The following is a 144,179-nucleotide window of genomic DNA, read 5'->3' as shown; positions in this document are numbered from 1 at the left end:
AACTATGGACCTCTCATTATGTACATTCCTTTTCCTAGGGAACAAGCACAATTGGATGCATATCCTTGCAACTATGGACTTGCCTTTCTCGAATGACAAGGATGACTATGACAAAGCAATGGAGATATGAGAAAATAAGGAAAGCTTGCGATGGAAAATTAAGCCTTGGACATAGTACTACCATCAATACCTCTTTGCATGGTGGTAGGAAATGTGCTTAAGGGAAAGGCTTCTAGCATGAATTTTTAAGTACCCAAAGCTAATCGAGAGTGCTTGAATTTCTTAGTGGAGCCTTGGAGAATAACCAAGTAGCAAATTTGAGGCCCTTAGAAGAACTTTTGGAAGCTCACAAATGGAAGTGAAAAAGGGACTACATAACCTAAACAATGAGTCATACAAAGAAGGAGACTCAGCAGATGAAAATGAGGATGAAGCATTCCTTTGAGAATAAAATGATAGACTACAATGCCAATGGGCATATGATAGAACAAATTATGATAAATTCTAAGCCAAGGTGGACCTAGTACACTACTCATAGTTAGAGTGGTTAAGTATGGAATGTGATCATAATTGGCTTGAGTACCCAGAGGTAGTTGATCAGATAAGGAAGTCAATCAAGTCGACTCAACAAACTGATAGAAAGTAGAAATTAAATCCAAACAAAGATCCCCAAGTGAAACACCCTCATCTAGTGAAGGCTCTAAGTTCAACTTTGAATCCAAGATCAGTTCAGATAGCAATTCAAAAATTCCCCAATCTTCTAAAGCCCAACCCACCAAAGGAAACCTTCTAGTCTAGTTAGGACAAAGAAAGCTGAAACAAAATTTTTAAAGAAGAAAGGGAAGGATTAAGTTATATAAAGACGGAGAAAACCTTAATATTCATGAAGTTCAAGAAAAGACATTGTGTTATGGTATTGTTAGGAGCAGAATGCAAAGGATAGGCAAGTGAACCAATTAAAGGACACACCAAGGTTAAGGATGTAAATTTGGTTAGTACAAGACAAAAGCCCCAACCTATGTTCATAGGTAATGACCTGATTGAGGAGAAGGAGACTAAACTCATTAGTATTTTGAGATAATTCTCCAATGTATTTGTCTTGTTAATTGAGGAAACTAGTGCTCTGCGCTAGTACCCCCGCAACCACAAGTGTCAATCATCTTAGCGCTTTGCACTTCTACACATGGAAGCTAGGTTCCTTAAGGAGCTTGTAACATGATGTTGTTTTAACTCCCCTCTTTGCTCCTCTATCTCTCTCTTTCTATCTATCTCATGTTTCCTCGCAATAGAACATTGCATGTTTGAGAGAGCACATATAGGGATTACAAAAGACAAGTGATCAAAGCACCATGTAGTCTTGAAATCAATTTCTTTGGCGAGCAAGACAAAAACACTAGGAAAGAAGCCCTCGATAGGCTCCTTTTGTATGTTCCGCATGCACACACAAAAGGGGTATAGAGCCATAAGTCATGCATATTCACCTCATTTCTCCAGTTGGCTGATGCTGAGGTTGGCGGATGTAGCTCAAATGAGCCCAGTGCTGCCATCACATGCCCTTCTATAAGCCCTCCTCCTGTAAGTACATCATGGACTTGCCTATAGCAGCAAGCAATAGCTGCAACCTCGCGGTTCAGTGTGTGGTGCATCCAGCAGAGATGGTTCAGGGTGTGGTGCATCCGGCAGAGATGGGGGAGATGGTGGCTTGGGATTAATCCAACCCTTCAACATTAGGGAAGTCTGATGAAGTGCCCGTGGTGCTGCTAGATGCACTTCACCATCACACGCCACCAGCCAAGTTCCATTGACAAACTTCACCTGTAAGATGCTTCCCTTCATCACCTCTGGAGACGTGGATTGGAGGAGAGAGAGCCAGAGGCACCATGTGTAGATTTCTAGCCAGTCGTGCCCGATGCATACGTACAAAGAGAGAGCCCGCAAGGCTCCTGAGAGCACCAATTAGATTAGATGGCGCCCTTCACACCATGCTCCCCCATCTTCTGATAGCATTAGCCGAGGGGTGCCCTGTTTCTCTCTGGTTGAATCTACATTCAAAGCCAGCTTGAAGCAGATAATTGCAAAGAAGATGCAATCTAGGTGGATAGTTTGCCCTCTACTCGTCTTCCAACGTCATCTGACAGGATTCCCACGGCTTCGTGGAAAGCTCCATGGAAGGGCAACACAGCCTCCTGCAACATTCGAAGGATCCACCTATGATCGGAAACCTGCCTTTCTAGCAGGATGACGATATTCTCGCCCAGTGGAAGCATTTTAGCCCTGATCATGAAGGCAGTGGATTGCTAGCCGAGGGGTCTAAGGCGGGAAGCTGGATTCAGACGGAGGCGGCAGCACTGCAAACCATGACCAACCAAGGCGTTGCTGGCCAAGGGGTCTAAGATTGGGTTAAGATGGAGGGGGCAGCACTCCAAACCATGACCAACCTTCCCCCTCCTTTGTGTGAACAGTAAAGCCCAAGGCACAATGTGCTACAAGTAGGTAAAGAGAGGTTTTTTCTTAGTGCCAAGGCTCTTCCGAGGGGAAGGGGTCAGTAGAAATAGGGTAGGTCCGGAAGAAAGAGAAGAGAAGTCTCAACCATTTGGGAGATGCCACATTAAAAGAACACCCCTTTGATATATCTCTATCGCCGCTCATCTTGAACCTAGCCTAACACACTCATAAGCATTTAAGAGTGACCCTCTTTTGATTGAGTTCTTTATGGCCTATTTCTAACACATGCGAGAGAGAGAGAGAAGCACCTTTAACCTTGTCAAGGGTGATTTAATACGCTCCATGTAAAGCACACAAATCGTGGGAGCTTGCAAGTTGCACACCACAAAAATTAGATAGAGAGAAGCTCCTTTTTCTTAAAATAAAATTGCCTATTGAATTTTCTTCTCTAAGTTCTTGGGATGCATGCCTCATAGGATTGTGTCAAGTTTGTTAATAAGAACATTCAAAAAGTAGAGATAGTGTAGATTAAGAGAATTGACTATAGCATCATCAGCATAAGATTCCAATGGTCCTTGATGTCACATTGGTATTATAAGGACCTTTTGCAATGAACCCCAAGCATGCGCATGACGTCAAAGAAGAGATTCACAAGCTTCTAAATATAAGATTCATTTATGATAATGAGCACACAAACTTGGTATCATCAATTGCCATTGTATTTAAGAAAAAGGGCAAAATTTGAGTATATGTCAATTATAAGAAAGTCAATAACGCTACAAAGACAAATAACTATCCTCTCCCCTATACAAAGCAGATCTTGGAGAGAGTGGCAGAGAAGAAGGCTTACAGCTTCCTTGATGACTTTTCTAGATATAATCAAGTGCAAGTCTATTTGAATGAGATGCACAACAAGGCATTCGCCCCACAAAGTGAGGAATCTTCACTTCAAAGTCATGGCCTTTGTTTACTCTATATTTGAAAAATGAATTATTGAATGTCTTATTGGGATAATTATAGGACAATTATATCAATCAAGTCAAGATGGTATTATCAAAATCTACAAATGTAAACATGAGATGCATAATGTGCTCCTCGTAGCACACAAGAGAATTGTAAGAGGGCAATTTGACAAAGACATGATAGTTTTTTATCCTGATAAAGCAAACACGACATGCATAGTGTGCTAATCATAGCACACAAGAGAATTGTAAGAGGACAGGTTGACAAAAACATGACTTTTTTTTTTCCATTTAGTCTCTGTCATGGTTGCCTACTTTATTCTATGATGTAGGTTGCTTTGTAATGCATTGTGATGGATGTTAGTGAAAAAAAACACCAAAAAAAATAGATAAAATGGAGATAACTCCAATTATAGCTTGTCAACCCTTTAAGAAGTGGGAAATCAATCTTGTTGGACATATCAATCTAAGAGTCTAGTACTCAAGCAAGGTGCATAATTGTCTATATGGAATATCTAACAAAGTGGGCTAAGGCAAGGGCACTTGAAAGAAAGACACCAGGAAAATGGTTAAGTTCTTATGGAAGCAAGCCCTTTTATCGATTTTGTGGCCCATCAAGGTAGTGAGTGACCAAGGTGCTCCCTAGATCAACAAGGTGATTGTGCATATGTTATCCACTTTCATAGTCATCATAGGAAGTCATCACTTTGCTACCTTCAAGAAAGTGGTCAAGTTGAAGAAGCACCTAATAAAATTTTGATCAAGATCCTAACTAAGACTGTCAATCTCTAGGAGTCATCACCTTGCTACCCTCAATAAAATGGTCAAGTTAAAGCAACTAATAAAATTTTGATCAATTTCCTAACCGAGACAATTGGTCTCTAGGAGTGTCTAAAATGACAAGCTACTTAAACAAAAACCATTAAATAGGGTACCTGATCCCAAATAGGTAAATCCCCTCAGACAAAACCACCAATAATGAGTGAAAAAGGTAAAACCACCATACTGAGGCTATTTCTCTTGCAAAATAACAAGCATATCTACTTCCTACAATCCAAAACAAATGTGTCGCTAATATTAAAGAAGAATCGACTCTAAATTGTGATGGATTCTTAAGGACGTATTGTGTACCCATGGTTGCTACAAACTTAAAATAGATTTGGCCACCCAATCTTCGATGACCATCTACTCCTTCCTAACCTCCCAAGGAATCTTTGATATTGGCCCAAACAGTTATGCACCATCAACCACCACCCCAGCAAGACATACAATCTCAAGTGAGAATCCCTAAACTAATAATAAAGAAACAAATTAATCCTATTATTGTTTACAAGAAAAAGGAATTTGCAATGCCAACAATGAATGCCTTGATGTAGCACCCTACTTCCTTAAGTCCTAAACAAAGTCAAATACTCAAACCATAAGCATCAACTAAATTGGTACTCTAATGACCTCTAGTTGTTGTCAAAGCCTCTAGAGGAAAAGGCATGATTCCATCCACTATTGGTTGTCGCCATGATACCAACTATCAACTCTAAAAACAATGTGAACACCTAAGATGAACCAACAAGCATAACTACCAATGGCTATTGTAGTCTTGACAATTAGTTGGCAATGACCACTAACCAAAATTGAAGAAGATGACAACCACCAATAAAAAGAAAGATTCAATCAAGAATCCACTATCAACGCCTCCATAGATACCAATCATCTATAAGGGAATTGATATGCAAAGCTATCATTTTTAGAAATTCAGTATGCCTTGTTGCATAGAACTTTTCTCATATGTGACCTTATTACCATCGGGTTAGAAAGAGTAAATATAATATTTAGTAAATCAATAATTATAAAATAAAAATTTGATTATCGTATAAGAGTCATGCCATTCTAGGTCTAAAGGTTAAATGAACTAGCATAACTAACCATATTCAAAATTTTATTATTGCATAATGTGTGTGTGTGTGTGTGTGTGTGAGCGCGCGCTAGACAAATAATCATATTCGTCAATTTATAGGTCTATATCCAATGCATGCAATTGATGCTTATGTAATCAATGTGTGTGTATGATTGAGTGTACATGTGTAATTGAGAATTTGGATGTAGGCATAAGTATATGCAATTATGAGAGCATGGTGTAGTAATTAAAACATATAGAGGTGAATTAGTAGGCTGCATGCCTTTTATGTATGTGAGAGTAGGTTAGAGAAGAGGAGAGAACATATTCAAAGAATCTATGTAGAAGGCTACATGGTTTGTGTGTCAATAAGTCTATGTTTTGTGTGTGTGTTAAAATGAAGCACAAGCAATAAGAAGTTTTCAAATGAAATGGAATATATAATTAATCAAAAATATTTTACATGATTTCCTCATCCCATAGTAAAATGTAGAGGTACAATGAGTATATTGGATAGCCCAAGAAGTTGAACCCTTAAGATGCTAAGATCATAAACAATATCCTTCAGCAGAATGCAAAACTGTGGAGTATGTATGGTAGGCATACACTTTGTGTGTCTCATCCCTATAGCACTAGTTTCTTCCATAGAACACATTTGTGAGTAGCATTTCATATACCTTGTAAATTGTATAGCTAAGATTCATGTATGTAAGTGGCATTAAGTCATAGGGTTGCAATATACCTTGAGTGGCAACATAGTAGCAACATAGTAACTAGTATAGTGTAGTAGACACTTGCATCATCCCTATCAATAAGCATTAAATGCCAACTTGTGTAAGCTAATGAGTGATAGATTGGAAATGGGTCAAATGTAGTATAAAGTAGATTGCCTTATCTATCTGCTATAGAACTAAAGGTACCTCATCATTCATGTGAGGACATGAATGTATCTTTTTGGACTAAAGGAAGCATCATTTTTCGATGCCATAAGTAGATACATTGGAACATCAAATGCAAAGGGGCATGCAATTGCAAATACCTTGGCCATGAATTTTGTGAATATTCATGCCCATAGCCATCCTTGTGCCCCTCATAGGACCATAAAATTGATTCCATCTCACTAGTCTTTGGTTGCATAATCTGAGTTGGAGCTAAGTATGCTAGCCCTATTAAAACACACCATAGTGTGCAAGTATATCGACATATGCTAGACATTATGAATCTTTGTAGCCAGAAGGTGGGTGCAATATGAACTTGAGGAAATTATAGAGGATATGAGAGAGAGACATTGATTATAAGAATGTATGCAAGAAAAGAAGAAGAATGATTTATGGCTGAGCAAGTGCATGATTTTATAGCTTTTTCAACGTGAAACACTCACTTCTCTTTGCTTATGGGATGCATTCCATCCATTTGTGTGTGACCTTTTTGCCTACCACCTCATCTATCCTTATCCATCCACTATCATAGACATAATTCATGTGTCTACACATCAAATATGCTAACAAAACCCCCTTTGATACATGGTTGGTCATTATTGATTGGCATTATTACCAAGGATGTGATTACAAAACAAGATTGCCCCCCCTAAGTCTCCTATCATACTCATAAGTATGTGTTGGGACTAAAACAAGATGTAAGAAAATGACATTGGATTGAATAGGAGTTTTGTCCCCTTGGTTACATCATTGGTGCCAATTGTGGACTTTACAATTGCATGATAATCTAGAATATGTATCCATTGGATGGTGATATATCATGAGATTCATTGGATTTGGATACATCATGATTTTGTAGTAGCTTGTTTTCATAGTTTGCTTGATTGGAATAGCACTCTTTTTCAAAACTACCAAAGCACTTATAAATTGTGCATTGATGTTTGCCTTTGTATCTACACTTCTTTTCTTCATGATTAGTTAACCCGTAATGGTTGCATTTGAGCCTTGAATTTCTTGTATTGATGAAGACATTGTCACAGGTAGTGGTTGAAGTGCTCCCAAGGATTCTCTCTCTCTCTCTCTCTCTCTCTCTCTCTCTCTCTCTCTCTCTCTCTCTCTCTCTCTCTCTCTCTCTCTCTCTCTCTCTCTCTCTCTCTCTCTCTCTCTCTCTCTCTCTCTCTCTCTCTCTCTCTCTCTCTCTCTCTCTCTCTCTCTCTCTCTCTCTCTCTCTCTCGTAAGGATGCCTTAATGTCATGTCTCATAACCTTCTACATCACAACTTGCTAAGAGAATAGCTTTGACCTTATTTTCATAAAGTATATATTTTAGAATAGCCAATTTTTGTCTAATGCCCTTATATTTGTGCAAGTGACTTGTGAGATCTTCTTTTGGCTTGAACTTCAAATTATAGAGTTGCATTAGTAGTTCACCTTGGAGAGCTTGGATTCGATGCCAAAAACTTTGTTGAGCTCTTCCCATGTTGTCTTTGCACTTAGAATACCATCAATGTGATGTATGCATTCATCACCTTAGCCTATTGCTATGTATCCTAATGCTTTCTCATTGTTTTCTTCATATTCTTCTCCCAAATTGGTTGTTGTGTCTGTCCCAATGATAATTCCCCATAAGCTCTTCTACATAAGTAGATACTTCAACTTAGATTGCCAAGTGTGAAAACCAAATCCCATGATTTTATCAATGATATCTTGAGTTGACATTACGCTTGATGGGGATTTCTTAATGGGATTATAGATGAATGCCCAATAGTGTCTAACTTCATCGTACAAGGTATCCTTAGGATTGTACAATGAGGATTGACCAAATCTTAATAAGCTAAACTTCTCATGTAAACAACACTTTTAGAAGAAAAACCGATTTATGCAAGCATTATAAATAGGACTTTAAAAATAACCAGTTTCGAAAACTCAATGTGAACATAAGTTATGCAGAATTGTTTGAAAAGGGAATAGTGTGAATGGGGTTTTTTTAGCCTTAGAAAGAAAGAAGAGTAGAGTATAAGAAGGAAAAACAATCGTTTGAAGCAACGGTCTGTCAAAAAATGGCATCAATCATGTGAAACCTTGAGGATACTGTCTCACTCTAGAACATCCCGAATTAGTGTGCCAATTGACATTTGAAGCTCTAAGGCACACTCATATTGACACTTTAATCTTGAATGGCAGCCCCAAAGCTGATGGCCTTCGAGTCTTGAACTTGGACCTCTTGCACAACTATGGATGCCTCCCATCCTCAAAAGTGTTGAAAGATATGATAAATGATATATGCTCCAGGAAGAGATGGCATGAATCCCATATGCACAATGAGCCAGAATGCTACTATCCAACTACTATAGAGCAATCTACTTGACTATCGCTTTCAAGAGTTGAATGCATTATATCATGGTGCTTTTTTCTTTCAGTTAGTGTCATTGTCATTGTCAGTCTTTTACACAAGATTGTGTTTATGAGTCCAAGCTTCCATCTTGGAACCTAATTCACTTGTGGAATAGTCAGTCCATTGTCTATGTCATCATGAGTCTTATATTCATCTTGCAACCTCTATAGCTCCTGCCATGCTCTAGATTTGTCTTCCCAACATTGTATCAGAGCTAAGCTGAGAATGGCTTAGCTCTTCTCTCTACTCCTTCGGTCTCTCTCCATCTTTGGTCAGTTTGGTCCTAGCTCATGATCTTATTTCTACATTTGAATCTTACACTCACTACTTGGTAGCCATAGCCAACAAGACCAGCAGCACTTGGAGCCTTCATAACTCCCTCTACACACCATATCTCAACTCGATTTCTTCTGCAAAGTTGCTCTACAATCCAAGGCACTTCATCCCATCACAAAAATTCAGTCGATCAGTGCACAAAACAACTAGCATTGCGGGATTTTGTCATCACTATAATTATGCACCTGATTCCAGTCATACAACTCATTCTCCTTCTACAGGCCACCATTACTCTTGTGAATAGATGGCATTTGAAGCTTGTCTTATAAACTTCTTGCATATCAAATATTTTGACACATTATTGTGTCTACGAGCTATAGTGAGATTGAAAACCAATCGACGTGTTCCCACAACCCTAATCCACCATAGCTTCTTTATCTCAAGCTCTTTTCCCATTTCATTCTCTCACTAATTCCATCACACTAGACCTAATGCCACTCTAATTCACTGATTGACTGAAGTTTCCAGCAAGTCTAACCTCAAGAAGAAGATTTGGAGCAACCTACTTGAATTCAGGTAGTCCACCTGAAGATCAAGAAGACCATCTAAAATCAAGCAACATCAAGCCTAAAATCAAGCTAGTATCTTTTGATACTATTTTGATTGTGTCACTTGACATATTGAAGTATAACTCTTTTTGTTGAATATTCTCAGTTATTTGAAGCTTATTTTCATCATAGGAATGACCAAAATCAAGTCTTTTATGAGGATGCTTCTCATGAAGAGTGACATAATCATTGTTGCTCGCTTCAACTACATGGAAGACTTGTTTGACCTACTTGGAGGAAGAAATGTAGCTACCCATAATAAAGTGCAATCAATGATCTTATTTGAAGACATCACACAAAGCTCAAAGATGATGATATCTTTGGTTGAGGGGGACACAAAGACTAATGCAAGCGAAATCAATGAAGAAAAAGACTAGAAAGACCATAGAGAAGACTGGTCACATAGCCAATGAATGTTTCCATTGTAAAAGAGCACAACATGTGTAGAATGGTAATCATCAAAATCAATTCCTGAATGAAGAAGATGCTTCCGCTATCGACAACAACTATGATAGATTGTTTTGCAGAAATTATATTTCCCATAGTAGATCTTATGTTTTCCCATAGTGTTTTTTTTTTTAAGCCCTTGCCAAAGATATAACGTTTCAAGCTTTAACTTGACTAGGTTGCTTATGAGCTAGTCTCTTGGGCCATGTCATCATGTAGGGCGGAAAAGCTAGCAAGTATAGAACTCATCATTCGAGGGGGGTGTTCAAATATATGACAAATGATGTATGCTCCAAGAAGAGATGCCCTGAATCCCGTATGCATAGTGAGGAAGAATGCTACTATCCAACTAATATGAAGAATTGTACTTGACTATCACTTTCAAGAGTTGAATTCTTTTACACAAGATTGTGTTTATGAGCCCAAGCTTCCATCTTGAAACCTAATTCACTTGTGTAACAGTCAATCCATTGTCTATGTCATCATGAGTCTTGTATCTATCTTCCAACCCCCATAGCTCCTACCATGCTCTAGATCCGTCTTTTTTACAAAAAGGCTCAAGGATATGGTTGTAATACCACATGAGGAAATTATGGAGGATAAGAGAGCCATTCATTATAAGAATCTATGAAAGAAAAGAAGAAGAATGATTTATGGTTGAACATGTACATGGTTTTATAGCTTTTTTAGTTTGAAACACTCGCTTCTCTTTACTTATGGGATGCATTCCATCAATTTGGGTGTGAACTCTTTGGTTGCCACCTCATCCATCCTTATCCATTCAGTCTCATAAACATAATTAATATGCCTATGCATCAAATATGCGAACAAAACTATAGTGCCATAAGAGGGGAGTGTGTGTTGGAATCATGCCAAGGTTAAGAGCCTTCCAGTTTTGTGTACTATAGTGCATCTGATAAGTAGTGTGGAAAGTCTTCATTCATGTTAGAGGGGGCTATTAGTTGTCCTCATCAGCCCAATGTTAGTGTAGATGAGCCTTTATTAGTTATGCTCACTTTAGTACTAAGGTTGCCATGATATGTCTTTGAGACACCCTCATCTCAACCAGAGATCTCCACGATAAATATTGGAATAGCATTCTTGGGTTCTATGATGAAAATGTATATTAATAAGTGTGGCCCAACTAAAAGATACAAATGCATTTAGCCAAGAGAATTATGTTTATGTAGTATTAAGAATGGATGTAAATATGAACTTTTTAATGGTTGCATTCTAGGATATCCTTCAAGGGTACTCGTAATCAAGCGATAGCATTATAGTTGATGTTCATGCAGAATACAAGAGAGGGTGCATGACTCACCTCTTATTATAATGCAAGACAAGTCGTGTGTGTGTGTGTGTGTGTGTGTGTGTGTGTGTGTGTGTGTGTGTGTGTGTGTGTGTGTGTGTGTGTGTGTGTGTGTGTGTGTGTGTGTGTGTGTGTGTGTGTGTGTGTGTGTGTGTGTGTGTGTGTGTGTGTGTGTGTGTGTGTGTGTGTGTGTGTGTGTGTGTGTGTGTGTGTGTGTGTGTGTGTGTGTGTGTGTGTGTGTGTGTGTGTGTGTGTGTGTGTGTGTGTGTGTGTGTGTGTTATAAGTAGGATCATTGAAAAAGGTATGTACATGTGTACGAGTGTATATGCATATATGCATGTAGATATATATCAAAGTTAAATAGTAGTTGCATATGTATGTGCCAATATGTGTTTGTATATATGCATGTGTCTATTTGTGAGTATGCCTTGTTGTAGAAGGAGACCAAATGTGTGGTTTACTATGATAAATGGTTAGTGCAAAGAGACTTGTGCTATCTTCATGGTCAATGGTAGCATTTGCGTCGTGTGCTTTTATTGGTATAGGATAGTTACTTCCAATTGCTATAGTCCAACTTTTTTGTAGTCTAAGATATCTAAATATTTTTCCTATTGGTATCAAATTCAATCAATCCATTGTGAACTAGCAATCTACTCGCATTCTTTAAAGTAGATCTGGCTAAAATCTACTCTATGCTTTATCCATTGATGTCATAGTTGACTGCTTCTAGTTTTTTTTAGGATTTTTCCTCAAGACTTTTATCAAACAACTCTTCTTCCAACATGTCTTCCAAAAAATCATATCATTTAATAGCCCTTCTAGTCTATTTAGATCTTAAGCTACACAATTATATATGAAATCCAATTCATACACTTTAGTTTAGCTCCAAGTTTGTGCTTTTGTGAGCTCTACTAACTAGCTTAAGTTTTGCTAGGGGTTGGCTATCTTTCATCATTGGCTTGCTCTTGTTGAGAACCAATATTGGTATAGACCGAAATGCCAAATGTCAAATACTAGGGGTGAATATATCTCTAAAGAATTTGAGCAGTTTTTCAATGAGTGGGTATTAAGCATTAGTTGACCATCTCACAGCAACCTAAGGGCTTTGAGAAAAAGGGCATGGAACACCTAATGCAAGTTGAGAAAGAGTCTTTATGGCCTTAAGCAAGCACCTAGGGAATGGTACCACAATTTTGATACTTTGTGTGGGAGCTTTCGCTCAACCCCCAAGACCCACGGACCGCTTATTTTTTCAAGCATTCCAAGCTGAGCACTAATGGCTACCTCTCACATAGCCGACGCGCCATCCATATCTATGGGTGTAGTGAGCTTACCTCCATGCCGACCGAGTTATCTCCTCTCCCGCACACTCCGGTAGCTCCACGATCCAAGTGCAAGCTTCAAGCAAGCTCCACGCTCCAAGCTCCATTGCCGCAAGCAAGACAAGAGAAGAGAAGAGAAGAGAAGAAGAGAGGAGAAGATGGAGAGCTTCTCCTCTCCGGGTCATTCACCCTCACACACTCACACACTCACTCCCTCACACCCTCACACTCCCTCTCTCTCAAGCATGAGCTCAAGCAAACAAGAGCAAGAAGAAGAAGAATAAGAAGAGAGCTACTTTTGGCCACACACAAGAATGATCTTTCCATTCACTTTTCAACTTTATATACAAAACCCTAAATCCCTTTTGGGCGGTCATCCCCCTTTTCCCCTTTTTTACATGGCCGTCCGTAGCCTAGGCCCTTTTTCCTATTGTTCGTCTATCTTCCTAGCTTCCTTTCCACCGCCCGTCTACATTTACAAATTGCACGGGTGAGAGCCTGGTGCTCCTTGAATTAAACCATGATGCACCTGCGCTCTTTTACAAAATTTTTGACTTGTGCTTTTCCTTGTGCGCCTTTGTCTTCCATTTCTCTTGCCTTGGCCTTTGTCTTTGTCTTCTATTTTAGCTTTCCGGATTTTCCACCGCCTAGCACTCTTTTACAAGATTTTAGGGTGCGCCTTTGTACTTTAAAATGCACCTTTCCCCTTTTGCATTTACCTTGGGCTTTTTAAGGTTGCCCCTGCTCTTTTGGCCTTTTCTCCTCTTCTTTCTTCTGTCGGGCTACCTTTTTTCCGCCTTTGCCCTACGTCTTTTTTATTTCCTTTTGCTTTCTTCGTGTTGGAGTTAATATTATCCCCCTCCTAGACAAGTGCCAATCCCATGGCACTCTTCTTCAAAGGTAGCATGCGGAGCTTGCACCGAAGACGTGGGTGGAAGGGACTGTTGTGGTTTGCCTTGGAGGAGTTCTGATGTTGGTGTAGATGAAGGTCGTGGGTGGCACTTTGATGTTCTGATTGGCTGATGATATGATGGTTGTAGGTGGCAATAGGGCTATTGTTTGTTGGGAACGGTCACTCATAGCTAGCACAGGTGTTGGTGTTTTTGGGACGCTCATGGTGGATTTTGCTCGTGATGATTCTCTGGTGGTCTTGCATGATGAAGTAAAGGACAAAAGGTCAGAGTTGAGTGTTGATGTAGAGCTGATGGTGCTTTTGTTAGAGTTTTTAATACGTGCAATTGGAAAACCTCTCAGGTGGTCTCTCCCTAAGGGGTAGTGCTAGTCTTCTTAGCGTGCACAAGACATATTTTGATTAGTTTGGGAGACATGTCGAACTCTAAGCAAGCCTGGAGTATTGTCCTGCACTTGAGGACCCAAATTGTGTATAGACTTCGGTGCAGATATTATGTGAGTGCACGTGCATACTTAGATATTACGTAGGTAGAAGACTGCGGGCTAGTTTCGCATGACGTCATGTGGATGAAGCAAAGTGGTCCATGATGGAAAGAAGTACACGTGAAGATGGGTGCAACATCCTGTGCATTGTGATTGCACGACGTAGCAGGAGAGAACACAGGAATAGTGTACTATCCTTAAGTGGTAGGCATTAGGCTTGTGCAATGAGGACGGTGTGCTATTCATGGCCATTCGTGCGGTGCGTGCCCCAATTGGTTCCCATGGTTTTAAGGCAGAGTGTAAGAGGGAATTGTGTGAAGGGGTCAGGGTGACAGGTCTAACCATAGGTGCGACAAACTCCGTAGGTCTGTCCTGCCCTTGATGTGCCATGAACTATTGTGGGGGGTGCTAGGGGGCTAGGGGACTAGGGGACTAGGGGTGGAGCCAGCCGACCAAGGGCACTAGATACACCTAATTTGCGAGCCCCTAGGTGCGGTGCTATGATCATGGGTGCTTTTTATTTTGTCGTTCTTTTGTTTCTTCTCTTCTCTTTTCTTTCCGTCTCTTTCTTTCTTCTTCTTCTTTTGCCACAGTACAACCATTGCAATATGCGGAGGCTATGAGTCTTTCAAAGGGTCGGGACATGTCAAGCCTCGGAGGCTCAAGAAATGGATATGATCATGATAATGTTTCCCTAGCCTTGTTGTTAGGGGAGCCATTGTTGTGATATTGGTGCGATTGCAGTGACACCCGTCATGAGCTCACTGTAGAGCTTGACCCAAGAAGAGAGTGTAGTCCATGACTATGCTTTGGTTCATGCGATGTGGGCACTCGTAAGGGTGATTTTTCGCGTTCAGCAACGTGGCTTTATTGCAGTTCTTTGTGCGGTTGGTGGTCCTACGGTGGCCTGGCCGTTGAACACGTTTGCACGAAGACATGTGTTATCCTGCATCCACTTGTCACTTCATGAGAGTATCTGCTTGCTCGCGTTAAGTACATCAAACAAATGCAATCATGTTGAGACATAATTTTCCAGAATGCTATGATGTCTATTGCGATGCCTATTCCATTGCCTGTTAAGGTCGCATACATTAACGATAGGTAAAGGAAGTGTGTACAAGTGGGGATCTTGCCCCTTTACTCATCAAAAGACAAAAAGTTATGGCATGATGACTTGTCAAGCTACTTGTACATCATAGGGGCTTAGTCGATTTGTACTAGGCGGGGTGAGTCCGGTTGGTTAGGCAACTGGGGCAGTGCTGGTGCGAGACTCCTGTGAGGTTGGGCAGGGAACATGTCGGCCGGGACATGAATGGTGTAGTCCCGGGCCGCCATTGTTTCCAAGATGCCTTTAAACAATTCATTAAATTCTTCCCTGTCCCGAGCCGCCCTTTCTTTTCGTGAGTACCTAGTGCCCGAGCGTACGTTGGGGGTCTGTGCAATTGGTGTTGCCACATGCTGCGCGTTTCTTTGAGTCTCGACTTTCTTGGCCCGGGATTCTTCGGCCTTCGTCCGGGATGGTGTCGCTTAGGACCTCATTTCTTTGCATACCTTTTGAGGGTGGGTACGTAGCACACCGGCGGAGGGGCATGTGTCGCATGTTCCCGTCGTCCCAGAGAGCGTCTCTGCAAGCCAGCTGCCCTAGTTTTCCATGTTTTTCTTGTAGGGGGACTTGCAATATGCAAACCAAGGGTTAGGCCTTGATACGCAATAAGATTGTTCGCATGGGAGGGATTATAGTGTGGGTTATCAAACGCATATGACTAGAAGAGGTGGAGTGGGACATGCTGTGACCGTTGTAGCGGGATGGCCCCCGTGATGATGTTGACTTAGCCCCTCGCCATTAGCAAATCTTGGCTCACGCCGAGTTACATCGGCTGCTGGTGGTCATGGATTTGGATAGGGCTCATCCTCGGAAGAATGGACCGGAAAGGGAAAGGTGTATAGAAAGGGACTGCACCCTGCTTACATCATCAGAGATGTTGGTTAGGGCTTTCCACAGTGGCAATGCGGGGTGCATGCCCTTCGCCCGGATGTGGAAATGGTCATGTGAGAGGGGGACCAGACGAGCCTAGCCTGTTGACCCCAACTCTTCTATCTGCACTTGATTATTATTGCTTGTGTGTGTTGATAGTGTCTATACATGGTGACAGAAGTTATTGTTTATTTATATACATATCCATGGATCCATGTCGCTTTATGAGGATAAAAACTAGCTATAGAACCCCGGATTGTACTGGAACGTGGCACACGCATCTAATATACTCGTGGCAGCTTACTCAATACCGATAGATATTTTGCAACATCGAGTAGCATGGAACCTTGTCCGAGTCTACTGGCAACATGTAGCTCCTCCTCAGTGAGAACCTTATCGAACAGCGAGTCCTCTTGGCTTGGTTCAGCTAAGTCTATACCCCGAATGGCAGTCAGCACTCGGAGGGAGGTTGGTGCCACATAGGTGGGGTCTCTTTGAGACCGCCGCCATTTGGCCAGCCCTTTGGCCAGTCGCTCCTCCGAGACTATCATGATCCGGGCTCCTAGTTTGGCCATTGCAACGCGGTTTTCACACCAACGCTGTTCAAATTGACTTTGGCCCTCTGATAGTTAGTTTAGTTGCTCTATCTCCAAGAGATTTGGTTGGCAAAGCGCATCATTGAACGTGACAATTAAGCGCAGTTCGTCGGCTTCCTTGCCAAATATGAGTCGCATGCGTTCATACAGGAGCCTCTTATAGTGCTCGTCAAGATGTTCTTGCTCTTCCCAAGATAAGGGAAATGGCAAGTATTCTCCGAGTTGCTCTTTAGGGAATGCGCATATGTCCGCGAGGACGTAGACACGTGCGAACACCTTGAGCTTAGCATCCAACTGAGTTAAGCATTCTGTGACACTTCTATGATCAAAGAGAGCTTGCTCAGTTGCTATCTCATGCAAGTTTCTAGGAGTTTGCCTAGGCTTTAGCATAGCTGGGGGCTCAGGCCTAGATGAGCAAGATTGGTCAATGCTAGGATTTCTTATGCTCTTGGGGTTTCCGCGTTTCTCCTGAGGCTTCGTTCTTGCCTCATGGTTCTCCCTGGATGTGACTGGTATAGGTTTGTCACCCTATTGTGACAGCGTTATATCCACTCTTGATTGGTCAATGCAAGTTCTATTGTCGGTGGATTGAGTGTTGCAAGCAAGCATTGATGGTAACGACTGCTTTGATTTTTCAAAGCACACGGATGTGTCTGAGGTTTCACCGCTATTAGGAGAGACATCAATGGGTTCATTGGTGGATGGACTTGATGCTTTATTCCCCAGTTCTCGAGCGCTTTTGGTCTCAATGCTCTTGGGGTCCATAGCCACCTGTAGCTACTGTTGTTTTCGTTGTTTTCTCCTCTTTTTCGTGGTCAGTGAAGGTGCATCTCTCAATGACTCAGGACCCTGGACTAGGTCAACCAGTGATGTGCTTGGTTGGGCCTCAACATTTCCTTTTTCTAGAGTGTCCTCATGGGACATAGACGTGGCCCGCTGAATAGCCTTGCCCAGTTGGGAGGGTACAACTGTCTCCCTTTTTGGAGAGTCTAGCTCTTCCCTTCTGTTTAAGTCCTCCAGTCTAGGCTTTAGGCGCTTTGGAAGTGCTGGAGTTGTTAATGAAGTTGGTTGCGACACCTCCTCCACAGGTACACTAATAAGGACACGTTCCGCCAGGGGTGTTGTCACGGCCAAGGGCTGTGACTCCTGAGATCCCTAATTTGAAGTACTAGTAGCTACTTCATTGGACTTGCTACTATCGGTGGAGTGCGATGTCAAGTCCTTAGGGCAATTGGAAGTGGTCATGTCTTTTGTTGCCCTTAGAGCCTTCACTTGCGTAGATCGAGCATCAGTTGAGCTAGCCACGGTGGATTGAACATGCATATCCTTAGGTTGAGAGCTAATGGTGGTGTCGTGTCCTGCCTCTTGGACATCTGGAAGCTTGGATGGAGATAGAGATTGGGAGTGAGCAGCTGCCACTGACGACCGCTGTTGTGCTTCTTGTGCCAAAGAGGATGTAGGAAATCTAGGATTCTTGGGTGGGCTTGGCACTGGCTGAATGATTTACTCGAGGCTATTAGACGATGGTGCCATTTGCTTTGTTGAATGATCAACCTTGCCATGATCAATGTCGTGCCTATGATGCGTGTTATCCTCCTGAGAATCAAAGGCTCTTTGGGCACTAATGGCCTTTGTGCGTGCTCAATGGTCACACATGACATCTGCTTAGTAAGCATGTTGGGCTAAGGCTCTTTCTTTCGAACACTCCTGTCCAGTCTCTTGCCTCGGGACCTAGAGTTTCTCTTACATTTCCTCCTATGCTTCATCACTTTTGATGGAATCTTGCTTTGAGCTAATAGAGGTGGTTTAGCAAGGGATTTTGGTACCCAAATCCATCGGTTACCTATGTAATACCCTTGAGCACGTAGCAACGCTTTGGATATCCATCGTAGCATTGTGCTAACCCTCCATCGATGCATTCGTCTATAAGGCTTGGGCTTCTTTTGGGGTCTTCTACGATATTTGTAGGTCCAGAGCCCATCCTTGGCATTGTCTCTTGACCTTCTTGTGTCAAGCATGGCCTTACTCATTGGTTCTCATTGTTCAACCTGTGCTTGTATCAGCTCTTCCAACAAGTCCTTGCTCTCGATAGTAGGCTCGACTGTTACGTCAGCACCTTCCTTGCCTTTCCCTCGAGGTTCGATGGGGTCACCCTTGCTAAAGGTTGTGACTATCCTCCCACCCGGTAATGTCAAGTGTATCCTCTGTGCTACATAGTCAACCTCACATTTGGTTGCCCTTTTGAAGGGTCTTCCCAAGAGGGTTTCCTTACCATATTTAGCACTATTTGGAGGAACATGAAATAGGACAGACAAGCTTTCAATTTCAATTGTTGCAAGGATATTGCACTTCCCTATGAGTGCTTGTGGAGGTCCCCCATAAGGGCTAAGAGTTGCATTAGTCGGTGTCAGCTCTGGTTGGCCTAGTAGGGTCCATGCCTCATAGGTCAAGACATTAAAATTTGCTCCTTCATCAATCAGAGCATCGATAGTATGCTCTCTTTTTGTGGTCAGTTTGACCCTAAGATAGGCAGGTGGTACTATGTCTTCATCTTCCGGGTCTTGGTTTGTAAATTTAAGCCTTTTGACAAACGCCCTTGAGTCCCCAACTGCATGACCAAATGTGGATTCTCCACTGATGTTTTGGCTCGTTAGTGTAGTGTTGGGGGTAAAGGCGCCTCCGCCGTGCCGCCCCGTGTATTACTACACTGACAGTACCCGCCACTGCACACTGCAGGTGGCGGGCGCCCGTCACGTCACTTTATTCTTTATTCTTTTAGTGACAGTTTGAATAAAGGAAGGCCCGGTCACACATTGTGACTGTTGGAGTTCCCATTTCTTGTCTCTCTCTTTCTTGCTCTTGCTCTCCCGCCATAGCTCGCGTGCAAGCTTCGATCCTTCTCACCTTTCAACTGGTATCAAAGCTTGGCATTCTCTTGCTCGAGCTCGACTCGGTGCTTCCCGACCTTCGCATCGACTCGCTTCACGCATTGGGTCTCCATCCCGGCAGCCATATCCGATCTTCCCGAGCTCCCGTCACTCCCCGGCTTCCCGAGCACCTTCCTAGCCTATTGAGACACCTTCAAGGCATTGATACTGAGGTATTTGATCATTCTTTCAAGGTTTTATTTCAGTCTACAGGTTGCAAACAGCAAGGGCAGCCATGGCTTCAAACCCGTGAAGCTTATTCTCCTCATATTGTGCCTTACACCTATCAAGGCTCAAAGAGGCTTGTCATAGGCCTTTGATAGGCCCTTTTTGAGCCCCCCATTACCCCCTTTTCAGCCCATGTGGAGCAGCAGCAAGTTCAGCACCAACAGGGCAGATTGCATCATTTTTTCCAGGCTGTGAGCACTCATCTACTTCAGCTCCACACTTGGCCATTGCTTCTTGCTCTCTACCTTGATCAAGAGGGCTATAGACTTCATGTTTGATGTCATTCAAGCTTTGGGCATTGGTCTTGATCTTTCGGGGCTGATTTCTTCAGATTTGGGACTGTTATAAACTATCATAACAGGCTGAAAACAGGGCAGCACCATTGGCATTAGCATTTGTTGCTTATACTCCATTCCGGTTGTGCTATTTCATGCCCGTATGCGGTCTACATGATGCCTAGTGCCTTGGGAATGTATGCACATGATTATGCCATGATTTTGGCTTGAAATATTCGCTGATTTGGGACTGTTATTTACTGTTATACAGTGCTGGAAACAGGGCAGCCACACTTGGCATTGGCATTTGATGCTTATACTCTACTCCGGTTACCTTGTTTGATGCCCGTATGCGGTCTACTTCCTACCCGGATGTATTGGGGATGTATGCATTTGGTTTGACCATGATTTTGGCTTGAATTTGGGGCTGAAATCTACTGTTTAGAACAGTAAATACATGCTGGAATAACAGTGGGCTGAAGGTACTTTACATGCTTTGGCACTTACCTACCGATACCGGATGTATGCTTTGAGCTTTGGCATGATATCTCTGACATTTGGGGACGACTTGGAGCATATGTATGAGATTATGGGATGCTTTTGAGCTTCGCATTAGCTCCGTCTTCACTGGCATTTGGACCGACTCGGCATGCTCGTGGACCGCCTATGCCTCATGTCTCTGCTTGACAGTTAGGCTTTTGCATTACATGCTTTGGTTCGTGACATATGCTATTTGGTTCGTGTATGCCATACCGACATTTGGACCTTGGATTTGGATGTATTTGAGCATTCCCGGCTTACTTGATCACTGATCTTGGTTGCTATTTGGATGTCATTGAGTTGACCGAGAGCTTATTTGGGCTTATGTATTGCTTCATGGTTAATACGACCGGTACTTCATGTATGTCATGCTCTCTCGGATGCGCTTGATGCATTGACAGGGTCACTTATCACTGGTGCTTTCTCTTGGGTTGTTTGAGCTTCTGAGCTCGCTTTGTACGCCTTTTGTGCCAGTGGGAGCATTTTACATGCTTTCTTGACCTTTAACAGTTGCATGCTATTGGAGCACTTACATGTATTTGGAGCAGTTTATGTCTTGAGCAGCTACATACACATTGAGACTTTGGGATCATACTCCGATCTTTATGGATATGCATTGATGTACTCTTGGTTTACAGGATGCTTATGAGCCGAGTCTCATATTTGGATCTTTCTCTTTGAGCAGATACCTATTTGTGTCAGGTTTTGGCAGTTACAGGAACACTTTGCCTAGAGTGTCTGGGGGTGTGCCTTTCACTGGCAGATGTTATTTTGACATGCTTGGTGTTGAGCTCATGTTCTTTTCACTGTCATTGGCCTTGCTTATGTCCATTTCATGCCGGCTTTGGACCTAGCATTGTTTACTTGACATTGGATCCTATTTTGGGACAGTTTGCTCTCTAGACTGCATACCTGCAATTTATTACAGCAAGCAGTTATTGGTGGACTGAGGTGTACTTTTCATGCTGAAATATCCTGATTTGGTGTACCGCACCTAGTACTAAGTGGGCAGCCACTTTTGGCACACTTTGCTCGCCCTTTGGACCCCGTTTTGGTCATTTTTCGGCAGTTTCTGCAGTAAAACAGCAAGCAGTTTTGGACTGTTTGGGCATTTCCAGCCTGCATAATGGCGTCATCTTCGCATGATAGTGCCATCTTTAACATTACAAAGTTGGATGGTACCAACTACTCTTACTGGAAGAGTCAAATATGGCAGGTTTTGGTGCAGAAATCTCAGATTAAGCCACTTCGGTTGAGTGGGGAGCAGCCTGAAACTATGGACAATGACGACTGGCTTGAACTTGATGAGCTATGCAAGTCCACGATTGTATTGTCTCTCACTGAACAGGTACATTATAATGTATTTGAGGAAGCACAGAGTGCATGGGATCTATGGAATAAGATCAAGAATCTTTATGATAAGAAAAGTCCGGCGAGTCAGATGTACTGGTTGAAGCAGCTTATGGATCTGCGCATGAAGGATAATGCGACTATGTCTGCTCACTTGAGCCAGTTCCATGCTATACTGAAGAACCTGACTTCGCAGGATATCACCTTTGGAGAGGAAGTAACTCCTCTTTTCTTGCTTGGAACTCTGAATGAGTCATGGGATGTATTCCGTACTACTCTTTGTGCCTCTAGTGCTACTCTAAAATTGGCAGATGTTGAGAGTGCTCTTCTTCAGGAAGAGGTGAATCGCAAAAACTTGGATGCCTCTCGTGGTAGTCATGCTTTGACAGTTAGAGGCAGGAATGACAGGTATGACCGTGGTAATGGCCGAGGCCGTGACTCGCAGAAGGGTCGGTCTAAATCTCGTGGTGGCAAGTCGCGTAGTAAGTCGCGTGGACGCAATGCAAATGTCACTTGTCATCATTGTGGGAAAAAGGGCCATATTAGACCACAGTGTCATGAGTTGCGCAATGAGAAGCGCAAGGATAAGGGGAAAGATAAAGTGCAGGAGAAGTCCTCTGATCGCAGCATAGTACCTACGAAGTCCAACGTCAAGATTGAGGAAATTAATGTCACGCAGACTGAAGAGTCCGATGGTGGTGATGAGTTTATACTTGTAGCTAGTTCTTCTGATGCTTCACACTTGACTGAGACACCTAGTATGTATGCACAGTGCTGGTTATTGGATTCAGGTGCGTCCTTCCATGTGACGCCTTACCGTGAGTGGTTTCACTCTTACCGTACTGTATCTGGATCAGTCAGACTTGGAGATGACAGGTCTCTTGATATTGTGGGCTGTGGAGATATTCAGTTGCAGTTTTCCACTGGCAGTTCCTTTTTGCTCAAGGATGTACGTCATGTACCTGCGCTTACGCGTAGTCTTATGTCTGCAGGACAGTTGGATGATGCAGGATTTCATGTCTGTTTTGGGGATTCTGCCTGGAAGATTACCAAAGGCAGACTTGTGCTTGCTAGAGGCGCCAAGGCTGGCAGCCTCTATCCTCTTGTTGTATCTGGGTCTTCTGTAGACCATGTTTTGGCAGTGGGCTCTATCCCACATGTATCACTTTGGCATGCCCGTTTGGGGCATATGTCTTTGAAAGGAATGAAAATGTTATCTGGTTTGCAGTATCTTCCGCCTTTGGATTATGCATGTTTTGACTCGTGTGATCATTGTCTTTATGGTAAGCAGAATAGGTCTACGCATAAGAAATCGGGTAGGCCACGCATGAGTGAGCCCTTGGCATTGGTGCATTCCGATGTTTGTGGGCCTATGCCTTGCATGTCTATGGGTGGCGCGAAGTACTTTGTTACCTTCATTGATGATTTTTCTAGGAAAGTGTGGGCTTATCCCATAAAGCAAAAGTCCGATGTCTTGGCAGTCTTTCAGCGTTGGCTTGCTCTTGTTGAGAACCAGACTGGGTATAGGCTGAAATGCCTTAGGACAGATAATGGGGGAGAATATGTCTCGCATCCTTTTGAGCAGTTTTGTGATGACAGGGGTATGAAGCGTCAGTTGACCGCCCCTTACACCCCACCCCAGAATGGTTTGGCTGAGCGCATGAACAGGACTATTCAGGAGCGTGTGCGCTCTATGCTTAGCCATGCAGGCCTACCCCCGAGTTTTTGGGCTGAGGCAGTTAGTACGTCAGTGCATGTCATAAACCGATCGCCTTCCAGTGGATTGGATTTCCAGGTTGCAGAGGAAGTTTGGGCTGGTAAGCCACCCTCTTATGCGCATCTCTGTGTCTTTGGATGTGAGGCATTCTGCCATGTGCCCAAGGACAAGAGGAGTAAATTGGATCCAAAGAGCATTAAATGCATATTCCTTGGCTATGGTGAGTCAGGAGAGATGGGCTATCGCCTATGGGATCCGCAGGCGCGGAAAATAGTACGCAGCCATGATGTCGTCTTCCATGAAGACAAGATGCACAGGCAGCCTGAGAAGGTGGTTGAGATCCGCAGAGTGATCTTTCAGGAGGAGCCTAAAGCTCCAGCACAGCCTGCAGCAGTTCCTCCACAGGGCCAGGATGTTGGACAGGTAGTTAGACAGGCAGCAGAGCCTGCGGTGAGACGGTCTGCTAGAGATAGACGTCCACCTGACAGATTTCAGCCCTCTATGCATTATGTTTTGGTTACAGATGCAGGAGAGCCTTTCACTTATGATGAGGCTATGCGCAGGGGTGACAGTCACTCCTGGGAGAGGGCTATGCAGTCTGAGATAGACTCCCTGCATAAGAATGAGACTTGGGATTTGGTTGCCTTGCCTAAGGGCAAGAAGGCTTTGCCATGCAAGTGGGTGTACAAGCTGAAAAGTACCCCTGGACACCCCAAGCCGGCATACAAGGCTAGATTGGTAGCAAAGGGTTTTAAGCAGGAACATGGTGTGGACTTTGATGAGGTCTTCTCTCCTGTGGTTAAGATGACCACCCTGCGCTTAGTCTTGGCTTTGGTTGCACAGCTTGACTTAGATCTATATCAGATGGATGTCAAGACGGCTTTTCTACATGGGGACTTGCATGATGAGATCTATATGGATCAGCCTAAGGGCTTTGCAGAACCTGGCAGGGAGCACCTAGTGTGCAAGTTGAAGAAGAGCTTGTATGGCTTGAAGCAGGCACCTAGGGAATGGTATCATAAGTTTGATGCCTTTATGCAGTCACAGGGCTACAGTAGGAGTGCTATGGATCCGTGTCTTTACACGAAGAAAGCCCGTGATGGCAGTTTGCTTATCTTGGTACTCTATGTTGATGATATGCTGATAGTAGGGAAAGCTCATGATGAGCTAGATGCTCTTAAATCTCAGCTGAAGAAGAGCTTTGAGATGAAGGATTTGGGACAGGCCTCACATATACTTGGGATGCGCATTAAGCGCGATAGGCATCAGGGACTTTTGTATCTCTCACAGCGGGAGTACATTCATAAAGTCCTTGAGCGCTTCCGCATGCAGGACATAAAGCCTATAGGCTGTCCATTACCTTCTTATGTGAAGGTATCACAGGCCGATTGTCCGCAGACAGATGAGCAGAGGGCCGAGATGGCCAAGATCCCTTATGCATCAGCCGTGGGCAGTTTGATGTATGCCATGATAGCCACTCGTCCAGATATTGCACATGCAGTTGGTGTTGTGGTACGCTATATGGCTACACCTGGCAGCAGACATTGGGATGCCGTGAAGGGTATCATGAGGTACCTGAAGGGCACAGCAGATATGTGTATTTGCTATGGCAGCCAGGATACAGGGGTCGTGGGGTACACTGACTCCGATTATGCAGGACATGCAGATAGTAGGAAGTCCACTTCTGGCTATGTATTCACCTATGCTGGAGGGGTTGTCTCTTGGATGTCCAGGGTTCAGAAGTGTACGGCTTTGTCTACCACTGAGGCCGAGTATGTTGCAGCCACTGAGGCTTGCAAGGAGGCCATATGGTTAGGCCGTCTAGTTGCTGACCTTGGGATTGATGCTACACCTACACTGCATTCGGATTCTATGAGTGCCATTCAGTTGGCTAAGAATCCGGTCTTCCATGCGAAGACAAAACACATTGAGGTGAGGTATCACTTCATACGTGGTGTCGTGGAGGACAAGTCTGTTGACCTTGTCAAGATCTCCACTGACGAGAATCCTGCAGATCTGCTCACGAAGAGCCTCACTACTGAGTGCTTTGCCTTCCTCAGGAGGTTGATGGGCGTTGGATGAGATGTCACCTTTCCTCATCCCTTGTACCTATGTACATTCATACTGTCTTTTCTTTTTCTTTTCTCTCTCACTAGGGCAGATTCGCCTTTAAGTGGGAGGTTGTTGGGGGTAAAGGCGCCTCCGCCGTGCCGCCCCGTGTATTACTACACTGACAGTACCCGCCACTGCACACTGCAGGTGGCGGGCGCCCGTCACGTCACTTTATTCTTTATTCTTTTAGTGACAGTTTGAATAAAGGAAGGCCCGGTCACACATTGTGACTGTTGGAGTTCCCATTTCTTGTCTCTCTCTTTCTTGCTCTTGCTCTCCCGCCATAGCTCGCGTGCAAGCTTCGATCCTTCTCACCTTTCATGTAGTGCTATTCAAGGAGCATCCATTGTTAGGACTGTCATATCTAGTCATTCTCGCTATTGTAGCTTGATGTTGTTGCCTTCTGCTTTGACTAGATGCAATCCGAACGCAACATGTATGTGTTTTTGCAATGTGGCCTTTTTGCCCTTGTTGGCTAGATGGGCCCATTGAGGTTCTAGGGTCTCTGTTTGTCTCAGTTCGGGTATGGGCTTTTGGTTGCTCTTTTGTCAATGAGAATCCATGTTCGTGTAGAGCCATTACTACACTAGGATCTAATTTGGAGGACCTATCACGGTGCGCGTTTTCTCTCCAACCTACTTAGGGAAGGTGCGGAGCGGGTGGAGCCCCCTCTGTGGGAATCCTCTCCTACTGGTGGAGTCCTTGAGTGGTTTGTCTGAGTGAGTTCCTTCAGTTATTGAATGCAACCCTCACTTTATGGTCACTTAGTGTGCGTGTCGCTCCTCCTGCACTAGGCTCAGTCAGGCTTTCAATTTCTTTAGGTGCATTCAAGTGCGGAAATTCGAGGTGAGTGCAGCAAACTACTCGAAGCGTCTTAGGCATTCCCGCTTTGTTTGGGCCTGATAGGCTTGTTGGTCACTTTTCTGGCCGCCTTGATAGGGTTCAACGCCTTTCTAATATGTTGCCGCATTCGTTTTTGGCCAATCAGGTTTAAACTGCTCAGCGCTTTGCGTCTAGGTCTCTGGGTCTTGCTGCTGCCTAATTCAAGCTGCTAAGCTGCTGCTTCCTACGATTTCGTCTATTCCGTGTGCCAGGATCAGGTTTTGAGCATCCGAAGGACTTTCGACAGTTTGCGGTGCTGAGCTCTAGCCGGGTCAGGTCAACTTTCCAAGAATTCACTAAAAATTTATACTCGGCCCAGCTTGTCCGAATTGCAAGGTCCGAGTGGATCACTCGGACGGGCCGAGGCACAAGGCCAAATTCTTGACTCGGACAGAGCAAACTCGGACGAGGTTATTCGGACGGGCTCGGACACTTGGGCCGAGGGCCTGGGCCGAGCGCCTGGGCCGAGGGCCGAATGTGACACGTGGCCGAGGGCCAAATGTTGAAGGGCCAAGGGCTAAATTATTGGCTCGGATGGGCCGAATGTTGGACTCGGACGGACGATTAGGGTTTCGGGCCAAGTGGGCCGAATGGTAAGGGGCCGAGGGCCGATTCTCAGACTCGACCCAAAAAAGGCCACTCTAACGGGCCGAGTGCGGCGCGACGGCAACATCGCGATGTTAATCTTGCCTGATTCTTGCGATTTACCCAATCATACCAAGCACAAACCTCCAGATCCTATCTAGGGGGATAGGGGAAGGGATTCATGTACCTAACTAGAGCGGTAGGCTCTTCAATGGCGAGATCGGAGCGGATCGTGCGATGGCTCTCTCTCTCCCCCCCTCTCTCTCTCTCTCTCTCTCTCTCTGAAATGGTCACAAATGAGCTCTCCTTGGCCTCTTGGCTCTTATGCCCCTTCCCGGGTAAGGTGTTGATGCCCCCAATCACTCACTGCTGATCTTGGGCATCACAAGCAAGCTTTTTGCCATTTTTTGCACAATTTTTGCCCTGTTTTACCGTGTTTTGTAACAGTAAACCCTAATGCTTATTTTCTTTGTTTTTCTTTGTTTTCTCCTACTCTAATGCATCCAATTCACAAGGTAAATACCTACACTACTTCATTTCACAACATAAATCTCAGTAAAGCAAAAGACCTACTTGCCAAGGAGATCGAATACCATCTTCAACCCCCTCACTTCCTACCTATCTCAAACACCGGTGCCCTTACTTCGATGCTCAATTTGAAGTGCACAAGCGCTCAAGGCTTGAATCCGTTTGTCTTGGCAACAAAACCAAAATGTGGAAGCTTTCCCTCAACTGTCAAGACCCACAAACCGCTTATTGTTTCAAGCGTTCCAAGCCGAGCACTAATGGCTACCTCTCACATAGCCGACGCGCCATCCATATCTATGGGTGTAGTGAGCTTACCTCCATGCCGACCGAGTTACCTCCTCTCCCGTGCACTCCGGTAGCTCCACAATCCAAGTGCAAGCTTCAAGCAAGCTCCATCCTCAAGCTCCACGCTCCAAGCTCCATTGCCGCGAGCAAGACAAGAGAAGAGAAGAGAAGAGAAGAAGAGAGGAGAAGATGGAGAGCTTCTCCTCTCCGAGTCCCTCACCCTCACACACTCACTCCCTCACACCCTCACACTCCCTCTCTCTCAAGCATGAGCTCAAGCAAACAAGAGCAAGAAGAAGAAGAAGAAGAAGAGAGCTACTTTTGGCCACACATAAGAATGAGCTTTCCATTCACTTTTCAACTTTATATACAAAACCCTAAATCCCTTTTGGGCGGTCATCCCCCTTTTCCCCTTTTTTACATGGCCGTCCGTAGCCTAGGCCCTTTTCCCTATTGTTCGTCTATCTTCCTAGCTTCCTTTCCACCGCCCGTCTACATTTACAAATTGCACGGGTGAGAGCCTGGTGCTCCTTGAATTAAACCATGATGCACCTGCGCTCTTTTACAAAATTTTTGACTTGTGCTTTTCCTTGTGCGCCTTTGTCTTCCATTTCTCTTGCCTTGGCCTTTGTCTTTGTCTTCTATTTTAGCTTTCCGGATTTTCCACCGCCTGGCACTCTTTTACAAGATTTTAGGGTGCGCCTTTGTACTTTAAAATGCACCTTTCCCCTTTTGCATTTGCCTTGGGCTTTTTAAGGTTGCCCCTGCTCTTTTGGCCTTTTCTCCTCTTCTTTCTTCTGTCGGGCTACCTTTTTTCCGCCTTTGCCCTGTGTCTTTTTTATTTCCTTTTGCTTTCTTCATGTTGGAATTAACACTTTAATGCATTCATAAGAGTGTATATGTAGTGATATGTATCTATGTTTCTACACGTGATGCTAGCCTTATTATCTGGGTAATTTATATGGATGATACGTTGATTGTTGAGAGAGCTCATTATGAGCTTGATGCCTTGAAAAGTTGGCTCAAGAAGAGCTTTTTGATTAAGGAAATGGAACAGACCTCACATATTCTTGGCATGCACATCATGTGCAATCACTCTAAGGGGCTCCTTTACTTATCAGAAGGACTACATATAAAAGCTCATAAAGCGCTTTTCCTTGTGAAGGTCATAGTCAAGTACATTGTCCCCATTTAGATGAGCAAAAGGTCAAGACGGCCAAGATCCCTTATGCATTCACAATGGGCAGGATGATATATGCCATGATAGCCACTCTTCCAAACATAGTATTTGTAGTGGGAGTTATGGCATGCTATATGGCTACATTTGGCCAACGACATTGAGACACCATGAAGGGTATCATGAGGTACTTGAAAGGCACTACAAATATGACCATTTGCTATGGTAGTCAAGATACTACAATCGTGGATTACATTGACTTTGATTATGTAAAACATGCAAATAGTGGAAAATCCACCTCTAGGTATGCCTTCACTTTTGCTAGAGGTGATATTTCATGGATGTCCAAGGTGTAGAAATGCACGACCTTATCTACTATTGAGAAAAAGTATGTTGCAACCACCCACCAAGGCTTGCAAGGAGGCTATATGGTTAGACTATTTGGTGATAGACCTTGGTAATACTATTACTCCTAGACTACATTTAGATTTTGGAGTGCTATTTAGTTGGCCAAGAATCCAATTTTCCATGTGAAGGCAAAACACATTGAGACATGGTATCACTTCATCAAGGAGATGGTAGAGGAGAAGTTTGTTGAGCTTGTCAATCACTTGACGAGAATCCTACAAATCTGCTCACTAAAAGTCTCTCAATAGAACGTTTTTCCTTCCTTATTATGAAGATGATGGGTGTAGGATGAGATGACATCGATTCCTCATCCTATTGTACTTTATGTACATTTGTACTTTGTCACTTTTTCTTGTCCTCTCCTCACTAGTGCTACATTCACCTTTAAGTGGGAGGTTGTTGGGGATAAAGGCGCATGTGCCTACATTGCCCTATATTTACTTCACACACTGTGATCACACACTTATACACTTCACGTGACAGGCACCCATCACTATCACTTTATTCTTTAGTCTTTCAACAATGATTATTGAATAAGGGAAGTTCGAGGTCACATGTTGTGACTATTAGAGTTCCCACACACACACACACACACACACTCTCTCTCTCTCTCTCTCTCTCTCTCTCTCTCTCTCTCTCTCTCTCTCTCTCTCTCTCTCTCTCTCTACCATAGCTCTTGCTTTGCTCTTGCTTCCACGCGTGCTTCCACTCAAGCTCTACCTTTCAAAATATACTCGCCAAGCTTTAGTTTAATCCCAAAATTTTTGAAAGATGGTTATCTCAAACCACCACGTCGACAACCACTTCTTATTAATAGGCTAAACCCTTTATATACAAAAAATATACAATTATTCAAAAAGAAAACAAAAAGAGACAAACACACACAATCAAAGCAACTTACAACTAGAAATTTATTTACTTTCATTGAGAAGGGGGAGGGGGTATTGAATTGTACTAATACATAGATTGAATTTTAGTAATTCTGAAACATGAAATTATGCTAAGTTTGTATTGAGAAAGTTTTTATCTAAGAGCATTGCTTTTGTTTTCATAATTCTCATGACTTTTTTTTGTTGAAAATATGTAAATGGTAGCTCCATCTATAAGAATGGCTAACCTTGAATTTTCCATACTAATCAATGAACCTAAATAAAAAAACTTTTTTCTTTTGCTTTAAATCGATGTAACAAGTATGACTTATAACCCAACACAAGAGGCCTAAGGGATCTTAAATCTTGACTAATAAGAAACTTTGAGGAGATGATCAATGATAATGGTATGGCTAAATACTTTATTAAATAATGTGGATTACAACTTTATGCTAAAGTGTGCAATGAACCAACTCGCTTAGTTACATGCCTAAGCTTCATTTCCAACTATGAACCTAGTTGTAGAATGAGTATGTTAGCCTGGTGAGCAAGGGGATTCAAATAATTGATAGAGTGATAAAATTGTAGGCATTCTTGTTGGTCCTTTATGCTTCTCTTGTCACACCATTAGGAAGGGTCTTTACTTTAGGAGACACTACACAAGAGTAGGCCCACCTAAGAGGATCTAGGGAACATGAGAAAGATAAGGGAAAGGTGCAAAAAGAGAAAGCTATGATAATGCAAAGGTAGCAAGAAGAATATGAAGGAAGAAGTTAAACCTCTAGCAAGGGACAAAATTAGCCAAAAAGAGAAGAGGAGGACTAGAGAAGAGAGTGAGGAAAGTTCATCTATCTCCGACTTTGATAAAGGAGACATTCTCAAAGAATAAGCAGAAGCTCATGCTGCCAAAAGGAAAAGTAAGAAACAAGCAAACAAGATGGAAGCTAGGATGAGAGAAGATGTTGAGAATATCCAAATGACCATCTTGCAATCAATAGCTAAACAAAGATGGGAAATGAAATGCACAATTGTTCAAGAATTTTAGGCAATCATGATAGAAAAAGAGGAATGTAGCTCAAGTAAAGATAGAGAAAAAGCTATTGAGAGGTTACACTAGCAACTGGTGGCATAAATACAAAGCTTACTGAATTAGAACTCTAGAGAAGGTAAAGCCTATAGAAGAAGTCACAACCACTTCACAGGGTGATAGGAAATGGCATGTGGAGCACAATCTAGTACTAAGTGCAGCAAGGAGTCTAGAAGCCCTAGAATTGCTACATTTATGAGCTTCAGAAGGATATAATGGAAGCAATTCAAAGTAAACAGGAGCTCTATGACATATTAGGAGACACCAAGAAGTCTACAAGAGGTTTATATGTTAGAGTGTAACAATGTGGAAGCATAAAATTGGACTAAAAGAAAATGAACATGAGAGAAGAGGGAGAGAGAGAAATCCAACAGTTAGTTGCAAGACATCAAGACACTATTTATGGAAAGAGACTTGGCACTAGAAGCAACAAATGGGGAATTAGAAGAGCTAAAGAAGAAAGACAAAGGAGCACAAGCTTAGGTAGTAGACCTAACAATCTAGGTAGAGCAAGAGAAAGCTAAGATGGCTCCGTGTGAAAGAGAGATCCAAGAGAATCAGCAAGCCCGAGAATAACTGAAGGTAGTTGCTCTACAACAAACCATTGACAGCAACGGTCACTAGAATTGAGAACAAAGTGAAGAAAAACTTGGGGGAGGCATTCAAGAAGTTGACAAATCAAATAGAAAATTTAATAAGTAGAGGAAGTCAGCTTAAAGCACAAGTAGATGTGTATAGATTTGTAGCATCATTACAATAGTAGCTTTAGAAAAACCATCCATATGGTCTCTACCTCCAACATTGATAACATAATGAAGTTGAAGGTCCAATTGAACTTCGCCAATGTAGTATTGAGTAATTTGGATTTTGGCCAAGTGCTTAATATTTCAACCACAACCTCAACTAGAGCAACACTAAGATGCCATTCATAGGCCATTGGCTATGAAGAGTGAAAACACAAAGCTATAGGGTTAGGAGAATTAGAGCTCTCTAAGAACAGTTCTATCTTACAGAGCCAATAGAAATTATATATTTCTCAAAAAAATTTGTGGAGCCCCAAGAATTTGATGAGATAGGGGAGAGTATAGGTGACACACCTCAAGAACTACAACCAATGGTGGAGTTGGCACTAGAAGTATAGGAGCATGCCTTGAGGTTATTGAGTGCACCAAAAGCTCCTACTCAAAAGGTGACCAACCATCCTCTTGACTACAAAGGATATGAAGAGCAATGAGAAGATCTAGACGAATCAATAAAGAAGTGCAATTAGCCAAAGGGAGAACATGCCATAATATTTGACTTCAAAGTTTCAAAGGAAAGAAAGAAGGCTCTATCCCCAAGAACTGTACGGACATTGATTTAGGCAAGTAAGAGCACCACTAAGAAATGGAAGGAGCAACAAAATGAAAAATCCATTTGGAAAACTTATTAGCTTCAAAAAGGCAAGGCACAAGGTGAGCCTTCGGAACTACAGCCGCGCAAGAAGTCTAGAAACTCTATTCAAAATGGTTGTATACTTTCCTAGAGATTGAGGATGTGGCAAAGTTAGCATTTTTCTATGTTAAAAGCTATGAAAGTGAAGTTGCACTTCATTGTCTTTGCTCTAGGCAACATACACAACGTGATCATGATCCAAAATGCCATGGTTGGTACAACTTTCCAAGGTTTCCCAATGTCAATGCCCCAAAACATAAAAAGTTGTACTTGTTCCAACCCAAGAGTATGTGAAGTTGTGAAAATGGGGGAGTGAGGAACATGGTACATTAAGCTTTCTCTTCCTCTCTTCATATCTTCAAGCTTATCCTTGGTGACTCCTCTCATGTGTGGACAATAACAAAAGTAAGGAGGTGAGCAAGTGAGCACGTATGTGGATCATGGAGTATGGCTTGTCAATGCAAATAATGAAGACGTGGTGATGCCAGGAGGCATATTCCATGGTGGATTTCGTGAGGTTTTGCAGTGGATTCCGTAAAATTTTATTACCGGGGCTCATACACAAAGTGAATTCTTTGTGTGAAAAGTCAATGGGGACGCCTATCCTTTTCAGGCATCTTGTTAATTTAATGTGTAAGTGGGTGATTCCATAGCGAGTGATTCCGCAAAATACATATTTAAATTAATAAACGTTTATGAGTTTAGAGTGCGCACTCATAATAAATTAAGGTTAGGATTGATTTCTAACCAATTTATTTTTGTAGCTGAAGACTACTAGGTATTCACTTTTGTCGATTTAATTATATTATTTTTCTAACAATTGTGAATGCTTCAGTTGATGTGTAGAGCAAGCAGCGGTGGCAGTGGGAAGAATTGGAGGATAGCGTGTATTCAAATTATCACCAATTTTTTATGGGCGCATATCTTAGGCATGCGCCCATATTTTGTCGCGCTTATTTATTAAAGCACTTGATATTTATTTATTATTTTTGTATGCGCATGGGCGCACGATTTAAATATTTGTATTGGACATTGTATTTGGGTACCGCCTGATTTCTTGGGTGCCCAATAGCTTTAATTCTTTAGTGGCACAAAAGCAAACACAAAAGCTAAAGCATGCTATTTTGTAAATTGGGCTATTATTTGAGCTTGAAGATGAATAATACATAAAATACATGCTTTGTGAAGCGCTCACACAAGGCATGGGGGAAGATTGCACCCAATTGGTCTCTTGTTCATGTCGTGCAAGCTTTCTTCATTGGTTTTTGTATAAAAAGTAGAGTTCTTTTGTTCTTGGGGACCTTCTGACGCTCACTACGCGCGCATACGGCGTCCGATTTGTGCACCAATCCTATCTCACCCTGGGGATATGATGCCAGGAGGCATATTCCACAGTGGATTCCGTGAGGTTTTGCGGTGGATTCCGTAAAATTTTATTACCGGGGCTCATACACAAAGTGGATTCTTTGTGCGAAAAGTCGATGGGAACGCCTATCCTTTTTGGGCATCTTGTTAATTTAATGTGTAAGTGGGTGATTCCATAGCGGGTGATTTCGCAAAATACATATTTAAATTAATAAACGTTTATGAGTTTAGAGTGCACACTCGTAATAAATTAAGGTTAGGATTGATTTCTAACCAATTTATTTTTGTAGCTGAAGACTACTAGGTATTCACTTTTGTCGGTTTAATTGTATTATTTTTCTAACAATTGTGAATGCTTCAGTTGATGTGTAGAGCAAGCAACGGTGGCAGTGGGAAGCATTGGAAGATAGCGTGTATTCAAATTATTATCAATTTTTGTTGGGTATGTATCTTAGGCATGGCGCCCATATTTTGTCGTGCTTATTTATTAAAGCGCTTGATATTTATTTATTATTTTTGTATGCGCATGGGCGCACGATTTAAATATTTGTATTGGACATTGTATTTGGGTACCGCCTGACTTCTTGGGCGCCCAATAGCTTTAATTCTTTAGTAGCACAAAAGCAAACACAAAAGCTAAAGCGTGCTATTTTGTAAATTGGACTATTATTTGAGCTTGAGGATGAATAATACATAAAATACATGCTTTGTGGAGTGCTCACACAAGGCATGGGGGGAGATTGCACCTAATTGGTCTCTTGTTCATGTCATGCAAGCTTTCTTCATTGGTTTTTGTGTAAAAAGTAGAGTTCTTTTGTTCTTGGGGACCTTCTGACGCTCACTACGCGTGCATACGACGTCCGATTTGTGCACCACGTGGTGGGTGTTGATAAGTCAATTCACTACATTTGTGCATGCATGTGAGTAGACTAGCTGGAAGCTAGTTGTAGACTTCGTGGTTAAACCCCTTGAAACACATCCCAAAGTTGGGCTTGTGAGTGTAATAATGTCCTTTAATCTTCAATATAAAAGGGATGTTACTAATAAGATCAATAGCACCAAGAAATAATTTACCTTTGCTTTTGGCTATAGATTTTGGCACAAACCAATGCTTGGACTCTTGCATGTAGGTGAAAGTAAGTGGGAATGGGCTCACCCTTCATAGCAATCATGATTCCCAATTCACAACTACTACTCTGAACATTAGGTCTTTAATTATTTAAATATGGATCCCTATGAGAAATCCTAATTTGCTACTATAAGTTTGGGTTTCAACAAAAATTTCAATATAGCCCTTCACCACTAATTTCCTACTATAAGGTGGGGTTTTAGCAAAAATTTCCACTACAACCCTTCACCAATGGATGAAATATGTTGAGAATTGTCAAGGGATTGTCAAAGAATGAGAGAGGAAGCTTACGAGAGAGAAATTTCAAAAATCACCAACAAAGCCATTGTTGTTGACCTTGCTAGATCAGCTTGATTAGCTATTGCTGACACCTATAAGAGCTTATTGAGCCAAATGCACAACAATCATGACATTGGACAAACTTTTATTGTTTCAGAAGCTACAACTCACTTTGGTGAACACAATCTCTCACCTTTTCTCTCAATACTCCTCTCTAACCGACCAATCATCCTTCTCTCCAAATTAAGAAAGCAAGAACACAAGATTATCTTCGAGGTGTAGTGAACTCCCCAACTTACCTTCATGTGTTATAGTTCAAAAGCTTGAAGGCTTGAAATTGGTTCCACGACCATGATCAACACAATCTGATGCCATCACTCCTTTGCATTTACCACCAAGCACACAACCAAGTCGACAAGCTAGTAGAGAATAAGAAGTAGAGAAAGACGACAACGAAGAGCTTCACCTTCCCTTAGTCCCTAACTCAACACACCTCTCATTCACTCTCTCTCATTCACTCTCAACACAATGGATGCAAGATGATAGAATAAAAGAAGAGAATAGAAATCTTCAATAGCTTCATTGATAGAGCTTTTGTAGCATGGATGCACCAAAAGGGTAAATAGAACTAAGTCTATATAGACACAAATTAGGGTTAGGATTAGTCACCTCTAAGACGGTGCACCATTTTAGGGTTAGGGTTTGTGCTTCACTTTGCGTTTTAAGGTTTGTGCCCCTTTTGCATTTTAGGGTTTCCACCATTGTGAATTAGGGTTTGCGCCCTATTTTGGGCATCCTACCCACTTTGCGGGGTCTAGGCTAGTCAGTACTCATTGCATACTTGTGCCTTAGCCTAATTCGACCAAGTCTATACTAATCTAATCACAAATACATGTGTGCAATTCACACAACAGTTGTGGGTGCAACAAATACAAGTGCAGGTGATAAATACAATGTGCATAGGAGTGAGCCCAACTCTCACAAGATAATACATCCATGATAATTTGGTGTTCGTGAGTACAACAACAATACACAAGTGCCCAAAATAATACAATGAAGCTCCATAAAATTATAATCCTTCCAAAAAATAGTAGCCAACACTTGCACTTTGTTGACCTTAGCCTTCACAAAATACTATCAACATTAGCCCCATCTTAGACAAGTGCCAATCCCATGGCACTCACGTCAAAGATAGATGTGGAATGCTAGGGACGGTCCTAATGAAGTAGTCTCGATGGAGAGAAATAAAGACTGCTAATGAAGAACTATGAATGATGAGAGTGATATTTTCTACGGATGTGAAAAACTAGTATTGAAGAAGATGATGCTCATATGGATGCTATAGATGATGTTCAAAAAGATGTGGTAACTGCTAGAAGATGATGTCTGCATGAAGAATCACTTATGGCATAACAGAAGAAGAGAAATGAAGCATAGAAGGATGAGGATGCAAAGGCCATTGATGTTGATGGGTCTTTAGTCCTTCAAATGATCATCTATGAAATTCCTATAAGCCAACTTGTGCTCTCCCTAAGGGGTGTGTCTACTTACGTGTATGGTGACTTATGCACATGCAAGTGGAATTGGGAGATGAATCAAACTTCAAACAAGTTTAAAGTGTTGTCCCACACTTGAGGATCCAAAACCGTGAATAGATTATGACGCAAATATTATGTAAGTGCATGTGCATACATAATCTAATACATAGTTAGAAGATTGCTCCATGGATTCTTTTCTCGATGAGGCATGACAAATGAATCTTGCACTAATGAAGATGGGAGAAAGTGTCATTGTTATTGAGGGACAATAAAGTTATCACAGAGAAATAGTTGGGAAGATGGACAAAAGGTGGAGTCCAATCCAATAATCTCTTTAAGCACATGGTTCTCCATGGAATCAACACAAGGGAGAGTAGATGAAACTAGTCCCTTTTTATGTGAAGTAACTTTTACTTCTTGCTTTGAAGTTGAGTGAGTGGCACTAGGATAAATAAAGTGGAATGAAAAAAGTATAAATGACTCAAGGAGACAGATCTAACCAAGGCGAGCTAAGTCTTCCTAGGTATGTATTGACCTTGATGTGCCCTGGGTAAATGTGGGGGAAAATAGAAAAGGGGCTAGGGAGTTAGAGACTGGAGCTACCTGACCAAAGCCACTAGACACACCTAACTCGACGACCCCTAATAGGTGCAAAGAAATATGACCTAACTAATCATGGAGCTTTTACTCTCTTCTTAGAGTCAAAATTGTATTAAATAAGGATGGAAGCTCTCTATTTTCTGTATGTTCCCTTTACTTTGATGTTTTATGAGCACACTCCTGAATAAGTTAGTTGGTTTCATAGCTAGTCCACAAATGTAAGTAATCAAATCATCAAGTAGGATGGTCCTGCAAAGCAACTGGCAATGTCCAACTCCTCTTCAGTTAGAATCTTATCAAGCAATGGGTTTATGGCAAGTCTAGATGCCGAGCCAAGATGAAAGAATGCAAGGAAGTAGTCTCATAGTAGGTTGGATCATATTGAAGTGTACTTACTATACAACATTGCTTAGCTATTGTCATAAGACAACTGCCATCGTAAGCAATCTCAAGGTGATGAGAAAACCATTTCTACAAGAATGGACTTGAGGAATTGCAATTTTTCTCAAGTTTACCAAGTGTTTGCTGGTCTTTGAGTTTGGTCACAGAAGCATAAGAGGGGATAAGTCAGCAGGACTACAATTGCTTCTAAGGAAGGGTTTTAGCATATTCATCTTGAACCAAGAGGCTTTTTTCGTAGAGGTGTTCACTCTCTTCCCAAATAGGGTGCCATTTGGAAGCAACTCGTATTATCTCATCAACAGTAAGGCCTAAATCAATCATTGCAAATAGCTTGGCATAAGTAGTGAATATGACATCAAATTGGAGTAGCCATTTTCTTCTTGAGGAATTTAATTTATTGGCCAAATGAATAGCCATGGTGTTGAGTGGTCGACAAACAAGCAATGGTTAGAGACCAAAAGGAGGGGCATGTTTAGTAGGGATGATTTGGAGGTGTGTCTGAGCAACCTCCATCTTAGGGTTTAGCCACCTCAACTTGGTTGTATTGGTGGTGTGGGTAAGTAGGGATGTTAGTAGCTACAGCCTTAGGTTTTGGAATTTTTAGCCATTATGTCAGTGCTAGTAGAATTTTTATGTGCATCACTTTGCCTCACATCACGAGATGAAGAGTCATTCCATGTGAAACTAGAAGCAAAGGAAAGATAAGTTGTTGTGTCATTCAGTTTTGGGATAAATTAGTCAAAGAAATTGGGATTATATTGTAGTGAAGCATGGCCATCAAGAAGTTGTGGATTGTGTGTGAAGTACAAAATATATCTAATGACATAAACCGTCATGTTGTCCAATCGACTTGCAATGCATAGCTCTTCCTCTAAAAGGAATTTGTCATATAAGGAATCTAGTTTAGCAAGTTTAGAAATGTTAGCATTGTAGAGAGTTGCAAGCACTCTCAAAGATGTAGGTGCTACATATGTTCGATCATGTGTGGAAGCCCAAAGTGCCTTTCTCCACTCATAAATAGTCATTAGAGAGCTACCATACCTTGCAACTAAACCTCAAGCATAATACCATTTCCTCAAAAACTCACTTTGTCCTTCTACTTTCTTGGCTAATGGGTCAATGTCTTCCTTGCTTGCCATGCATTGCTCACAATGGAACACAGGAATCGAGCGATACTTCTCTTGCTATGCTTTGGTCATTTTCTTCATGACTTCTCCTACGATTGTTGGGTAAATCCAACAAAATTGTGATTGCTCTAACCATGCCAGAGGCCTTTCTAAGAGCTTCTCATCCTCAGCAGTTTGAATTCCAATGTCAGCATGAATATATGCACAAACGAGTGAAGTCAATAGTATTTCATCTAGTTCCTTGGAACTCATAATCTTGGATTGATCCTTTTTCTACCCCATATTTTCTAAAGCCTCCATGAGAAACCTCTTAATTGGTTGTAAATGCATTGAAGCATTTTGCCAAGAAAAACAAGATTTGTGAATCATGGGATTCATTGTGTTCTTTAGGCTAGAATTAGTATTCTATTGTGAGACTAAAGTGCTAGAGGCTTGTTCCTTAACTGAAATGGCAAGTTTGAGGATTGGGATTGCATGGACTCCATCTTAAAATTAGAAGTAGTAACTTCTGAGGTAGTGGATTGGTCAATTAGGTCAATCAAAGATGATTGCACATTGGGATCCACAGACTGATGGGAAGTAGTCTCAATCTTGGAATTTCCAAATTTCTTTTTGACAATTCTCATGGAGGAAGATTATCAATCCTTTGACGTTTTCATAGCTATCCCTTATGGGTCCTTTTTAGTGGATTGAGCAATTGTACTAGGTTGTTGATGTTGGATGTATTGTTTTGGCTTGGGTAACAAAGGTTCTTGGTTGTTGGGAGACACTAGCTATTTTGAAGGACTAGCAACTTTCGTGGTTGTTACTTGTCAACACTAGAGCGATCTATAGTCAGCTTCCTTGGATTCTATTCCAGCCGGAGCAGCAACACCAAGTAGTGACTACTTTGTGTCCTCTTTTTGACTCAGTGTGACTGCTCAGTCATAGCAAGTTTCTCTTGTGGATTAGGAATTGCTTCAAGTTGTTGCACTTCTAGAATTGTGGATACAGGTGTCTCAAAAACTAGCAACTTAGTCACTAGCTTGTCTGTTTGTATCTCTACAAGTATCTTGATCCTTGACCTAGATCTATGTGCGTCTCTTTCTCTTTCTCTTGGATTTTGGCGGACCTTGGGTTGTGGTCAATGGAGGTGGTGTCGCAGGTGGTTTTAGCAACCAAATTCAATAATTTCATACAAAAACCCCTTGAGCATGTAGCAACGCTCTGGGAACCCACTGCGGCTTTATGCTAGCTCTCTAATGATGCTTCCAATTATATGCCCTATGTCTCCTTTTTCTTCTAGATAAATTTCTCTTTCTAATAGCTTGAGAAGCTATTGCGGTGGTCCTAGCCACCTTGGGCTTTACTTTGTTGCTAGAATGATTCACACTAAGTGGTTCTCTCTTGTCTGCATACACCTTGAGTAGCTCCTTCAAAACTCTCTCGTGGCTGTCCTCACTAGGTTTTTGATTTGAATCTAAGATAGGTTACTCGCCCTTCCATAGAAAAGAGACAAGATTCCTTTTGCTGAAGGTAATGACAATCTCAACTTTTGGTAAGCTCGAGTATCTTTAGTGTGCTTCATAGTCCACAATACATCTAGTCACATGCTTGAAAGTTCTTTTAAGTAGAACCTCTCTACCCATGTCTTATCGATTTGGAAGCACATAAAAAATAATGGGAAGCTCTCAGTCTCTATAGTCTAAAGAATATTACATCGTCTTAGGAGGGGAGAAGGTGATCCGCCATAAGGTTTTATGACTGCATTAGTTGGGACGAGTTCAAGTTGACCAATCATAGTCCACACATCATAAGTTAGGATGTTGTAATCAAAACCTTCGTCAATGAGAGTGTGAATGATGTGGCAATTAGTTTGACCCTAAGATATGCAGCATGAGGTATTAGATGTTCATCTTCTGGGTCAGTGTTGGTCACTTTGACCTTGTGGATGTTACATTCTATAGATCGTGTGAAGGTACTACTATACACCTTGTATGCTAGACAATCATTAGACATATGAGCAATGCCACACTTAATGCAGACATATGAGCAATGCCACACTTAATGCATCTAAGGTCAATCTTTGTTGTGAATGTATCCTATCCCCATCCGGTCTACTAGCTGTGGCCTACGCTCTTGAGTTACTAGCTCAGTCATATTGTCAATGCATAGATGGATGGGAAGGTTTCTATTTATTGTTGACTCTAAAGGTTTTAGGACTTGTAGACCTATGGCCTAGTCAGTTATGAGGCACATCTACCAAGTCTTAGGCTCTGCAAAGCTAGATGATACTCTTTGTTTGCATATTAAAGTTCTTATGTGGTTTATTGTGTGTGTTTCTATTCTTCTTAATATCTAGAATGATGTGAATTTGGCTTGGTACTCTTGAGAGCTTAATCAATAACTTCTCTCTCATTGGGCCCTTCTTGTAGTGATTGGACTTTAGCTTTTGGTGGTAGCTTGGATGATTTCCCCCCTCAACTTATTGTGTGTCCTATGCCTAGGTGTGTAAATGATTGTTGTGGCTCTACACTATGATCCTAAATGTTCCTAGGTTGTTAGCCTAATGTAAGTTGCCTAGGTGCTAGGTGTGCCAAGTCCTTATGATGTGACAAAGTGTCTCCTAGGCTGCTTGACCTTGCTTTATACAAATTCCTTAGTGAATTCCTAAGGCATTTAAATGCTTCTTTGAACAAATACATTCCAAAATATTTAGTCTTCAAGACACTTGAGACACTTTGAACATATAAGAGTGAGATGTGCAAAATCAAGTTTTCTTTTGTTCAAACAATATGCATGTGTGCAACAATTCCTCAAAGCATCACAATCATGTCAAGCTAACCTTAGAGGAGTGGAGGTATGTGTGTGTGGGAGTGGGTTTATGTGTGGGAGTGAGTGTTTCATATGTGGGAGTGATAAATGGTGCGAGTCCTAGGTAGGTAGTGCAAGTGTAAAGTGTAGGGTGCAAGGCTAGGTGGTGCAAGTGCAAGTGCTAGGTGAGGTGGTGCAAGATGTGAGATGATGCAAACCCTAGGTGGTGCAAGTCCTAGGTGGGTGGTGCATGTTGTGAGGGTAGTGCAAGTGGTGCAAGTGGCAAGTGTAGGCAGGTAGTGCAAGCCTAGGCGGTGCAAATGCAAGTTCTAGGTAGGTGGTGCAAGTCGTGAGGGTAGTGCAAGTGATGCAAACCTAGTGGTGCAAGTGGCAAATGCAAGTGGGTGGTACAAGTCGTAGGTTTGTGGGTAATGTAAGTGGGTCATGCAAGTGCAGTGACCTAGGTGGGTGGAGCAAGTCATAAGGGTAGTGCAAGTGGTGCGAGTGTAAAGCGAGCTAGGTGGTGTAAGTGCAATGTGACCTAGGTTTGTGGGTGGTGGAAGTCGTGAGATGGTGCAACTAGGTTGTGCAAGCTAAGTGATGCAAGATAGGTATTGCAAGGTAGACTGTGCAAGCTTAGTGTAAGCCCTAGGTGGTGCAAGCTAAGTGATGCAAGGTAGAGAGTGCAAGCCCTAGGCGGTGCAAGGTAGGCAATGCAAGGTAGGTTGTGCAAGCTTAGTGCAGGCCCTAGTAGGTGGTGCAAGGTTGGTGTAAGTGCAGAGTGACCTAGGTGGTGCAAGTGCTAAGTGGATTAATGTGATGTATGTGTGGGTCATGAATTTTGAATGTGAGTGAACTATGGATATGAATGAACTACGATGTGAGTGAATTACAAGGTGAGTGAACTTTGGTTAGGATTTAGGGATGTGAGTTTGAGTGTGAATAAACTAATGTGAGTATGCATGATTGTTAGTGTGAGTGTGAGTGAATGGTGGTTAGGGTTTATGAGTGTGAGTAAAGCAAATATGAGTGAACTTTGAAGAATAATGTGAGTGATCATCATTGATGTGAGTGTGAGTGAATGGTGAGGATGAGTGTGAGTGAACTATGAGTGTGAGCATGAATGAATGGTAGTGCGAGTGTGAGTGAGCGTTAGGGTTTATGAGTGTAAGTGTGAATGAATTGATTAGGGTTGAGTGTGAGTGTAAGTGTAAGTGAAAGGTAGTGTGAGTGATCGATGAGTGTGAGTGTGAGTGAATGGTAGTGTAAGTGAGTTGTAAATGTGAGTAAACTTTTAGTGTGAGTGAACTATGAATGTGAGTAAACTTTTAGTGTGATTATGAACTATGATGATGAGGATGATTATCTTTTAGTATAAAGGAACTCTAAATCTAGGTGCAAAGGATCCTAACTATCAAATGGCAACAACCAACAACCAACCAAACAATGAAACAATAGCCATGTATTTGATTCTTACATGAAACAACCAAGAACTATGACAAGCATGATGCACTTTCAATCCACAATAGTATGACACAAATTGTTTGTGTAAAAGAAGTTTGAGTTTTGATTGTTTTACTTTGCCTTTTGTGTTTTGTGTTTTTTGAGTTTTGAGTTTTTCGAGTTTTTCTTACTCTTCTTCCTTTGATGCTCACACTGTCAATCATCCATAATAAGAAAGTTGCATCTACAACATTGATACATGGATTGGTCAAATAAACACACGACCCAATAAGCATGACAAGCATGATGTATCTTCAATTCAAGAACATATCACATGACAAGCATGATATATCTTCAATCCACAAAAATGTCACATGGTTTGTTTAAGCAAAAAAGTTTGAGTTTTGAGTTTTGAGTTTTTCATTTTTGCGTTGCTTCCACTTCAATACACACACAACCCAGCAAGCATGACAAGCATGATGTATCTTCAATCTACAAAAATGTCACATGGTTTGTTTAAGCAAGAAAAGTTTGTGTTTTGTGTTTTGTGTTTTTGCATTGCTTTTGCTTCAGTACACACACAACCCAACAATATGACAAGCATGATATATATTTAATTTGCAAAAATGTCACATGGTTTGCTTAAGCAAGAAATGCTAGATTTTTGCATTTCAATTTTTTGCGTTTCTTTTTTTTGTGTTTTTGAGTTTATGGTTTGTGTTTTTTTAAACTCTATTAAGTCCTATCTCTTCACTTTCAATCATATGAACCGGATCCTTTGGAATCAGCCTTCCTAACCTAGCTGCATGTGTTTCAGAATGCTAGCAACAAACACAGATGATTGGTATCCCATCGATCCCATCCACGCCCATGTACAAGCCTCATATTCTGCCACACATCAAGAGTGTGAGAACCTTCGCGGCACTTACATTGTCCTTGGTCTCTTCTCTAATATTTTTGATGGCTTAATGAATTGTATTATCTTTTCATTTAAATAGTCTTAGGATTTTGTCTTACCCAACATCTACAAGGATAGAAGGAAATGGCAAAGAGGTTTCCCAAGCATCCTTCATCCAATCGTCCCACCAAGAGTTTCGAAGTTTTTCAAGTAGAATTGTTCCCCCTATGGGTTCATAGATGTGAGTCAATGATTAGAGAGAATTTGAAAAGGACAAGCTAGTGCTACTACAATATTAGCAAATCCTCACATAAATCAAAGTATTTGTGGGGGTTTTTTTCCCTTCAACTTTGGTAAACCCTTGCAAACATTGAGAGTGGGATGGGAAAATTAGAGGATCAGATGTATCCCACAGTGCTTGTTCTTTTTTTTTTTTGGTGGTAATTTGTAGCCTATTGGATTGATTTATTACTTTTTGGGATGTCATCTAAGGCCCAATGCCTATTTCAATTAACTTTGGTGTGTCGACGAAAATACCCCCTCTCTACCAACCCAATTTCTTAACTAAGGCTTGAACCATCAACCACATGCAACCCATGTAGGTATCCTAACCAATTGAGGTGCTGCTTGGGGTTCCACAACTTGTGTTACATATCACATGTATTTTGCAACATTTTTATCACCTATTCAATGTTCAAGAAAAACAATATTGGTAGGAGATATAACAACATGTCATTAAAAATTATGGTGGTAAGTCCATATGAAGTTACATGTATGTACCATATTTATTAATTACAAACTTTATTAAAATCAAGGTTCGAAGATGACATTAAACTTGCCACGGTCCAGCGATGGACATGGAAGCGTTCATGATGACGAAGGCTTCTACGATCACTCAAACCAAAACGATGGAGTTCTTGTCTCGCTTTCCAGTCACTCCTCCGGCGTGTCTATTGAGGCGTATCAAGCATCCTTCTGTACGTCTTGTGCGGTGGAAACGCGCTGCAGAGGCGACGTCCCTTTCATTGGATGTTCTGAAGGCGCAGCTCGAATCTTTGCAAGGAGAAGCTGGTCGATCTCGCGCACGAGGTGAGAATAAGAAATATAAACTCTGCAGGTAGCCAATCAATTGCTAACTCTTAGTGTGCTGGTTCATAGCAGTTATTTCATTTAGAAATCAATCCCTTTGGCCGAGTTAACTGAAAACTAAAGCAGTATGCATTAAATGCTTTGTACCATACACTTGAAGTACTACAGAGTCCATATTCGCCATTTTCGACTTATTGTCTATCATAGTCCCATTGGTTTACTAAGAGACACTTGAAGCAATGGCCAATCAGGTTATCAACACATACTCGAAGTAATACATGGTTGGTTTTGGGAGAGTCAAGTCAGGAAATTGGGAGGAGGGCACGTATAGCTGGGCATGCAAAGTTAAAATTCTTTCATAGGGTTCTGAAGAAGCAATTGAAGCTTTTTGGATGAAGATTAGCCAACACAATTCAAATTATGTGAACCAGTACATATCCTGTACTAGCAGTCCTTGAGGTATAAGCTATCATAAGGTTAATTACGATGTTGACACATAATTGACAACTTGCTTGGAGGCTGAAGATTCCAGCAAGGATGTAGTAAAGAGGATAGATATTGTTCAGATGCAATTCTAGGTGTGGACAGCGAGATGACAGGTTTAATATAGGGTTCAAGGGCTGTATTCAGTACTATCTTAATCTTTGCTTGGTTGTGCATTTAAGTGATCGATACCTTAGAGTTGGTATCAGAGTGAAAGCTCAATGCTGGAGTAGGTGAGTTTGCAATTTTATAAAAGGCTTATATTTCAAAACAATGGTTGCAGTTGCATTGGTTACCCCCACCCACCCAAACTTCATGTGCATTGAGTGAAAGGGCCGTGAGGATACAATGGGTTTTGTAGAGGAAACACTGTGAGTGTATATCGCATTTTACACAATGAACTCAAGCAAAATGCACATGAAGGGGAAGAAGATGAATGAATGCTGAATGAAGAAACTCATTGGACAAACCATGCTAGATGTGGTACAATGGATGCTCAAGGAGTGGAGGATTGTTTGACAGCTTCTCTTTCTTACGGGAGAGTCATTCTCTAGAACTGATCTCAAGTGCAGCAAACCATAATGCTTGATGTTAAAATCTAATGTAGACCACTCTGGCAGCAGTGATGAGGAAGAGGGCTGTCACATGCAGCAGTTATGGACAGGATGGGGGATGAGTGAGCTGCCAGAAAGTTGGGTGACAGCAGGTAGGCATGCTGAGATGCAAAATAAAGCAGTGAATGAGAGCAAGCAGGTAGAAGGTTGGCCAATGCTGAAATGTGCTCCGAATGATGGACAGCAGCAAGGCAGCCTTTAGGGACGACAATGTAGCAGTTCACTAGGTCATAATGATCAGGACAGCAGCTGCGAACACTCGAACAAGGCCTGCAGCAGTTGAATATAGACTTGGAGTGAAGGCGATAGCAGTTGGAACCAAATGCAGGTGTGGTCAGCCTACTGATGATCATGGCAGCAGTTGGAGATGATGAGGAACGAGTGGGCAGCAACAAAAGGAGGGGCTTGTAGCCATGTGATGATGAATTGGGGATAGATTGGGATGCAAGTGACCTAGCACACTATCAGCTTTGGTGTCAGTCATTAGCCTGTATGCAGTCAACCTGTTCATGGTCGCCTGCATGTAGTCAACCTGTTCATCATCTGCCTGCTTGCAGCCAACAACATGCCATGACAGCTTGTCCGTGGTCTGCTCACAATTCACCTCCTATCTGCCATGCCAGGTCTAACTGGTGTGCTGCTCTTGTTTGACCAGATCTGCCTTGTAACCCGACATGCAGCACACATTTCGAGACAGCCCCCTCAATATCAGCCTACAGCCTTGCAACTCAGCTCGACAACATAAAATAATATGTAATGCCTTCTTGCAACATTTAATTATTCTTATTTCAACCTCAATAGAGCCCTATTCACGCTAGCCTCCTTGGAGGTACAATTTTTGGGGATTTTTGCAGCAGACATTGATTCCCACTCAATTTATTCAAAAAAATTGGGGCTTTAAAACCCCCAAATCTCATCCATATATTGGGGATTTTGTGTTTTGTGTTCAATACATTTGCTATTAAAAATTTGGGGCTTTTCACTTTTGAGCCCAAATTTCATCAAATAAATTTGGGACTTTTGTGAAATTTGTTAAATTCATTGACATTGAGGCTTCATTACCTAAACTGATATTCGGGGGCATTGGAGTATTCTTAGTTGCGAATTTTTCTTTGACGTTATCAATTGTACACATAATTGTAGTTGTTGTGAAAATTTGGCTGTACATGGCAAGCAACAGTAGGCCAAAATGACTTACTAAATATGTTTGGGGACTCTTAACAAATTGAATGGCACAAATTATCCAATGTGGGCATACACGATGAAGCATGTTTTAGTTGCTAAAAAAACTTGGGGTTATATATTTGGTTCAAAGGTTAGGCATGTAGGTTGTGTTGCACATAATATTGTAGGCTCATCCAGTTCATCCATTGTCACAAGTGGATCTTTCACTCCAACCTGTGTTGTACCTCCCATTGCTAATCAGTTTAGATGGGATGGGAGAGATGCCTAGGCACATGCTTTGATTGCATTGTCGTGCAAAAGCTAGGTCATTTTGCACATTCAGTCATGCACAATGGCGGAGGATGCTTGGGATAAACTTGCTTCATTGTATTAGGTGTGCAATGAGGCTCATGTAGCCTATTTGCGCAAGCACCTTGAGATGAAGCACATGACAAAAAGGTGATTCAGTGGATGCCTACATTACATGTGTCAAGGAGATAATGGAACAACTTGCAAATATTGATGAGATTATTCGTAATGCTTCTCTTGCTTCTATAGTCTTGTTTGGCCTACTCAAGTCTTATTAGAGTTTTGCCACTATGCCTCACTTTTTTGCAAAAGGAGATGGTAATGCATACACATTTGATGCATTGGTCTCATTGTTATTGCAAGAAGAGCAATCAAGGGTGAATTGCTTCAATATAAGTATGGAAAATCAAGCATTTGCAGCTAGCCATAAGAATAAGGGAAAGTCATGGCAGCCATCAAACTCAAAGGGCAAAGGCAAATCACCCTCTCCTACAAACCCTTCAAGCACCAAGGATGAGGGTGCTAAGAAAAAAAAAAAATCATCGTAGTAAAAAGGAGCATGTCATTGAGGAATGCAGAAAGAGGGTTCTTAGTGAAAAAAAGAAGCAATTTGGCATGACTATTGCTGCAAAATTCAGCAAGTGTAAAGGATGCAAAGACACATTTATCAAGTTTGGACAACGATCCACCAAGTATCATTCATGACTTGTGCCGAAATGCCATGGTCTTTGGATAATCATACTCATTCCATTGCATGAATTGATCAGGTCATAGGGTGTGCACCGACTCCTTGTGAATGCACACCAACCTCTCAAACACAATGAAGATGTAGGCAAATCTAGTGGCAGAGGGTTTTAAGAGCTCAAGGTGGGTAAATGAGTGAAAGATGGTAAGGCCTTTGGACCTTCTTCTCACAAAATTGACTATACTTGTGGTTGTGCTGAAAATGACCTCAACCCATTGAATTTTGCATATATCCTCAATCAAAAGTCAATACAATGAGAAGCACATGGTGTCCATACAATGGCTAGAAACTTCTCCTCTAACATGTTGGCCATGGAGAGACAATTGCTTCCATTATTAGTCTCAATCTACACAACATAGTCGTGCCCAATTTACAAGATGACATCTTGCAAGTACTGCCATATAAATGCACTTGTCATAGTAAGGCTTGGCAAAGAGGTATCAATGGCCTTCACAAACATAGTGCCCTTATATCATGAGACCATGACATTGTACACATTTCTCCTACGGATATCAGACAATCCATCACACAAAATGTTGCACCTATACTTCTTTCGTGCATCTTTTAATGGCTTCAACTGAATCTCAATGCACGTCTTCTCCTTCCTAAGCTCCTGTGTGCGTAGTGCCTTTGAGGACTGGCTCTCCCATTCACATCCAATGCGGTTGATGTCTCTTATGGTTCGCTTCTATTGCTTTGTTCTAGCGACATGGAAGAGAATGACATACCTAGTGAATAATCTTATCAACTCTTGAGTTGCCTCATCTATGGCTTGCTTTTGCATAGCAGCATGTATGCTAGCCCTTTGTAATGAACCTCTAGAAGCAACTGAAACATTAGGTTGAGGCAAAGGAGTTCTCATTGCACGTGAGTTAGAGACCGAAGCTGAAACTGAGACACTTGTAGCAAGAGTTGATGCAATCCTACTTTGATGGCCCAACTGCACTTGTGCTACCCTCCTGTTGAGTTATGGCTCAGTCTTGGTCTTGTTTTGCATCAACCATCGGAAGACCAAGCCATTGCCTCCCCCATAGATCAAGAGAAAGCTTCACATCTCTTGGCACATTTGCACATGGAGGTGTATCCCTTCTCGACACACAAGCAAGATGGTCTTTGACCCTAGCAACACTCCCTGTTTTTACCATGCCACATGCATTTCCATTTTTTAGATCCACCCATCATAGGAGTTGAAAAGAGTAATATGGCACCGATTAGGATCAAGGGCCATGGTAATTTGTTAGCTACAAGCTGCTCAAACATCAAACAAACAACACATAATCCTAAAATAGTGTGCAAATGGCTGGCAAGATTATAAATTTATTATATCTTAGCTGAAAATTGCAGAAATTCAGGTCTGAAATTTGCAGCAAAACAAGCTGAATGGTCACAAGCAAATGGTAGACAAGGCTGAAATAGTGTGCACACAACTGGCAAGACCAAAAAATTCATATAACTTGGCTGAAAATTGAGAAATTCAGCTCTGAAATTTGCAGGAAAACAGATTGAATGTTCACAATTGAGGCTTACCTTTTGAGATGAGAGCTTTCAATGTTACTGGGGCGACCATGGGTGGTGTGTAGCAGTTGGGGCAGCTTGGGCAGATTTGCAGCAGTTCGTGCAGGTGCAAGAGGTGAAAGCGATTAGGCACGAGGCAAAATGAGCAAGCGAAAATGAAAACGAAGCCTGAAAAGGGGGTTTTAGCTTGCCCGTCCTAGACGTGCTAGAATCGGTTACACTCCTTTGCCTTAGCCTGATGTTTGAGTTGCTTCTAGAGGTTCATTACAAAGGGGTAGCGTATAGGTTGCTATGTAAAAGCAAGCCATAGCTGAGGCAACTTGAGAGTTGATGAGATTATTTATAAGGTGTGCCATTCCCTTTCACGTGGCTAAAACAAAGCAATGGAAGCAAATCATAAGAGCCATCAGCGGCATTGGATGTGAATGGGAGGGCCCATCCTCAGAGGCACTATGCACACGGGAGCTCAGGAAGAAGAAGACATGCATTGAGGTTCAGTTGGGGCCATTAAAAGATGCACGGAAGAAGTATAGATACACCATCTTGTGTGATGGATAGTTTGACATCTGTGGGAGAAATGTGTATAATGTCATGGTCTCATGCTGTAAGGGCGCTATGTTTGTGAAGGCCATTGATACCTCTTTGCCAAGCCTTACTATGACAGGTGCATTTATATGGCAGCACTTGCGGAATGTTATCTTGCAAATTGGGCCCGAATATATTGTATAGGTTATGATTGATTATGGAAGCAATTGTGTCTCCATGGTCAACATGTTAGAGGAGGAGTTTCTAGCCATTGTATGGATGCCATGTGCTTCTTATTGTATTGATCTTTTGATTGAGGATATATGCAAAATTCAATGGGTTGAGGTCATTTTCAGCACCACTACAAGTATTGTGAATTTTGTGAGGAGGAGGCCCAAAGTCCTTACCATCTTTCGCTCATTTAGCCACCTTGAGCTCTTAAAACCCTTTGTCACCACTAGATTTACCTACATCTTCATTGTGCAATTTGCAACTTTGAGCATTGTTTATTATACATAATGTCATCTATATAATTTATTATGATTGCATAGTTTGATTCTTATGGCTCCATTTGTGTTTCTATTTGAATGATGATTTATAGAAACACATTGCTATACGAGTGCTCTTATAAGACTGTAGCTTAGGCCCTTGTGAGAGAATTTGGAGCACTTGGACCATTTTCCATTCACAAAGAAAAGGGATAAGCTTACCATTGCTTAGTTAGAGAGGTTGGTCTTTTGTCATTGCAACCTCCAATTGCTTGAGAGAAATGTTGTTCATCTTGAGCTAGTGTTGGTGAGGATATTTATAATTTTCTAATAGCTTATGGTCTTTGGTACTTGAATGCCAATTTCAAAGATGACAAATTTTTTTCTCCATGTTAAACAAAACACAGGTAAATATAGACAAGATCGATATAGAGAAGGTGAAGCTTACTCTAGGCATCACATTGGAGAAGCACGACATATACATCGTGCTCTATGAGGAGATGATTGGCCCGAGCTGTACCATGTGTAACAGGACTACTTCACAGTGTCAAAGAGCCATAGATGGAGCTAGCACTTGAGTTTTTCCAGGAGATTCAAGGACTGTTGATGCTTCTAACTCATCACTTGATGTGGTTAGTTGATGACAACACGTCCATTGATGTAGATGATACTTCTGCGGATGCTTGATTTCACCTTGCTCATGTTTTTTTCCATGGTTGGCTAGTGGCCACTTATTATTTTGACATTGTGTCTTGTTTTAATGTATGATGTATCTACTATGATCTATCGTTGCTCACATTGCCATGAGACTCATCAACTTGACTTTTGAGTTTTGAGTCATGATTCTTGGAAATAGAAACACGGAATGGCCTAACGCGCTCCAAACCCTCCGAGCACGTGAAACGGCTAGGAAACATTCCCTACCGTTCCCAAGGCTGTTCCTTGCCGTTCTGCCTACCGTTCCCTACTTGAAACGGCCATTCCAGGCTTGTTGACCAAGAAATGACGTTTTTTTTAGTTTTTTCTTTTTGCTTGTGTCACACTGCTTCTACCACATGTTCACCCATCTGCATTGCCCAATGTGCACACACTACTCTCTCTCTCTCTCTCTCTCTCTCTCTCTCTTTATGGTTGAAGATTCAAAGTGTTAAGACAACCCACAAGCCAATTAGGAGTCCATGCAAGTTCAAATTTGATTCATTATCAACTCTTACAAATCACAATCAAATTTCAGTCTATCCTCAATTCCAAGGTAATCATCCATTTATATTGTATAATTTCAAGGGAAATTGGGATAGTGGGGCAATTCAAGGAAATTTGGAGCTATGGGGATAATCAAGTCAATTTTGGGACATTTGGGACAATTTGGAGCATTGAAGGGTATTGGGGCAATTAGAGGGACATTCTTTGGGGCAATTTGGGTCATGCAGGGCATATTTGGGGCACTTAAGACATGTGCTATTCCCTCCCATTCCTATTCTTTGACCTTGGACGTTCCTCCCCTTTCAAGAGGTCCTGTTCTCGTTCCCCTTCCCCGTTCCAGGTAACTATGTTCTTGGATAATAAATGTTACGATGTTATATTTTATTTCATGTTTTATGTGATATGTTACATGTGGGCCGTTTCGTTTCAAAATAACGTAATTTATTTTGGGTTGCAGCATGCAGAATGGATAACGATGTGAAATTGTGCAATGCGAGTCATGGATCTTAGATTCTTGTGTTAAAAGTTAAGATTTTTTAGTGACTCTAGCCTTTAGTATGCTTAGTATGTGTAGATATATGTTTATTTATATGCATAAACACATATTTTATTATTTATATTATACTTTATTGGTATTTTTTGAAATGCTGTCTCCACAAAAATTTCAAATGGCCAAAACTTTGAAACTTAATTTCTTCTAGTTTTCGAAATTTCCGTTTCCAAAACACATGGAAACTATGCTTTGTAGTCATACTATTGTATAACATTCGTAAATTTATGCTAACAAATACCAAATCATTTTTCCTCTTCACATCGAGATGGATAGTCCCTCTTCTTTGAAGCAATATATAATGCGAGAGTATGTTCTTCATAGTTGCTCCAAACAAGAGGAGTTGACTACTTGACTCATTGTGTGAATGACCAAATGTTGCAACTCATGGCCATTAGAACCGTAGTCCTATGACCACAAAGCTTCCCTAATCTTGTAGTGATCCTCATGTGTATCCATGCAACCAAAAGAAACTCAAAAGGTCCCATAGCTGAAAGCTGTTGATATGAGAAAATATCAATCTCCAAGCATCCATCACCTCATTCTCTTGACCCTTACCTTGGAACTCAGAAGTATAACAAAAACTATTGCATGCGTGGGTGAACTATACAACTAAATGAGGAATCTCCTTGTATACCTCATCATCGACTACCAACTATAATTCTCATTTAGCTTATCCATGGCCTCATGTACCTTGCCAATGCAAGGCTACATAGCATCTAGAACCCTAAAGAGATGCACAATCAGGGATACGAAGCATCTATCTGCTTTACAATATACATCATCTCCAAAATTGAGCTGTTTGCTTGTTCCATACATAGAATACTTATAGGTATATCTGCCAATAGTAATGAGGGGACATTATCGCTAATGAACAATTGCCTTAAGGCACCATTGTATTCTCCCAATGTTCCCGATATCAAAGGCAAACCTTGTGTTAGGTTTTCAAAAGCATCTTCTTTGAGCTTAGAGGTAATTAATGGTGAAAGAATGCTGGAAATACAATCGACACTTGCTAGAGAAAGCCAACTCACTATCAATGTAGCGATGATGTGTTGAGACTAGGTTTGAACCCTAGATTGATAGAGAAAGATTTTTACAATTGGATAGACTAGAGGTTATCCATCACCTTAGGGTTTTCCAAATTCGTGATAGAAAGTGGAGTAGCATTTCATGCATTTTATAGTAGGATTACCTCGTACTAATCAAGGTCATGACACAATGTGGGTTATGGTCGACCGATTGACAAAAATGGCCCGATTCATTTCTACAAAGACGATTGTGAAAAGTCATGAGTTGCGTAGTCTCTTTGTTGAATATCTTTATAGACTTTTTGGTTTGCCCAATGAAATAGTAGTGATTGGGATCCTAAGTTCACTGGCCATTTCTAGCAAATAGTTTTGCAAAAACTTGAAACTCGATTGTCCATGTTGTCCTCCAAACATTCTGAAACCAATGGACAGACCAAACAAACAAATTAGACCATGGAGGATATGTTATGTGCATGTCTTTCGTAAGCAATTTGATTGGGAGTGATATCTTCCTTAGATTGAGTTTTATAACAGTGCTAAGCATTCAGCTATTGGTTATAGCTAGTTTATGCTTATGCATGGTTATGAGCTGAAACTACCGGTTGGCACAAAGCTCAAGGGGATAACAACGTAGTCCGCAGTTGACTTTTGGCACGATATGTAGGAGATGATGACAATTGCTAGGGAGAGTATTAAAATGGCCTAGGATTGCGCTACCTTTTATACTAACCAACATTGTACTCCTCAAGAGCTCTAGGAGGATATGTGGATTTATCTTAGAGTCCCAAAGGACTTTGATTCAATGACTACTGATAAGTGTTGTAAATTATAAACAAGGTATTGTTGTCCTTTACAAATTACTAAGAAGATAAATAGTGTCATGAGGCCATGAAATTTTATTGCTTTGCTTAGCATTTGGTTAAAAGTTAATCAAATGTGCAAATGTGACTTGCATATACAAGTTAATTATTTCACAATGTGGGATCCCAGGATCTTGAGATGCAAAAGTTATAATAAGTTATGCTTGATAGGTAATAGGTGATACCCAATGTCAGATTTAGGCCTAGACTAATTTATTAGCTACTAATGTTAACGGTGATATTAGAGACTAGTCATTAATTAATTAATTAATACCAGTCTAAGGACTAATAATTGCTTAAGAATACTTGGGAGACAAATTAGCCTATCCAATTTAATTATTGGCTGGTAGAATTAAATTTATAAGCACTAGAATAATTATTAAATTAAGTTTTAGAATTAATATTCTTAAAATTAATTAAAAAGCTGGATAATGTTGGAAAATGGAGTAGAAGGTTGCCATTTAGCAAAACTTGCCCATGCAAGTGGAAAAAACGTTTTTGGGGGCTGGTGGAAGTCTATTCCAGTCATTTTGAGAGAGAAGGAGGCTCTTAGAGAGCAAGGAGATGTTGCCGATGTGATTTGCAGCCACTAGGACTAGTCCTACAATAGGCAATAATAGTTTGGAGCTCTTTAGGTATAGTTAGTAGCCCAAGGTCCTTCTGGTGTAGGTGACAATATATAGGAGGGGGCAATAGCCTTTTTGGTGATCCTAAGCTGCAGGTGACAACTTCCATGGCTGTTTGAGCAGGGTAGCTGCAAATTTTTAGTGTTTTTTTGGAACAAAACTCTGAAATTTCTCTCTCTATAGCATTCTCTCTCATCCTCTAGCCATCTCCCAAGTTATCTCAGCAAAATCTAGCCATTTGAGTCATTAGAGGTGGAGATATTGGAAAATTTGTGCTGTAAACCTTGATTTACAGTAGAAATTAGGGTTTGACATCCACCTTGGGATGCATGCTTAGAATTGAAGGCCTAGGCCTTGAATTCCATGAATTGAAATCGAGGAATTTCAAGGGAATTCAAGAGTCCAGGTAGCCAATATCAAATTTGGGGCTAAATTTGTCTTGCAAGGAGTAGGTCGAAAGCCAATCCCCAAGCAAACCAAGGGGTGAATTGGTTAGGAGACTTGCCAGTCATTAACGATAGCAAGTAACACTTGGATTAGCAGAGGTGATCAGAGAATCTTAGTTGTACTCCATCTATTTGCAATAAAAGCCAAAGAAATACTGAAAGGGGTGCTAGTTTTGGGACCAACAGGCTGTCCATTGTCCAAGAATCAAGAGGTAAAATGTGCATTTGATTTAAGTGAATTTTGTGCTTGCTGTAATTAGTGTTAAATCAGGTTGGTGCAACCATATTTGAGGATGAAGGGTGGTTTCAAGGTTCCATTGCCATGATACCATCAACTCCCTTGAATTAGTGGGCCCAAAGCACCTGATTGAAGGTCAAAAGCTTTGCTCTAGTGCTGAAATTTTATTTAATTGAGCATTTACAGAGCAAGTATGTCATCTTACAGTGAGATAGGATCAAGTAGTGATAATGCATCTCATTTTGAAAATACACATAATGAAGGGGAAAATGCAATGCCTAATCTTGAAATAGGCTTACAACACGAGTCTTTTTTTGTGATGAAACTCTAAAATTTCTCTCTCTACAGCATTCTCTCTCATTCTCTAACCATCTCTCAAGTTATCTCAGCAAAATCTAGCCATTTGAGTCGTTAGAGGTGGAGATATTGGAAAATCTTTATTGTAAGTCCTAATTTACAGTAGAAATTAGGGTTTGATAGCCACCTCAGGATGCGTGCTCAGAATTGAAGCCCTAGGACTCAAATTCCTTCACTTGAAATTGAGGCTTTTTAGGGAAATTCAAGAGGCTAGCCAGCCAACACCAAATTTGGGGCTGAATTTGTGTTGCAAGGAGTAGGGTGAAGGCCAATCCCCAAGCAAACCAGGGGGTGAATTGGTTTTAAGGCTTGCTGGCCATTAATGGCAGCAAGCAGCACTTGGATTAGCATAGGAGATTAGAGAATCCGAATGGTACTCCATTCATTTGCAATAAAAGCTAAGGAAATATTGAAAGGGGTGTCATTTTGGGGCCAACAGGCTGCTTGTTATCCAATAATAAAGAGGTAAAATGTGCATGTTAGGTTATGTGGGTTTTGTGCTTGCTGTAATTAGTGTTAAATTAGGTTATTTACCACTCTACGTGAGGAGGAAGGTTTGGTTACAAGTAGTGTATCCTATCAGCTGGATATATCTTTGAAAAGTGGACTTTACCCTATATTCCACATGAGTCGTTTGAAAGAATGATTGGGACAAGGTAAATTGGTTATTTCGATTGAGAAAGTCTGTTGGGAATAAAAGGCCATCGTGCCTTTTACATGTGCATGGGTGTGAACACACCCTTAGCACATTTGTACTTTCATATATATATATATATATATATATATATATATATATCTCTAAAAACCTAAAGAGGTACACTCTCGATTGTACCTACAAGTCGTGCTCACTCTCTCTCAACTCTGCACACTCTGTCTCTCTATTGCTAGCAAGTATAGTGTGTCTCGATCCTCGTGCCACCTCTGAGCTCAACAAATTGGTATTAGAGCGGCAAGGAGTGCATGCTTCTCGAGACGAAGTAGTCGACAGGTGTAGGAAAGTTGCAGGCAGGCTCGTGTGCAAGAGAGACAATCGACAAGTGCAGAAGAGGTAGTCGACTGGTTCAGATTGCACAGCGGGTAAGTCATACGAGTTGGCGACGACCAGCGTAACGTAGACTTGACTGGAGGTGTGGATAGTCAATGACCAGTCGAGCGGGGGAGGAGGTGTGCAGCAGCATGCGATAGGACTGCGTGACGACCAGTTGGCGGACAATGACTAGACGTAGGCGTCGATAGTTAACCGGACGAGACTGCAGCTGACGAGACGGTGGGACTAGCGGGCTAGTCGAGCGGGAGAGGAGGTGTGTAGCAGCATGTGACAGGAGTGCGTGACGACTAGTTGGCGGACAACGACTAGGCGCAGGCGTGGACAGTCGACCGGATGAGACTGCAGCTGACGAGACGGCGGGACTAGCAAGTGACTTCATAGGCGATGTGCACGGTGAGCCAAGGAACACCCCAAGCAAGATCGGTTGTGGAGAATATTTTTGTTGGTAATTGGGATGTTTTTTTTGCTGTGGAGTACAAACAACATGCTTTGGCAGGTTCTTCTTATGTATATAAGGAATTTACAGTGTTTTTTAGTGAACAGGTTCCACATAAATCTAGAGTTATGTTGGCTTTTCGATCTTCCTTGCAACCATCTTTAGTTTTTCAAGATGCTTGCGGCAGATTTTTGATATTGGAAATCATATATGAGGGTGAGGTTTTGTGGTTGGTGGGCATGTATGCTCCTTCTACTGCTCGAGAATGCCATCGGCTTTGGGATGACTTGCACTGCCTTTCTATGGCTTGTCAAGGATTTGTTATGGGTGATTTTAATGCATGTGTATTTGTGGACTAGGCGACTTTACGTCACCCAGTCATGGATGGTCCTGAGCATTAGGCTTGGGATGTACTGATAGCGGTGTCTTTGAAACAAGACACGTGGTCTTGGATGCATCCTTTACAGTCTGGATATACTTATCGCTCTCTTTAGCATCGAGATACTTGGGCTAGACTTGATAGGATATACATTTGTTAGAGCGATTCTTTTCTTCCATCAGTGATTGATATGTGGGTGGAGTGGCAGCATGTCTTGTTAGATCACTATCCCTTGGTTTTGGAATTGAGTCATGGGCCGGTTCATGCCTTTAAGGCTCTACTTGGTCGTTTGTGTCTGTGTTTCAATCAATCTTTTTTGCTGCAAAATCAGTTTTTGGAGTGTATCTCGCAATTGATTGCTTCTTTTAGCTCGAGGGCTCTATATGGGGGCATGGAAGCATGGGGTGTTTTTAGGGATAATGTGCGTGCATTGTCCCAATAGTATGGTATTTAGCATGCTTCTTCTTTTCGAGCTGAATTGTGGCATTCACAAACTTTGTTGGCTCACTCGTTGTCTCTGTATCAGTTAGGGGATATGACTAATGACTTGGTTACATGCATTGAATGGTTGAAATGTAGAGTTCAATCTCTTCAAGAGGAGGAATATGCTAAGTACAAATTTCTGGCCCAAGCGGAAGCTTTGCATGACAACAACTGTCAATCTCATCAGTTCTTTGCTCGTTTGTGCCACAAATATGCTCGGGAAAATATCGTGTTTGTTGGATGTGCAACGTGATATGGTTATTGAACTTGTCTCCATCATTCAAATATGCATCGATTATTATAAATCTTTGTTGGGTCCGTGGGAGATTCTTTCTGATGGTGTTTTCTTTGCTCGTTGATACATTTGTGACTTGGTTAGTAATCAGGTTAAGCTCGAATGGGTTGATTTGTTGGAGGTTGATATCTCAGAGGCTGAAGTGGAGGATATGCTGTCCCATTTACCACATAGGAAAAGCCCTGGCTAGGATGGGCTTCCTAACGAGCTATTTTCAGCCCATGTTGAGCAACTTAAGGACCCATTAACTCGCATGTGTCAGCAAGTCTGGAATTCTGGTTTGATGGCTTCAGATTGGAAGATTGCAGTGATTTAGATGTTGCCCAAGGTTCCTTCTACGACTTCCTTGAAACAAAGGAGACCCATTTCTGTAATGGGTTCTCTGTATAAAATCTTTTTTAAAATCATTGCTAATAGATTGTAGAAAGTATTCTCGCACTCGGTTCATCCACATCAATATGGTTTCATTAAGGGACGGAATATCATGCATACCATTTTGAATGTTTTATTGGGGATTGATTATACCAAAGGCTCTGGCTAGTAGGTTGCTATGCTTCAGCTTGATCTTGAAAAGGCATTCAATCATGTTAGTTGGTCTTTCTTGCGGCGGCTGATGTCTACCATGGGCTTTCGTCCTCGCATGACTTCTCTTGTTGACACCATTTGTCAGAGTGCTGTGGCACGTATTGTACTTAGTGGGGGGATCACATATGAAATTGCCTTAATCTGGTTCTCTTCGGAAAGGCTGCCCTTTCAGTCCTTTGCTATTTGCCTTAGTCACTTATCAATGCTTTCTTTGTTGGATAAGTTGGCTGATCAAGGCGAGACTGTTGGTTTGTCTCTTCCTAGTGGTCCCCAACGTTTGGGTCAATTTTGATTGATGATTCCTTTATGTTTCTCAAGGCTGATTGGACTAATGTGAATCGGGCAATGGTTACATGGAATCTCTTTGCTTTAGCTTCGGGGTTTCATTTTAATGCTAAAAAATTTACACCGATTTCTTGTTCGGAGAGTGATTTGCAAGATTTGGGTTAACAAGGAGTTGTGATTTCTAAAGGAGATATTAGCTGACACTTGGGTTATCCTATTGGTGTGGATGTAGCTCCTTGTGTCTTGCTTGATTGGATGTCATCTCGTATACATGATCGGTTTATGTACTAGAAATGTCAAGGTTGGCCTCTTCATGTGAGACTTAAAGTTGCTCAATGCATCATGATCAGTATGATCTCTTTTTTTTTCCCTTACTTCCTTGGACTAAGAAGTCTCTTTTGGAACTGGTTCAGACTATTTGCTTCATGTTGTGGAAAAATAAAGGGAATCGTTTGGGCCAGGTGTGGATTTCTTGGGAGCATGTGACTACTCCCAAAAGGATGGGGGGAGCAAATTTTTTGGATGTTAATTTCCATATGGTTTCTTTGAGATTGGCACTTTTGCAGGGCTTATGCGTGTAGAGTCATCCATGGACAGATATTGCAAAATTTTTCATTGAACAGACTAGTATCTTGCATGGTCGCAAGGTCATTTAGGTTTCTTGGTGGCATGTGCTGAATTCCACAAGGCCTATTAAGGTCTCCTAGTCTTTTCTCCTTTCTCATTTGATTGCACTTTGACAAGAGATTTTTCGTTTCGCAGTTTGGCACCCTCCTGATCTTCGTAAGGAGGAGAATTCGCTGCAAGGAGAAGTGATGGCTACCTCCAGGTTGTTGGACTGGCATGATAAAGACTTGTAGCGTGATAAGTTTAATCGGATGGCTCGCTTGGGGTTGCAGACAGTCCATGATGGTGTCATTCCTGGGCAGCCCCGTCTTTATTCTTTCTGGTGCATTCGTTAATATTTTCGGGTGCCTTGTGGCTATCATGACATTTGGTTGTCCTTACAGGAGCAGCTTCTAAGGTACTCTCCATTACTTGCTTTACAACCATTGTCTTCTTGGTGGGATTGGATGTTTGTGCTACTTGATGATTTCGAGAATAGGTCAACTAATCAAATCTATTATTAGATGATTGAGGTCAAGAGACGGGTCATTGGAAATGCCAATAAAATATCGGATAATCGGGATAGCAAAAAGAAGTGGCAGGAAAGATTTCTCCAACTATGGAAGTCTAAAATTCCTTATCAGGGAAAGTTTTTATATGGAGGTTGCTTATTGGGGGCCTTCCAACTGGAGATGTGTTGCGTGCTTGCAAGATCTCCCGTGGTCATTGTGTATTTTGCACTACATACAATGAGAAATTGCTTCATCTCTTTGTCTCTTGCCTTGTTGCTCAACAGAATTGGAGTTTGGTTTCCCGTGTGTGGTCCTCAGTGACTCAGTAGCGGATATCAGCTCGTTCGTGCATTATGGGAAGGATGTCTTCTATGTCCACCTTGCAATCAGATCATTCATACCTTTTCCATTTCCTTAGATGGACAGATTTGTGGCATATTTGGCGTCCTCGGAATGCCGTCATTTTTGATTCTACCTCGGGTATCCATGGTCATGTGGCTTGTGTTCGTGGTTTATTGTTATGGTGGATCTCCTCTATGGTTTCAGCTGACTTGGTTCTTCTTGACATTGTTGCTCCTTGGCTGGATATTGCTTGCTCCACTCCGGCTGTCCTTTCTGTGTGATATTTGTGTGTTATGGTCTTAGAGGCCTTTCAGCTTGTTTTGTGTTTGTTTTGTTTTCCTTAGCTGACCTGATGGTCTGATGTAAATATTACCTTTTAATTCAATTATCTTCACGATGAGAGAGAGAGAGAGAGAGAGAGAGAGAGAGAGAGAGAGGAGTAGAAATCTGAAGTGAATGAACATTGAATAAAGGGAGTGGATCTGTGCAATGAGCTGTTGACTGTATCCACCAGTGCTCTCACTTGCACACCCCAAAATTTGATGATGTTTGACCCTAGGCAAGGCCAGCCAATGAATAGGCTGAAGAAAATGATAAAATAATGCAGGTTGGCCAGTAAAATGCTGGCCAGCTGCTGTAAACAGGCCGAGTACAGCACAAATAATAAAATGCTGCAGCAAAAATGCTGCCTGCCATGTGGCACACTAGTGGCCTGCACCGCCCGGCATGACTAGAAATGTTGCAATCAGCTGGTAACTGTATAAATCTGTCCGACCTGATCTGGAAATGCATAAATCTGCCTAAACTGACTGTACACTGACCAAAACTCTTAAGAGTTCCAACTTAAAGTTCCCAAGGGACTAGTGCAATAATTGTGGATAGATACTAGCCAATTAATGGGCAGGGTCAAATGGATATTAATTTTCACAAATTTAATTCTGAAAATGAACTAATTACTGCTGAAAATTGCTTTGGAAGGCTGCCACCAGCCCATGCAAGCTGAGAGAATGCTGTTTGGGGCTGGTTCAGTGTAGAGGCAGCCATTCAGAGGTTGAAGAAGTAAGGAGCTTCTGGATTAGCTTTGAGACAATTTGAGACAAGCGACAAGTGATCGTGTATTGTGATAGGATAGGGGCAGCATGTTTCCTTCTCCACTTCAGCGAGAGGTGGCGATAGAAGAGGAGGGCTTATTAGTAGCATTGGAGTTTTACTTCCCTTTTGAAGCTATTGGCACCATTAGAATTGCTATGGGAGCTACTATTCAAAAGATACTCTCTTCAGCTGATTTTCTCTCTCATCCTTTGACATTTTCTCAACAATTGTCAGCATACACCAGTCTTTGGTGAGGGGAGAGTGATTTTTGTTGCTGGAACGCCCTAATTTATAGTAGCAATTAGGGTTTTCCAACCACCTTGAGATTTGTGTCTGATAATTGAAGACCCTGTACTCAGAGTAACAGTTGCCATTGAGAATTTAGAGCTGATTTGAGGGGTGTGCTCATTCCCATTTGATTTGCTCCACATGCAAGTGTTGGGTATTTGACTCACGCCTCACTTACGCCTATGCTCATATGGGAGTGTCGGTGATCAGTAGGACATTGGGGCACTTTTTACTCTCGGTAGGAGAGGTTTTTTCCCCCAGACTTATAGTCTTATTGTCGTATGTGCTTATGTGCTTATGTTACACACTTATGGGCACTTAGTGTGTGTCGGGTGTGAACACCCCCTACAACCCTAAGGTTTAAGGGTTGTACTTTGTACTTTCTTGTTACACTCTTTCAATCTATTGGATTGGGTGTCGTGCTTCACTCTGTCTCTCTCACTCTCACACTGTCTACTATACTCTCAGCTGCATTTTGATCCTATCACCATCTTTACATTTGGTATCAGAGCAGTCTGCAGTCTGTAGACTGTAGCCCCCACTGTCTGCGGCCCCCGTCAGTTCTGCAGCTCTCGCTAGTAGCTGAAGGCACCATCAGTACCTGTGTATGCCACCTGTCCCAGCAGCGCCTCATCCTCGTCAAGAACGACCTGTCGTCAGCTCCACGGGCTTGTTCATCAGGTCGCCATAGCGACTGGGTCACCTCCATCGCTTGCCCCATCATCGACTCTGACATAATCGTGTCCGCCTCCCGCGACAAGTCCCTGGTGGTCTGGTCCCTCATGCCTGGGCGCATCGTCGACGTTGCAACGCCATGTCATCTGCGTGCGAGTTGACTGTCCGCCTTGTCCACGTAAAACGCCCGCCCGACTGCTCCGTCTGCCAGCGACTTGCCTAGCGTCCGCCCTGACCACGTCATGTATTTTTTTAAACAAAAAAAATTATCCCTTTATTCCAGAATCAATTTCTGGCAGAGGAGGTTCATACGCAGCTGGCACAACATACAGGATACAAGTGTGGGCTAAATTTGATGCAAATTTCTGGGCACATTCATTAGAAAATTTGGGGTTTTTATGTATTTTGAGGACAGTTGCATACGAACTGCAGTTAAGTCACAGAAAGACCGTTTTGAACAAATTTTTGGCAAAAATTTTGGGGATTTTGATATTACAATGTTGCTGAGCACTGTTTGCACCTTGGGAAGCGTGCATTAAAAGACAGTTTTTGACAGAGTATGCCCTTGCACATTAATTGCAGAAGTGTGCTTGCTGCAATTTCTGGAAATTTGCAGATTTCCAGTCCTTACTGCTTTGACATTGCTCATTTGTCTTTGGAAATTTGTCAATTTGTCATCATGGCAAATCAGGGAGGTGATGTATTTACGTATGTATCCAAGGAAGACAGATTGGACGGAAACAATTATTCGCTATGGTCATTCATGATGAAGAATGTATTAGTGGCCAAGAATTTATGGGATTATGTCAGTGGAGAGGAAACTCGACCGGGAGTTGTAGCTCCCGTTACTCCTCCTCAAGGAGCATGTGGACAACGGGGACCTTAGCCCGCTCCACCTCAGCTACTTCCGCCAAGAACTGCAGCTCAAAAAGCTTGGGATACACGTGATGCACATGCCTTGTCGCTGATTGCTCTGGTAGTTCAGCGGTCCATCATCCCTCACATTCGTTCAGCATCTTCTTCACGAGATGCATGGTTAACTTTGAAACATATGTTTGCAGGAAAGAATGAGACTCGGATCTCTTTCTTGAAGAAAGAGTTAGAGACTTTGAAGATGAATGAGGGTGATTCTATGTAGAATCATTTGAATAAGATTCAGGACTTGAGGGAGCAGCTCATGAATGTAGATGAGTACTTTTCGGATGCACAGTTGATATCCACCACCCTGAATTCCTTACCTCCTTTGTACTTGTCTTTTCATATTGCATTGAACCTCACCAAGAGGATTGCCGAGCACCCACTCACTTTTATTCAGCTGGTTAGTTTGCTTCTAGAGGAGGAGCAAACAAGGAAAAATAGTGGTGTGGATGCTATAGTCTCTGAGCAGTTTTTTGTGGCAAGACAGAAAGGCAAAAACAGCAAGGTGAAAAATGCTCCACAGAGTTCTGGTACTTCGGGCACATTGCAGAATTAGACACAAGGGGGGACGCAAGCAAAAAAAGGAAAATGTCATTATTGTAAGAAGCCAGGCCACTATATCACTGAGTGCAAGAAGCGCATTGCCAAAGAGAAGAAGAAGAAGTCAGGAATGTCTGTTTCTACTACTCCTTCCACTGCTAGTGAGTCCGCGTCCTTTGTTGTGGACAGGGGCTATTGTTTTTACACTTGCAGTTATGACATCTCTTGGGCCGATAGAGCACTTAGCTCTACAGAGGATGCTGACACTTGGTTCTTTGAAAGTGGTGCTTCTAGACATATTACATCTCGCAGAGATCTGTTTGCTTTAGTTAGTGCACCTCCCGTTGGGAAATCTGTACAGTGTGCCAATAATGCATCATACCCTGTTCGTGGTATTGGGGAGATTCAGCTCACAGCCATTGATGGCTCTATTCTCCGCCTGCAGGATGCTTTGTTTGTGTCTGGAATCAAGAAGAATTTGCTTTCTATTTCTTCTTTGGTACGTTGTGGTTTGCAGGTCACATTTGATGATGACCGTTGCATGGTTAGAGATAAAGAACGCATGACTTTGGTCTTGATAGGATCTTTGTGTCATGGTTTATATAAGTTGGATGCTCTTTCAGTAGATCAGACGGCATACTTGACATCCACTCTTACTCCTGCTATGATATAGGCGGAGTTATGGCATGCTCGTTTGGGGTATGTAAACTTTGGCTGCTTGATGCTTTTGCAGCGTACTCAGATGCTGGATGGCTTACCTCTCTTGGAGAGACCTCCTGAGCACTTATGCGAGGGATGCATTTTGGGAAAAATGCATCATTTCTCATTTCCCCGTGGTGTTGCTTTTAGAGCAACAACTAGATTGCAGTTGGTGCATTCCGATGTTTGTGGGCCTATGCAAACCATGTCCTTGGGCGGTTGTTATTATTTTGTGACATTCATTGATGACTTTACATGTTTTTGCTGGGCCTACTGTTTGAAAAAGAAGTCAGAAGTGTATGATGCATTTTTGGCTTTCAGTGCACTTGTTGAAAATCAATCTGGATGCAAAATTAAGACTCTCCATTCGGACCGAGGGGGGGAATACATATCCTCTATGCTGAATTCTTTTTTGAAGCAGAAAGGCATAGTCCATCAGTACACTACTGCCTATACTCCACAGCAGAATGGGGTAGCAGAGAGGAAGAATCGGTCACTCATGGAGATGGCCAGATGTATGCTGAAGGCAAAGAGCTTGCCTCATAGTTTTTGGATGGAAGCAGTCATGTGTGCTTCCCATATTTTGAACAGATGCCCTACCAAAGCCTTGAAGACCACACACCTTTTGAGGCTTGGAACAGTCGTATACCTTCTGTTGGTTACTTTCGTACCTTTGGGTGTCTTGCCTATGCCTATATTTCACAGGTACTTAGAAAAAAGTTGGACAACAGGGCTGTTAAGTGCATTTTTATGGGATATAGCAATGAAAGCAAAGGCTACAGACTCTATGATCCCGTTACAAAGAAGGTTTTTGTCAGCAGGGATGTTGTTTTTAATGAAAAATCAGAATTATCCTTGGCTGGTTTGGACACATATCAGGCTGCCTGTGATGTTTTTGAAGGGCTGCTGCCCATTACTTTTGGTGATTCAGTTGGAGCTTCAGAAAATGAACCTAATGTTCAGCCAGTTGCTCCTATGGAAAGTGCAGAAATTCAGCCATTGGCTGATCGGAATATTCAGCACAATGCTGAAACTGAAATTCAGCGAGAGCTTGCACACAGTCAGGAAGCTAGATAGTTACCTAGATGGTATTTGCAAACTATGCAAGATAGTCCTTTGGATGCACCCATGGCTGGTTGTACTAGAAGGCAAACTCGTTTGCATGATTCAGCACATACCATGGAGTTTGTTATGGCAGCAAGTACTTTTGATAATGAAGAGCTTGAATGTTTTGAGGATGCACAACACAGTGTGCATTGGATGGCAGCAATGCAAGCTGAATTAGATTCTATTACTAAGAATCAAACTTGGGATTTGGTGTCCTTGCCATTTGGAAAGAAAGCCATTGGAACGAAATGGGTCTACAAACTGAAAAGGAAAGCAGATGGATCCATTGATAAATACAAGGCACAGCTTGTAGCTAAAGGCTACGCACAGAAAAAGGGCATTGACTATGAGGAGACATTTGCTCCTACTTCGCGTATGACAACCATCAGGTCTATATGATTGCTTTGGCTGCACATTATGGTTGGACAGTGCATCAGCTAGATATCAAGACTGCATTTTTACATGGGGAACTTCAGGAGGAAGTTTATGTACAGCAGCCCATTGGTTTTGCAGTTGAAGGCTCAGAACATTTGGTATGCAAGCTCAAAAATGCACTATATGGTTTGAAACAAGCTCCTAGAGCTTGGTATGCAAAAATAGATGCTTTCTTGCTTGGTCAGCGGTTTCTAAATAGCTCATCTGAGTCTACCCTTTACGTATGTAAAGAAGGGGGATCTATGCTGATTATATGTCTTTATGTTGATGACCTTTTGCTCACTGGAACACATGCTGATTAGATTTCAGCATTCAAACAAAATTTGCAGCAAACTTTTGACATGTCTGACTTGGGAGTTTTGCATTACTACTTGGGCATCCAGTTCATACATGATGCTCGAGGTATTGGGCTATCACAGTCAAGGTATATTGGGCAGCTTCTTGAGAAGTTTGGCTTACAGGATTGCAAGCCAGTTTGTACCCCCATGGAACCTGGACTGAAACTGTCATTACATGATGACAGTGATTTGTTTGATGTACATACATATGCTCCTGCAGTTGGATGTCTTATCTACCTATGCAACACTAGGCCGGACATACAGTTTGCAGTTTCAGCTTTGAGCAGGTATATGCATCAGCCACGTATGTCACATTGGCAAGCTGTCAAGCGTGTTTTTCGTTACTTGGAGGGTACTCGATCTCTTGGGTTGCTTTATGCCAAGGGGGGACCATTGCAGTTACATGCTTACAGTGATTCTGATTGGGCTGGTGATTATGATACACGTCACTCCACTAGTGGCAATTGTTTCTTTCTTGGCTCTTCTTGCATTTCTTGGCTTAGCAAGAAACAATCTACTGTTGCCACATCGTCATGTGAAGCTGAATACAAGGCAGCTTTCACTACCACAGTTGAATGCGTATGGCTTAGACGCTTGCTAGCTGATCTGGATGTATCTGTTACGAAGCCTACTCCTTTGTTCACTGACAGTTAGAGTGCCATTGCAGTGGCACGGAACCCAGTGTTTCATGCCCGCACGAAACACATTGAGATCCATTATCACTTTGTCAGAGAGAGGCTACATGCAGGTGATATCAGCCTTGTCTATTGTCCTACCACCAGTAATGTGGCAGACATCTTCACCAAAGCTCTTCCTCGTGAAAAATTTGAAGCATTTCGCGATGCTTTAAATTTGATATCCTTTGGTGGCGGATGATCCTTGTACTCTTGATCACTCTTCACTCCAGGGGGGTTTGTTGGGTATTTGACTCACGCCTCACTTACGCCTATGGTCATATGGGAGTGTCGGTGATCAGTAGGACACTGGGGCACTTTTCACTCTCGGTAGGAGAGGTTTTTTCCCCCAGACTTATAGTCTTATTGTCGTATATGCTCATGTGCTTATATTACACACTTATGGGCACTTAGTATGTGTCGGGTGTGAACACCCCCTACAACCCTAAGGTTTAAGGGTTGTACTTTGTACTTTCTTGTTACACTCTTTCAGTCTATTGGATTGGGTGTCGTGCTTCACTCTGTCTCTCTCACTCTCACACTGTCTACTATACTCTTAGCTGCATTTCGATCCTATCACCATCTTTACAGCAAGAGTCCAAGGATCGATTTGCACCCCAATCTTCAGTCAAATCAAGGGGCAACTTGAATATTGTTGTTGTTGGTCATTTATGACAGCCATTTGTATTGAAGATTGAAGAAGATCAGTCCAAATCTCAATGTACTTCATCTTAGAGCAATACAAATTAAAGAAATACGGCAAGGGGCACAAATTGTTGGGGCCAACTAGGTATTGGCTGTCCAAGATTGATCGGTAAAGTTTAAATTTTAGATTTGTGAATTGTGTTAAATCAGGTTATCTACCACCCTATTTGAATAGGAAGGCTGATTTCATCTTTCCTTTTTAAAACAATCTCCACATTTCCTATCTAAGGTGTTGGTCTACCAAGAGTTAGGGTCTAGACATTGATCCGTGTGTCTTACCACCTCTTAAGATTTAGACTTCAGTTTTTCACTATTGTTTAGACTTGCTACATCAATTAGAAAGGGCTAGAATTGGAATTCCTAAAATTGAACATGAATGAACTGACTAACTAGGGTTAGAGTTTACTAGAAAAACACTACCGACACTTAAGATTAGGTGTTGCTTAGAAGCATACTTTACACGATTGTTCTAGTTATAAATGTCTATGTTGGGAAGGTTTATTTGTAGCTAAGACTTACCATTTCATCTCATTATTTATTTGTTCTTGCAGCACTTTGTATTCTCATGGTGAGGAGGAGTTGATTTGTTTTTGTTTTCTTTTTTTGTGGGGTGTGTCCGAACAGCTCCTTGGAAACGAGGATTAAGCAAGGTGCATTTTTGGGACACTCTAAAATCAAGGTATCAAAGATTTTCTTCTTAATAAAAGTCATTATTTACTTGGCAACAATTTTGATACAAAAGGAAAGCTTAGGCTAAAAACTCACAGTTTTGTGAAGGAGTCTCCGCCAACATTGGTGAAAGAACCTGTGGAAGAGGACTTAGGAGATGAAATAGCAACTGATGGAGACGAGGAGATTGTCCTGATGGAGAATGTTCAAGAAGATGGCACAATCGAGAAAATTATTTTTGCATCTGGTGGTGCTGTGGATATTTATGAATTAGAAGCCCTTTATATTAAGGTATTGTGTGAGTACATGTTTGTATGGCTAAGCTTGCTACTGAAGTGTATGCTACACAGCTTAAGTAACTGCTGATGATATGGAATTGGTCCACCTATTCTATTTTTGTGCTTACATTCTGACAATGCGATTATCTTTCCATTAGTTTCAAATGAGTCTGATTCATTTTTAATGCCACAATCTTATTGAAGTAGTGACTGAAGAGAGTGGGTGAACCCCAACAGTGCCTATTGATTTTTTTTGGCAAGCCTGTAAGTGCATGAACTCTTTCAAAAAATTTCTTGAAGCCAGTAAAGTAGCAATATGTCTTCTTACTCTCATGCTGTCTCTTTGCATATGGGCTGATCTCTGGTTCTAAAACAGCCCCAGACAATTTAGCAAACACATGTTCCATAATATTAGTATGGCAATTGTTAATATCCAAGGGATCCCCAACTTGTGGATTGAATAATTGGTTTATAGATCAAGAGTGGGGGAACCCCTCAGCTAGAGCAATGTTAAATGTTGCAGCCAGTCGGTTGTGTGTGATGACAGGTTTTGCATGTATGACATGTTCAATAATATTACCCTCATGGTCCTCTCCCCTCCTATTTTGGAGCTTGTGGATGGCTTTGGTGATGCTGAGGGTGACAGTGAGCACATAGGGCATCATTATCATCTTGTTCATGAGCAGATTGACCTGGTAACACTCATATTGGAGTATGTCCATACTGGAGCCAATGTGGCTTATGTTTTTACCAAGGCCTAATCTCATAGAAGCCTTGTGCAGAGTTGGGGTTGGACAACCATCATTTCCTTCTTCACCTTGAAAGGGAACCTTTCTTTTCTCCTCATTTCCTTTTTGGACTATTTTCCCCCCTGTATTTGCCCATTTTTAGTGAAGTCCCCATTTGAGATTAGGCTGACCAGCTGGCCAACCTTATTTCCATCTTCCCAAAATTGTGAGTCTACAAGTCTGACATGTCCCATCATTTCAACATATTTAAGCTGCCAATTGTACAGAGCATTGAGTTCATGGTGTCAATTTCCTTGCTTCTGCCTTCACACTTTCTTTCATGTTCATTCTCCCTATCCACTCCTCTATGTCACTGTTTCCACTGATCTTGTTACTCTGGCATAGTCACAAGTCATGTGATTATTGTGTTCAACATTCCTTGAACTCAAGGCCAAGGGTTCAGGCTGATTGCTGTCAGTTTCAGTCAACCAACTTCTCAATGACTAGTTCTTCATCGAGTAAAGAAAAACAAACACTTTCAAAAGGACCCCATGCAGTGTTTGAGTAGACAGCAAGCAGAGAAAAAACAGAGAGAGAGGCAGAATGGAATGGAGGCCCAAGGCTGTGAGACCAGCCTTGCAGAGTGAACAGGGAATGATGTCCAATGGGGCAGGACATATAGGCCTCAGCTGAGAATATGGCTGACAAGTTCTTGTGGGCAGCAAATATGGTCAACCAACATCAGTGATGCCAAGGGTGGGGAACAGTTGCTGTCTCTTAATGGAGTGAATTGTGGAGGAGATGGGGACCATGGTAACTAGTGGACCCAAAAATGGGTGGGGGAAACCTCCACGTAGTATGGTGGTCTCTAGGAGGACTGATCACCTTGTGAGGCATTAGAGCCTCCTACTGCTTAGGAGGACTTAGTGTGCATTAGATGCATCTTATTGCCTTGAGCATAGTAAGCTGAGAGCTGATGTAGAACAATCTTTGTGGCCCAGAAAGGAGAGGTAGCACAAGGAGTGCCAAGTGGAAGATGCATATACTCCAATGGGGTAGGGAGCAAAGGTCGATGTCGACAATCTTAGGGGTGTGACTGTTCTTGCCACAATAGGAGCACCCAGTAATCAGGCAATTTGTCAGTGGAGATGCCATGGTACCGGAGTGGCAACCTATAACACGTGTCTTTGCCTTCTCTGACGTAGAGGATCTTCACGGCTCATTGAGCGCCTCTAGCTTTGATACCATGTCAAGAAATAACCAAGTAACTAGAGAGACAGTAGGGTTTGCAGGCCTCTAGGAGAGCCAAACGCAAGGATGAACTGTCACATGAAAGATGGAAGTTGATGCTAGGCAGGAGGATACTGACGCCAGCAGGGACTGAGCACCAATACAACGGGAAAGGGCTCAGGAAACTGTTGCATGTGTGTGGGAAGAGGTGCCAGGTGGAGAAGATGCCAATGCTATCATAAACGCAGCCCAAGGTAGCTAAAGACTTTTGTATGGCAATACGGAAGGAGATGGTGAAGGGAGAGAAGAGAGAGAGACGGTGGAAGACAGACGAAATGAATTAGTAATGTGAGTGGTAAAGAATAAATGGGTGGTGCCGAATATAAGGCACGAACAATCTCAAGTCTCGCATTACTGAAGGCTCTCGAGTGGCGATCCGACTCCCTCGGAAGGTCCTAGAAAGCCTTTTTGGGGCTAGAAATGAAAATAAAAAATGTGAATGAAGAAGGGAAATTGTACAGAATGATGTGGTTTCTCAATACACTCTAGGACAAATTTCCAAAGATCTCTATTAAAGGATGTGTGCACCTCAATCCCTCACATGCTTCCCAAAATCTCCTATGAAAGGACGTGTGCATTCTAATCCCTCACTCTCAGGACTACACACCTCCATTCTTTGTTTACTCTCTTCTTCTCCAAGTGTTTGCTTTTCCATCAACTGGTCCTTCCCTAGATTTTTAGAGTAGTAGAGTATTGCTGTAGTAGCTAGCATGTTATCACCCAACCGGTTTATACTATTGCCTATCTAGGAGGAGATTTGTTTTCATCAAAATATGAAAGTTTCTCTAGCATAACATATTGATCAAGCTTGAAATTTGTTTAAATATGTTTACTTGATATATCAATTTTTATCTAAAAATCTAAAACTAATTTATATTTGAATCCCTAATTTATATATACTAATATTTATATAGAACTTAGATATACCTAATTTATTTACTAGTTTTCATATACTAAATTTTAAATGTTAAAAATTTAGCTACTTCATTTATATACTTTATCTAATATACTAATTTACGTAAATTTTCAACTATTTTAACCTATTTATAAATTTATTGAACTATTTAATTATTTGACTAATTTAACTATTTAGCTATTTTAACTAATTTAACCATTACATAATAACAAAAAAATGCTATATATCCATCTTGAATTTTCCAATTTCAATATACCTTATAAGCTTCATGTCATGAGGAGATAAAGCTTTGATGCTTTGCTTAGCATTTTTAAGTGTTAATCAAATGTGTAAATGTGAGGTGCGCATGTGATGTGCGAGACATGTAACGGTCCTGAGAAGTTAATGGGTACCAAAGGCAAAAGTTGTAACAAGTTATGTTAGTTCTAAGTTAGGTATTAGGTGGTGCCTAGTGATAGATTTTGCCTTAGAATATTTTATTAGCCATTAATATTAGTGATGGTGACAGTAGGAACTAGGCATTAATTAATTGATTAGTACGAGTTCAAGGGCTAATAAATGCTTAGGATTGCTTGGATGAAAAATTGGCCAAGCCAATTTAATTATTGGTTGGTATAGTTAATTTTCAAAGCAAGAATTAATAATCAAATTAATTTTCAGAATTAATATTCTTAATTTTAATTTAATTGCACTGAAAATTGCTGAGAAATGCAATTAGAAGGCTGCCACTTGCGAAAACCTTCCCATGGAAGAGGGGAAAGGGCTATTAGAGACTTGTGAAGCCTCATTCTAGCGTTTGTGGAGGTTGGGAGAGGAGGAGAGAGAGCTACTGGTGAAATTTTCCAACCAAGTTGATCAGCCCAGCCATTGGAGGCTGTCAAAGAGCTGCCCCTAGTTGATTAGAAGTGTAGTCAATCAGCCATTCATGGTAGAACGACCTTAAATTTCAGCCAATTTTAGCGATGAAACTGTTAAATTTTTTTCTCCAGCTTCCTCTCTATTCTCTTAGCCAAATTCAGTCCCAGGTGGATGAAATTGAAGAATTTATGCTGGTAAAGCCTAATTAACAACATAAATGAGAGTTTACTAGCCACCTTGGGAAGAGTGCTTAGAAATTGGGGACTAGTACTTGAAATTCAGCAATTGAAATTTGGGGATTTTCGAAGAACTTGAAGAGGCCAGCCAACCAATATTAAGTTTTGGGCATGACTTATTTTTCAAGGAGCAAATTGAAGGCCAATCCCCAAACAAACCAAACACAAATTGGTTTGAAGGCTTGTTGGTTGCTATGGACAGCAAGATGTATTGAAGTTTGAAGGAGATCAGGTTGAATCTTTTTATACTTCAACCTTTAGCGATACAAGTTAAAGAAATACCACAAGGGGCACAGGTTTTGGAGCCAACCGGGAGTCCAATGTCCAAGATGAAGTGGTAACATTTGTATTTTCAGAATTTATACTTGCCATAATTAGTGCTTAATTAGATTATTTAGCATCTTATCCAAGAAGGAAGGTTGCAATTAGTGTTGAGTTGTGGAGGCAAAATCAATGGAAAAAACCTAAAGTTTGGTCCAATGAGCAACTCACTTATGATTAATTTTTAAGTTATTAATTGAATATTAAATAAAAAAAGGAGATCTAATTAAGAGCTAGTTACTCATTTAGAAAGTTGATCTTGGCTTTTTGGGGCTCTTCTCTCTCATTTTGAGCAGCCCAAGTTTGGAGATAGTCCTTTTCTCTTCTTTATTGCCAAAATTGCAGGTTTCAACCATGGAGCATGAGTTAACAGTATGAATGGAGTCTGGATAGGAGCCAATCTTCTCCTTTGAGCATGCAGAATCCATTGGGCAGCTTCGTAACTTTGTTTATAACAAGGTATGCCAGTATGAATGGAGTATGGATAGCAGCCAATCTTCTCCTTTGAGCATGCAGAATCCATTGGGCAGCGTCACAACTTTGTTTATAACAAGGTATGATGTTGTATGTCTATCTAAATATAAGAAAAACAACTTATTACGGCACTACTGATTGAAATCCTCTCTTCTTCTCTGAGATCTCAAGTCTAGTACACTTTCTGGATAACTTTGTTATGAAGAAAGTAATGTACTCATAGTTTACTTTTGGACACTCTAAAGTTGGTTGAAGGTCAACATTGAAGGTGAGAAGGTCATTGTGCGCTAGTGGATTAGCTATGCCATAGAAAATAGCTTAAACATAACCATTCTATCATAGAAAATGCAAGGAAAAACTAGGGAAACACAAGCAGAACCTAATGGGATGCATCTTGCGGGGATCAAAGCCATTGCTCTTTGTTTTCCAGCATGAATGCTAGTTTGTTGTGGCAACAATGTAGATTTGAAGTGTATGTTTGAATTTACTTAGTTTGATAGTGAACTGGGTGTAAAAAGGTGAGAGTAAAGCATTGTGATTGATGTATGAATAGGGATGAGGCTTTGGAAGATTAATCAGTTTGGATTGGTATCTACGTGTTTTATACATTGTTTGTAGCGCACAATAGTGCAGGACAAGCTTTGTATGTTGGATGTCACTTTTGCTAGTCATTGGATTGTAGACATCATGTATTCTTAGGCATTACACTTGTTAGAGTGTGAATGGATAGATTTGTTGTGCATTTGGTCAAGGTTAGTGAGAGCAATTGAGGATACCATGTAGAGACAAGTTTGGGCTAATTCAAGAGCAAGGCACATGGAAATCATTGGCATTGAGAGAGTGTTGATTTGTGATAGTAGGTTACTTATGATTTGTACAAGCGTTGAATAATGATAAAGAAATATTGGAAGGAGCGCTAACCTTTGGGACCTATCTTGTGTCGTCTATTGTGTAAGAGCATTCTAGTTCTCCTGTTAAGTGAGTCTTTTGTTTATTTGTTGATTTATTTTATATGTGCAAGTGCGTTTATGTTCATTTCCCTTAAGATTATTTTCGAAGGCCGGTTTCACTTGCCCAATAGTTGCCGGATGTTCTAAGCCTTAGTATCATCACCACCTTCTAGATCTGCATTTTTTGCATAGAAATAGGGGATGACCATTTTCAAACTTCCTAGTTCTATCCCATCTTGTCCATGTACTGTCCCAATTTCATTCCAATGTTAGAGCCTTCCCTTATGGTGACAAGGGATGACAATTTCTACTCTCGTCCCCATTCCCAAAACTTGTTCCATATTACTATGGTTTTTTGTTGTTGCTCCTTTTGAGAGTACCCACATTTCGAAGGTTGTCACCATCACAATTATCACCATGCGGTTGCTGCTCCTGCTGTCACAACGAGCTTTGACTATGTTTTGATGCTAGGTGGACTGTCAACAGTCATCTGAGAGAGAGAGAGAGAGAGAGGAGATCGAAGTTCAGCTGAGAGTACACAGTTGACAGTGAAGAGAGAGTGTGAGTGAAGACATGACTCACCATAGTGTGACGTGAATCAAAATCACTAGCCCAATTTGAATCATTGTAAGTATGTAGTTGCAGTGGCATTAAGCAATCCAAGAGTCCTAGTCCCTTGCAAGTAACGAAAAACACGCTTCACAACTTGCCAATGTGACATGCGTGGCCTGTGAATATGTCTGCTGACGGTTAAAACTGCAAACTGAATATCTGGCCTTGTGTTGCATAAATAAATGAGACATCCTATTGTTGGAGCATATGTATGGATGTCAAACAAATCACTGTCATCGTGCAAGGACAACTTGAGTCTAGTCTCCATTGGTGTGTAAACTAGCTTGCAATCCTAAACCTCTCAGAAAGTCAAAAATATATCTAGACTGTGACAATTCAATGCCTCTAGCATCATGAATGAACTGAATGCCCAAATAGTAGTGCAAAGGCCCTAAGTTTGACATCTCAAAAGTTTGTTGCAAACTTTGTTTGAATGCTGAAATCTAATTAGCATGTGTCCTTGTGAGCAAAAGATCATCTTCATGAAGACATATGACTAGCAAGGATTCCCTCTCTTTACATACATTTAAAGAGTAGACTTTGATGAGCTGTTAATGAACCCTTGGCTGAGTAAAAAGGCATCAATTTTTGCATACCAAGCTCGGGGAGCTTGCTTCAAACCATACAAAGCCTTTTTCAACTTGCATACTACCAAGTGTTTAGATCCCTTAATTGCAAAACTAATGGCCTGTTGTACATACACTTCTTCTTGAAGTTCCCCATGTAAAAATGTAGTCTTAATATCAAGCTGGTGCAACCATGATGGGCAGCCAAAGCAACCATAGACCGAATGGTAGTCATACGGGATGTAGGAGCAATTGTCTCCTCATAGTCCATGCCTTTTTTTTGTGCATATCCTTTGGCCACAAGCTTGGCTTTATACTTGTCAATGGATCCATCTACATTTCTTTTAAGCTTATAGATCTACTTTGTACCAATGGCTTTCTTCCCAATAGGCAATGTCACTAAATCCCATGTTTGATTCTTTATGATAGAATCAAATTCAGCTTGTATTGCTGCCATCCAATGCACACTTTGTTGTGCATCCTCAAAACATTCAAGCTCCTCATCATCAAGTGTATGTGTTGCCATAACAAACTCCATTGTATTAACATGATCATGCAAACGAGCTTGTCTTCTAGTACAACTAGCAATGACTATCTTTCATAGTCTGCAAGTACCATCTAGGTATCTGTCTAGCTTCCTGATTGTGTACAAGCTCGTTTGCATTCAATATCTTGCTGAATATTCAAATCAGCCATGGGCTGAATTTCTGCATTGCTGTAGCTGGCTGAACATTATGTTCATTTGTTGAAGCTCTAGCTATATCACCAAAAGAAATGGGCAGTAGCCCTTCAAAGTCATCATTGGCAGCCTAATATGTATCAAAACCAGCAAGGGATAATTCTGACTTTTCATCAAAAACCGCATCCCCATTGACAAGTACTTTCTTGGAAATAGGATTATACAATCTATATCCTTTGCTCTCACTGCTGTACCCTACAAAAGTGCATTTAACAGCCTTGTTATCCAACTTTTTTCTTAGTACCTTGGGAATATGAGCATACGCAAGATACCCAAAAGTATGAAAATGGCCAATTGAAAGTTTCCAGCTATTCCAAGTCTCAAAGGGTGTAACATTTTTTAATGCCTTGGTAGGGCATATGTTCAAAATATGGCGAGTACACATAACTGCTTCCATCCAAAAACCATGTGACAAACTCTTTGCTTTCAACATACATCTGGCTATCTCCATGAGTGACCAATTCTTTCTCTTTGTTACCCCATTTTGCTACATCATATACCTATGACTTTTTCACCAATGAGTAGACCCAACAAAAACGAGTAAAGTCATCAATGAAGGTGACAAAATAATAACCACCACCCAATGACTTTGTCTGCATAGGTCCACATACATCCGAATGCATAATCTGTAATTTGGCAGTTGCCTTAAAAGCAAGATCAGGAGGAAACGAGAATTGATGCATTTTTCCAAAATGCATCTCTTACATATATGCTCAAGAGGTCTCTCCAAGAGAGGTAAGCCATCTAGCATTTGTGTACGCTGCATAAGCATCAGTGTGCCATAGTTGACATGCCCCATGTGAGCATGCCATAACTTTACTTGTAACATAGTAGGAGTAATAGTAGATGCTAAATAGATTGACTGATCAACCGAATAAGCATCTAAGTCATAGAGTCCATGACATAATGTGCCAATAAAAACCAAAGTCATGAATTCTTTATCCTTGACCATAAATTTGTCATCATTAAATGTGACTTGCATACCACACTTTGCCACAGAAGAAATGGACAACAAAATTTTCCTTATGCCTGGCACATATAATGCATCCTGTAAACGAAGGGTAGAGCCATCAATGGTTGTCAACACAATTTCCCCAATACCTCTAACAGGGTAAGATGCATTGTTGGCACACTGCACAGACTTGGCAACTAGAGTTGTAATAATAGAGAAAAACAAATCCCTATGGGATGTAATGTGTTTAGAAGCACCACTGTCCAAGAACCAAGTGCTAGTATCCTCATCAGTAGAGCTAAATGCTCTATCAGCCCAAGAAGTGTCATAACCGCAAGTATAGAAACAGTAGTCATGGTCTACAACAAAAGATGCGGAGTCAGTAGTAGTAGTAGGAGCATCAGAAAGAGACATCCTTGACTCCTTTTTCTTCTCCTTGGCTATGCACTTCTTATATTCTGTGATGTAATGACCTGGCTTCTTACAATAATGGCACTTGCCTTTCTTGGCTGTTTCTTGTTGCTCTATGGAGTACCTAAACTCCTAGAACTGTGTGGAGCATTTTTAGAATGGCTGCCCTTGCCCTTTTGCCTTTCCATAAAAGCCTATTCAGAGGCTATTACATCCACCCCACTGTTCTTTCTTGCTTGGTTTTCTTCTAAGAGCAAACTAACCAATTGAAGGAAAGTAAGTCAGTGTGAGGAAATTCTAATTATGAGATTCAGGGCCGTATGAAAGGCCAAATAAGAGAACGGCAATCAATTCAGAGTAGTAGAGATCAACTGTGTATCCAAATAATACTCATCTACATTCATTAGTTGCTCACACGAGTCCCGAATTTTGTTAAGATGATCCTGCATGGAATCACCTTCATCCATCTTCACATTCTCAAGCTCTTTCTTCAAGAAAGAGATGCGCGTTGTATTTTTTCCAGCAAACACCTACTCAAGTGTCAGCCATGCTTCTCGTGAAGAAGTTGCAGACTATATGTGCAGGATGATAGATCGCTGAACTGCCAATGCAATCGGTGACAATGCTTGAGCATTCGTGTGTCCTAAGCCTTTTGTGCTGCTGATCTTTGGGGAAGTGGTTGAGATGGAGCGGGTTGAGCGGGCCTTTGACCATGTCCTCTTGGAGGAGATGTTACAAGAGCCACAACTCGAGGACAAACTTCTTCACCACTGACATAATCCCAAAGATTCTTTGCAATCAACACATTTTTCATTATGAAAGACCATAGAGAATAGTTGTTGCCATCCAATCTATCCTCCTTGGATACATATGTAAATACATCACCTTGTCCCTAATTGGCCATGATAAATGTCACTGTTCAAAGAGCACAAGAGCAAGACTTAAAGCTGGACCAACTTGGAAATTTGAGATTTTCCAGAAATTACAGTGAGCACCACGTTGTAATTGACAAATCTGATCACACTCTATCAAAACTGTCCAATGTACAAACAATGCTCAACAGCACAAAAACGCAAAAGCCCCAAAATTTTGTTGTCCAAAACACACAATTTCAGTCTATTTCAGACTGATATTGATGTACATTTGCCAATGTTTGCACTAAATCCAAAAGCCCCAAATTCTTGGCCCAAAATTTAAGAAATTTCTGCAATAAATGTGTCCCAGACATGTGTATGAGTAGAAATAGCTTGCATGGGCAAAAGCCCTTGTTTGAAATTCAAATCTGAATAAAAAATTAATAATTTTCTCTTTTTACCTTTAATGATGGTAGCAGAGACAGGTGGCACACAATTGAGTTGGTAGGCGGAACCTGGCTGGTGGCGGCAGCCTAGGACTGTCGGGCGGATGTATGGGCGTAGCAGGCGTTGCAGAATGCGGGGACTGTAGGTGGTGGTGTAGACGGCCAAGCGTTGGCGGCGTATTAGCTAGAGCAGCGGCGTTGGCGGACATGCTACTTGGGGGCACAGGCTGACAAGCTGGTGGAGGTTGGCTGCTGACGACTTTGTTGGTGGCGATGCAAACAGTTGTTGTCGACGGAGGCAGTAGCTCACCAAGCTAAAGGTGGAGTTGGGCTACTGCTTGTGAGCTCCGAGAGGAGATTGAGTTGAACTCAGCTTTGATACCAAATGAGAGAGAGAGAGGGGATAGATTGAAGCTCAGCTGAGAGTACACAGTTGACAGTGAAGAGAGTGTGTGAGTGGAGACACAACTCCCAATGCAATTATCAAAGAGTAATGTGCAAGCACAAAGTACAAACCTTAAACCCTAGGGTTGTTAATGTGTGTTCACACCCAAAAGATGTAAAATACTATAAGTGTTCGAATTGTGTAACATAAGCACATAAAATAAAGGAGAATGAGCGTAGGCGTGAGTCAAAGCCAATAGTCTTTATCATCCTCATCAATTGATCATGGAGTTTGCGCTTTCAACGAGCAAAACTTGCCTTTTGTTGCTCGGAGTCGTCATTGACATCGTGCGGATGTGGAGGACTCCATTTCACTCCCTTTCTTGCTGCCCACATTTATCCGATGTGTTCTTTGACATCCCACTTCCTAGAGGACTGTGTTTCGCTCCCTTTTCACTCCTTCCATAGGTGATGTTGCTCTTGTTTAATTGGGATATTTCAATTGTCTCGAGCCACTTCATCATCGACTCCTTGGGTTATCCCTCAACCTGGACCCTAGAGACACAAAGGCCTTAGACCATTGTATCATCTTTTGATTTCATCATCATTCTTCCATTGTGTGTGTATTTGAGTTCATTCGTTGCAAGTATTTGCTATATACTCTTGTTGTCTCCATTGTAAGCCCTACTGTTTCGTTACATGGTATGAGAGCGGAGGTGCTCTTGGAGCTAAAGATCCTATTTTTTTATGAAGAACATAGGCTGTGGGGAGTGACAAGATGAGTCCTTCATTCCATGTTGCTATGAGATCCACGAGGACTACATTTTGCTTCCTCCCACCCCCTCCTATTACATGTTTGCCACACTGGTGATATGGCTTTTTTCCTTGAGGATGCAACATGGACCAATGGGTGTACCTACTGTGACAAGATAGGTCACTCCACCTGACCTTGCCATTATTGACTATTGCTTCCTGTACCATACGAGTATATGTGTCTTCTTAAAGGCATTCCTTATATCACCTTTCAATTTTGGGATATAGATTGTTTCGTGTTCACTATTGGAGTTTTATGCTTAAGGAAATAAGATGCCTATTAACATACAAGATACCTCACTGTGGCCTTGTGGGAAGCCCTGGTGGAGTCCTCATGAGGTCTCCATTTTGACTATCTAGTGTCACATATCCCAAAGCCATATGAATTGTGCCAATTAGTTAAAGCACTAGATGCTATTATGAAGATCTCTATGGTTGCTACAAAGGTCCTAAAGTTTTTATCTTTGTCTAATTAAATTCCTAATTCATGTGCAAATGCAACATCAAGGAACTTCTTGAACTCAGGCAACTTGATGCCTCTAGTCCTAGTAGATCTATTTATCCAAAGAGAGCTTATGCTTTTGCTACAAATGGAAACAAAGAGGGGAGTAATGGACATCTTGTCTTAGTGGGCTTTGAATACTAAATCTTTTTCCTCTGGCTCCATTGACAAGGAAATTCCATCCTCTACACAGTGCCTTATAAAGGTCTACAACTCCTTTGACTTACTGCTTTGGAAATTCCATCCTTTGTCAAAAGATGATGTACCAGCGAGACAGTAGGGTTTGTGGGGAGGAACACGGACTAAACTCAGCAAACATGGAGAAGAGAAGAGAAGAGAAGAGAGAAGAAACTTTGATGAATGGAATGATGAAGTTCCGAATCATGGAGTGAATGTGATACAAGGGAACAAGGGTGCCATAGCACAAGGAAGATGATGAAGATAGCCACGAACCATGAACTGCAATGTCCTCCTGAAGGGGTGTGAGGATAGTGGAGAGGCTGGAGAGAAGAGGGGACGGATTGAATGAATCAACCGTGAGGAATGAATGAGAGAGTGGCCTATAAATAGGCATAGTCAGTCTAGGATGGTGCCCCTTTTTGGGGTTGCAAACCCTAAACGCAAAACACAGAAACGCAAAAATGCAAACTATGGGTGAAGGGTTTCTCAACGCCCCCTCTTAGGCCCAAAAAGGGGAACAAGAGAAGAGTGAGGTGGAGATACAATGCTACATGCTGAAGAATGCTCATGCAACAATTGCCATTTGAACAGTGTTCCTCGTAGGGAAATTGTTCACTTGCCCAAGTGCCCTAGTACAAAGATGATGAAAACATGCAATGCATAGGAGGAATGTTGGACTTTGTGTGGTGTCGAGAACCTTAAGGATATGCCCGTTCTTGATCTCGAGAGGTGGCTCCATGCTAACCAAGTGACCAAGCCAAGAAGAGAAGAGGAGAAAGAAGATGTAGAGGATCCCTAAGATCCAAGATTTTCATCGGAAAGGGAACCTGCAGTAAAGACCAGTAGACAGAGTGAACTGGAGAACTCGAAACACAACCTCGGGAGAGAAGCCACTAGCTCCGTGCATCTATGCTGGAAGGAATACGAAGGTCTCGTCACCTAGTCGTGGCTGAACCTCCGAGGTCCCGATCCAGGTGGTACCGGAAGATCCTGGGTATCAGTAGAAGAGATGACTGGTTGAAGACAGCCACCCCAAGAAAGTAGAGGATGGGTGAAGAACTTCATGTGGAGTAGGTTCCCCCTCTGAGGTGGGGAAGGGTCGGGCTTAGAATGAGCAAGAGGTGGGCAACAGTCGCTGTCTCTCAGTGGAGCAGACTGGGTAGTCGAAGAAGAGGAAAGAGTCGAGCAGCAACTGTCTCTCGAAGGAACAGACTGATGAGGAGACGGCATTAAACAATCACGGTCTCTCGATGGAACGGACTGCAGATCGTAGGTCGTGGAAGCCACTGTACCTGAAAATAAGTAGGAGAAGACTGTTGCTGGCATTGCGACGATCTCCAGGAGGTTGTAGCACCAATCGATCCTCCATGTGCTCGAAAGGACTTAGTGTGCATCGGATGCGTCTTATTGCCTTGAGCATAGTACTCTGATAGCCGATGTAGAATGATCTTTGTGGCCCAGAAAGGAGAGGTGGCACAAGGAGTGTCTGGTGGAAGACGCATATACTCCGGGGGGGTGGGGAGCAAAGGTCGAAGTCAACAAGCATTGGTGGTGTGTACTGTGATGCCACAGTAGGAGCACCCAGTAGTCTAGTCATCTATTGGTAAAGAAGCCATGGATACCAGTGTGCGCCTTGCTGAAGAAGGAAGAGGTCAGCCACCATGAACCACGAACCGCAATGTCTGCCTCAAGGGGTGTGAGGGCAATGTGAAGCACGAACCGCGATGTCCGCCTCAAGGGGTGGGAGGGTAGTGGAAGGGTTGGACGTGAGCTGCCAGTGGGAGGAGGATGTGACCAGCAGTAAGAGGTTGCAACCAGTAGAAAAATGCAAGTGAGGAGAGAGAAAGACTAAAAACGTAGGCAATAGGTGAGAGAAAGACTACAAACGTAGGCAAGACAGCTTGCAGGAGAGAAAGACTAAAAACGTAGGAAAAAACAGCAGCAGCAGTCAAAATGCTGAAATCAGCTCCGAACAGTGTGTGATAGGTTGGAAACAGGCGCCAGACTGTTATAGACAGCAATGGCCAGCTTGGACCGTGATGTCCTTTGCGTTTGGGGTGTGGGTAGCAAGTTGAAATACCTGAAATCTGCAAAAACGAGATTGTTTTTTGAATGGAGAGTGATTAGCAACAGTTGCTCTGTTGTAAACAGTTGCAAATTGTGGGTGGAAGATTGGAAATAGGTGCCAGACTGTAGATGACAGCAAGGGACAGTTGAGACTGCAATGTCCTCCGCGAAAGGGGTGTGGGTAGCAAGCTGAAAACACCTGAAACGTGCAAAAACGAGATATTGATGCAGTGGAAGAAGAAGAGAAGTGGATGCCGAACCCGTCACCGGTCTTTGTCTTCACTGGACTGGAGGATCTTCGCTGCTAGCTGAGCAGATCCAGCTCTGATACAATGTCAAAAGATGATGTACCAGCAAGACAGTAAGGTTTGCGGGGAGGAACACGGCGGAGTAAACTCGGCAAACATGGAGAAGAGAAGAGAAGAGAGAAGAAACTTTGATGAATGGAATGATGGAGTTCCGAATCATGGAGTGAATGTGACACAAGGGAACAAGGGTGCCATAGCACAAGGAAGATGATTAAGATAGCCACGAACCACGAACTGCAATGTCCTCCTGAAGGGGTGTGAGAATAGTGGAGAGGTTGGAGAGAAGAGGGGACGGACTGAATGAATCAGCTGTGAGGAATGAATGAGAGAGTGGCCTATAAATAGGCATGGTCAGTTTAGGATGGTGCCCCCTTTTTGGGGCTGAAAACCCTAAACGCAAAATGCAGAAACGCAAAAACACAAACTGCGGGTGAAGGGTTTCTTAACATCCTCTACATGTTGCCTTACAAAAACTTCCAATGTACATATTCATATGTCTTCTTAAAATCGTGGAGAAGCACAATGAGGTCTTGTGCTTGGAACGAAGGGCAATTGACTCTTCGAAGCTAAAGATGTTGTTCAAGATGCTATGACTTGAATAAAACGTGTTTGGGTGAGGTGAATAGTATCTACATCAAGGGGGCCAATTTGAGATTGATTGCCTCTACCAAGGTTTTATAAGCAATTCCAAGCAAAGTGATTAGTTAATCTCAAAACTATCCTTCTTGCTGCCTGTGGGAATGAGATAGATCAATCTCTCCTATAGTCTATCTAACATGTCTCATGATGCCATAATCTTCGAAAAAAATGGCAATGAGACTTGTACTAATAAGATCCCAATAGGTCAAGGACTTGTCCAATCTATCATCGCTTGGACACTTGCCTAGTAGTTGATGATCTCCTGGACACTTACTTGATGTCAAGGCAAGAAGTGTCTTCTCAAGTAAGAAGTTGATGTAGTGTGGGATTCTGCCAATCCCTTTCAGTATTCCAACTCCCCTTGCTGTCCAAAATGACTAGCAAGTCTTCAATCGGATTTGCCTCTTGATTTAGGCAGTCAATTGGCCTTCACCTGCTTTGATGGAGATGGAAAATGCTCAAATTTATTGATTTGCTGGTCCATTCACTTGAATTTGACTAAAGACAGCTTCAGTTCTGTTGAATCCAAGTCTTGGAGCTTCCAATTTCTAGCACACTTCCTGAGGTTGTTGCTAAACCCTAATTTCTGCTTTGCAGATTAGGGTTAACAGTAGAGAAAATTGAAATTTCTCAGCCTCTGGTGATTTTAATGCTGTAATCTTTGAAGCAAGATTGGGAGATGAGAGAGAATGCTGTGAGGAGAGAGAAAATTTAGACTTTCTTTGCAAAGAACTGAAGAAAATTTGTCATTTACTGCTGGTGTGCTATCTCAAATGCTTGTAGATGCAAAGAAGTGAAGAAAATCAGTCATTTACTGTTGTTGCCTTGTCTCAACAGCTTGTAGATACTGTCACCTGTTGTTGATTGGTCTCCTCCTGCCCCTAGCTGCCTCAGAAGGTCCTCCAATGGCTGCAAATCCAACAACATCTTCTCCCTCTCTCTTGTAGGCTAAATATTGTAAAATGTGTCTATCCAGCCTCCACAGACGTTTTTCAGTCTTGCATGGGCATTTTTTGACAAGTGGCAGCCTTCCCTAATGGTTTTTTCAACATTATCCATTATTAAATATTATTTTTCAATATTTAAATATTGAAAAGTAATCTAATAATTATTTCGGTGCCTTGAAAAATAATTTGACTTGCCAATAGCTAAATTGGCTAGGCAACTTCCATTCCCGAGTGTCTCTACGCCATCTTTGACTGTCAGATTGTCATTAAGTACCATTAAGCACCACTTCTGTAGTGTCACCGATTGACACTTATGGCCAAATGAATGACCTAGGCCAACAACTGGCACCAAATACAACTAAGTATTTGTGCGGTATAACTTATAGTAACTTTTGCCTTTGACATCTCGTAATTTTCTCGGGTCCCAGGCTTGTAAATTTACTCTTAACCCCAGTTACACCTCATACGTGAAACATTTACTTAACCATGTGATAAAAAATTAATCCACATATTAAGTGAGGTTTCTAAAATACATGTCCTCATGACAAGGGATCTAGTTGGTGGATCTCAACAAGGCTATGTAGTACTGTGTAGCCATTTGCCTTGCCTCTCAAGGGACTTGTGCTATGGATCCATCAATTCTCTTGAGTCTTTGTTTTTTATATATCCTATTCTTATATAATAACTGCTTTCTTTTACTATTTAAGCTGTTAAATTATGTATTTGTATTCCAAAATCTATAATATCTTTGTGTGATTGTTTATCTCTTGACTGAGTCTAAAAGAAAGCTCTTGTGTGAAAGTTATACTTCGATCTAGCTTCCTTTATGGCAGCAATCTTTGCTCTGTCCAACGTGCGTCCTCTTACCTATTAAATTGTGTCTCCCCTCCTCCATTTTTAGTGCAGTGAATGATGCTCTTGCAGCCAAGAGCATCCCTCTCCATCTTTAGAAGGTCCCCTCTCCTCATTGCCTCCTCTCTAAAGAAGGAGCTGATCTCCTATAGGTTCTCATTGCTGTCTCTAGTTGCCTGTCTAGGTGAGAAAGGTCTAGAACCCCCAAATCCATGTGATTGGCACTTTGAAATCCTTGTCTTAGAATAGGTGTTGTAGAATCTTGACACTAGAGTGCGGCCGTTTGGCTCCCTTAAAAAGGGCTAGTTGAACTAGTGAATGGTTTGATAGAGTGGTGCTAGGAATGATGCAAACTATGCGTCCTCTATCTAGGGTTGTCCATGCCCAACAGACAAGACAATTAGTTCGGTCCATCCAGTCCGTCTTGTTTGTTCGATTCCAGCCTAACTTATTCGATGGGTTCTTGTTTGATTGCTCATAGGGTCCAAAAACTGACTTTTGGAGGTCAAAAAGTGACCATTTAGGCAAGTATCGTCTTCCCCTTTCAATGTGGTCTTCCGGCCCACAATGCATACATCCATACTCTCTCTCTCTCTCTCTCACCCTCTCAGTCTCTCAGACACAATACGATAGATCCATTTCTTGCGTTTATGGCAAGGTGTGCCGATGGGTCCTTGGGACGATTAGTAGATAAGGTAGTAGCTCCTGCTCTGCTCGGGAGCAGGGGGAATAACTTCTGAAGGTATGCCATCATTAGGAGGAGATACACGCTTCCTTCGCACATGTGTTCAAGGAATCCTAAGGGCTGGAGTGCTGAATTGGGGATGACTGAGCCTCGACCATTTTTCTCTTTTTCTAACAGACCTCTGTCCAAGCAGGTGCTGGCTGATCACACGAGTGTGTGGGTTGTTTACCCTTATCCATAGCTCTCTGCAGAGGGGTTTCACCATCCTTTGGCTCCTCATCTAACACATCTGTATCTACTGTAGGGGTAGCATTCCTATCCACTTTATCAGAATAGTTAGACATAAAGTGATCCAACTGCCCATAAGAAAATCAATGGCCAGGAAAGGTGCCCTATTTGAGCTGAAAAAGCAATGAATGTATGTCTAGGCAGTTTACACGCAGCCAATTAGGCCTCTTGCGGGTAGTCTTCCACAACATACATAAGTGGTTCTGATTGGCAGCATGCAATGTAGGGGGCACCAAAACAGTGCTGATGGTAGCCATGGCATCCTTCAACAAAGGCCAATATACTGCTGGGCAGCCTTCAACTTCCATCCAGATGGGACAGTCACATTGAAGCAAACATTGGAAATTCGCCATAGACCTTTAAGGTACAACATGAACCAAGGGACTGTCAAAAAACAAAGGCAACTTTGCCAATGGATCATCCCGTAGCTTAGGAGAATGCAGCAACACTTCATAAAAGCCCCTACGGCCTACAAAGATTTCATCAACACACTTTGCACACATCAAGGAAGACAACCATTGACAGACTCTAGTACACATGGGAATTTTGCCCGTTAAAAACAATATGGCACCCTTCTCATAAAGTCCGAAAAATGAATGCAGCACTGCCTTGGTAACCATGCTGGTATCCAGAACATCATCCTCAATTTTGTTGGAAGTATGTGAAAGATTTTGGTGAACATAATCACCCACCATGTTCACAAATTCAAGCGGGTGATCCTATTCCAACTCTTGGAGTTCATTCGAACAGTGGCCACTTGCGCATAAGAGCAGACAGAAGTATGTGCTAGAGCAAGAGCCTCCGAGCAACCCATAGCTTCTTCCAAAGTATTCTTGGGACGCTTGCCAGCTGGCTTGTTATTAGAACAGGGCACCATGTCTTCCGTGCAGGGAACAATTTCTTTTTCTTCATCAGCGGCATCCAGACCAAGGGCTGCCTTGTTTGATCGATGAACGCAGTATTAAGTCCAGCCATTTTCGTTGAGACACAGCCCATGTGAAGACTGAAGCTGTGTCTATGAAGGATAGGTCACGGGGTGACCCAATTGACTATGTGAACCTGTCTGGCTGTATGTAGGGTGGATAGTGTGCACAGTCCTACAGGGGAGTGCAGGTAGCGCACAGGGTAAGGCTGAAGGTGGGGCACACCTCAGGATCAAGTGGCCCAAAGGGGATGCACAGGGCAGCACACAACTGTGTGTGTGTGTATGTGTGTTTCTGTCACATGGCCTGCTCCTGCATATTGCAGGAATAGGGTGGCCGGCGGGCTGGATAGTAGGCCTGCAGTGTTGCAGGCCCTTAGGCCTATGTGGACATAGAAAGGCGGGCATGCAAGTTTGTTTTTTTTTTCCCAAGATTACAAGATTACAAGATGCAGGATGGCTCAAGGCTATCATGCCCAAAAAGATACAAAGTCATGGCAATGAAACAGAGGAGTTTGCCGTATGCCAATGAACTAAATCCTCCCAAGGGAGAAGATCAGCATACTGGTTAAGATCTAACTGCCAATGGAGGAAACCCTTGATTTTGGCAATATGTCCTTGAACATCTATAGGTGAATCAAAGACGAACACATTCTGGGCGACCCAATTATGCCAACAACCACAAAATCTGAAAAAGTGAAACATAAGTTTTTTATACTGGTGTGTGTCTCTATTCTATCAGGCATGAAGTGAAATAGAGAGCTCCACACCTGTCATGTCGTACTGCTGCCCCCTGCCCCGACTGCTTATGCCCGCCCCAGTCTCCACTGGCCATCGCCACCATCACACCCCTCCTCCAGCCATTGCCCTGTAGCGAGTTCCCCTCCCTGCCCATGACCGTTCCATTGCGCCAGTTCCCCGCCTCCTCCTCGTGCCGCCCTGCCCACCGCCATCGCGCACCCTTCCCTCGCTTGTCGTCCTGTGACACGCCACCCCCCGTGATCTCCCTTCCCCTGAGTGCTGCCATTTCCCCACCTCACCAGGCCACCCTCCTGCGCCCAAACCCCCCCGCCCCCCGCAGCGATCCCGGATCCGTCCACCATACCTACCACTCCCCGCATGGTGCCCATCACAACCTGACCATCCGTGGCGTCCAACACCTCCCCCATCGCCAAAAATAACGCTCCTTTTCCCCCCCCCCCCCCCCCCCCCAAAAAAATGCCTCCGTCCCTCTAGTTGCTCCCTCCATCTACAGCAACTTCCCCCCCTTAAGTAGCACCGCAACGTGATTGGTAGTTTTTCAGAAGGGACGCGCAATGGAAACCTCTAGTCATAGACCTCGGCGCTTTCAGCAAGTGCCCCCCAGTCAAACACCTTGTGCGTCATTCTCTCTGAGGAGCAGCTCTTAGCCGTCCAAGCTACAGAGCTGGAGCTAAAGGAAACCGTGATCTATGGTCAGGTAGTAGGACATTCCCAAGCCAGGGCCTAGCTTTGGGACTGGCTTCACTCCACGTTGCGTATCGGCACAATGCAGATTGTGGAGGCGGTTCTAATGGGCCAAGGGATCTTCATGGTTTGGCTCAGCTTGGCAGACGTAGCTCGTGAGTTACTAGCCAGTTCACCCTATGCGTCCATGAAGGGGGTCATATACATGGTCCCTTGGTACAGTGGCTTCCCAGTGGAGGCATTTGCACTCCACAACAGGTTTCTTCAGCACCCGGTTACCCTTCTCTTTCCCAGCCTGGCGATAGAGTATCGTGAGTTGGTGGAAGACTTTGGACGGCTCTTCGGCATTGTCCTTCCCGCATCTTTCGCAGACGCAGTGACAGCCGTAGGAGTTCCAAAGGTATGGGTGGCAGTGAAAGAGGTCAAGAATATCCCATAGTTCCTAGAGATTGAGGCAGGCGGACACTCCTTTAGGCAGCAGGTCATTGTGATTGGGTAGCCAGGGCACTGCCTGCGCTGCCATGACTTTGGGCACGAGGCATCAGAGTGCACGCGCTTCGGTGCTATGGCGGCTCCGTCGATAGGTCCACAAGTGGATGCGGACGGTTTCACATGAGTATAAAGACGACAGAGAGGGAGCCGACAGGGGGGGGCCGCAGGGAGCTCCTTAGACACAACCACGACAGGGAGCTGCAGAGCAAGGTTCCCCCCCCCCGCAGAGCACCACGCGACCCCCTGCCTCCTCGCCCTGCCTGACAGGTCCACAGATAGATCTTCACATCCACCCCCCATAGAGGTATCACATGTTGCCTCACCTGAGGGCCCATAGCCATCATCCCCGCGCCCCCCCCCACCCATCACCATCACCCTCGCTGCCCCGCCCCCTTCTCCCCACCTAGTACAGGTGACCCTTCCCCCACCCATCTCCGCCCCTTTCACAGGAGACGAGGAGCGCCAGATGCCGACATCCTCCACCCATCAGCTATCTAGCCCCCCCTCCCTCTCTCACACAGCCACTATCTCATCTGCCCGTGCCGCACGCCACACTTATCCGAGATAGGCGCAGCTGCTATCACAAGAGTTTTTTCGTAGTGGGCCATGGTCTTATTTGAGAGGTATGGAGCGCGGAGTTTTCCCACTACCCCTAGAAGTCGGAATCTTTGTGGCACGCAAGGCTAGGAGCGGCAAGGTCCATCTATTAGCACCACAAGATGGACCAAACTACGCCTTCTTTTGTCAGACCTCTCACACAGAAGGCTGGATGACGACTCAGGTAGAGGAGGAGGTGAAGAGCCAGGTGGCAGACCACATTTCCCAATGGATGGGAGAAGGTGGACTGACACTTTTCTCCCAACAGTGGCTGGGTTGCATAATGGACATCAACTAGTGGGCAAGGGCCGAGGTCCCTCATCTGAGCATTATCTTTCGAGCCCCCCCACAGTGGAGAGTGCCAGTAGATGTGATAGAGTGGCCCCTGGCAGAGGCGGCCTGTTTCTACCAGTGTATGGAGTCTCGCCTCTCAACCTGGTTGATTGATGTCCTGGTGGTACTGTAGTGACAGGTTGGGCACGGAGATCGAGACAGACAGTCATTAGGCGCAGTGAGAGACAAAGAGAGTGAGATAGAGTAGAGTCGAGAGTGAGCACGTTTTTAGGTACAATGATGAGTGAGTACCTTTAGGTTTTTAGATAGATATGTATGTGTAAGTACAAGTGCTAAGGGTCCGTTCACACCCAAGCACATTTAAAGGCACAAGGTCTTTATTCCCAACAACCTCCCACCTAAAGACAATGTGCCTAAAGAGGAGAAAAGAATCAGCTAAGTCTAGGTATGTACAAAGCTGAAATACATATATCTATCCAACTCCCATCATCTGTTGGCAATGAGCAAACCTCTCTGTTGGAAGACCCTTCGTGAGAAGGTCTACAGGATTATCATCTATATGCACTTTTTGCATGAAAGATAGGATTCCGTGCTAGCATGATAGCACTTTGACTATCACAATGGAGAACATGTAACTCTAAGATGCCAAGCTCTCCCACCAGACGTGAAAGCCATAAAGCCTCCTTGCATGCCTCAGTGGCAGCCACATACTCTGCCTTTGTAGTAGACAATGCAACACACTTTTGTAGCCTAGAGATCCAAGAGACTGCTCCTCCTGTGAAAGTAAACACATACCCAGAAGTGGACTTCCTACAGTCCGCATGACCAGCATAGTCTGCATCCGTAAAGCCGATAATAGATGCTTTCTGCTTTCCAAAGCAGATGCACAACTCCTTTGCACCTTTAAGGTATCTCATAATAACTTTCACTGCATCCCAATGCTTCTTGCCAGGGGTTGCCATGTATCTGCTAACCACTTCCACTACAAAGGCAATGTCTGGGCGTGTAGCAACCATAGCATACATCAAACTGCCAATAGCTGAAGCATATGGTATCTTGGCTATTTCAGCCTTCTCATCATCAGATATAGGGCTGTCCTTTGCATTGAGTTTCACATATGGAGGCAATGGAACCCCAATTGTTTTCCCCCCCTCTATATTGAAACGTTGCAAAACCTTGGAGATATACTCCTGCTGAGATAGATAGAGTAATCCTTTTGACCTATCTTTGAGTATTCGCATTCCAAGAATGTGATTTGCATCACCAAGATCCTTCATGTCAAACTGCCATGAAGACTTTGTTTCAGTGAGTCGAAGGCATGAGTATCCCTGCCAGCACTCAGCATGTTATCAACATACATAACCAAGATAATCAGGCGGCCATCTGTTGCCTTCTTGGTGTACAAGTAGTGATCCACTTGACTTCTATAGAAACCTTGAGACTGCATAAATGTATCAAACTTATGATACCATTCTTTTGGTGCTTGTTTCAGCCCATACAAACTCCTTTTGAGTTTACATACCATATTCTCTTTCCCTTTTTCCACAAACCCTTTAGGCTGTTGCATATATGTATTTGTTTTCCTTGACGACATATTTATTTATAACAAGTTATATGAGGAGTGTGCGAACCACTTACGCATAATTTTATACCTCTTAAGATGAGACCAATCGTTTGCAAAACTTCCAAAGTGCGAATTTTTTTGTATGGACCTTTTGTATCTTGAACATATCATCTCAATTGATGGCATCCGTATTGATTCAGAAAAGGATGGCTAGCCGGTCACATTTGAGAGTTGTAAGGTCACAAATGCTGAGTTACTTGTTACTTTTATTGGCCGCATATGAAGACTTTGGTTGAATCTTACGTACCTGCAGTGCCAGCTTAATAAAGCTGAATGGCACAAGCAAGCAAGGATATTATCTTCTTTACAAATTCCCAATTGGAAGTGAAGTAGCATTTCTATGGATTTTGCAGTATGATTACCTCGTATGAAGTGAGGTCGTGATGCAATCTGGATTGTGATTGTCGAATTGATGGAAATTACTCAATTTATTCTTACAAAGATGATAGTGAAAAGCCATGAAGGGTTAGTCTCTTTGTTGAGCATCTTTATAGACTTTATGGTTTACTTGATGAAATAGTCAGTGATCGAAACCCTAAGTTCACTCGCCCTTTTTGGCAGATGGTGTACTAAAAATTGGAAACCCGATTGTCCTTGGAGCATCATAAGGCTGATGGACAGACGGAGAGGACAACAAATGTCTCTCGTAGATAATCTAATTAGGACCATTATCTTCTTAGATTGAGTTTTCTTATAATAGTGCTATGTATTTGGCTACTAGCTATAGCCCATTTAGGCTTATATACGGTTATGAGCCAAAACCATAGATTCCCATCGAGCTCAAGCTAGTGGAAATGCAGTCCGTGGTCGACTTTCTACATGATATGTAAGAAATATTGGTGATTGCAAAGGAAAGGATTAAAACAACCAAGGATCGTGCCATGTTTAATGTCAATAAATGTCATACTTCTTAAGATCTCTAGGAGGGCATGTGGGTTTACGTTAAAAGTCCCAAAGGACTTTGATTCAATGACTATCGGCAAGTGCTATAAGTTATATTGGAGGTATTGTGGTTCTTTTCAGATCACCAAGAAGATAAGTAGTGTATCCTACACACTTCACTTACCTCGAGACATCCGAGTTCACCTTGTGTTCCACGCGAGTCATTTGAGAGAACGACTAGGGCGAGGTGAATTGATTGTCTTGATTGAGAAAGTTTCGTAGCTCGAGGACACTGCTAGATATATTCCACTCGAACCCTAATTGGTTCTTGATCATAGGACTAAACAATCTCGTCGGACTATTTATCCCAAGGATTTTGTTAAGTGGAAAACTGCACGGAGGTAGAGACTACTTGGGAGTCGGTATGTTCATTATTCTTGGGACGTGGTCGTGACTTGGAGTGCTGCTAGGTATCAAGTTTTGGGGTGAACCCATTTGGCTCTATGGTTGAGAGGTGAGTCTAATATCGAGTCCTTTATATTCGTGGATATAGCTAGTGTTGTGTTGCGTGTGCAGGTTGGATCTTGGGTGGGCGTTTCACTTGGCCCTTTTCTCTACCATTTTTGATAGCGACATCGAGGATCTACAAGATCTACCTGGTCCAAAGCCTTGGGAGCTTTCACCTCTCGCTTGGTGGCGAAGGAGATGGAGATAGTCGTGAGGCCCAAGATCATGCACACCTTAGTGTTCTCACCAACATGGAGGCTGAGCTAGTGGCTTCTCTCTTGAGGTTTAGTTTCAGGAACCTTTATCTGTCACCTTGTCTATTGTTCTTCTTCAGGTTTCTAGCTATGGTACATGTATTTGTTTTTAGTCTCCTCCTCCTCTTAGACAGCTATAGGAAACTGTGTTCCACTTCCGTTTCATCTATTTATGATCTTCTTCAATGACTCTCTTGCCACATAAATGCTCGCAATGAGGGACCCTATTGTCTATTTATTGCCTTACATTTTTAAAGTTAAGAAGAGTGGAGTATGCCTATCTCACCATCTTAGGTCCTTTGTGGGTGTGAGAAGAGGCGTTTAGACACCAAAATCAAGGTTTGCATTTAACTGTCATGCTTTAGTGCCTAATTTTTCTCCTTAAAAACAGCCCCAATAGCGTTTTTATGTTAAAGTCTCTATTTGTGCATAGTGGGACAAATGTCCAAAAATCCCCTATAGAAGGGGCATGTTCTGGGCATCCCAATCCCTCACTCTCAGATCTACACATTTTCATTCTATGCTCACTCTCCTCTTGCTCATAGTGTTCCGTTCTCCATCAATTGGTCTTCCCTTACATTTTTGGAGTGGTAAATAGCTGATGTAGCAGCTCCCCTATGCTGTTGAGCCGAGTGCAGGTCGGCCCAGCCAGCCTATGCTTCCACCCATCCAGGAGGAGGTCCACCCAGCAATTGCTAGCCCTTGTGGCATCATCACTGCCCTGTGGAGCTGATGTTCTGCTGCTGCTCCTTCTAACAACTGCCTGCCTTCTGGAGGTTGTTTCCATGGGCTTTCACTCCCTTCACTGCTGCCGACATCTATGTGGTGTCTTCTCTGACATCCACTTCCTGGAGGATTGTGTTTCTCTCCCTTGTCACTCCTGCAGATGCTGCTTCCCTTGATTAGCTGGCATAGGGAATAGACATGTTCTACCACATTTTTCAGGTGTCTTCTTCGACATCCCATTTCTTGGAGGGCTATGTTTTGCTCCCTCTTCACTCCTACAGGTGCTACTTCCCTTGATTAGCAGATTAGCAAGCATAGGGAATACCTTGATTAGCTGGCATAGGGAACAGACATATTCTAGACTCGAGCAAGAATGTCTAGTAGAAAGGGCTAACAAGAAAGAGGTGAACCCTCATTCATAAGCATCATTAAACCAAGTTGGTTGCTCACCATGATTCCACTCTTTTGATCTTTTGATAGCAACTTGACCTTTCAAGCTATGTTAACCTGGTTTCATTCATCATGGGCTTTAGGAGTTACAGCATCCAGGCTTAGAAATATGTATAGAAAATAGTGGGTAATAGTTCTGTTATTGTTGGTTACTTCAGAAGTATTGAGGGTGCATTATGCATATGCTTAGGAAGCAAGATTAGTTTCCAAACTAAATGTGATGTATGTTTTAAGATCGTTCACGAGAGTTATTCTTTCACGACCAAGCTTGAGGTTGTATGGATGAGCATGTGTCAGCATGTCAAACATCAGTTTCTCTTGACTTGCATGATGTTTTGTGGCAGGTAGGGTGGCCAAGGCGGCCTCCAGAAAAAGTGGAGACAGCCTTGAAGAACAGTTTCATGGTCGCCTCTCTGTATTTGCTCAGGGAATCTCCCACAGGTCTATTCTGTTTCTATTATGACCACATCTTCTTTCTTTTTCTAAAAACGTTGATTTCAGCAATCTATTGTATGAACCTTACAAGTTGGTCTAACACTCCTGACTCAACAGGCTTAGACTGGTCATTTCTAGCTATTCAATCCATGTATTATTAATCTTTTTACATGTCATCAAGCTAAAGCACTTTGTGCTATTATACATTATATAATGAATCATCCATGTGGAAACTTCATCAAGGTTAGACAGAGTACTTGAATCGTTGGCAGCCTTGAATTTCATTGCTTAGACCCCCTAGTTGTTTGCTAATATAAGTGAAAATTTTTATCTTCCAATTTGAATTGCATGTTTTCTTTGAATTCAAAAGTAAATTTTCTGATCTCTCTCAATCTTTCATCAAAGAGTAAATTTGGTGACATATCTGAATCTGCTTTCAGCATTGGGCTTTCCTCAAATTGTCTGAATTTTGTGATTGCCCAAGTCAAGGGAGAAATGCTTAAATTTGTTGTTGATGGTAAGCTCTGTAATTTGTTCATTCTCAGGATTGTATGTAAACTAGAATTCAATGTGTGCTTCCCTAACATGCCGCTAAATTCAGGGAAATTTTCATGAGTTGCTTTTATGTCAAATCAAGTACCCAAAGTGGAAATCTACTAAGCATCTCCTGAATTTGAGTCTATGGGAGGATTTTTTTCATTTCGTGTTCCAAGCAACAGAAACGAAAAGAAGAAAAGGACTCATGTTATAACAGAACAATAAAGGGTAAAGCTGAATAGTCTTTAGAAATACTCCACTGAGCCTGTCTAATATAGATGACAAGAGTGATTAGGGTGTACTATGATGTATTATGTCCTTTTGTGGGTTTGGAAGGGGGGGGGACATCTTTGAAGTGGAAGGTCTAGTGGTTCCTAGGAAGAACTGATCTACACAACTGGCTTCCCTGGGTCTACCTACACTGTGACTACCACATCTTCCAGCATAACATTCTAGTTTGGATGACTACACAGTCTGATTGCCAGCAACTCAATCCTTTCAGTTTCAATTAAGCGAGGACACTTGCAGATGTCTGTGTGCTATCCAGAAGTAGGAGATCCTGTGGGGTGGGATATGGTCCAAAGCCTTGGCTAGTTCCCCTGCATTATGTAGCTGGATTCATGGTTCTTGCCAAGGAAGCAACACAACAAATGAAAAACTTGCAACCCTAAAAGTTTGCCAGAGACATTGCTATCTTGAATTAGGCTTGTGCAAGTAAAGGCTATCTCTGACATTACGTGTAATTTGGCTAAAAGAAATTTTGATTCTGCATGCTGAGGTCTCCTGTTCCACAGATGTTCACACATGAGCTACTTCAGCAACTGCTCTTTGCATGGCTGTGCTGGTGGTTGTTACCCTTTTGTGCACCAGAAAGGTGCAATTGACGGACTTTGATCACTGATCAACAAGACACATAAACAAACTTTTTACCTTCTCCCATCAACCTTTCTCCATTACAGAGCCCTCATGTATTACAGAAGTTTTTACAAATCATGGAAGGATTGCATGAAAGATGGCTGGTTTTCTTAATTGCTGTCAAAATGAGAACGTTTGTTTAACAAAAAACTAATTTTCATGTTATACAGATAGCAACTCTTCTGCATGTAAAAGAGAGCTGATTGGCATGGCTCGTGCGACTTCTGACCATGTTTTCAATGCTACAATTTGGGATGTTCTGGTGGATCCCTCATATCAGGTGACTTCAAAGATTTCAGTTTATGAGCCGATGTTTTGCTGCCATTGAAAACTCCTTTATTTGTGTTATTGTTTTTGTTTATAGATAAGTTCCCATGTGGCCCTGGAGCTACAAGGGTAAGCATTTTCCAAGCTAGCTTTAAACTGTAAGTAGGTTTCAGGGGGATAGACATCATTGCATTAGTTTCTCGTAGTCTTGTTCTGATGTCAACCATGTGCCTTTTGTATCCTAATCATGATGATGTTGGGTTCACGTGAATGTTATACAATACATTCTTTGGAGAGGCGTTCATGTCATGGGGCTTGCAAGTCTTCGTTGGTAGCATCATTGAACACTTTGAAGATGTTGACTCAGGTGCCAGGGTTCTGCATCTAGCATATTACATGGTGTCTGCCACCTAAATGCACAGCTCAAAGAAGAGTAATAAGGTACAATAATATAATATAGCATTTTCTACATAATCAGCAGCAAATCAGCCTAGAAGGGGTGGAATTGAGCTGTCACCCAATCCTTGGTAGAGAGGCTGTTTTCCTGCATTCCAATAGTGCTGGTGGACATGCTGCTCTGCTAATCAGTTGCTGAACAGCACCAATATAATCCTTGTCCTTGATCCACTCTTCTGGAATCATACTCCTCCAACTAAGTGGACCTGTTGCACACAACCGAGACAGTTGCACTAACTCTGAATTGGCGATGATGTCTATACTTGGACCATTTGTGCTAGCTTTATTCTTTCTCTTTACATTCCCTTCAATACAGCTCTCAAGCTGCAATGTTTAAGTCATGGCATTCTATTAGGCTCTGTTGAGGTTTGCTTCAACCAACTGTTTCAAATTGGATTCCCTTCCGAGGCAGCGAGTTCCTATTGCTACTGCACATTTTCATCCATAACTAGTATATTCTCTGAATATCAGCAGTCTCTAGGCCATCATGATCCTATTGAGATATTAGATGGCATGAACGAGACAAAGTGGCCCAGAAGATATGTACCAACAATAGACTACTAAAGTCCCACATACCCAGTTGAGGACTTTTTGCCGTTTGTTGCCCTGCATATTTTCATACTAGAAAATTTTACCTGTTTGACACTTTCACATAACGTAAAAATTATCAGAGTATTGGTAAAATCATGGATTTTCTGGCTTCATTTGGGTAATCTTATTTGAATAAGGTAAGGATCAGTGGTTGTCCCATCTTTTTGGGCTCATGATTTTAGCTTTATTCCATGTGGAGACTTTGAATAAACACATGTACTGTAAAATTTGAGATTTTTTGTTTGTAAAAGTTGAGATGAGGAAAAGCATAATTGTGGAAAGAGAGTAAGAAAAAAAAGCTGTATTGAGGTCTATGAGAGGCCAAATTGGCCTTTGAAATACAATCTAGATACATGTGAAACTCGGAGAACTATCATGCATCCCTAGTAGGAAAAAGAGAACATGACTGAAAAATGTTTAATCAGGAACAACGCATATCTAGGAAATTTGAAAACTAGAGATCTGATACAACTGCCATATATGGCAAAGCTTATGAGCATGGATCTGATTTGATAAGGTGCAGAGGAAAAGGATCAATGCCATCTCATGTCTCTCACTATCTAGCATAGACAGGCTAAAATCTCGGGGTTTTACTTCTTGATGGTGTACTAGTATCATCTGTATCCTTTGGTAGCATGTCAAGTAGAGACATGGACTGGTGGACTGGAGGTGACACATTTGCATCTTTCTATGGCTGTATTCAAGGTGACTCTTGTAGTGGATCCATAGATCTTATTGTATGCTCTGTAGTCTCTATGGCTGTATCCAAGGTGACTCCTCTGGTGGTTCCATAGGTCTTTTTATATGCTCTGTAGTGTCTGAGACTGTTGCAGCTTTGAAAAAAATCTGTAAGTGCATGCTGCCCTACATCCCGAAGCTGGTTCCTTTTGGAGTGCAAGAGGTGCTCTAAATGCTTGTGCAACTCCAAGTGGTACAAATCCCTCTTGGAATATGCAATCAAAGTGTCCTCTGATCTCATAGTACATTTGACATCTGCAAATGTGCTGCTCCTCACTCTCCAGCTCAAGGTGGTACATTTGGTCCTCAAGGGGGTAGGGAATGTGATGCATAACGATCTTTTTTTCAACTAGTGAAGTGTGCAACTCTGGCCAATGGCACACCATACTCCATGAGAGAGGTTTCTGTTGCCGGAGATGAGAACTATGTCGTCCGCATATAGTAAGATGGGTATCAGTATCCCTCCTAGGCTAGATCCCTCCCCTCCCAATCTATCCATGTACTCTGATATCTCATCAATGTAGAGACCAAATAAAGTAGGTGAGAGTGGGCATCCCTATTTAACTCCAATGATGCTAGTTATCTCCTTTGATAGCCCCCCTGGTGTTCGGACTCGGCTCGTGACCGATTCGTAAAGTGCCAGTATCCCCCAACACATTTCGGGCAAGACCTCCAGTTCTTGTAGTCTTTGCATGAGCCTAGCTCATGGTACTGTGTTGAAGGCCTTGCGAAAGTCCACGGAGTAGCAGTAACCTGCCTCCCGTGTGCCTTGCCCTCCTCTATAATGGCTCTAAGTGTGAGGATATGGTCAAGAGTGGAGTACCCCCTCTTGAACCCTGCTTGTCTAGTCGCCAGGTGCTGGTGTTGCTCCGCCCACTTGCTCAGTTCAAGGTCCAGGATGGATCCATAGAGCTTGGCCAACCATGACTGTTCGGCAGTTCGTGGGGGTCATCGGATCCCCAGCCTTCAAGATAGGTATTATGGTGTTGGCCGACCAGTTGGCACGAAAGTCCTCATCTAAGGCTCTGTTGAACATGTGGGCTAGAAGGGGTGCAAGTACATCCCGGGCATCGGTCAAGTGCTCTCCTACTAAGCCTTGATGGTCCTGGGCTCGGCCATTTTGTAGTCTGTGATTGGCGTCCCGAACCCGCTCCGTTCTAAAGAATGTAGATGACTCGGGTCTGCTCCATGGTAGTTGGGGTAGCGGGGACTGCTTGGGTATTCGGTACAATGAGGTCGCATATGCGCGCCATGTGTCCGGGGAGGTATTTGGTGTTTGAGCACGGGGATCTTGGAATGCCTTCCACGCCTCCTTGTTGTCCTATCCCAAGAATAGCTGGTAGAATTTACGTTCCACTTTGGATAGGTAGGCCCGTTTCTTCCTTCATACGAGGCAGCGGAAGATTAGGCGTGCCTGTTTGTGCGTGTGTACTCTCCATGCTTCATCCTGTTGAAGATGGAGCTGGGTTTCCCTGCACTCTGCGTTGTACCATCTATTCTTTGGGACATTCTTGTCCAGAGGGGAGGGACGGCGGGATGTGTGGGGGAAGTACTTGGCCGCCGAGGTGTGGAGTGTTCCCGCTAGTTGAGAGAGAGAAGCTTGAGAGAGAGAGAGAGAGAGAGAGAGAGAGAGAGAGAGAGAGAGAGAGAGAGAGAGAGAGAGAGAGAGAGAGAGAGAGAGAGAGAGAGAGAGAGAGAGAGAGAGAGAGGCTTGCAAGAGAAAGAAATAAGAAAGAAAGAAAGAAAAAAGAAAGGAGAGAGAAAAAAAAGTTGTAGGCTTGAAGGAGAGTGGCCAAAAAGACTAAAGTGCCTATTTTTTCGTACTAAATCGTACGAATGCGCACCATACCATACCGATCGTACCATACGGATTAGTCTGTACTATGTACAGAGATAACTCTGGTCTTTGGTGACATGACTACTTGCTTGCTCCTTTTATTCTTCACTTTGCTAGAGTAAAGGCCAATGGTCGATAGATAGGCGGGTACCCCTTATATAAGTATACACTGTAGAGTCATGTAAGTGAAGATAACAAAGAATAAGGGTACCGTTTATTGTACCCTCTAAACTCACTTGTGTGACTCTCTCTCAACCCTCTCACACTCCATAGCATTCCACCATTGCTTGCCTCTCAACTAGTGTTAGAACGGCATTTGTGGGAGCTCATGCTTGGAGGGAGGAGTATGAGAAGTGAAGCTTTGTTGCAAATATTGAGGATTCGAGCTCTTCTTGTGACATTCATGCTTGTTGTTTGCATCTTGAAAGAGGTACTAGTCTTATTACTAAGCTCTACATTTGAAGTCAACATGTGTTTCGGCTTGAGGAGCCGTTGAGGCTCGATTTGAGGATTTCGATAGTTCGATTCGGTTGCGTTTGGGCAGCCATTAGTGGTTGGAATTAAAGGAGGACAGCTTGGTTTCTGATACTCAAGAAAAGGTTTTGGTATATGCCTTTTGATTCATGCAATCATAGGGCTTGCTTAAGCAGAGGGATAGCTTGTCATTTGGAGGTAGGGAGCTTGCTTGCCTAAAGCACATGGCTTAAGCAAGGCGTTTAAGCATGGCCTTTAAGCTGGGGCCCTACTACAGTTTGTAATAGAGAAATGAAAGAGAGAGACTTGATGATTTGTCAAGGTGGTGATGTCATGGGCTATGTCACTTATTCGGATGCTCCAGGAGGTTGTTTATGTTAAAATCAACGTGTATTGATGCATTTTGGTGATCCAAGTTGCTCACGCATTTTTCCATGCTTGGAAGCTATAGGGCATCTAGTTTATCTTAGAAATCCTTTCTTGCAACCAATTGAGCTAGAGCCAGTTTTATACTACAAAAACAAGATGCATATGTTTTGGAGGTTATTTTGCATTAGTTTAATAGTTGCAAAGTTCTAAAAAGAATTTCAAAAAGATTGGTATGCACTTAAGAGTGTAGGGGCTATTATGATATTGCCTTTGCCCTTGCGCTAAGCACTTGGTTTTGTTTTTTTTGGTCTCACAGTTGACTCTATCTTGGTTGCTTGGTGTGCATTTGTATCATTTTTTGGCTATTGATGCTATTTTAGCCATTGTTTGGCTTTATGGTGCACTTGTATTGTAGCCAGTTGGTCTCATTTGAGCTTGCAATTGAGCATACCTTGGACATTTGATGTGGAGGATACATTGTTATCATTATGGCTTCTTCATTGACTTCAAAAAATGCATTGTTCTCAATATTGAAAAGCTTGACGATACAGACTTTTCATATTGGAAAGAGCAAATCTACAATGTATTGGTCCAGAAGAAGCAGGTGAAGCCAATCAAATGTAATGAGAATAAGCCTCAACATATGGATCCAAATTTATGGGAGGAATTGGATGAGCTGATATGCTCCACTATTATGTTGACACTCAAAGTTTGTGTATTTTAATGTGAAAGACACGGTAGGTGCATATAGTATATGGAAAAAGTTTGGTGACCGGCATGAGAAAAAAAAGCGCAATTGCACAAGTTGATTGGCTGAAAATAGTGTTGCCTTTCATGAGAGAGGCAAGTGAAGAAGTACATCACATAGCAAAATAGATGTGGAATGCTTCTTTTATAAGAAGGGACACAAAAAACGATTGCCTCAAGTGAAGGAACAAACAAAAAGGCAAAAAGACAAATAAGGTGATGGCAAAAAGAAAGAGAAAGCAAGGCAAAGATAGAGGAGATTAACACATATAGCAGTGATGATGGTGATGTTTTGTATGCATTCTCTTTTGGTGATGCATTCTGTTGGGAATAAAGGGCCCTCGTGCCTTTTATATGTGTTCGGGTGTGAACACACCCTTAGCACACTTGTACTTTCATATATATATATATATATATCTAAAAACCTAAAGAGGTACACTCGTCATTGTACCCACAAATCGTGCTCATTCTCCTCTCTACTATGCACTCTCTCTCTTTGTCTCTCTGTTGTGTGTAAGCACTGCGTGTCTTGATCTTCGCACCACTGGTCACAACAAACTGGTATCAGAGTGGGTTACGGGCATGAGGTAACTAGCGGCAGGCAGTAGACAGTTGAGGCAACCAGGCTCAGGTCACACGTTGCAGATGAAACAAGTTGCAGGTGGCTGATAGGTAGCACAGGCAAGCGTCAGTAGACGGTGGTCAGCTGGACAAAGGCTAGGTGGCGTGCGACAGGTTGTGAAGTCTAGAGAGTAGGTGACAATTGCTGCAGGCATTGTTGGCGCAACAAATGACCAATCAATGGTGGGCTGTAGGTGTTAGATGGAGACAGCGTGTGACGGACAGGACGAGTTTCATCGACTCGTCACAAACTTGACGGGTCACGAACCAGAAGGATCAACGAATCCCATCAATGTTTTTAAAAAAATCAAAATTCTTCTTTTAATCCCCTCAATTATCCCTTGTCTTGGCGGGAGTTCACGCACTGGAGGCACAAATCTCAGATCTGTGCAAAATTGAACCAGAAAATTGGGGCTTTTCTCGGATTTGGAGATTGTGATGCAGAGCAAGACCATTTGTCTCAGAAATCGCAGGAATTTGTGATATTTTGCCTCTGACATTTGCAGCTTTTCATGTACATGCAAGAATTGGCTGAAATTTGTCCAATTTCTCGATATTGATGTACATTGGACCTCATGCAATTTGGGGCTTTTGCTGGTTGGGCAAAAATTGTGCACCATTTGGTCATTTCGTGTACATGCAGGTTTAATTCCATGCAATTTGGACACCTAGCTCTTGGAAAAATTTGTGGGTTTTGCTGAAATTGCTCTATTTTGGCAAAATTGGCCTGTTCTCTGCATGTCAAAGACAGTGCAGATGTATGGTTGATGCTTTGAGCACAAAAATTCTGGGGCTTTTGATTGTGCGTGTCAAATTTTGTGCCCGTGGGTACATGTACAACAGAAATTGCAGCTAAAATTTAGGACTTATCATGTAATGTGATGTATTTGCCCTTGAAACAGCTGTAATCAGTTGTGGAGTGCTGTAGCACAAGGTTTAGTGCTTCTGAAATTTATCTGCAGATCTGAAATTTCTGCTTCTATGTGGTTATTTATTGCTGGTTGGTACTTGTTTGTACCTTGGTCACTTGTGTGACAGTTTGGGCCTGCATTTGCGGGAATTTTTTGTCATATTTGGGCTGAAAATCATGGCTGGCAGGAGTGACAGCAGTAATCTCATGCACTTAAGAAGCTTGAAGGAGCACATGACTTTGCAGTTTGGCAAAAACAGTGCTACAATATCCTGTTGCACAAGAAGCAGGCAAAGCCGATTAAGACCAAAGGAGCAAAGCTTGCAGATATGGAACAGGAAGATTGGGATGAGTTAAATGAGCTTGCATGCTCAACCATCGAGCTATCGATTTTTGATGCCTTGCTGTTTAACATTGAAGGTTTGGATTTTGGCTATGCTATTTGGATTGGACTGGAAGGACTGTATGCACAGAAGAGTGCCGCAAGCAAAGTGTATTGGCTGAAAAAGCTTATGGATTTGCATATGAAAGAGGGTACAACAATGTCTACTCACTTGAGTGAGTTTAACTCCATTTTCAGCCAGCTGGTTGTCTTGAAGTTCTTGATTGATGAAGAATTTAAGGCTATGTTCTTGCTTTGCACTCTGCCAGAGAGTTGGGATACATTTAGGACTGTTATGAGAAATTCTAATGCGATTCTTTTGTATGCTGATGTAGAGAGTGCTCTACTCATGGAATAAATGAATCGGCAGAACAATGCATCCAATAAGTCTTCTAGTGCTTTGCATACTAGGGGCAGTTCATAGCAGAAAGGCAAATCTAATAGCAAGGGATGCAGTAAATCACGTGGCAAGGATGTTGAATGCATCATTGTGGCAAGAAGGGTCACTGTAAACGTGCTTGCTACAAATGGAAGAAAGAGAAAGAAAAGGCCAAGAAGACAGATGATAGCAAGGAAGAGAAGAAAGAGAGTCAGCCTAAGAAGAGCAGTGTCAAAATTGAAGAGGTGAATGTAGTCACTCATGACAGTGAAAGTGGGAATGACGTACTCTTGGTCTCTTCACACTTTAGTGCACATGCTTTACTTGTAGATACAGATAATGACATGCATACTTGGATTCTAGATTCAGATGCTTCCTTTCATGTCACCCCTCATTGTGAGTGGTTTTCTGATTATACAAGGGGTCGATATGGTGTTGTCTATCTTGGGGACAACTATGGATGTGGCATTGCAAGTATTAGTAGTGTGCATTTGCAGTTTCAGCATGGTTTTGTCTTCACACTTCAACATGTACAACATGTACCTCAGCTCAAGAAGAGCTTGATTAGCACAGGGCAGCTAGATGACGGTGGATTTCATACCACCTTTGGTAATGGGAAACCGAAGATCTGTAAGGGATCTAGAGTGATTGCTAGAGGTTGTAAAAGTGATACCTTGTATCCCCTTTATGTATCTAGTGTGAGTGATCATGTTGTTTACTGTGATCGAGCAGCCAAGTGTTTCTTTGTGGCATGGTCGGTTGGAACACATGAGTGAAATTGGAATGAAAGTACTTTCTCGTTTGGGTTACTTGCCTTGTCTTTGTTATGCTGATTTTGAGCATTGTGATCATTGTGTTTATGGTAAACATGCATAGTCGTCTCTTTCGCTGAAATCTTCTACTCTAGAGTTAGTACATTTCGATGTATATCAGATGCCAAGGTTATCTTTAGGGGGAAAGAAATACTTTGTCACCTTTGTCGATGATACTACACGGAACGTATGGGTTTACTCTATTTGTAGCAAGGATGAAGTACTCACAAGTTAAAAAAATTCTTGGCATTGGTTGAAAATCAAATTGATAAGACACTTAAATGTCTTCGCTCTGACAATGGTGGGGAATATGTGTCCAAGACCTTTCAGGCATTTTGTGACAGCAAAGGGATAAAAAGGGAGCTCACTACTCCTCATAATCCACCCCAAAATAGAGTTGCAGAGTGTATGAATTGGACCATACAGGATAAGATTCGTACGATGCTATCTCATGCCTCATTACCCCATGGTTTTTGGGCAGAGGCTATTATGATAGCCGTACACTTCATTAATCGGTCACCAAAGAGGTCTTTGGGGGAGGGGGGGGGGGGGGATTCCCCTAGAACCATGGTCGGGCAAGCCACCTTCGTATGCACACTCGAAAGTGTATGGTTGTGAAGCATTTGTGCACATTCATAAAGAAAAATGCAGCAAACTTGAGCCAAAGTCTTGTAAATGTATTTTCCTAGGATATGGTGAGGAGGGTGAAATGGGGTATATATTATGGGATCTCGAGAAAAGTAAAGTAGTACGCAACAATGATGTTATTTTCCACGAAGATCGCATGCATAAACAGCCCAAAAAGACCGAGGAGGTCCATAGGGTTGTATTCCAGGAAGAAATACATTTCAGACAGCAAAATGTGCCCACTGTATAGCAGAAATTACCTGCTGTAAATGAACCTGTAAATGCAGAAAATAATGCTGGAAATGATCAGCCAGCTATTGCCCATAATGATGAGCCACTAGATATGCAAGAATAGCCAGGACGACAAGCTGTTAATGTTGATTCGTAGGCTGAAATGCCAGGACAGCAAGCTGAAAACGGGAATTTGCAAGAACAGCCAACAAACAATGATCATTGGGTTAGGATATCATCTAGGGCTACTAGACAACGTGATAGATTTGTTTGTGGTGCAAATAATGTGGCTGATTATGTCATGTTGATAGACTGTGGTGAACCGTCTTGCTTCAAGGATGCAATGGACAGACAGGATAGTAAGAAATGGTATAAAGCCATGCTGTTAGAGATGGAATCTCTTGAGAAAAGTGGCACTTGGGACTTGGTGCAGTTGCCTAAAGGGTAGAAAACCCTTCCATGTAAATGGGTTCACAAGATGAAGGTCACTTCTGGTTTCTCGCCAAAGTATAAAGCAAGATTGGTTACGAAGGGGTACAAGCAAGAACATGGAGTTGACTTTTATGAGATATTCTCTCCTGTAGTCAAGAGAACTACATTGGAGCTCATACAGACGGATGTAAAGACTGCGTTCTTACATGGTGATCTGTATGAAGACATATATATGCAGGAGCCTGAAGGGTTTGTGGAAAAAGGGAAAGACAAGATGGTATATAAACTCAAAAAGAGTTTGTATGGGCTGAAACAAGCACCAAGAGAATGGTATAATAAGTTTGATACATTTATGCTGTCTCAAGGTTCATAGAAGTCAAGTGGATCACTGCTTGTACACCAAGAAGGCAGCAGATCGCAACCGATTATCTTCGTTACGAAAAGAAGTCACAAGCCTCATTCGCATCCAATTCTCCTCTATCTGCAACCACTTTACCAACACAACCATACCTGCAAAACAGTTCTTCCAATAAGAACCTGCAAACTGCTTGAGTAGTCTTTGTACTAAGAGCTCAACCTTCCACTTGATTTGTCAAGTCTTCTCGTACAAGCATAAGATATCTTATGTTCCATAAACCTGTAGGCATGGTAACCAAATCAACTACCCATTTATAATGCATAGACAATGGATAGGTCGGTTGCAATCCATGTCTATGCTTTACCATGGAATACATCTGATAGTCACTGCATGATTTCACATAATGCTCCATATCTTTATACATGTTCTGCTACCAATACTTCTCTTTGATCTTGAAAAATGTGTCCCAAAATCCTCTATATCCAATCCATAAACTTTCATGAAACTCCTGTATCACTTGTTATTGAGAAGCCCTATCTCCCAATACACGTATTAGAGCTCCTCCCTTTTTCTTTGCATGCTTTCATAAATATCCTTCTTTCAAGAAAAACCCATAAGCTTTTCTTTTAATCCTTTTAAATTCAGCTTCAAACTACTCAACCTTCTTTGTCACGAGGCTGAGATATTGGCCTATTTTTAGCCAATCATCCTCATACAACTCTTCCAACAATTGGGGTTCCATTTCCTCCATATGTGAAACTCAGTGCAGAGGATAACTCTACATGTGATGATGAAAATGCTGAAATGGCCAAGATACCATATGCTTCAGCTGTTGGCTATTTGATGTATGCTATGGTTGCTACACGTCGTGACATTGCCTTTGCAGTGGCACTGGTTAGCAGATACATGGCAAACCGTGGTAAAAAGCATTGAGAAGCAGTGAAAGGTATTATGAGATAACTGAAAGTCACAAAGGCTTTGTGCATTTGCTTTGGAAAGTAGAAGGCATCTGTTGTTGGCTTTATGAATGTGGACTATGCTTGTCATGCGGATTGTAGAAAGTCCACTTTTGGGTATGTGTTTAACTTCACAGGAGGAGCAGTATCTTGGATCTGCAGGCTATAAAAGTGTGTTGCATTGTCTACTAAAGAGGCAGAGTATGTGGTTGCCACTGAGGCATGCAAGAAGGCTTTATGGCTTTCACGTTTGGTGGGAGAGCTTGGTATTACAGAGTTACATGTTCTCCATTGTGATAGTCAGAGTGCTATCATACTAGCACGGAGTCCCGTCTTTCATGCAAAGACGAAGCACATATAGATGAAGTATCATTTCATTAGAGATGTACTTGACAGCAAGAGTATTGAGCTTGTCAAAGTGCATAGAGATGATAATCTTGCAGATCTTCTCACAAAGGGTCTTCCAACAGAGCGGTTTGCTCATTGTCGATAGATGATTGAGAGTTGGATAGGTATATGTGTTTCAACTTTGTACATACCTAGACTTAGTCGATTCTTTTCTCATCTTAAGGCACATTGTCTTAAGGTGGGAGGTTGTTGGGAATAAAGGGCTATCGTGCCTTTTATATGTGCACGGGTGTGAACACACCCCTTAGCACATTTGTACTTTCATATATATCTATCTAAAACGTAAAGATGTACACTAGTCTTTTGTACCGAACATCAAAGGTTGCAGCTGAAGATATGGAGCTCATATAGATGGATATAAAGACTGCATTCTTAGATGGTGATCTTCATGAAGACATATATATACATCAGCCTGAAGGGTTTGTGGAAAAAGGGAAAGAGAAGATGGTATATAAACTCAAAAGAAGTTTGTATGGGCTGAAGCAAGCACCAAGAGAATAGTATCATAAGTTTGATATATTTATGCAGTCTCAAGGTTTCCATAGAAGTTAAGTGGATCACTGCTTGTATACCAAGAAGGCAGTAGATGGCAGCTTGATTATCTTGGTTCTGTGTATGTTGATGACATGCTGATTGCTGGCAGGGATACTTATGCCTTGGATTCACTGAAACAAAGTCTTTGACATGAAGGAACTTGGTGATGCAAATCACATTTTTAGCATGCGAATACTCAAAGATAGGTCAAAATTTTTACTCTATCTATCTCAGTAGGAGTATATCTCCAAGGTTTTGCAACGTGTCAATATGAAGGGGAGGAAAACAATTGGGGCTCCATTGCCTCTATATGTGAAACCTAGTGCAGAGGACAACCCTACATCTGATGATAAGAAGGCTGAAATGGCCAAGATACCATATGCTTTAGTTGTTGGCAGTTTGATGTATGCTATGGTTGCTATACGTCCTGACATTGCCTTTGCAGTAGTGGGAGTGGTTAGCAGATACATGGCAAACCTTGGTAAAAAGCATTGGGAAGCAGTGAAAGGTATTATGAGATACCTCAGAGGCACAAAGGATTTATGCATCTGCTTTGGAAAGCAGAAGGCATCTGTCGTTGGCTTTATGGATGCAGACTATGTTGGTCATGCGGACTGCAGAAAGTCCACTTCTGGGTATGTGCTTACCTTCACAGGAGGAGCAATCTCTTGGATCTCCAGGCTACAAAAGTGTTTTGCATTGTCTACTACAGAGGCGCAGTATGTGGCTGCCACCGAGGCATGCAAGGAGGCTTTATGGTTTTCACGTCTGGTGGGAGAGCTTGGAATTACAGAGTTATCTGTTCTCCATTGTGATAGTTAGAGTGCTATCATGGTAGCACAGAATCTCATCTTCCATGCAAAGACGAAGCACATAGAGGTGAAATACCACTTCATTAGAGATGTACTTGACAGGAAGAGTATTGAGCTTGTCAAAGTGTATACAGATGATAATCCTGCAGACGTTTTCACGAAGGGTTTTCTAGCAGAGCGGTTTGCTCATTGTTGACAGATGACGGGAGTTGGATAGATATATGTAGTTTAGCTTTGTACATACCTAGATTTAGCTGATTCTTTTCTCCTCTTAAGGCACATTGCCTTTAGGTGGGAGGTTGTTGGGAATAAAGGGCCCTCGTGCCTTTTATATGTGCATGGGTGTGAACACACCCTTAGCACACTTGTACTTTCATATATATATCTATCTAAAAGCCTAAAGAGATACCCTTGTCATTGTACCCACAAGTTGTGCTCACTCTCCTCTCTACTTTGCACTTTCTCTCTCTGTCTCTCTGTTGTGTGTAAGCACTGCATGTCTCGATCTTCACGCCACTGATCATATCACATTCGTGGTTGCCATGTGTGGACCAATGCCTATGACTTCATTGGGAGAAGCTTCATATTTTGTTACTTCCATAGATGATGCCACTAGGGAGGTTTTGGTTTTTACCCTCTTTGCAAGAAGAGTGTCATGCTGGATGCATTTCAAAAGTTCTTGGTATTTATAGAAAATCAGTTAGTCAAAAAGCTTATGTACTTAGAGGAATGATAATGGTGGTGTGTATACCTCTTATGCTTTTGCGGACTTTTGTGCAAGCCATGGTATTAAGAGAGCGTTGACAACTCTTGAGAATCCTGCTCAAAAAGGTAAGCTGAGAAGATGAATAGGATGATTCAGAAAAGGGTTCGCAGAATGCTTTCTCATGATGGTCTCACTAATGGATTTTGGGCTAAAGCTGTAAAGACAACAGTGCATTTGATCAACGAGTCTCCTAGCAAGTGATTGGATGATAACATACCAAAGGAATTATGGTTGGTAATAGACCTAGTTATGATTGCTTGCATGTCTTTGGTTGTGAGGTATTTATGTATATATATAGAGGCAAGTGGTGTAAGCTTGATTATAAGTTTAAGATAATAGAGGAATTATGGTCTAGGCAAGAGATCTATCATGATCGCTTGCATGTCATTGGCTGAGAGACATTAATGCATATATCTAGGGACAAGCAGAGTAAGGTTCATCATTAGTCCAAGAAATTTGTCTTTCTTGGCTATGGAGAGTCAAGTGAAATGGGCTATCACTTGTGGGATCTTGAATCAAAGAAGATAGTGTGTAGCTATAATGCTATTTTCGATGAGGGTAAATGCATAAGCAGCCCATTAAAACGGTTGAGATCCATAGAGTAGTGTTTTAGGAGGATGGGTAGTCAACACATGAGCATAATGTCTAGTTTGTTCTACATGATGCAGGTCTTGGACAGCCAACAAATGCTGAGGTGGGAGTGCTACTGGATGGTGGGTGATCTCATATCTTACATGATAGACAGGTAGGATGGACAATGGCTCCTATTGAGCCAATTGTATGGAGGTCTATGAGGGTTTCTAGACTGCTTGATAGCTACACTTCATCTCTAGATTATGTCATGGTTATGGATTGCGGTGAGTCTTCTTGTTATGTTGATGCTATGACTAGGGATGACTGTTATAAGTGGAAGAGGGCTATGTAGTTAGAGATGGATTCCTCGGTGTAAAATGCTACTTGGGGATTAGTTTCTTTGCCTAAGGGTAAACATGCATTACCATGCAAGTGGGTCTACAAGTTGAAGGTATCTCCATTTGATACATTTTTTAAGTATAAGCCAAGACTGGTGGCCAAGGGATTCAAGTAAGAGAAGGGGACTGACTTTGATGAGATCTTCTCACTAGTAGTCAAGATGAGTACCCTTTGAATGGTACTTACATTGGTTGCCAAAGAGGATATGTTGTTGGTTTAGATGGATATAATGACAATTTTCTTACATGGAGATTTGCTTGAGGATATTTATATGTAACAAGGATTTGTTGTGAAAGGCAAAGTAATAGTTGGTGTATAAGTTGCATAGTAGAGTGCATGAGGATCGAGGCACGCGATGATGAGAAATGCACTGTGACAGAGAGTCAGTGCACAGAGAGAGAGAGAGAGAGAGAGAGAGAGAGAGAGAGAGAGAGAGAGAGGGCATGCTTTGGGACACAGGAAAACCTCGTTCGACCAAAATCCATTTTCAGGTTCCAGGACTGCAAACCTTGGTTTATGAGTTGAAATGGGATACTTTTGCAGGACATTGTTTCAGATGTGGCCAATTGGGCCATTTCATTTCAGAATGTGACAAAAATCCGGAGGTTTTGCAGCAAACTATAGATTCAAACATGGATATGCAAAACCACCATCCTTTCCACACACTTCAGCAGACCTCAAGCTGATTCTGAGATGCTTCCCCAACATGGTCGAGATGAAGGTAAGAAGGAGGTTACTCAAGTGGGTCTTGAGCATAGTTGTCAGGTTACGAAAGGTACGATACAGTACAATAAAATACAGTTCTAATTGGTACCTTATAGTTTTATAAGGTATGGTACGATATTAGTATGGAAAAAAAAGGATGATTTTTAAAATAACAAAAACCATAAATCATTAAATGATAGATCATAGATACATGTTTAAAGTGGAAATAGCCATTTCATTACAGAATAAGATGAATACATGAGGGTGACTATCGCGGTCGCATGGGCTACGCAAAACATACGATACAACTAAAGTCTAGTATATCTGATACAAAAAAAAAGAGAGACCTGTGTTATATAAATCTATGATGAGGCATCACTATCATCATCATCATCAAAACCATCTGAGTGCTCATCAAGAGAGTTTGAAGATGACTCCTCGGCATTCGATGATGAGACACTCATACTCATCCTCACTGATGAGGTTACTATCATCATCAAATGATGGCTCCCTAGGTGGCGGTTGTGTAGGCAAGGGGGGGATGTCATCATGAGGCACATGATGTGAACTACCAGAGCCCCATCTTACATATGTCTGCAAGCTACTGGAACCACTCTCCTCGATGATGGGGGGTGTCGAATGACCATGCCTTTGCTACCACCTACTCGAACTCCTCGCCCACGAGCACGCTGACTGCGAGTGTCATGAGTATTTGCTGCTATAAGCTCTCTATAGAGCTCTGCAAAATCCATCTCCTCCTCATCCACCTCCTTATGTATACTCAGAAGAGTATCGCCCATCAACTTGAATGTATCAACATTCACCTACACAAGGCAATGATGCATGCAAGATTGATCATTGTAAATGCTAAAGTCTAAATTGTAAAGTATAAAGTTTAAACTTCAAAGTTCAAAGTTCAAAAGTTAAAACAACAAATTTTAAATGTTATGGTTAAGTATTTAAACTTTATCTGCTTCGGACTACGCATGCTCATCATAGTTCTCATCATGCGTAAGTTGGTGCGGCAATAGACTAGCCGTACTAACTTTGTGTGCTAAGCCGATTGCGAATCTTTGTGTGAATGAGAGAATAGGCACTCCGGTTTCTCTCACATGTACCCGAAGAGCAATCCTGGGTAAGGACCCTCATGGCTAAGGACTGAAGGGTCTCTAGTGTGTATCCAAAGTTTTGCTATGAAAATAAAGGCTTCACAAGTGGTTCTCTCCTCCAACAAGTGGGAGAAGCAAAAGCCACATGCCCTCTCTAATCTGCATAGCATCCTAGCTCCTCTACCACTGCATTGTGGTCATCTACAGGGACCACACGAGTCAAATAAGCAAGCTGGTCTGAACGGAACTCTGTATCATCCATGACCGCCGGTGACTTGTAGGCCGGATGTACCAATGCGGCAAAACCATGAACGGGCTTATGCTTCCACGCCCATCTCCTCTCTGCTATCTCTAAAACATGTGCAGGCTGTGTCTTTGTGATCACTGTACGTGCCGCTCTAAAGAAGTGAACGAGAAGGCCCATGGTGGACCCCTCGCAATCACTCATACGTAACACCCTATAAAAGGGAGTCAGGGCACATAATTTTTGCCAAAACTGCTCATGAAGGCACAAGCATTGCATAGCTTTGGCCTCCTCTGTCCCATGCCCATCCCACTCATTTCATAGAGTGGACACCACTGTCCGGACCGCACCTCATAAAGGCGCTCTAACAATAACCACATGTAAGCAAAGCGAGTTGAAGAAGGCTTCTTCAACTCTAGTGTGCTATGCTTAGGATACATCGCAAGCACCTTTATCTTTACCGTGAAGAATGTGACAATTGATGTAGCTTTGTGGACCACCCTCTTCATCTACTTGAGCTTCCTAAGTCCTCCGTGAGCAAGTCCAAACAATGACTTGCACATGGAGTCCACACAATCGTAGGGAACTCGGCCTCAAGCAAATGGCCCATGCGCTGACAATTGGATGCATTGTCGGTAACAACTTGCATCACATTTTAGGGGCCCATCTACAACCACGGTCCACAATTTATAAATTACAAGTTATGTATAAATCAAATTTCAATTATAAATCATGATATTATCATAATGAAAGAAAGTGAAACAAATTGAAAACGCAAATTGCAATGTATACCTCAATGATAGCTTGTCGAATGTGGCGGTAGATGAATGCGCCCATCGTTTTTCTCCCCCTCTTGCCAGTATCTACGGCCCACAAAAAGTAAGTGCCGAGTGGACATGAGACAAGTATGTTGATGATGCCCCGTTTCTTACGATCACTCCATCCGTCGATGAGAATGGAGCAACCATATTTTATCCATGTGGCCCGAATAGGATCAAGGGCTCTATCAATCCTCTCCTTCTCTTCATCAATCTTTCTCGTCCTCATGTCGTTGTATGTGACACCAGTCCATCCTTTACATGGACCCACATTGGCAATGGCTTTTACCATCTTTTTCTATTGCTCTTGCTTTAGGACATTGAATGCAAGATTGCACTCAATCACCGTGTGTGCAATTTCAATGTCCGCAAGTGATTGCCTTTCTCTAAGAAAGGCATCGTTGCCTTTCTCTAAGAAAGGCGAAAGGCAATCGATCCATGCACATGATCGGGAGCTTAAGAGAGAGACGATTGTCTCTTCGGCACCGCATGAGCCTCCACTCTTTGTCTTTATCGGAGCCAGATGCGGATGTGGAGCCCCCATGACCAATGGTAGAGGCCTCTTCCACATCGGCTGAAGATACGCCCACATTGGATGCTTCCTCATTAGTAGGCATAGGAGCTGGTGCCGATAAGCCACTTCCTCCTCCTCTTGTGGATCCCCTTTCATCTTGGCGAGAATCTCCTCCCTAATGTTTTGAGGGATTTCCTTGCATGGAGCAACTTGCCCCCCCATCTTGGAAAGATGTTGGAGAAGTCGAGTTGCACCACTTGTACAGGGCTTCTTGCAATACTTGCATGTCCAATGGTGGGAGTTGGACTTCTTTGTGTCCCCCTCCACACATACAAATTGAAGGCCTCGTGCTACTCACGAGTCATGGTGCCGATGATGGATCAAGAGGCCAGAGAGAGAGAGAGAGAGAGAGAGAGAGAGAGAGAGAGAGAGAGATGCTTGAGTCTCGACTCTTGAAACTTGAGTCTTGAAAATTAAAAGGGAGGGAGATTCGAGAGGCTCGAGGGTTGGGGTAAAGTTGAAAGAGCAAGAGACAAATCACAAGTTCATTCAAGAATCAAGATCCAAGAGAGGAAGATGAGAATGGTAAGTCACAAGTGCTTGCTGAATTGGTGTGGAAGCATGGAGGAGAGGAGCACCTTTTATAGATGAGAGAAGGGTCAAAGTTCAAACAATTAGAGAGGGGTCAACGGTCAAAGAGAGGGCTGCAATCTAGAAGGAATCCAAAGAGGGTTGGGGAGAGGAGTGCATGGCTGGAAAAGGGGGTGGGATGAGGTATCCAAGGCTTCCCACACCCCAAAAAGTGCCACACAGGTAGGCGGAGTAAAAGCGGGGGCATAGGAAACGCGGGATGTGAGATCGATGATGTGTAGGCGACGTGGCCCAAATAGACACAGAAAGTCGTATGAATTCGTTCGAATACTTATCGTATGGTTCCGTACGAATCTATCCGTACGACGTACAAAGGCAACTATGGTCTTGAGCATACTTTCATTCTGGTTGATTGGAATGTGTCTTCTCGGGAAGATTCTTGGGTTTCAGTGGTTAGACGTAATGCAAGACAAGCTTCTCGTTCGGCTCCTGCCCACCCATTGCCACACCCCATCACTCAGACCTTTCAATACAGAGGTGGGGGTTTTACATGAACCCTCAATCTTCACGTGCTCCGGCGGGGGATGATGAAAGGAGTTCCAATTCTGCTTTGCGCTTTGATGCACTGGGGAGGCTTGTGCCTCCTAGGGATGTTTTTCATTCATAGCAACAACAATTTCCTTCTCATGCTTCGTTTGCTGGTTTGCAAAGGGTAGACCTTGTAGATGTAATCCGAAGTGAGATGAAAAGATTCGAGGCAGCTAAAGCTATAGATGTAAAAGGGAAAGGAAAAGTGGTGGTTCAATAGTTTTCTCTTTTTCGATTTATTATGAGAATTGCTTTGTGGAATGTAAAAGGTATCTCTTCGGGCAACAGGCAGTATCGGTTGTGGAAAGTTGTGTTTGCTGGAAAGTGGGGTGTATTTTGTGCAGTGGAGCATAGACAGCATGCTTTGGCTAGATCCTCTTATGTTTATAAGGATTATGTTGTTTTTTTCAGTGGTCGAGCTCCATATAAATCTGGAGTTATATTGGCTATCAAATCTTGCATGCAACCATCGTTGGCTTCTCAAGACCATCGAGGTCGATTTTGTCGTTCTGGAGATACTTTATGAGGGAGAGGTTTTGTGGTTGGTGGGCGTGTTTGCTCCTTCCACGTTAAGGGAATGTTGTCAACTTTGGGATGACTTGCACTGCCTTTCCATGGCTTGCCAAGGTTTTGTCATGGGTGACTTTAATGCATGTCTACTGGGGATCATGCTACTTCTCTGCACTCAGTTATAGATGGTCTTGAGCAATAGGCTTGGGATGCCCTTGCAGCTGGATCTTTGAAGCAGGACATGTGGTCCTGGATATACCTATCAATCTTTGCAGCATCCTAACACTTGGGCCAGACTGGGATATCAACTGACCTGGTTCTTCTTGACATTGCTGCCCCTTGGCTAGCTATTGTTTGCTCTACACGAGCAGTGTGATTTTCTCTTTCTGTTAAAGTTCTGATAGTCTTTCGTCACTTTCTTTGATGACGTGATGGTCTGTTGTAACAGAATGTAAGAGATTTAGTGAGAATGCTGACTAGATGGTCTGATGTATATATTTTCGGAGAGAGAGTTCTAAGCCGACCTGATGGTCTGATGTAAAATATTTACTACTTAATTCAATTATCTTCACGAAAAAGAGAGAGAGAGAGAGAAAAGACTCGATATGGGTACAATCTCAAAAAGTGTACCACTTTAGGTTTTTGATAATATATATTTAGTACATGTGTAAGGGTGCATGCACACCCAAACATCGTAAAAGGCACGGTGAGAAGACTCGATGTGGGTACAATCTCAAAAATTGTACCACTTTAGGTTTTTGATAATATATATTTAGTACATGTGTAAGGGTGCATGCACACCCAAACACCGTAAAAGGCACGGTGACCCTTTATTCCTAACAACCTCCCACCTAAAGGCAACGTGCCTAAAGGTAGAGGAAGGAATAAGCTAAGTCTATGTATGTACAAAGCTGAAATACACATACTATCCAATCCCCATCATCTGACGGCAATGAGCAAACCGCTCTGTTGTCGTGAGGTTTGCAGGGTTATTATCGGTATGCACCTTGACAAGCTCAATGCTCTTGCCATCAAGTATATCCTTGATAAAATGATACTTCACTTGTATATGCTCTGTCTTTGCATGAAAGAAAAGATTCCGTTCTAGTATGATAGCACTCTGACTATCACAGTGGAGGATAGGAACCTCTGTAATACCAAGCTCTCCCACCAAATGTGAAAGCCATAAAGCCTCCTTGCATGCCTCAATGGCAGCCACATACTCTGCCTCTGTAGTAGACAATGCAACACGCTTTTGTAGCTTGGATATCCAAGAGATGGCCCCTCTTATGAATGTGGATACATATCCTGAAGTAGACTTCTTGCAGCCTGGATATCCAAGAGACTACCCCCCTTGTGAACATGAACACATATCCTAAAGTAGACTTCCTGCAATCAGGATGACCAGCATAGTCTACATCCGTGAAGCCAATAATAAATGACTTTTACTGCCCAAAGCAGATACACAAGTCCTTTGTGCCCTTAAGGTATCTCATGATACCCTTCACTGCTTCCCAATGCTTTTTGCCAGGATATGCCATGTATTTGCTAACCACTCCCACCGCAAATGCAATGTCAGGGCATGTAGTAACCATAGCATACATCAGGCTACCAACAGTTGAAGCATAAGGAATCTTGTCCATCTCAGCCTTTCCATCATCAGATGTAGGGGTGTTATCTGCACTAAGGTTCACATATGGGGGCAACAGTACACCAATGGCTTCCCCCCCTCCATATTGAAACGTTGCAAAACCTTAGTAACATATTCCTGCTGTGACAAATAGAGAAGACCCTACGATTTGTCCTTGAGCATACGCATTCCAAGAATATGATTGACCTCTCAAAGATCCTTTATATCAAAGCTACTGTGTAGGCTTTGTTTCAAGGAGTCCAAAGCATGAACATCCCTGCCTGCAATCAACATGTTATCCACATATAAAACCAAGAAAATAAGGCTGCTATTTGCGGCCTTATTGGTGTATAAGTAGTGATCAACTTGAGATCTATGGAATCCGTGAGATTGCATAAATGTATCAAATTTGTGATACCATTCTCATGGTGCTTATTTCAGCCCATACAAACTCTTGTTGAGTTTACATACCATGTGCTCTTTCCCCTTTGCAACAAAACCCTCAAGCTGTTGTGTATAGATGTCCTCATGTAGATCGCCATGTAAGAAAATTGTTTTTATATCCAACTATATGAGTTCCATATCTTTAGATGCAACCAAGCCCAAAATGGTTCGCAAAGTAGTCATTTTGACTACAAGAGAAAAAATTTCATCAAAATCAATCCCATGTTCCTACTTGTACCGTTTAGCCACTAGTCGTGCTTTGTACCTTGGTAAAGAACCAAAAGTGACTTTCATTTTGTAAACCTATTTGCATGGTAGCAAATTTTGCCCTTTAGGCAAATGCACCAAATCCCAATTAACAGCTTGCTGTTCTGCAGGTTCAGCATGTTGTACAACCGGTTTTGGTTGTTCCAAAGGCATTTGTTCTTGCTGAAATTGTGATACATCATAGGTAATATCTTGCTGATCATTTTCAGCATCATTTCCTGCATTTTCAAGGCCATCTACGGCAGGTATGTGTTGCTGTCCACAATGGGCATTCTTTCCTGTCCTATGGGTACAACTTCTCGGAATACAACCCTTCTAACTTCCTCAATCTTTTCATACTGTTTGTGCATGTGATCTTCCCAGAAGATAACATCATTGCTACATACAATTTTCCTTTTTTCAGGATCCCATAAGCTATACCCCATTTCACTCTCATCACCATATCCTAGGAAAATACATTTACAGGACTTTGGCTCAAGTTTGCTGCATTCTTTCTTGCAAATGTGCACAAATGCCTTGCAACCAAACACTCTCATGTGAGCATACGAAGGTAGCTTGCCTGACCACGCTTCTTGAGGGACTCCCCCCTCCCCCCTCCCCCCCAAAAGATGTGTTTGGTGACTGATTAATCAAGTGTACGGTTGTCATAATAGCCTCTGTCCAAAATCCATGAGATAAAGCAGCATATGACAACATTGTACAGACCCTATCTTGAATGGTCCTGTTCATATACTTCGCAACACCATTTTGGGGTGTATTATGAGGGGCAGTGAGTTCCCTTTTAATTCCTTTGTTGTCACAAAAGTCCTGAAAGGCTTTGGACACATATTTCTTACCATTGTTAGGGCAAAGACACTTTAATGTCTTGCTGGTTTGATTTTCAAGAAGTGCCATAAATTTTATAAATTTATCAAAGGCCTCATCTTTACAACGGATTGGATAAACCCATACTTTGCGTATGGCGTCATCAACAAAGGCAATGAAATACTTCTTTCCCCCTAGAGATAACCATGGCATCTGATATACATCTGAATGTACCAACTCTAAGGGTGACTCATCCAATTTGAGTCATGTGTCCCAACCGGCTATGCCACAAAGAAATACTTGGCTGCTTGGTTATAGCAACTACATGATCACGTATGCTAGATACATACAAAGAATACAAAGTATTACTATTAGAGCCCTTGACAACAATGCAAGAGCCTTTACAAATTTTCACTTTGCTATCCCCAAAGGTGGTATAATAGCCTTCGTCATCTAGTTGCCCTGTGCTCATCAAGCTCTTCTTGAATTGAGGTACATGTCTCACATTATGCAAAATAAACACGGAGCCATCCTGAAATTCCAATTTTACACTACCAATACCTACAACTTTACATGCATAGTTATCCCCCAAGTAGACAACACCATGTGCACCATCATTGTAGTCAGAAAACCACTCATGATGTGGTGTGACATGAAAAGATTCATCTAAATCAAGTATCCAAGTGTGCATGCCATCATCAGAATTTGCAATCAATGCATGTGCACTCAAAGAAGAAGCAAGGAGCACATCACTATCATTGTCATTCTCATGAGTGACTACATTTATCTCCTTTATCTTCACACTGCTTTTCTTTGCAGGTTGGTTGTCCTTTTTCTCAGCCTTGTCGTCTTCAGTGTTTTTGCTTTTGCCTTTCTCTTTCTTTAATTGACAACAGTCTCGTTTGTAGTGCCCTTTCCTGCCATAATGATAACACTCTATATTTTTGCCACGAGACTTGCTACATGCTCTATTTTCACAATCGCTCTTTTGCTAAAAACTGTCCCTAGTGTGCAATGCATTAGAAGACTTGTTTGCTGAATTATTTTGCCTGTTGAGTTCTTCCATTAGTAAAGAACTTTCCACATCAGAATATAACAGCTGAGCATTTGAGTTACTCAAAGCTGTCCTGAAAGTATCCCAACTTTCAGGCAAAGTGCATAGCAAGAAAGTAGCCTTGAACTCATCATCAATGTGGAAATCCAAAGCAATCAACTGACTGAAAATTGAGTTGAACTCATTCAAATATACAAACATGGTTGTACCTTCCTTCATGCGAAGATCCATCAACTTTTTCAACCAATAAACCTTGCTGGCTGCACTTTTTCTGAGCATACAATTCCTCAAGTCTTTGCCACATTTCGCGAAGTTCAACTTCTCAATGTTAAAGAGCAAGTTGTGTGACATTGAGAGCTCTATGGTAGAGCGTGCAAGCTCATCCAAGTCATCCCACTCTTCTTGTTCCATACCTGCTAGTCTTATTCCTTCTCTTTGATGACTTCACCTGTATCTTCTACACTAAGACATTGTAGCACTGTTTTTGCCATATTGCAAGATTGTGTGCACCCTCAAGCCTTCTTGATGTGCAAAAGGTTGCTACTGTGACTGTTTCGAGCCATGATTTGCAGCACTAAATTGACTCAAACGTCAGCAAATGCAAGCCCAAATGTCACACAAATGACCACGGTACATTGCAAGTACTAACCAGCAGTGAAAATCAAGAAATTGCAAAAATTTCAGATCTGCAAATTGATTTCCAGAATTAGAGACGGTCAAATTTATAGACAAATTTGACGATTGCGGTCAAAAGGCCCAAATTTTCAAAGGCAAATCCGCCCAAATTGCATCAATACATGTATTCAAGTGCATATACTATGCAATTCTTGCACAATTTGATGAAATTCTGCAAAAGCCCCAATTTTCTTGGATCTGATGTACATAAATTTCGATGAAATTGACAAAAATTCACTAAAATGTGAAAAGGCCCAAATTTCTTGGGCAAATGTGCACCAAATTTACGATTTCTGAATCAAATTGTCCTGTTCTGCATCAAAATCCCCAAATCCGAGAAAAGCCCCAAAATTTCAGCTCAAAATTTCACATTGTGCTTGCGTATGCGAATGCTCATCAATGGGAAGGGAACATATTGCAGAAAATTAAATTAAAAAAAATGACGAAAGTAGGACTGTCGAAATATAATGTTGTTGACTAGGCGCGATCTCTGCCAGCCCGTTGCTCACACCGCCTAACTAGCCCGTCGCCTGTGCTGAATCGTGGCGCCTGTGCTGAATCGTGGTGCCATGACGCCTGCCTCCTATTGCGTGATGTACTGCCAGTTGCAGCTTATTGTCGCAGCTCATGGTTGACTTTCTCGGCCGTCGCCTACTGACGCTCGACTCACACCACCCATCTAACTTGCCTAGCTCACACCTGATTGTCTCGTCAAGACTGACCTATTGACTATTGCTTGCCTCAGGAAGCTTGCGCTTCTTTGCCATAGCTCTGATACTAGATTTCCAACAAAGTGTGCGAGGATCGAGAGACACAATGATGGAAATGCACAATGAGAGAGTGAGTGCAGAGTAGAGAGAGAGAGAGAGAGAGAGAGAGAGAGAGAGAGAGAGAGAGAGAGAGAGAGCAAAAGACTTGATGTGGGTACAATCTCAAAAAGTGTACCACTTTGGGTTTTTGAATATATATATATATATATATATATAGAACAGCAATGATGAGATTAGAGGTAAAAGCTATGGAGTGCAAGAGGGCTAAGAGAGAGAAGCATGCAAGAGGGGTTACAATGAATGGTACTCTTATTCTTTGTTACCATCACTTATATATGATTGTACAGTGTGTGCTTATACAATCGGTGACCACCTCACTATTGGCCATTGGCCTTTACCCCAACAATGTCCAACTTAAAGGCAAATGTGCCGTTGTGGAAGTTTAAGAAGAAAGTGAAGATACTATCCACTGCCCATCAACACTTTGCACTCTGCAAAATGCTTAGAAGGTAAACTCTTCATGAGAATATCTCCAAGGATATTACCCATATGGATCTTAGCTAGCTCAATGTGCTTCTCCTCAAGCACCTCCTTGACAAAGTGATACTTCACCTCGACGTGCTTTGTCTTAGCATGAAAGACAAGGTTTCGTACCAATAGAATGGCACTCTGACTATCACAATGCAATGTAGGCACCACTCCTGCAATGCCCAAGTCTCTCATATAGAGGAGTAAACCATATAGCCTCCTTGCAAGTCTCAATGACTCCAATATACTTTGCTTCAATGGTAGATAAAGTCATACATGGTTTCAATCAAGAGACCCAACAAATTGCACCATTTGTGAAACTTAAGACAAAACCTATAGTAGACCTCCTAGAGTCTACACTCCCTACAAAATCAGCATCTAAGAATAGATGCATCCTTCCTTCCAAAGCATATACACATAGATCTAGTGCAGTCCAAGTATCTCGAGATACTCTTCACTGCCTCCCAATGCTTCTTGCCAAGGTTTGCCGCATACCTGCTGACCACTCCCACTACATAGACAATGTTAGGATGTGTAGCAACCATGGTGTACATCAAGCTATCGACTGCAAATGTGAGGCAATGGAACATTGACTGCCTCCCCCCTTTTCATATTGAAATGCTCCAATACCTTTCCGACGTATTCCTTTTGAGACAAATTTTGTCTCTTTTCCGCATAATATGAATGCCAAAAATATGACCAGCATTCCCCAAGTCCTTCATACTAAAGGCTTCATGTAACCTTTTCTTTAGTACATCCATATCCATATCAAAACACTTCAATATGTTGCCAAGCTATTCCTTTTGAGACAAATAGAGTATTTTTATGTCTTTATCCCGCATAGCAAGAATGTGACTAACATACCCGAAGCCCTTTATGCCAAATGTTTCGTGCAACCTTTTCTTTAGTGCATCCATATCCATGGTGTTGGGATTAAATGGTCACCGTGCCTTTTATGGTGTTCGGGTGTGCATACATGAACAACTTGCTTTATGAAGCATTCAGCTGACAATGTAGAGTTTGCAGATGACATCAATGTCCTCCAAAGGCACATTGCTATCTCAAGAGATTTGCATTGTTCAGCTTTAGGAAAATTCATTAACTTGCACAAAGTCTTATGACACGTGAGTCTTAGGTCAGCCCTTTATCTACCTTAGACTGGAAACCAGCGATGAGTTTCTATGGATCCCCAAAAGGACTACAGTGAGATCTCTTGGCTGTAATGTTGAGATAGTAGCAACAAACCATGTCCTTTGGGCTACCATGTGGCATATCAACTCTTTTTGGGCTTCCTCTCTATATTCTATTGGTCATGTGGAGTGACTCATCAAGTACTTCATATTGTCAGCTTAGCCAAAGCCAAAGTTGCTTGCCCAGGAATTCTTCAGCCCTGGGAGAGGGGAGCACTGGGCAGTATAGATCCTCTTAGCACCGCAGTAAAAACTTGTGGTCAGAGCCTAGAGGATTTCTACCAAGGGTGGAGCCTCTTGAGCCATCATTAGAGTCTTGATGAGCCCTCTTTCAATCTCTGAAGATGTTCTAGAAACTATGTATTGTTTTGAACCCTTACTACTTCCTTAAGTCACATGGTTGGTTCTAGGCTTTATATTTCATTGAGACCCATTAGCTCTAGTCCAACCAGGTTCTTCTTGTGGCCACCAATTTTTCTCTCTGGTCTTATTTATTCAGTGGGGGCTAAGAGCTGATTTTTCTGACTACGGTACCATATTGATGAAGCACCATATCAAAGAGCAAATTGGTGGACAAGAGTACCATATCTCATTTGTGCCTTGGGCTTGTGATCATGAAGAAGCATTCCTTTCCCCCATCCTATGTAATTATTGTACTGCTCACGGCCTCCAATTTTCCCTGGTCTTATTTATTCATTGTGGCGGTTAGGAGACAATTTTTCTAAGGTGAAGGGTTGCATGTCCAACTGCAAGCTTGCACCCTTTGATTCACACGGGAAGAATTGCTAGATGTGAAAGTTTACAGACAACACGACCATCTCTTGCATATGTGATCTTGGCAACCTCAAAACATTTGGTGACATGGGTGCCACAGCACCGGAGAGCTTTCTTGCTATATGGAAATGTAGCCCATTTCTTGTTGAGTTTCCTTTTGCATCCATTGGGAGCACCATCCCCGGCAGGCGTTATTTGCTCCTTGTACCTGTTTCATACTTATAGGCTTGTGTGTACTAGCCACCCTGCTGAGCAACCAGCCAAGGTTTTACCATTGTTTCTCCTTGCTCTTTATGATGGGTGTCAAATTCCTTTACTGTCTAGTAGTAGTAATTTTTCTCTGAGAAAACAAGAAATAAAAGCAGTTTCTGAGAAATAGAGATTCCAGCTGACATTGCTCAGCATGTTGTGATCTACAACCTGGATGTCTACTTGGGAGGCATTGCAGGTCCACAATCCTGACAAAAATTCGAAGTCTGAAGAATAGTGAATTTGGCTTGAACCGAAGTACTGTGTGTTTATACAGCCAGTGTATTTGTTAGCAATCATATATTAAACTGTTTCAAACACTCAAGATGTGTGGCTTTGCAGGGACAAGGACTTGGGAAAGCACTTGTAGAGCAGATGGTGCGAGCACTCTTAAGAAGGGATATTGGAAACATTACACTTTTTGCAGATGCTAAAGGTGTCACACTTCTGTTCACTTTCTTTTAGTATCTAAAACCCTTTTCCCACAAAGTCAAAAACTCTTTAGCTCATTTGAGGGTTCACAAGCTGCAGCCGTATTTGATATAAGAAAACACAACATATTCGAATGCCGGACCGAGAACTTATTGGCTTGGTGACTTTTAAAATCTTTCTGCAGTTGTTGATTTCTACAAAAATCTGGGGTTTGAAGCAGATCCTTTTGGCATCAAAGGCATGTTCTGGTATCCAAGATACTGACCTTGCAAGCGACTATTGACCTGGGCAGAGATTATACTTTGAAGCCAAGTGCGATTGGAAGATGAGGTTTGTGCATGGACCTATCATTTAAATTATTTTTGCACCACAACGGGATAATCAGATATACCAGCTTGTATTGCAGGTGGTAGAATCCTCCCCTTGTTAAGGGAAGCTGGAGCCATGCCTGAGGATAGATGGTGCTTTTTGTGTGGCATCCCTTCTATGTACCATGGGCTGTATCAATTTGGTCACAAGTCCATTGGAATTCCCCTTACTCCTTCCATATTGCATTTGTAACTCTCTTTGTATGTAAATCAATGGGTGGGTCTCTGTTGTGTTGGATGATGATAGGCTTGATTTGGTGATAAAATGGATATAGGTTGGTTGCATGGTAACTCCTTGTGATGGTCTAATTTAGATTTGTCAATGTGGAGGCAGTAGTAGTCACGTGTGTGTGTGGGGTGGGGTGTTGCTGCAGGCGCTCTTTAGTAGTGGCTATTGTGAAGAGTGATGGATCTCTAGCTAGGTGGATGGAACGGGAATGGTGCACTTTAATTTCTCAGAAGTGTCATGTGCAACTCGTCTAAGTGGACCAAAACCCTCAAAAGAGGAGATAGTGGTATCTCCCTCTACTCACATAATAAAGTGGGCACTAGCAAATGTAGTACTCTATCTTAGCCTCCTAGATTTGGCAAATAGCCATTTGATCACTTCATTCACTTTGGGCTTGTTGAGTTTAAGGTCCGGACAATGTCGACTAGAATGAAAAGCGAGGAGCTTGACAATACTCATTGCATGCAAGGTCAACAATGTGCACATTTGAGCATACAAGTAGCATTCATCTCTTTCTCATGCTAATTGTCTAGAAGACTTGGAATGCTAAGCATGAGCATTTGCGCTATGAAAGCTTCCATAATCTCTTAGTAAAAGTCACTACCTTGAAAAGGGTCTTTGTAACCATTGATGTAGTCCCTAGCTTAGCTCTGGATGACTTGCTATACAAGTCACGTGTGTTATCGTTACAATCAAAGGTTTTTCTGTTGGGTGCACGTCATAGTAGAGTTCTCTCTTAGGTCCCTCCTTTGGTAGTTGATGTCTTCTTGTGTCCTAGAGACCAGGTCCCCTAGCCTCCAATCCTAGAAAGTAGTATAAGTGCTTCTAGAGTTTCATTGCATGGCTCTTAAAATTAAATGTGTGCACATTGTCTTTCCAACATGCCAAGTGTTGCAAAGTTAAGGCCTTTGTCCCTCCTTGCATGAAAAATTTTGGCCCTTTAAAGGTTATACCTAGATATACATATGATTTGATATTTGCATGGTGCTTTTCTTAAAGGTAAAATGTTACTCAGCCTTAGTTATCCAAGCCTACCTAGGTGGTGTTTAACACCATGACCTTGAGCTTTCCAAGATTTACCAATAGATCTCTATTTGTGCAAAGGACTTGTTAACCATTATAGGTGCTGTTACAAAGCTTTTGGTGATTCAAGAATGAGAATAATGTGATTAACATACAATAGGATATGTATGAACACTCTTGCCAGGCTTGCTCCATGTCCCACAAAGGCTGCCTTAATAGATGGTTACTTCATCAATGTATAGACCAAATATTTTAGGTGAATAAGCAATCTTGTTTTACTCTAATAATGTTGTTCACCTTTGTTGAGAGGCATTTTGGTGCTTGGACTCTTCTTGACATTGGCTCAATTCACATTTGAAATTAGAGCCATAGATTTTTGCCAAGCAATTTCTAATAAAAAATTGGGTGAAAGCATTGTAAATTGGCTCAAATAGTTGTGGACATATACTATGATAAGCTTTGTGTGTGTGTGTGTGTGTGTGTGTGTGTGTGTCCCCTCTAGTAAGGGCTTGTAGTTTTAGAAAATATAGGAGGTATAAAAGAATTGAAAGGATTATTAGCAATGATCAAATAATGTGCAATAGTTGGAGTGTATATTTGGAGGGCAAAGAAGCAAAGGTAGAAAAGGAGATTGGAGATTAGTGGTGTTGAAAAACACAATCTATTACAAGAGTCAATATCACAAACGGTTAAGTATAGATCGGAAATCCTCAACTAGTTCGACAATAAGGAGAAAATTCAAGTCCTGGAGCGTGTGGTAAATGACAATAGGATTTTGGCTTTGATTAGAGAAATATGAAAGCCAAATGCAATATATATCATGGAGCATGTGGTACTTGAGATTTGATTAGAGAAATAGGGAAGATAGCTAAATGTAGTATGTATTTGCAATTCGTGTAGCACATAAGACTTCTTTGCAAGTTCTTAAAGTTCCTTGTTGTAATGATGAGCTTTTTGGCAGTGGGGAGCTTTTATAATATTCGCTTATGGTTTACAAATGCAAGAAGAAATCAATGTTTGAGAAGCTTTGTGCTTTGAGTAAATCCTAGGAATATCCACATGGTATTGGATAGAATTCAAAACGATGGGACAACATGTTGAATTCAATTACATCAATGCCAATGACAACAAACATTTGACATCGTCATTGTAGAGATCAAGGAGCTAGTAAGAGCTTTTTGGACAAAGAGACCAATGCATCACCTAACAAAAAGTCTATTCATAAAGTAAACAAATTAATTGAAAGCAATATGCTAAGTACTTTTGACATTTCCTTCATGAATTTCACGTTTGGAGCTAGCTTTCTTATATTCAAAACCACTATTACTTTCTAACATTCACAATACATAGTTATGAACTACACAAACATACTAGTATATAACAAAAGGCTTGTTGTGGCTCTTTGACTATAGAGGGATATAATGGTATGTAGCACAAGGGTGGTTGTGGCCATTGCACTATAAAGAGATAATACTATATAATAAAACGAGTGTTGTGTCTTTTGGACTATAGACACAAAGATTCTTATATATCACAAGGCCTATAGTGACTCTTTGACTATAGAGGGATATGATGGTATGTAGCACAAGACTCTTTGTGGCTCTTTGATTATAGAGGGATATAATGTTATGTAGTACAAGGGTGGTTGTGGCCATTGCACTATAAAGAGAGAATGCTATATAATAAAACAAGTGGTGTCTTTTGGACTATAGACACAAAGATTCTTATAAATCACAAGACCTATAGCAACTCTTGGACTATAAAGAGATGTAATGCTATATAGTAGAAGGGATGTTATGGTAGCTTTTGTTTGTCTATATAGCACTATGTTCTCTATAGTCCAAGAGCCAATATCATCCCTTGTGCTATATAGCATGAGGGATTAATAGAGGCCAAGAGCCAGAGTAACTTTTGTGCTATATCATTGTATGTCTCCATAGTCCAAGAGATACAAATCGTTGAGCTATCTAGCATTATATCTCTCCATAATGCTATGTATAGCTTTATGTATGCATGATCCAAGAGGTATATAAACTTGTGTTATATGACAATTTGTCCTACCACTAAGCTCCAAGCATAGCAACCATAATGCTATATAGAACTTTCTCACTTAATAGTTGAAAAGCCACATCTATAAAGCACTTCACCTATCCATAGTTTAGAAGCCAACAATAGTTCTTGTGCTATATAATGCTATCATTATCTATAGTCCACAAGGCATAGTAGCTCTTGTGCTATATAGCTTTCTTTATCTTTGTAGTCCAAAATCAACAACACCCCTTCTATTATATAATACTATCTCTCTCTATAGTGCAACGGCAACAACACCCCTTCTACTATATATCACTATATCTCTCTATAGTGCAGTGACAACATCAACCCTTCTACTATATAACACTATCTCTCTCTATAGTGCAACTGTAACATCAACCCTTGTCCTATATAGTAATATATATCTCCATAGTCCAGGAGCCACACCAACCTTTATACTATATAACCATATTTGTCTCCACAGTTTAGATTCATCTCTTGCACTAAAGAGAGATCAATGCTATATAGCACAAGTGTTATAGATGATTATAAATAGATCTAATGTTATATAGTGTAGAAGAGGAAAATCCATATCCAATGTGCTATAGAGCTCATGTGATATATATTGTGATACAGCAAATAGACCTATGCACTCAATGTGCTATATAACACTATTTAAGCATCTTGACATAGCTCAATATTTAGCATATTGCGATTTAGCGCTTTTAAGCTATATGTTGTATATAACACTCCACAAAATATGCAATATAACAATATATAATATTATACCATAGAAACAAGACTCAGTGTACCATGTCCAAAAGTGTCTTAGGGGTGTTGTAACAATTGAGGTTTTGGGAGGTATGCATGCTATCCATGTGAAATATTTGAAGTGGTGACTCACGACAGGTGTGCAAGTTTTCAAAGGTGGAAAGATTGGCCTTAGTAAAAGAGGGCAAAGAAGAAAGTGCAAGAGTTTCTCAACCATGGAGGTGTCCCATAATAAGTTTGTAGTAATGGTAGAAGAGAACACAACAAAGTTCATCAAACACATTTCATGCATAGATGACATTCACAACAGTTCAAGGATTGGTTAAGGATGTTTGCAAGTTTCAATTGTGGTTTTATTGCTAGGAATAAAATGAACTCTCTTTTGGGCCTTTTAACCCCCTCTCCCCTCCTTAAAATAAGAAAAATTGGAGAGAAGAAAACAAAAATAATCTCACTCTCTCTTTACTTTTCAATCTCACGCTTTTTCATATTATCCATAAATGGTTTGTTTAGATTCCTTCTCTCTCCTCATTCAATAGCCATTTTTAATGAACTTTTGTATGCAGATATAGATTAGCTATGCGCATGTGATGCTTTATATTCGATGCCGAATGATTTGATGTGGTGTAATTCATCTTTTAAAATAAATAAGAAAAGTGAAATTAGAAAGTTTCTTTTAATATATTTTAGGGATTTTTTATATGCTAGCTTCTGGTTAAGGAACAAAACTATCGGTCAATTTTCATGTTTTTTTGAAAATTTTTTGGAGGTAAAATTGAATTTTATAAAATCCAAAAAAACCCTTGGACACTCCTTTCCTCTAAGCCCTTCTACTCTATTCCACTTCTCTTAAAGTTGTATTGTGTCATTTTCTCTATGCATATCTAGTCTACCTTCTCACAGTGAAGTAGCCCATTTTCTTTGATTTCTCTCATATTTATCTCTCTCTTCATTCCATAGAACTAAAGTTCATTAAGCTAACTTGTGTAATTCCAATGACATCTCTCCAATTCGGGCACACAATCAATCAAAAATATGAATAATAGGAAAGGAGTTGTATATTAAAGGAAATATTCTTAATGCAATTTTCACTCTCCCTAACATTTACATAATTTGTAAATGCTAAAATAAATATTCTTAATGCATATGCAATTGGAGGAAATTTATTCAATGTGTTTCAATGTTATGTAATTTATCTTACCCTTTTAAAAAAAATCTAATTCAATACTTGTTCTAACATTTATTTTTTATTGAATTCCTATGAAGTTATACTTTCTTTACCAGATATTAAAAATCTTTTATTTATATTCCTAATGATGTATTAAATGAACGTTAAATTATGAAGGAACCTGGTCTTATTTTGCGTGTGATGGTGTGTCGACCACATTTGCGATTGTATATATAAGTTAGAAGGTGAGTATGCTCATTATCTCAAGAGAACAGAGCAGGATCCTTCTAATCCCCAAGCATCATAGAGGTGTTGGAAAATGGTATTGAAGCATGTAGACTTGTACGTATGTGTGTTGCATGTGTGTGTGTGTTTGGGCGGGGGGGGGGGATGCAAGTCTTAAATTTTAAGCACTATATTTTAGGATTTCATGCTTTATCTTGTTCACTAGGTTTCCAAATCTCTTTTTCTATAAGAAAGATGGCTAGCTCTCAACTAGCTGCAAAGAAGTTTCCACTCAGAGTGCCATATTGTATTCACTAAAATGAAACAATTACTATCATTAATGTAGTGTTTGACAATACTACTTCTCAAGCTACTAGCAAACCAACCCCTTCTCTATTTAGCTTATCATTCTCAATCTAGTCTCCAGAAGGGTCCTCCTCAACATCCCTATAAAAAATGCAAAGTAGCAGCCAAATACAATGTCTCTAGGGGGAATTAGAAAGTACTGATACTCTTTTTATCTCATCACTTACAAAGACTAGGGAACAAGGTAGACTTGCTTGCTTCAAAAAAGAATGTCTTCACACTCTCCACAAGATTGCAAAGAATGTTTTTATTGACTCAAATGAGTGATACTCAACATTACATAATACATACAAAGTGCATTATTGTAATCCCTAAGGATTTTCAGCTTGTAAGGAATCTTCAAGCAATGATAGATGGATTCATTCGAATAGAATGAATACTATTTGTAATGTTTTCTTTCTTTGAGAAATTACCCCTATGTACACAAGATGTGGGTCTTTTTCCAACTATAGGATTATTATATTAGCTCAAAAGTTTGAATGACAGTTTTTCTTTCTAATACTTTATTCTCAACTTTAGTTTGTCTTCTTTCTTGGGTTTTGCTACTTTATTGTAATATTTCTTACATAATTGATGCAATGTATCCCAATTTTCGTTTGGGTATTAAGTTTACAAGACCCTTTTTAACTTGGAACCTCATCATGATCAACATTAAGTAGCATTATCGAGTTAGTCAAGCTAGCTACTAGGTGATTAAAACAATGAAGAGGTTACCTGGCTAGTTAATAGTGTAATATCCATATCAAAGATTAAAAATTAAGAGAGTAATATACTTAATATATTTAGTGCTACTAATAAAAAATAATTGATTAAATTATTAATATCAATCAAAATAGATTATTTATGTGAGTTGGTTGGTTAATTAGTATTATTTAAGGTAGATTAGTACGGTATGTTTAATAGTGCAAGGTTTTATAAACCTTAGCTAGATAAATCCCTCATTATCCTATTTTAAGATGTTGGCTCATGTCATGCCTCTTCTATCACAATTATATCACCTCTTTAGCGTGGCTATCTTGGCTAGAGGTGGATATGTCACACAAACTAAAGAGAACCTAATGATGCATTGGTTGATATTATTAACCTTGAATCAAGAAACTTATAATGTAACCCGAGTGAATCAAATCAAGACAAAAACAATATCCTAATTCTGATCAAGATGAGGGCACCTTAAATTTTTTAAGGGGAAGAGAATGTAGCGAGATCAAATCTAGGTGCTCACATCACACAATCACACAAAGACATGCAAGAGCGAAGACATATGGATTAACACTCATTAATGTTATCTAGCTAGTCAAGCTAACTACTTTACTAAGTTAAATAACATGGAGATTAGGTAGCTAGATAGTGGTGCAGTGTTTATATTAAAGATTAAAAATGTAATAAATAAAATTTGGCCCAACACCCAAAGTTATCAAATATTAAGTTAAAGAATAGGATTAGTAATATTAACCACAATAGATTAGCTAGCTAAGTTAGATAGTTAACTACTATCAACAAATTGGGATTAGTTAAGGCGAGTTAATAAGGTAGATTGAATCACGTAAGGTTTTATAAACCTTAGTAAATTAATTTCCTTTCAATCCCATTATAAGGGGCTAGCTTGTATAATCTATATCTCCCCTATAACAACTGTGGCACCTCTTGTGGCTTGTGGCTATTAGCCAAGGGTGGGTACATTGAAAGTGCTTTAAACATCTAAAATATGTAGGTTACCAAAAATTGTTGCGCACCTTACTCTTATTGCAATCATAGAGCCTAGATGGTCTAAAGGAAAATGGCTCTAGACGCCAGACTTAGGATAAAGCCCTTCTTGGCATTTTTTTTCATGAAAAAAAAATGTGTACTACTAGCCATCTCATGGATGTATGTGCAAAGTTTCATCGAATTTCAATGAAAGGGCAGTTTCACATGTATGATTGATTATTTGATTGTAAAACCCTCATTCTTTAGTGAAATATGATGGAACTTCACAATCCACCCATGAGGTTGGTCAATATCTCACCTACTTTGTTTTGTGAAAAAATATTAGGAGAGCATTGGCATGCATTTGGAGCCATTTTTATGTGCTTGTAAAACCCTAACTTTTTATGAGAATGCCACAAAACTTTGCATATGTACCCTTGAGGTGGCTTGGAAAAGAAAATGGCTCCAAATGCTAGGCTTTGCATGTGTGCCCATGACATGGCCAAGAAAATAGCTCCAGATGCAAGACTTAGCCCAAGCTCTTTCTGGTAGCTTTTTTTCATGAAAAAAAGTTGTGTGCTACGAGCCACCTCACAAGTGTATGTGCAAAGTTCCATGGCATTTTGATAAAAATTGAGAGCTTTACAATCGCATGAAAATGGCTCTAGATACTTGACTTAGGCCCAGGGCTCTTCTGACATTTTTTTTCCCATGAAACAAAATATGTGAGCTACTAACCAAACTCATGTGCAAACACAAAGTTTCATTACATTTCGATAAATAATGAGGGATTTATAATCAAGTGATCAATTGAGGATGTGAAATTGCATTTAATTATTTTAAGGTATAAAAAACCTATTAGTTCATCCTCCTTTTCATTTTCACTTTTGAGTTTCATTTTTTCCTCCATCCTAGTATTTCATCTTTTCTCCATTCTACTCTTCTCAAGCTTACTGTATGGCATGCACTGAGCAAATCTTTGCCAAAGAAAGCTACTTTGATACTGTCTAGAGTACAAGGTGGGGCCTCCTCAATTTTACAATATCCCCCCTTAGCTAAGAGAGATGACCATAGAAGAAGAGAACATAGCAACCAGGTATTGTGCCCTTAAGTGAGATGAGTCACATACAACAAGGGTGAGTCATCCTAAACCCTCCTCTTAGAAGGTTGTTGTTGTGAGGTTTTGCAAATCATACTACTCACTAGCCTTGAGGATTTTGGTTGAGAGTTGTGGAAAGTCCCATGTCATGGAGATGGCGAACTAGGGCTATGGCCTTTCAAATAGTAGTAAAGAGATACAAACTAGAGCTATGGAAGCCCTACAAATAGAGGCAAAGAAATACTCAATTACTCTCTTCGATGATACACAATTGATCACTACATATGTAGAGAAATTAGCATTGCCCATGATCATATGTGCATGTAACACATTTGTATATTGATATGGATTTCGATTATGCCATCGCATAAACAAGTATGACACATTTATTTAATTGATTAGGATTACATTATGAAATAAACATGTTACAATATGATTAACTAATCAATTTTGGATTCTATTATCACATATAGATATATCACACATTGTCACATATAAATATATTGTACATATATGAACTGCACAATAGTGTATATATGTACCACACATTTATTTAATAAATTTAGGTTTATTAAAATGGACAAAAGTGTCTTATATTAGCAAAAAATATATGAAACATCATTATATTGGGTAATGGAGGGGAGGTGTCCCCCTTTCCCCCTCCCCTTGCCCCCTTGGTAGGCATTTTAGGTGTATACATTGCATCTTTTAAAAACATGCATGTATAAATGTTGAAAATATTTTGAATAAAGTGTAAATATTATGCAACTAATATAAACCAACTTAGATGTACATTCATTGACATGATGCTTAGCTTTATAGAGTTGAGTATATTTGCTAAAATCTATGTGTCTTTTTACAATGCATATGTAAGATGCTATTATCAAAGAAAATATTCACAATATTTGTTAGGCAAATTGAAGGTATGGTAACCTTATACCTTACATAAACCTATGCAGAAAAGCTTGTAGAATATGTGTACTAATCAAAAGCTCTAAAGGGCTATCAAAATCCCTATTGGAATTGTTATCAATCTTTGCATAGGATCCTTGAAGCATTAGCATATGATCCTTCATTTAAATGAGGCCAAGACAAACTTAAATTAGCTAAGAAAAATAGATGAAGGATCAAGGCAATATGTAATGCATGACCCATGAAGAATTCAAGCACATAGATAATTCTCAAAGAGGTGTGATTCTAAGAAATTGAACTTTATGAATAATTTGGCAAGAAAGGCCCACATTTTTTGACCAAACATAAACACATGGAATTTTACATAGACATGGAATTTTACATAGATAAGAAACACATGGAATTTTACATAGACAAGAAGTATAGATTGAATTTGAAAGCACACAAGGATTATCATGTTTAAAAAAATTTGAACAAAAAGAGCAGTAAATAAAAAATTAGAGAAATAATGATGTAGAAAGAAAAATCTTTATATTCAATAATTTTTTATTTGATTGAGTACATTGCATCTACATGGGTAAAATAACACAATGGTTGCAATGTTGGTAGTCAATCGCGTGTAGATCCGAATAGATAATGTTGGTTGACACTTCAAATGGCCTATGACTTGCTAATGGTGTAGAAAGAGTAACCATTGTGTTCAATAGTGTCAAGTTTGACAAAGTACATTATGTCAATAGATGAATTACATATCATAATAGTTACATGGATGATTCAAATAGTAGCGACAAATTAGATCAATAATTGAGATGATCTATGACCCTCAACTTGTAGTAGACATCGTCCATCCAACAAAAAGGAAGTACTGACCGTAATAAGAAGATTGTTTTCACAACAATTATGTGCTTCATTCTATCCTTGTACAATATCGACATATTATTAAAGTGAAGTGCAATTACAAACCAAAGTTAACAGATTAAGTATATTCTTGTATAGAATATCTAGCAATAGAAAATGATAAATTTACCTACAAGAATATTTGCAAAGTCAGAGCATTGGTCTTTGATTCATCTAGTCACAATCTTACCTTATATTTCCTTCTCAAACTATTTACATTCCAATTACTTAAGGGAACAAGGTATTCAACACTTGAAGTGGATAGGTGCAGAGACCAAGGAGCTTTCAAGTGCAGAGGATAGCCTAGTCAAAGCTAAATGGAGAACATGGAGATCAAGTTAGAGAAATAATGGATAAATTGGTAGGTCATGGTCCAAAAAATAAGCCATTCTAGAGGTAAAATGGTTTAAGAAAGGGGAAATAGAGTTAGTCCGGGTTGAAAGTCTAGTTACGTTTTGCAACACATGCTTTATCTCTCTTCTTCCCTTCAAGCTCTTTCAAATTTCCATGAAGGACAACAAGAAATCTCTCTTCATGTCCAATATGAGCGTGATGTGTCTATGTAATCCAGGGGGCAATGATCTACACAACATGCTTAATCCATAGAGTATTCTTGTTGCCAAGATTGACCAAGCTTTGGACCAATTTATGTAATGTATTTTTTGACACATTTTGTAGTGAATAGAGCAGTGATTATCTCCTCCATCAACAAGCACCAATATCTTCCATGGTCATCAATGATCAAATCAAGCATCCTTGACAAGTAGGCCAGCTTCTCCTTCAATCTTTGAGCTCTTTCTTGCATCTCCTCAAACCTTAGCTATAGAAAAATAGGGCAATAGCTTCCATGGTGAAGAATCTTGAAGAATATGATAGGATTACTCATTTTCTTACTCCTGAGGCTTGCTTATTATCCAAGGCTATTCATGGTGTTAAGATTGAGCCATTTTCTCTCATCGACAAGATTTCTTCTTCTCTGAATATTCATGGATAGCAAGGTATTGCTCAATTTTTTTAAAAGCCTTCAAGAATCATCAAGAAAACTTGCATACATAGGCAAATGACATTATTCAAGAGGGCATTGAGGTGGAATACCATCAACATTGAAGACATTGCATGATATTTCAGCCTATCAAGTATAATGAAGTTCTATTTTGGGAATCTTGGTCAAAGATCTTGAATTTCTTATATTCAAGCATTCAAAGAGGCTCATAGCACTTATTCTTCAAAGGCTTTATGGTCTTCAAGTAAAGTATGGACTGATTAATGTGGATTATGGAGCATGGAGCACTACAGATTGAATGGGACATTCTTCTTCCAACAATGGTTGAAGGTTGATTCTATTTGAATCTACCATCTTGTTCAAGCTTACAAGAGGTATTTCATCTATTCTTAATCTTTTAAATATCTCTTAATCCATTTTCCCAAGCTTATCCACTTGTTGATGAGTGATAATGGTTTATTGAGCCCTTGAATGAACCACAAATCATAGATTAATGCCTCTTTAGGAAAATTACAGATTCTAAATTGAATTTCAACATTGATTCCATTCCATTTTAATGATGATTCCAATTTTTCATGCATTTATGCATAATCCTAATTTGATCTTTTGATTCTCTTGTATCCAAGAAATAAATTATAAAGAGTAAGTATTGCAATCAATGAGTCACTAATTTGTAGTGGTAAGACCCTTAGCCAATCTCCGTTTTTTAATTCTACTTTGATCAATTAATCCATGCATATCATTTAAGGTTGAAAGAATCATTTCAATAATGTATCTCGTCTATATTTTCATAGAGTTGAATGCTGTTGCTATGTCTATACTCACTGTGGAAAAATGTGAGTTCAAAGCATGAAGTGTAGATTTAAGACATATTTGATGAACCACCAATTTGCACTTTAGTGGTGGCAGCTTGCTTCCTCTCCTTGGTGGTTCTAAGTACTCAAATACATCACTCATTTTCTTCATGAAATATACCCATTGCTTCATTAGGGCCGAAAATGCTTTAAAAAATGTACTTTTGTTTATCATGGGATTACGAAAAGAGCCAAAGAGAGCTTGCTACATGTACAAGAGTTTTCCACTTCATGATTCTCTCCTCCTTTTTAGCCAAAATCTCCAAATTCTAACATGCCCCAAAGTCCTTATTTACTTTTATAAACTCTGACAAAGGATATGATAAAGATGTTGTGAAGTTAATAATGCATTCTTTGAAAGTTAAGAGCTTTCAATATTCTTTTTGGTGCCCAATATATTTTTATTAGTCTTCTTAATGTTCCTTTTTAATTCATTCACCTTTCTCGTTGAGCTTCTTTCTATGCGAATTCATTATGTGTATGGCATCCACAAGGTGTCATTCTTGTTTAGTAAACTCCTACACCGTCTATAGCCATGGAGTTAATGGAAATTGGGAGCCCAAAACCTTTAGCATAATAATTGGGTTACCATGCAGTCCTCTTGCAAAGGGCTCTCACAAGGTGAAAAGAAGAAAATGAGAGGACATAAAACATCACGGGAAGGGACATATCATTATTTTCAAAATTATGCTTGAAGGGTGGTCCATCAAAGTGCAACATGTTTACATGGGCAAAGATATACACTTGCCTCCAAATGGATGTGTTTCCCAAAGCAAACACATTATAAGTCTTTAGTTGATAAAGTATGTCATATTTTTTCATTTAAGCAAGTACTAATAATGAATTCTTGATTATAGATATATTTTTGTCAATAAGTACTGAATGGCAACTTGTGAAAAATTCATGGATATTATCTATGCTGATCAGACCATGGATTCTTTTAATGAACGTAGGGTTTTTATATATTATGCAAAGTACGTGGTTTCCTCTAGAGCAAGTACATATGGGCGTACTGAGGATTTGCCAATACCCAGTCTTTCATCTATATGTTGGGAGATTCCTTATAAGGCAACGATGCATGGTTTTAAATTTGAAATATGTCTGGATATTCAAAAATCCATGATGATTGGTAGGATCTCAAGAAGAATACACATATCATGGTTTATGCCCTTTCATATCTTTGTGACCTTCAAAATAGTACATTTACAAAGGACAAAGGTATCTTAACTAAGTTGAAATTTTGAAGAAGAGGAACTAGATAACATTATGAGAAGGCCTTTAAAATCTAGAAAGTATGACCATAAGGGTGATATCATGAGATGTAGTGTATGCCCCCAATCCTTGGTTTTGTCTTACAATATCTCTTGACAAACTCTTACTTTGGGCTTTGATTATAGGAGATACAAGCTTAAACTAGGAATTTGGATTCCCTTGGATTCTGATACAGATTGCGTGCCTTTTAAACTTAAGGTGTAAGTTATAACACATGAAGAAGAAAAGGAGGTAAATATTGCTTCCAATTGGAGTTTAAAAAATGTAAGGGATACCTTGGAGTTACTAGACAATACATCCCCTAGATATAAGTTCAAAGTCAATGGTAAAACATTTGAAAAAAGAGTTGGCTATTTCTCTTATATTAGTTGTTTGCCTCCCACAATAAGTTTTGAGCCATAGATATGAAAACTTTGCAATATCTTATCTTGTTGGGTAGCATTGTTAAAAAGATATCATTCAATACAAACGTATAAGCCATTATAAAGCAAGTTGCCATTCGAATCTATAAAAATAAAATTATTACACTTACATGGGATAAAAAGCTTTTCATTACATCATGAGTTACAAAATTGAAGTGAAAATATACAAGGATGTAAAATAATAAAGCATGCTTCAAGTTTCTATTTGCATCTATGTTTCTTCCGTCTCCGGCACCTTCTCATTCTTTGGCATTGGAACTTCTTTGTCACTTTTTGCAAAGATCTCTAGTCTTCTCACATTTGACTTTTTCTTTGGTTGATGGAAGAAATTGACTTTGACAGGTATTCTCTTCTCTTCAGGCTTAAGAGGAGATGGATCGAACTTCATAAGAGAAAGTGTTATCATTCCTTTCTTTTGGAGTTTGCCTCAATAGTCTTTACAGATGACTTGCCATTGCCATTGCCATTCTCCTTGTCCTTAGTTTGAAGATTTCTATGGAGAGGAGTTGGGACCAACTGGTGTGATTACCCTATCCAAAATCAACTCAATACATCACTCCCTTATCCACCACATATGTGAGTCAAGGTAATCCGGTACTACAAGAATGAATGTAACAAGTTGGTAAACTGATAAGGGTCCCTAAAAAACTGAACAATATGAAAGAGACTTATATTTACCCCATTTATCTTATCTTTGAATCTACTATCCTAAAAACATTTGAAATCACTCTCCATTCACAAGTATGTGTATCACTTTGCAATGGTACTTCTTGTTGGAGAAAGTTGTATGGTTTTCCAAGATAAGTAATATCCTCATATGTGGTGTCCAAGAAGGTAGTCACAAGCTTGCCAGCACTACAAATAAAAACTTGTATATTAAAATAGGAAATTAAATAAAATAAACAATTAACCAAAAAGCAAGTAGCTTCCATTCAATGCACATTTTTGCAGGTCTCATAGTTTGCGAACGAGGGCATAGTTGGTAGTGCTGTGGTGGATGCTTCCATCTTTTTCCTCTTTGGGTCCTACTTAGACTCGGCGTCCTCTTTTGGTTCCTGTCCCTGGTGCCATTTCTCGTACTTTTATGACGAGGAATTGCATCATGGACATGAGCTGAGTGGTGTCCATGGCAGACGTTGGCTCTTATGTGGTGGTGGTGGTGGTGGTTTGAGGCGTGAGAGTCAAAGGGGGGGTGCAATGGGACCTTGCCCTTTTTTACGACGATTGGGGCTATTTCAGTGCTACCGCTTGGTTCGCCTTCGTGCCATGGGGTCAAGGTGGCCATCCCTCTAGAACCGTAGGCCTCCTCTATAGACCTGTGCATGGCCTTTGCCATGTCTTCATCTTCCTTTATAAGATTTGAAAAACATTACTATGTTTGAACCAGATCTAAAAAACAATTCCACTGATAATAGTGGATCAATAATAAATATATTTTAGAGATATCTTAGCTAAGAGAAACAATCAATGCCCTAAAGCCAATAGCAAAAACATAAGAATGTTATTTGCAATTAACATCTCAATCATTCTAAATACTTAAAATTTTGAGAATCAAAATGCCTTACCTTATGCAATAATAAACTACAGAGTCTAACAATTGAATATCATGTTTTACTAGCGTGGACTTGTCCTCAGAAGATATGCTAAGATAGTCCTCTTGTTCAAAAGTGTAAGAAACATCGACAACCATTTGGCTATACAACCTCACCCATCCTCTTACTATTAACAGAGCCAATCAAAGTGATTTTTCTCTTGCAACCTTATCATTGGTTTCTATTACCTCTTGCATTTTTTTTATTCGTGGACAAACTCCTACTGAGATACATTCCTTATTGGGTATAGGTGTGTCACATCCTTGATCTTTGGCTCTTTAGCTTCCTTGAAAAATTTTGGAAAAATGTTAAGGATCTCAAAGGCTTTTTTATCAGTAGTAGGCAAGGGCCTCAATAGCTTGTCAAACCCATACATGATTCTACTAACCATGTTAAAATGTTTGTTCATCAAGGTGACCCTATGAGCATGAGCAACAACAATGTAAGCATCATTCATAAAGTCAATATTGAAATCTTTAATTGCCTCTTAAAGACAAACAATCACTACAAGCTACCATTTCTTTTGAAGGCCAAATTTAGAGGATGCTCTTGATAATCTATCAGAAATGTCATTGATAACTCTAATAAAAGCACTCTGATAAAAGCAGTCAAATATATTTAGTGTACTTCATAGTCCATAATACATCTAGTCAATCACATGCTTGAAAGTTCTTTCAAGCAGAACCTCTCTACCCATATCTTCCCGATTTGGAGGCACATAAAAAACGATGGGAAGGCTCTTAGTCTCTATAGTCTGAAGAATCTTGCATCATCCTACGAGGGGAGAAGGTGATCCTACATAAGGTTTTATGAATGCATTTGTTGGGACGAGCTCAAGTTGACCAATCATAGTCCATACATCATAAGTAAGGATGTTGTAATCAAAACCTTCATCAAGTTTGACCCTAAGATATGCATTAGGTATTAGCTCTTCATCTTCTAGGTCAATGTTGGTGGCTTTGACCTTGTGGATGTTATGTTCTATAGACCATGTGAAGGTACTACTGGACACCTTGTTTGTTGGATAGTCATTTTACGTATGAGTGATGCCACAGTCAATGCATCTAACGTCAATCTTTGCAAATGTATCCTATCCCCATCTAGTCTACTAGTTGTGGCCTATGCTCTTGAGTTACTAGCTCAATCATATTGTCAATGCATAGATGGATGGGAAGGTTTCTCTTTATTGTTGACTCTAAAAATTTTAGGACTTGTAGACCTATGGCCTACTCAGCTATGAGGCACATCTACCAAGTCTTAGGCTCTGAAAAGCCTGATGATACTCTTCTTTTGTAGATTATAGTTCTTGTGTGTATTTCTATTCTTCTGAATCTCTAGAATGATGTGAATTTAGCTTGGTACTCTTGATAGCTTAATCAATAACTTCTCTCTCATTAGGCCCTTCTTGTAGTGAT

The 144,179-nt window shown here is 41.3% G+C and overlaps 1 protein-coding gene across 2 annotated transcripts; it reads left to right on the top strand.

The window, feature by feature from the left end:
* Window positions 1-45,355: 45,355 nt before the first annotated feature.
* On the top strand, window positions 45,356-127,793 carry LOC148030020 (histone acetyltransferase TAP1-like). Of its 2 annotated transcripts, none has more exons than XM_087686284.1 (8): window positions 45,356-45,629; window positions 69,850-69,904; window positions 70,003-70,185; window positions 96,729-96,825; window positions 98,442-98,551; window positions 126,757-126,850; window positions 127,031-127,176; window positions 127,253-127,793. In XM_087686284.1, the coding sequence occupies exons 1-7, from the start codon at window positions 45,364-45,366 to the stop codon at window positions 127,108-127,110; spliced, it is 885 nt and encodes a 294-aa protein (XP_087542410.1). In that variant the 5' UTR covers window positions 45,356-45,363; the 3' UTR covers window positions 127,111-127,176; window positions 127,253-127,793. The 2 variants fall into 2 exon arrangements, with proteins under 2 accessions (XP_087542410.1, XP_087542411.1); XM_087686285.1 differs by having other exon boundaries at window positions 45,365-45,629; window positions 69,993-70,185.
* The last annotated feature ends 16,386 nt before the right edge of the window (window positions 127,794-144,179 follow it).

This window comes from Lygodium microphyllum, chromosome 10 (genome assembly GCF_053477565.2).
Source record: "Lygodium microphyllum isolate KBCC chromosome 10, Lygodium_microphyllum_v1.1.10, whole genome shotgun sequence".
NCBI lineage: Eukaryota > Viridiplantae > Streptophyta > Polypodiopsida > Schizaeales > Lygodiaceae > Lygodium > Lygodium microphyllum.
Note: the sequence above shows the minus strand (reverse complement) of the source record. Positions and strands in the feature narration are given on the sequence as shown.

Excerpts from the sequence above, each read along its gene's own strand:
- LOC148030020 (XM_087686284.1), top strand. The coding sequence starts at position 45,364 with ATGACATTAAACTTGCCACGGTCCAGCGATGGACATGGAAGCGTTCAT. Across the intron at positions 70,186-96,728 it reads TAGAAGCCCTTTATATTAAG|GTAGGGTGGCCAAGGCGGCC; the intron begins GTATTGTGTGAG and ends GTTTTGTGGCAG. Across the intron at positions 98,552-126,756 it reads TGGTGGATCCCTCATATCAG|GGACAAGGACTTGGGAAAGC; the intron begins GTGACTTCAAAG and ends GTGGCTTTGCAG.